Raw genomic sequence first — 110535 nt, 5'->3', positions numbered from 1 at the left:
CTGATTGGCTGACGTTTGTCTAGGGGATGACTGTGCCCTGGAAGTTGATCCTATCTACAATGGTTGGAATGCCAGGCATTTCTTTTGAATGGTCTGTTCTTGGGTGGGGGTCGGGTAATCTCAGAATGTGGTTCCTCCTGTAGCCAGGCTTCCTCTCAGGGTCAATTACTGAATTTATCAATGGCCGAGTTCTACTCTGGGAAAGAACTTCCTTTGGGTGACCTGTCCATATTTAGCTTATTATGGCTGCCCCCCACATACCTGTTTTTGTTTTTTCTGGAACACTCCATCCGTATTTGCGCCATTGTTTCACCGGGGCTTCTTCCCTGCCCGGTCTTCCCGTGGCTCTGGCAGAGGAGCGAGCCATCACAGCTATGAGAGAAAGGGCTGCACTGGAGGAGCAGCAAGTGCTTTAGTTTTTAAAAGAGACTTAAATATTTTATTTCATGTGTATTAATGTTGCCTGCAGGTATATGTGTGCCCAGTGTGCATGCCTGGTGCCCATGGAGGTCAGAAGAGGGCCTTAGATTCCCTGGAGCTGGAGTCACAGGGGCTGAGCATCAAACCTGTTTTGTTTTGTGTTTTTGTGCAGGAGCGGCCAAAGCTCTTAACCACTGAGTTGGTCGCTCCAGCCCCATAAAATACTAATCACTGCGGAACCATCTCTTTAGCCCTCACCCCTGATTTTTTTGTTTGTTTGTTCAGATGGTCTCACTGTGTAGCCCTGGCTACCCTGGAACTTGCTATGTGCACCAGACCTCAAACTCAAAGAGACCTGCCTGCTTGTGCCTTCCAAGTGCTGGTGGGATTACAGGCGTGTGCCACCAACCCCAGCCTTTTTTTTTTTTTTTTTAACCTCTGCTAGGATTAAACTTGGTGCACGCTAGGTGCTCCGGCAAGCAAAAGCTCTACCTCTGAGCTGTACCCCAAACCTCTAAAGGCTTCTAACAAGAGCCATGCCCATCCAGCACCCGATAAACCCCCAAGACTCCATGTGGTGGGGCCAGGAGCCGAGTGCTAGGCTTTGGAGTCTGCAATCAATAAGAGGCTGTCTAGGAGCCAGGGTTGACTGTGACAGCACTTAGGTCCCTAGAACCTTCCTAAAAAGCAAAATGTTGGTGGCTGGACAGGTGGCTCAGTGGTTAAGAGCACTTGCTGATCTTTCTTTTTTTTTTTTTTTCTATTACACCAGAAACAAACTTTATTCCAGGAAAAAAAAATTAAAAAAATAAATCTCCATGGGGCACAGAAAGCTTATCAGCTAGCTGAGCCCACAGCCAGAAATGGACTTGTAAGGCGGTGTCCCTGGACTGTGTTAGAACTCCCCTTTTAATGGCAAGAACAAAAGAATTGGGCATGAACAAAAGGCTTTGGACCTAGGTTTGATTCCCAGTGCCCACACTCAGAACCATCTGTAACTTCAGATCCCCTGGTGCATGCAGTGCACAGACATACATGCAGGAAAAACACCCTTAGACATAAAAAAATGTTTTTCTTTTAAAAAGATAATTTGTGCTGGGTGGTGGTGGCCCAAGCCTTTAATCTCTGCACTTAGGGGGCAGCAGCAGGCAGATCTCTGAGTTAGAGGCCAGCCTGGTCTACAGATTGAGTTCTAGACAGCCAGGCCTACACAGAGAAACCAGTCTGGATAAGCAAACAAACAAAAAGATAGTTTGTAAAATTGTGTGTGTGTGTGTGTGTGTGTGTGTGTGAGTATATCACATGTGTGGCTGCATGAGTATGTGTGTACACAGAGGCCAGACATGTCTTCATCAATAGCTCCCCACTTTAGTGTTTGGGATACAGTCCCCCACTGAATTTGGGGTCGTATTCAGGTAGACGAGCTGAGAATGAGCTTCCGGGACCCATCTCTCCTCGATGCCGCTCCACCAGAGCTGGGTTTGTGGGTATGCACTGCCCACCTGGCTTTAACGTGGGTGCTGGTCTGACTCAGGTCCTTGTGTGACCGTCCTTTTACTATCGTTTGAAGAACACTCAAAAAGTGTCATGATTTGGTCTGTTTCCTGCTGCTACCTGCGCGCTGTTGTGAACTTCATAAGTCAAAGGACTTTACTTTGACTCACAGTCCTGGCCCAAGGTCAAAGGGCCACACTCAGCAATGGCCTTCCTGCTGTCAAAGTCCTAAGCAGCACAGGACATCACATGGTGAGAGATAGGAAACATGAGAGTGGCCGAACTGGCTTGATAGCCAACCCACTCCGAAGATAACCCATGAGCTCATTCACGGCAGGAGCGGATTGACCATTGACAGCTGAGGCCTCGGCACCTCTTGGCCAGGTCCCGTCCCACCTCTTATTATCTCCTAATGAGGATTAAATTCCAACATGAGTTTCAGAGGTACAAACCATATAAGGCCAGAGAAGATGATAGAAGAGTGTAAAAAGAAAACAAAACAGGGCTGGAGAGATGGCTCAGCAGTTAGGAGCACTGGCTGCTCTTCCAGAGTGTTGGACTCTAGCGTCCAAACACCGAGAAGGAGTCGCCCCCAGAGACCATCTCACACACCACAGCCCATGTAAAAGCATGAGGATTTTATTAATTCTGTCATGATAGGGTCCCCCAGCATTCGGGAAGCCAAGGGACCTCGAATAGCGGGTACAGTCTACTTTTAAAGGGGTCACAGAAGCAAGGGGGGTTGTTCTTTGACTATTCTGATTGGCTTATTCGAAAGGGCTATTACCAATAATTGACTGGAGAGCTGTTGCCAGATTAGATGAGATAAGAGGTCATTTTGACCCCGTTTCCCAGGGGACCGAACCAAAGCATACGTATATGGGTAATTGTTCAGGAACTGAGTACGTGGGAGTGTAGCTGTTAGGTCCTTGGTTCCCAGGGGAGGAGCGGAAGCACAGAGGCTGAGAGGATTCAGAATTGTCAAAAATGGCTTTAGGATTGTCTTAAAGTCTTACAAGAGGACCTGGGTGGGCTCAATGGCAGCTCACAACTGTCTGGAACTCCAGTTCAGGGGGATTGACACCTTCTTGCAGATATACATATAGGAAAAACACTAATGTGTATAAAATACAAATAAATAAATTTTAAAAAGAAAGGAAGAAAGCAAGCAAAACAAATTACATTAAAGAATAAATTCATGCCGGGTGGTGGTGGCGCACGCCTTTAATCCCAGCACTTGGAAGGCAGAGGCAGGCGGATCTCTGTGAGTTCGAGACCAGCCTGGTCTACAAGAGCTAGTTCCAGGACAGGCTCCAAAACCACAGAGAAACCCTGACTCGAAAAACCAAAAAAAAAAAAAAAAAATTCATGACTGAAGTAAAAAAATAAGCTATAATATGACAATAATATTTAATTGATACAGTATCAATTTTAAAAACTCAACCTTTTCCATAATCTCCTTAGACTAGCATGTAGGGTTGAATGCATAGTGAAAGAAGCAGAAGGAGAGAGAGGGGAAAGGAGAGAGAGAGAGAGAGAGAGAGAGAGAGAGATCAGGTTATGGGGCTGGAGAGGTGGCTCAATGGTTAAGAGCACTGGCTGTTCTTCCAGAGGACCCCGGTTCAATTCCCAGCACCCCCATGGCAGCTTACAACTGCCTGTAACTCCAGTTCCAGGGGACGCGACATCCATAGCAAAACAATAACATATATAAAGAAAAAATAACAGCCTGATCTACAAGAGCTAGTTCCAGGACAGGCTCCAAAACCACAGAGAAACCCTGTCTCGAAAAACCAAAAAAAAAAAAAAAAAAAAAGAAAAAAGAAAGAAAAAATAAATTACAAGAGAAATAATAGGGTTCTAAGGATCCCAAGCACCAGGCCAAACAGACACAGACGTCACTGTTCCACAAGCCGGGAATAGCATACTGGTAGAGAACTTGCCTGGTACATGACAAAGCCCTGGTTCAGTGCCTGGACCTGCTGGGGGAGGATGAAAAGCAGATTAGGAGGATAAACAGCAGATTAGAAGTATCATCTTCATCGGGAAGCAGAAAGGAAGAGAGGGCAGACCACACATCCATCCAGCATCTTCTACTCCAGAGACATCCACAGCACCAACGTTGATTTTTTAAAAATTCAGAACTGTGAATGTTATTAAACTACGATTTCTGGAATAATGCCTAGAAAAGGCAGAAGCGAGCTGTTCCAGGGTTGCCTGGAGGGGGTGGAGTGGGATAGGATGGGGAGGGTGAGACCCTGACATTTCCCATCATAACCTCCCCTGTTCTGCTCTGCCAGGTGAATGCAGAGCCTTCCAATGGCGGGAAGCCTCACTTGAGAGTGGGAGTCATCACCCCAGCCTCCACCAGGCCTGGCTCACCTGCTTATGGAAAAACACAGGGTCGGACCCTCCGAGACAGCGGAGCATCTGCGGAGCCCATAACTTTGCCTTGAAAAATTAATTTAATACACTTAACCTTTTTGTTCTTGGTTTGCCGCCAGAGCTAAAATTGACTTGCATTCTTCTAGGACGCGGATGGGAAGTGACTTGGAGAGTGTAGGAAAAGTACCGGGAGGAAGTCTGCCAGTTTGACTCCCCTTCTCTCATTTTCCTTCTGGTCTGCATTTTCTACCCCAACACCAAAGAAAGAGAGGCCTTTCTGGTTTCGTTTTCTGGGCCTTTTCCAGGGAATTTCGTGTTTATTCATGCACCCTACAGAGTGATTCGGTGTATCTCTGTGCCACCTCAGTGACTCTTGTGTTCCCAGAACCAGTTTGAGTTTGTGAAACAAACACACGCAATCGCAATCTAACTTCCCCAGAGTGAGGCTAGGCCTACTAATGTTAACTGCTGGCCACAGCCTGTGGGAGGGCAGTGATCATCCTGGCTTCCTGGAAGTGGAGAAGCATCCAGGTTGAGGGACTATCAGAGCTAAAGCCTGGACAGTTTGGGCTGAGTTAGCACAGACGCAAGGGAGGCCTTCACCACATTCACTTTTGGCTCAAATGCGTGACTTCACTCATTCAATCAAAAAACTCAAGGCCCCATCCTGGGTGCCTTCCTCACCTTACCCCATTTGCTTATCCATGCCCAAGCGTTACCATCATCTATCCGTGGCGACTCCCTAAGCCCTTTTCCCCACTGATCACGGGGTGCTCCAGAGGCTTCCCTCCTCCTGGATCCCCTCTACACCTTAGGGCTTGCCTTTCGTCTTTGTCTCGCCCATGCTTGTGTCTCGTTCTTCTCTGGCTTCTGAGCCAGCCGTTTTCTATCGCCAATTGTAGTGTCACGAAAGGAGGTTCATTCCGTCTCGTGGTTATGGAGATGCAAGAATGAGGGTCACAGCTGGCGAGGTCCTTCTTGCTGGCCATCCTGCTGCCCATGGTGCAATGCTGTGAGAGTCAGGAACAGTGATGCGTGTGTCTGTGTGTGTGGGTGGGTGGGGGGGGGGGTGACAGCCAGCCCTAACCTGATGGCAGCTGTGTTATTGCCTGCTCTACCCCAGTCATTAGTGATGCTTCCCCCGAGAGTTCAGACCTGGGTAATAATTTACACATAACTCCTCTGTGGTGGTTAACAAAACTTAATGTGGTCCAAGGCATCCCTTAAGGGCCATTGACCTTTGTCCTGGAATGCCTGTGAGATCCTGGTGGCCTTCAGGTAGGACAAGATTAAGATAATGGTGTTTCTGCTGTGAGGGATTCAAACACTTCCTTTTTACTTTTGTAAACTGTCTTCTCAGTGTGGGGCTGGGATGAGGTGGTCTTTTTATTCCTATATAACTGGAAAGAGAAACAACTGAGGGAGTAAAACAATTTCTTGTGCAGCTGTGGATTCCATAGACAACTGCAATGTGCACCTCTGACCTCCACCGTATAAACCCTGCCTTTAGCCCCTTTAGCACAGCAGGCTCATTTCCCCAAGGCTGCTGCCCTGCTAGCAGTAAGATAAACTCACTTAATCTAAACTTGAACTGAGTCTAAACCTTTGGTCTTTCCCAGTGGATTCAAACACCACAACATGTATGGCTGCCTTCTGGTTGCTCTCCCTTTAATTTTTAAAAAACCAAATATTTATTGTTACTTTTTAATTTGTGTGTGTGTGAAGATGAATGTGTGCAGTGCCCAATGAGGCCAAAAGAGGGCGCTGGATCGTCTAGAGCAGCAGTTCTCAACCTGTGGGTTGAAACCCCTTCCTTTTGAAGGGAACCTGACCCTTTCACAGGGGTCACCTAAGACCCTCTGCATATCAGCTATTTACATTACAATTTGTAACAGCAGCAAAATTACACTTGTGAAATAACAATGAAAATAATTTTATGGTTGGCAGTCACCACAACATGAGAAACTGTACTAAGGGTCACAACATTAGGAAGGCTGAGATCCCTGCTCTAGAGCTACAATTACAGGCAGTTGTGAGTTGTCCAACATGGGTGCCAGGAGCTGAACTTGGGTTCTCTGGAGGAAGAGCAAGTGCACCTAACTGCTGAACCATCCGTCCACATACCTTCCTTCAAGATTAATTTGATTATTTTGTATGTGTGTGTAGTTTTTTGAAACAGGGTTTTTCTGTGTGTAGCTTTGAAGCCTGTCTTAGAACTCGCTCTGTAAACCAGGCTGGCCTTGAACTCACAGAGATCCCCCTTGCCTTGCCTCTGCCTCCTGAGTGCTGGGATTAAAGGCGTGCGCCACCACTGCCCAGCTGAGCTCCTGATTCTTACAGTGGGACAGGTGTGGACCACCGCTCCTAACAGAGCTTTTCATTGCTGTAGAATGGTAAGATCCGGGTAGTGAATCCAAACAATGCCCCCAGCTAACACACGTGTCCCCAGTTGTCCTAATACTGTCCTCTGCAGCAACTGTCCCTTCCGGCTCAGGATCGTCTGTTTCGTCATCATTGTCTTTAAGCTGCCTTTTCATTTGTTTGTTTCTCCCATTTATTTTTAGCACACAGTAAAGAGAACACCCAGCCTGCCAGCAGCTTTAATGAAAACAGTTTCTCCGCCTTCCTCTGTCTTTCACAACTTTGATCATTTTGAGTGTGAGCCTGAGGTCTTATAGAAGGCTTCACAGTTGGTTTTCTCGCGGCTAAACTCGGGGGATGCTGTTTGCGCAGGACCGCCTGGGACTGCCGCTGCCCCCTTTCTGCGTCTCTCAGGAGCTCGTGGCTCAGGTCATCCCCTGAGTCACCCAGCATCACTGGCTAAGGTGCTGTCTGCTGGGCCTCTTACCCGAACCACCTTTTTATCTCTGTAACTAAAACACTGCTCAACAGAGCACGATGCCTGCCCTCCTGCAGCCAGGGTCTGCAGAGTGGCCTCGTCTCTCCCAAGCATGCTTTCCCCACTTGGAGGAGGGAGAAGAGCCCAGCCTGAAGTGGTGAACAGAGGCAGGAGGATGCCTGGGCTCTGTTTGTCACCTGCTGTTTTACATGCTGACCTTTGCAGTTTCGGAGTTTTTCAGGTTACCAGTTGACCCCAAACCTGCAGGAACAATTGGTCTTGGACGATGAGTGAGAGGACCAGGGATGGATGAGTAATAAAGACAAAAGCAGCAGCTGGGACCAACAGGTCTTGCATAAGCCGCTGACTCGTGCCAAGCAAGTTTATTAGGAAGTACAGCATCAGGGTGGGAAACAGCCAAGGTCAGCAGAGGGATAAGACTGAGAGTGTTAGCAGAGAACACAGGATACAGCTGCCTTAGGGCTGATAACCACGGCCCAGGGGGAAGAGTTGGGTCCCCAGAAACTGAAACCTCAACCCATCCCAGGCACCTGCTCCAACACCAGACAGGGCTTACCAAGTCCACTCAGGGACAAGGACACAGAACTAGAGGCCCCTCTGTCCTTTCACCAGGGCCTCTGAGAAAGTCTTTGGCTGGTCTGGATCTGCACCACCAATCCTTGGCCTTTCTCCCTACTCTCCCTTCAGGCTAAGACTGAGCCAGGCTTCCTAGCTTTCGGCTCTCACCTGGCCGCGCTGGCAACGTGCAGCCTGGCCCGGTGTCTAATGAGATTGGTCTGCTTTGGCTGCTGGCCTTTGGCACCGAGCTGTGACTTGACTCAATCCTGCCTTAGTTCTGACACATCTCACCACGTGTCCTCCCTCCCAGGAAGAGGGAGGTGGGTAAAAGCCAACTGTCCTGGGAACTCAAGAACAGATTCCTTGAGGGGTGTGTCTTTAAGCCCAGCCCTCCAGAGGCAAAGGCAGGCAGAGCTCTGTGAGTTTGAGGCCAGCCTGATTTACAGAACCAGGTCCAGATCAGCCAATGCTACATGGTGAGACCCTCTCAAAGCAACAATAACAAAAATAACAGCTGCTTCAAGACCCTTTTGGGGTCAAATGTAAGTCGCAAGTCAGTAAACCCTGAGTGAGCCAGCCAGCTGCTAACCCTTTAGGTCGTGATGGCCTAGGAAAGGAAAATCTGCTTTGTTCGTCAGTTTTCTGTTACTGTAAGAAAGCGCCTGAGATAAACCAGTCTTTTTTTTTTTTTTTTTTTTTTTGGTTTTTACAAGACAGGGTTTCGAGATAAACCAGTCTTAAGGAAGAAAAGTGAGTTTTTGCTCCAGCGTTGAGGTCTTAATTCCTAGTCTCTCGCTCCACTGCCTTTGAGCTGGTAGAGGGCAGAGCGCCATGGAGAAAGGTAACTGCTTGTTTGCTGAATGGCAAGCTAAGGGAAAAAGAGAAGAGACCAGGATCCCCACAATTCCTTCAGGGATTTCCCCTCATCTCCTAAAGGTCTCAGCTCCCAGAAGCACCTCATGCTGGGACAAATGTTTGTGTTACATTTAAGATACAAACTGTAGCACCTAGACTCTCTTCTCTGCAGGCTTAGGCTCTGGGAAGGATTCACAGGGGTTGCTGTGGGATATTCTCCAGAAAGGACTACTGGACACAGGTTTAAGCCAATGGAAGCCTTCATGGCTAGCGACCAGTGTAGCCCCTAGCCTTTCTCAGGGTGAGCTTTTAAGTGCACAGCTGCACATCCTGGCTTGACCTCAGTTAGCAAGAGCAGCTAAAAGAAAGCAGAACTATGTACAAAGTCAAAAGGCAAGGTTAGTACATTTAGAGACCTTCCCAGAGCTACGGGACATTGGCAGATCGGGTCTCTGTTTTCGTTTTGGCAAGTGGCGCTGTCTATGCGCTGAGTTCACAGTCTGAAGGGCACTTCCGTCATGCGGTCAGTTGTGCTGAGGTTCGAGGGCTTGTTACATGGGTAACCAGGTAACAAATAGGAAAAGAGGCTGAAAAGAAATGGACTGAGGTTAGGGGGGCTGGTGGACTAGAAAGTGAAGCGGCCGGATTATTCTTTTTTTTTTAACTGTAGAATTATTTGTGGTACAAAAATATCAAACAAAACTCAATGGAAATGTGAAGTCATTGGTTTTGGAGACAAGATCTCATGCACACCAGGCTGGCCTCAAATTGGTCATGCAGCTGAAGATGATTTGAACTCCTCCCAAATGGGACTCCGCCTCCCACATTCTGGGATTGAAGGTTGCAGACAGCCACTGAAAGTGTTAATCCCGTTGATCCAGAATGAGATCACCGCCACAGTTTAGAGCCAAATCTGAAGTAAGCTTTAATTAAATACCATTAAATACCGACCAAATGGATGGGCTCTGGCCAGGTCCATATCCAGGTTCCCGGGAAATGGCCCAGAATCACCATATGCAGTGCCTTAAGAAGGAAAATCCATAATCCATTGCTTTTCGCATCAGGTCCAATCGGGGGCAACACACAGCCTGATGTACCTCCAGCCTACATCCAGTCAGGGGCAAGCGTACATTCTGACGTTGTTTCCTGCCTGTGAACCTCCTGCCCATCTGTGATGAAGTGCATGCGTGGTGATCAAGCACTCCTGGTGCAGATGGGTCAAAAATCTTGTTTAGGGGAGTGGAAACGCGTGACCTGTTATCGGCCATAAACAACAGCCTCCAGCATTTCAGAACTATCTGACCTTGGGCAAGGGACTTGCAGATGGAGGCCTTTTTTGTTTCATAGATCTCTAAGTATAACTTTGGCTCTCACGCGAGTTCGCTCTGAGATACAGAGTGAAGTGGAAGAAGAGAAACAGCTCACAGATCCGTCTCCCGTGTGTATGTACAGCCCAGTATCAGGAGGATAAGAGCCTGGAAGCCTCCGTGGAAGGAAAATCCCCCATCCACCCTTACATCTGCAGGGCTAGTCTCCATGTGTACACGGCTCTTTTGCCATCTGCAGTGGAGGGAGTTAACAAGTCTTTTTTCTTGAAAGGCTGGAAACTGAACACAAAGGTTTCATGCATGCTGGTCCTGCTCTCCACCACTGAGGCGCACATCAGACTTCATACTCTGTAAATGTGCCTCTCCAGCCGTGCCTTGGCCCGGAGGAACCCCACCACGCCCACGGCCCAGCTCTCTGTGAATCTGAGGACATCTGTTTCTTGCCTTGGAAGCTTTCTCAGCCCTGTGGATTCTGCTGTTTTCTCTGTCCCAGGAGGCTGGAGAGACCTCTGACTTATTGCACTGACACGCTCTCTGCCCTCTGCCAGGAGCATCTGATGAGAGTTTAAGGAGGAAGAACAAGGAGAATCCGTTGATTTTAGGCCATGTTCATAGGCTGAAAAGTGTTGTTTTGTTTGTTTAGTACAACATGTATTTATGTTTTGAGTTGTTTTTGAAACAGTTTCACGCTGTAGCCCAGGATGTCCGAGGACTCCTGGTAGTCTAGGTTGGCCTTGAACCTTTAGGTGACCCTAAGCATTGAGGCTTCAGGCTGAGCCACCTCACCTACTCTAACGGTCACATCCTTTTTGGATTCGAGGCACCTCCTTCTAGGTTTGGATTTTCCTGAGGATTTTTTTCCTACAGGGAGATAGCATTTGCTGTTAAGATGGAAGTGAGGGCAGGGCCTGCAGCTCCCTGGAAGAGTGTTTGCCTAGAATGCCTAGTCCTGTGTTCAACTGCTTTAAATAAATAGAAAAACATATGTCAATGAATAACATCAGTTTTCTGGGTGTGCTGATGCATTCTGTAATCTGGACATTTGGGAAACTGAGGTAGGAGAATTAAAAGTCCGGGTGATACAATAAGTTTGGGGATAGCCTGAGCTATATAGCAAGACCCTTCCCTTCCACCCAAACAACAACAACAACAAAAAGACAGAGAAAGGGATAAATGGGTGATAATTTTATGTTTTCTTTTGTTTGTTTATTTATTTATTCCAAGACAGGGTTTCCCTTGCGTAGCTTTGGAGCCTGTCCTGGAACTCACTGTAGACCAGACTGGTCTCAAATTCATAGAGATTCACCTGCCTCTGCTCTTGAGTGCTGGGATTAAAGGTGTGTACCACCAGCACCCAGCAGGTGATAATTTTTTCATAGCTTCTAAAAATAAAGGGGAAAACTAAAGTTTTTTTTTTTAATTTTCAAAATTAATTTCAATCTAAATCTAATTCAAGCCAGGCAACTCTGCCTCCACATAGGTGGTTTATCATCATGCTACATGGTTGTTTGTAGAGTTGTACATGTGTGTATAAAATGTAAATACTCTACTGCAGAAGTAGCATGTTACCCTCATCTGATAGAGGCAGGCAACTTTAGAGATCGCACAGAGTTCTTCTTGGATCCCTGAAACTTCTGCAAAATCTCATCTGACTCTGCCCACAGAGCAGCCCAGGGCCTGTTCAGTGAGAAGCCCATACATGTCCTGTGTTCCCTTTCCCTGCTGCCGGTATCTAGGTTTCATACATACATACATATTTTTTTTTTGATTTTTTTCGAGACAGGGGTTCTCTGTGGTTTTGGAGCCTGTCCTGGAACTAGCTCTGTAGACCAGGCTGGTCTCGAACTCACAGAGATCCGCCTGCCTCTGCCTCCCGAGTGCTGGGATTAAAGGCGTGCACCACCACCGCCCGGCTCATACATATATTTTAACCTCTCTCTGTGTGTACGTGTGTGTGTGTGTGTGTGTGTGTGTGTGTGTGTGTGTGGTGTGTGTGTGCGTGCTCTCAAGGCAACTCGACTTTGGAGGCCTAAACAGGAAGTTGCACGGCCTTGAAGCTGGAGTTACAGGCTGTTGTGAGTACTGTGTACTGAACTCAGTCTTCCAGAAAAGTGCTCTCAGCTGCCGAGCCATCTCTCCAGCCCCCTAGGTCCTAATGTTTGAACTTCTGTGTTTTTGTTCATGTCTCCCCGGTTCCAGGCTTCCATTCATATAAACACCGCTATGTGTGTTTGGTTTTGGTCTTGCAGTGCAGGAGATGCCTGATGGTGACTGCTCTTACTGAGCTGTAGCCCCAGTCTTTTCTGGCCTCTCTGATCTCCTCCGAAGCCGGGAAATGATGGTTTGATGGTTGCTATCTATGGGTTACAGAAACAGAAGAAGCCAGAGAAAGCAGAGCAGACCCAGATTTCACAGCTGTTTGCAGACAGGAGTGCAAGCAGGCAATGCTAGGCAGACGGTTGCTGCTTACTGGGGCTCTTCCCAACCTGGCTACCACGATGGCATAGCATGCACACAGTATTTGGTGTGTTATTATTAAGTAAGTATTGGTTAGTATTATTTTATCATTGTTATTATTATTATTATTATTTTGGTTTTTCGAAGCGGGATTTCTCTGCGTAGCCCTGGCTGTCCTAGAACTTGCTCTGTAGACCAGGCTGGCCTCAAACTCAGAGATCCACCTGCCTCTCCCTACCAAGCCCTGGGATTAAAGGCGCGCGCCTCCACACCCAGCCTTTTATCATTGTTTTGGTGGACGTTACAGTGTGTATTGATAGGTCTCTGTAAGTGAACTTTGATCTACAGTCACTGGGAAGCGACCTGGACACACCAGAGGAAAAGGGAAGGAAAAAGTCACAGAAAAACATTAAAAACCCCACAGGTTACTAGAACATTCAGACTAAAAAGAAAACAGAGAAAGCCAGCGAGATGGCTCAGTGTAAAACTGCTTGCCAAGCTGATTGCCTGAGTTTATTCTGCAGAACCCATGTGGTGAAGGAAGAGCACATTGTCCCCCGATCTCCAGGTGCAGTGTGGCACAGGCGCCCCACCCATCATAGACACACGTGTTATAAAGAAGTTATATGAATAAATTTTTTTAAGAAAACTGGGGGGGGCTGGAGAGATGGCTCAGAGGTTAAGAGCATTGACTGCTCTTCCAAAGGTCCTGAGTTCAATTCCCAGCAACCACATGGTGGCTAACAACCATCTATAATGAGATCTGGTGCCCTCTTCTGGTATGCAGGCAGGCATGGAAGGAATGTTGTATACATAATAAATAAATAAATAAATATTTAAAAAAAAAAAAAAAAAAAGAAAACTGGGCCATCAAGACAGTTGGGTGGCCGGGCGGTGGTGGCGCACGCCTTTAATCCCAGCAGAGGCAGGCGGATCTCTGTGAGTTCGAGACCAGCCTGGTCTACAGAGCTAGTTTCAGGACAGGCTGCTCTGTCTCGAAAAACCAAAAAAAGAAAAGAAAAAAAAAGACAGTTGGACAATTGGGTGATACAGGTGTGCACCACAACTGCCTGGCATGTGGAATATTATTTTAAGATGTGTTGCATTTGTGTATGCTGTGGAACATTTGTTTAATGATGCAAAGATGTGCTGCATTCTTTTATGTTGCATTTATTTAACTCTGTGAAGCTGTGTTACTTTGCCTGTCTTAAACACCAATGGTCTAATAAAGAGCTGAATGGCCAATAGTGATGCAGGAGAAAGGATAGGCGGGGCTGGCAGGCAGAGAGAATAAATAGAAGAAATATGGGAGCCGGTTGTGGTGGCGCTCGCTGGTAGGATTTGCTGAAGGAGGCAGAGGCAGGAGGATCACGAGTTTGAGGCCAGCCTGGGCTACACATTTTTTTTTTAAATCCGGACTAGCTGAACATAGCGGACAATGAGGAATACTGAGAATTCAAGAACAATCGCAGTGGGTTTTTGATCTTACTGCACGTACTGGCTTTGGGGGAGCCTAGGCAGTTTGGATGCTCACCTTACAAGACCTGGATAGAGGTGGGCGGTCCTTGGGCTTCCCACAGGTCAGGGAACCCTGATTGCTCTTCGAGCAGATGAGGGAGGGGGACTTGATCAGGGGAGGGGGAGGGAAATGGGAAGCGGTTGCGGGGAGGAGGCAGAAATCCTTAAAAAATAAATTAATTAAAAAAAGAAAGAAAGAAATATGGGAAAAACAGGAGAAAGACCAAGGAGCAAGAAAGAAGGGGTTAATCACCTAGCTCCACAACCAGAAACAAGGAAAGAAGCAAAGAAAGTAAATACAGAAATAGAGAAAGATAAAAGCCTGGAGCAAAAGAGAGACGGGATGATTTAAGAAAAGCTGGCTAGAAACAAGCCAAGCTAAGGCTGGGCATTTATAATAATAAGCCTCTGGGTGTAATGGTCTGTCCTGTCTCTTTAAGAGACAAGCCACACCCCCTCCCCTCCCCTGAGGCAGGCTGATATTCATCTTCCAGCTTGAGTTTTCTTTTTCTCCCTCTTCCTACTTCTCCCCTTCCCTCTCCTCCCCTTCCCCCTTCTGTCTCTCCCTCCCCCCCCACTCCTCTCTCTGCTCTTCTCCCCCTTCCCTTCCATAACCCACTAAGTAAATATCCAATCTCACTCTCCATGGTGTGCCCATCCTGTCTGTGTCTCCTTGTGGCCTGCTGCGGCCACTGGGGGCCCTTTGCCATCCCTGCCTTCAACTGGCTGCTCTTGGACCCACTGCCTGCTGTCACACAGCTTGCCTGGAGACCTGGAGTGTTTCTGCCACTGCAGCCGCCAGGAATCCTGCAGCATTTTTTATTTAATCCATTACACTGTGTATGTCTTATTTGGGGGCTGAATGGCAGCCCCCCCCAAAGAGCAAAGAGTCAAAGGAGTAAATATATATATATATATATATATATATATATATATATATATATCAAACTAGATGTGGTATTATTTGCCTTTAATCCCAGCACTCAGGAGGCAGAGGCAGGTGGATCTCTGTAAATTTGAGACCAGCCTGATCTACATAGTGAGTCCCAGGATAGCCAGGGCTGCACAGTGAGACCCTGTCTCAACAACAACAAAATCTGTAAATAAAAAATGTCACACAACTGAGGAAAGCTCATATGAGCTGGCGGAGCCCGAAGCAGCAAACAGGGCTGGCACAGGTTTGTACCGGGTCCTCTGTGTGCGTGCTATCACTTCCAGGTTAGTTGTTTTGTTTTTGTTTGTTTTTCTGAGGCAGGGCTTCTCTGTAGCTTTGAAGCCTGTCCTGGAACTTGCTCTGTAGACCAGGCTGGCCTCAAACTCACAGAGATCTGCCTGCCTTTGCCTCCCAAGTGCTGGGGTTAAAGGCGTGTGGCCCAGCTAAAGTCTGTTCTTTTCTGATGGGAGACAGAAAGAGAGTGGATCCAGAGGTGGGAAGAACTGGGAGGAGCAGAGAGAAGGGAAACTGTAATCAGGATATTTTGTTGTTATTTTATGAGCGCTTTGCCTACCGTGTGTATGCTCAGCATGTGAATGCCTGGTGTTTGTGGAGAAAACGGCACCAGCTAGAACTGGAGTTATGGATGGTTGTGAGCTACCATGTAGGTCCTGGGACCCGATCCTGGTTCCTCTGGAAGAGCAGTGCTCATAACCGCTGAGCTATCTCCTCCCCAGAGACTTCGTGGTGAGATTGTGGTCACCTCCTGTGGCTAGGAATCTAGACTCAGTAAAGTCAGAGCACAGAGTAAAGGCACCTGAGGTCCAGAACCCGGAACTGACCTGCGGCTTTTTCCTAAGCGGACCCTAGGAGCGGTGGGTACGAAGCTGAATCACCTGGGGAGAAATTGCACAGGGAGCCCTGGCCCGGAGCTGGAGGCTCAGACTTGGGGTGTATGACTGGAATCTTCATTCCAGGTGACAATTGTACAGCTCCATCAGCAGCCCCAGACCTGATAACACCCCCCACACCCACCCTCCCTCCTCACCCTTCACCCCCCAACCCCGCTCCTGGCTCAGTGTCTGCTCCAGCCCGGCTGGAGGGAGACCTAGGCAGAGCTGAGGCGGGTGATTGGCCTCAGAAGAACAGGACCTGAGGCCTCTGCCTCTACCCAGAGCCCTGAATGGGGACGGAGGCAGTGGAGTTTTTAGGTGGCAAGAACAGAAACCAGCTGGGGTAGGTTTGGGCAGGAAATGGACAATGGACAGACGTGCAGAGCTCGCAACGTTGTAGAACAGACTAGAAAAGAAGATGGGTAGAAGGAAACCTCTCCGTGGGAAAAGGGCCAAAGCTCTCTGCAGACCTGGCCCGGGGAGGACTTGCCTGACAGACCGTAAGGACAGAGTCTTCTGGCTGGGACCGGCAGCACAGCTGGCCCGCAGACGCTGGAGGTCGCTGCTGGCCTGTGATGGGCTCTCTTCTTGATTTCTTGCCTCAATAGTCAAACCAAAGTCTGAAATGTTAGTGATCTCCTGTCTCAGACGGTGCCTGTTCCCCACCTGATGCAAGGGATGCCGGGAAGTGAAACAGGCTCTGGGACCTCTAGGGAGAGCAGAAAATCTACCTTTCCTCAGCATCCTTAGTTCTGGGGATACTGCAGAGGTGGGGGTGCAGGTGGGGCGAGTTAGAGAGGCCGAGCAGGTACAGGCCCTTGTGGTTGGGTCTCCTGATCTGAGGCCAATTCCCAGGACCCATGTGGTGGGAAGTGAGAACTGACTTCCACAAGTTGCCCTCTGACCTCCACAAGCACATTCTCCTGCCCACAATAAATAAATGGATTTTTAAAAGGAGAGGTACGCAGTTTAAGCAGAGGTTTACCTAACAAGGGCATATGCCAAGCTAAGCCAAGCAACCACAGCCTAGTGGATCTGTGCTCTGGGTTTTCATAAGTTTTATGACTTATAAAGCAGGTATAATATTCACGGTATAGGGTGACCCTTTTTCTGCCCCAAATGATATTGGATCCGATCCCCCTTTTAGGGTATCATCTCCCAGGAGCCCCACGGAAAGGAGTTGGTGTGCCGGGCGGTAGTGGCGCACGCCTTTAATCCCAGCACTCGGGAGGCAGAGGCAGGCGGATCTCTGTGAGTTCGAGACCAGCCTGGTCTACAAGAGCTAGTTCCAGGACAGGCTCCAAAACCACATAGAAACCCTGCCTCGAAAAACCAAAAAAAAAAAAAAAAAAAAGAAAGGAGTTGGTGTCAAACTCATGATGCAAATGACATTATTGTGACATCAGGCCACTAAGGATGCAGACCCTTTTCTCTGAGCATGTGTGATGTGTGGACTGATGGGGGAGGGGTCGCTAACCTCAGGACATCTAACCACAAAGAAGCCTTCTGGCCTGAAGGAGCTCTTTTCCCAAGAGCAGCAGCAGCAGCTTTCCAGGGTTATCGCATGCCCTAACTCCTTGTCCAGGGTGGTCTGCGATGGTCTTCCTTCTCGAAGAGATGGGAGCTCTTTTAGAAGCTTTTCTTGCTTACAATTCAATCTCTTTTCTTTCTGCTGTTGTTTGTTTGAGACAGGGTTTCTCTGTGTGACCCTAGCTGTTCTGGAACTCAGTAGACCAGGCTGGCCTTGAACTCAGAGGTCGCCTGCCTCTGCCTCCTGAGTGCTGGGATTGATTAAAGGCCTGGTGGCACACACAGGTAGTGCCTACATGTCAGTCTGTTGTGATTGGACACACTGGAAGAATCTGAAAAGGGGACAGGGCTCTGAGACTGTTTCCCTGAGGCAGGCCTGGGCCCAGGAGCAGCTCACAGCCTGTAGAAACTGTGTTGTTTTTCCGCTAGCGCCTCTCCCCAAGTCTTTGCTCCTATCTGGTCAGTGTGGCTAGCTCAGCAGCAGCAGCAAGCCAGTTTCTCTCTCACCACCAGTGGCGCACGCCTTTAATCCCAGCACTCGGGAGGCAGAGGCAGGCGGATCTCTGTGAGTTCGAGGCCAGCCTAGTCTACATAGAGCTAGTTCCAGGACAGTCTCCTAAAGTTACAGAGAAACCCTGTCTCAAAAAACCTAAATAAAGGGCTGGAGAGACGGCTCAGCAGTTAAGAACATTGCCTGCTCTTCCAAAGGTCCTGAGTTCAATTCCCAGAAACAACATGGTGGCTCACAACCATCTGTAATAAGGTCTGGTGCCCTCTTCTGGCATGCAGGCATGCACACAGATAGAATATTGCATACATAATATATATATATAATTTTTTTTAAAAACTAAACAAATAAATAAAAAGCTGATGACCATCACCAGTGTTCCTGGCCTCCCTCGCTGTCTGGATGCTAACCTGACTTTTAACCCTAATATTTGTGTTTAACACAAATGGATGGGAGACTCACTCAGAAGTGAGACCCTGGGAAGCTGATGACCCCAGAGTCCCACCCTGTGGCAGTGCTGTGTGTGGCTTCTACATTCTAGGTGGCACTCTTCTTGTCCCTGTTTTCATATAAAAAATATTTGTTTTGGTTGTGTATGTATGTATGTATGTATGTATGTGTGTATGTAGTGTTCTGCCTGCCTATATGCTTGCAGGCCAGAAGAGGGCGCCAGATCTCATTACTAATGTTTGTCAGCCACCATGTGGGTGCTGGGAATCAAACCCAGTTCTCTGTAAGAGCAGCCAGTGCTCTTAGCCATTGAGCCATAGCTCCAGTTCTTGCCCCCACCCCGTCCCCCAAGATAAGATTCAGATTTCAGCCAGGCAGTGGTGGGGCACACATTTAATCTCAGCACTGGGAGGTATAGGCAGGTGGATTTCTGTGAATTTGAGGACAGCCTAGTCTAAAAAGTGAGTTCTAGCACAACCAGTGCTATTACACAGAGAAACCCTGTCTTAAAGAAAATAAACAAGGACTGGAGAGATGGCTCAGTGGTTAACACTGGCTGCTCTTCCAGGGGTCCTGAGTTCAATTCCCAGCAACCACATGGTGGCTCACAACCATCTGTAATGAGATCTGGCGCCCTCTTCTGGCGTGTGGGCATACATGGAGGCAGAATTTTGCATACATAATAAATAAATAAATCTTTTTTTTTTGGTTTTTCAAGACAGGGTTTCTCTGTGGTTTTGGAGCCTGTCCTGGAACTAGCTCTTGTAGACCAGGCTGGTCTCGAACTCACAGAGATCCTCCTGCCTCTGCCTCCCGAGTGCTGGGATTCAAGGCGTGCGCCACCACTGCCCAGCCTAAATAAATAAATCTTAAAAAAAAGAAAATAAACAAAAGATTCCAGATTTGAGCCCAGGTGTTCCCTCCCCGTAGAGTGCTGGTATTCTAGGCTCTGGACCTTCAGGGGTTTTTGTTTTTGTTTTCTTTGGTATGTTTGTATGGCTTTTTTTTTTGTTTTTCTTTAATTTATTTATTATGTATATAGTGTTCTGGGCACCAGATCACATTATAGGTGGTTGTGAGCCATCATGTGGTTGCTGGGAATTGAACATAGGACCTCTGGAACAGCAGTCAGTGCTCTTAACCTCTGAGCCATCTCTCCAGCCTGTTTGTATGTTTTCTGTGTCTCTATTTCTCTGTCTCCCTCTGTGTGTATGTATATGTGTCTGTGTGTGTAATTATTAGGGGATGGACTCCAGAGCCTGGGACATATTAAATATTCTACCACTGATACACACACAAATACCCCAGCCCTACATCTGGTACGCTCTTAAGTCACATTTGTGTTGATAGGTGGTTTCTTTGTGTGTTTTGGGACAAGTCTCCCTGGCTGTCAGGGAACTTCCTCTGCAGACCAAGCTGGCCTGGAACTCAAAGATCCACCTGCCTCCATCTCTCCAGTGCTGGGATTAAAGGATTGTACCACCACACCCAGCCTGGTTGCTAGTTAGCACTGCACAGCTCACTGATAACACAGACTGAGCTGGGTGAGTCAGGTCATCACACACAGAGGACATTGTAGTTGAACACAAGGACTGAACTCTTCTGGCTGGGAGTGGGGTTCTTTTGTTTGTTTTACAAGACAGTTTTTCCCCCTCTGTGGGGCAGCCCTGGCTGTCCTGGAACTTTGTAGACCAGGCTGGCCTCAAACCTACAGACATCTGCCTGCTTCTGCCTCCTGAGTGCTGGGATATTTTTTGTTTTTTTGTTTTGTTTTTTTTTTGTTTTTTTCGAGACAAGGTTTCTCTGTGGTTTTGGAGCCTGTCCTGGAACTAGCTCTGTAGACCAGGCTGGTCTCGAACTCACAGAGATCCGCCTGCCTCTGCCTCCCGAGTGCTGGGATTACAGGCGTGCGCCACCACCGCCCGGCCCTCGATATTTTTTGTTTTAAGAGACCATAGTACACTCTGTCGTTCAGGCTGGACTTGGAATTCCTGGGCTCCCACAATCTTCCTGCGTCAGACTTGTAGAACATGCAACTGTCTTGACTAGGCATTCTGAAAAGGCATGAGGGTTTTCCCTTAACCTGCAGTGGAAGGACTGGAGCCATTTCCCTGGAGAAGAAGCCCGTATTAACTTTTCCAGCACCAGGGCCTGCAGTGTGCCTGTGTGTTTGGGGGATCGACAGCTGAAGGGCGAAGCTGATATGTGTGCCCAGCCAGATCTGCCTGCGTACCAGGAGGCTGAGCAGTAGCTCTTCCAGACCTGCCTGCGTACCAGGAGGCTGAGCAGTAGCTCTTCCGTTTTGCTCAAGGTAATTAGAGAAAAGTTGACAGAATTGAGGGAGTTTGTGCACAGGGCACCAGGCAAGTACACTGGGGAGCAGGAGACTCAGCAAGAAAACAGGCTGCTGTCTTCAAAGAGACAAAGGCCACCACAGAGAAACTTTGCTACACTTGGGGACAAAGTGATACAAGTAGCCCTGTGTTCCCCAGCGTGTGAGAGGACCACATGGAACAGCAGGGCTAGGCAAGGCCCTCCAAGGGACATCAGGCAGAAAGTCGAGGACGGAATGAGATGAAGGAACTGGGGCTATCCCAGCTGTAGCTATGGAATAAGGGCTAGCTCAGGTGTCCAGCGCGAGCCTGGGGCCTGAATTTGAGGCCCCCATACCACAGACAGCACATCCAAAAGATAGAAACTTCATGGTTTCATGATGTTGGCTTTGACAGCGTTTTCTTGGCTACTCTTTGAGAGGGAAATGGAAAAGGAAGAGAGTCAGGCTGCATGCAGGAAGGAAGTTATGCCTGCCTCAGTGGAAAAGGGAGAGAGTGGGCATGGCTTGTCTCTTAAAGGGACAGGACAGATCTTTACAGCTACGACAGGAAATAAACAAAAGGGGCGAGGTCTAAATCAAAAACTTCTGTGGGCTTCCTGGGCAGTGGTGGCGCACCCCTTTAATCCCAGCTCCCAGGAGACAGAGGCAGATGGAATTCAAGGTCAGCCTGGTCTACAGAGTGAGTCCAGGACAGCAAGGTCTACACAGAGAAACCCTGTCTCAAAAAACCAAAGCCAAACTTCTGTGCACTAAGGTGTATTGTCAGTGCATCAGCTGAGGTGAGCAGCTGTTCACAGAGTAGTGCTAATCCCTCCAGGTGGGAATAAGACCACTACCACAACTTTTGAGCCAACTTTGAAGCGAGCTTTATTGAATATTGGCTGGGACAATGGATATTGGCCATGCCCGTACCTGGGACTCCCAGAGAATGGCAGTGAAATAAGTTAGTTAGCTTATAAAGATAACACCCACAAGGCTAGGTACTTCCTGCCTTAGTTCCACCCACCAGTGTGAGATCAAGCATACATCCTGTGCAGTGGGGCAAGCAAATTTATTTACAGAAGCAAAAACACGTGGCTTGTTACTTTACGTGAACAATCGCCCCCCAGCATTCCAGGGCTTTATCTGTCCTTGAGCAAGTGGGGCTTGCGGGCTAGAGGCATTTCTGTTTTACAGATCTCTTTTTTTATATATATATATTTATTTATTTATTATGTATACAATATTCTGTCTGTGTGTATGTCTTCAGGCCAGAAGAGGGCACCAGACCTCATTACAGATGGTTGTGAGCCACCATGTGGTTGCTGGGAATTGAACTCAGAACCTTTGGAAGAGCGGGCAATGCTCTTAACCACTGAGCCATCTCTCCAGCCCCTACAGATCTCTTAAACCCAGTAACTGAAACTTAATACATAGCCTTAGCCTTCACAATGGGAGGAAATGTTGGTCAATCTTTTGATAAATAGAGTCCAAAGTCAAGTTTACAATATGCTGGGCATAGTGGCACACACCGTTATTCCCAGAAGGCAGAGGCAGGCACATCTCTGTGAGTCTGAGGTCAACCTGGTCTAAATATCAAGTTTCAGGACAGCCAGGGATACATAAAGAGACCCTGTCTCAAAAGTGACAACTGCTCACAAAGAAAAAAATAGTTTTCTTCAAAGGGGTCTCACTACGGATACAAACCACACTTACAGCAGGCCCCGCGGCCAGCAGCAAATTATCAACACAAAACAACTCAGTGGCACTTTTGGAGATGTTTTTGTCTCATACTGTTTTATTTGGGCACTTTTTTTCCTTGCTGGTATTTTGCTTGTATTATATTATGGTTTCTGGTTTTGTGTTTTTATGTGTGTGTGTGTCTGTATTTATATGCATTTCTCTTTTCTGTCTTGTTTTTTTTTCTCTATTTGCTTTGTTTGTTTTCTAAAAAGACAAAGAAGGCATGGATAGGAATGGGTGGTGCTGGCGCACATCTTTAATCCTAGCATTCGGGAGGCAGAGGCAGGCGAATCTTTGTGAATCTTTTGAAGCCAGTCTGTTCTACAGAGTGAGTTCCAGGACAGTCAAAGCTACACGAAGAAACCCTATCTCAAAGAAAAACAAAAGAGAGAGAGAAAAGAAAAACAAAGTTCGCTTAGAACAAATTGTGAGAAGCAGACTAATTTGGAACTTTTTGCAGGAAAAAGAAAGTTTTCCTCGGAAACCTCTGTGTCCTGAAAATCTGTGGGGCGGAGCTGAGAGACAGCTCAGTGGTTCAGAGCCCTGGCTGCTCAGGACCTGGGTTCAATTCCCAGCAACCGCATGGTGTCACATAACTGTCTGTAATTTTAGATTAAGGGCATCCGATGACCTCATTCTGGCTTCCCTGGGCACCAGGCACACAAACAGTACATGGACATACGCGCAGGCAATGCCCATCCGTAAAAATAAAAGTAATGAATGCTGCATGAATTGTACGTCATCCTGTGTACGGGCCATGCGATCTCCCCTGTGCTGCTCACACTTATATATATGCAACCAAAGCAAACATTTTGTCGTTTTGAGACAGCCCAGAATGTTCTAGAACTTACTATACAACCCAGGCTGGCCTTAAACTTATGACAATCCTCCTGCCTCAGCCTCTCGAGCACCAGGATTACAGGCTTGGGTCACCATGGCCTGCAGTGACGTCTGTAGCGAGCTGCATGGAATCACACCTGATGGAGATGTATAATCAACTCCTGAGATGGCTAAGGCCTGACCTATGCTATGATCACGCAATGATTATCAGCTGCCTACATATGCGTGAACCTATGGGCAGTGCCCACCTGGCAGTTCGGGGTTGGCAGCCCATGCCTACTTAAGGGCTGGGAGCGGTTGCCCAGAGAGAGAGGTCAAAAGGAGAAAGAGGTCAGAGAGAGAGGAGAGGAAAAAGGAGAGAGGTCAATGAAGAGAGAGGGGAAGAGAGAGAGAAGTGTAAAAAGTCCTGGAATAAAACTGCAGTGAGAAGAGCTCCGGTGGTCGCCGTCATCCTTTCGGGACGAGGGTGGTCGTGACAGATGTCTCATTATATCTTGTGCTTTGTGTGGAGACGGGAAGGACGCACACGTCGGGGTGGCATGAGCTCCAGCACCCTGCATAGTGCTGCTGGGGAGGATGTAGAAACAGGGGAGGGGTCAAAGGTGATTGAGCCTGGACCCTTAGCTGGTGCCGACAAAAGAGAGACCAAGAGGAATGTGGCCACAGAGTTAGGACTTCCATGGCAGACTGTGAGATGAGCCAGCTACCAACACTTCTGAAGTCAGAAGGGAGGTCTGCACTGAGAGCCCAGGGGAGGGTGGTGTGTGCCCAGCTCTAAGGAGAGAGAAAATGCCCAAGAAAGGCGGTGCAGTCTGTAGGATGCCATGCTGACCTCTTGGGTCCACCGAGCCCACCTCCTTCTGCTTTCTACTCCTACTCCAGGACTCCTCCCTCGAGCCTGTTCTCAGCGCAGCAAAGCAGGATGACGTCATTCCGGCACTCCCCCGAAGCCTCGGCCTGCACAGCGCCCCCTGCCAAAGTCATCTAGTACCGCTATTCCCCCCACCCCGCACCCCCTGGGAATTCATCGTCAATTGAGCTCTTGCTTCCTCGCTGCCAACCGCCGGCTTTTGCGGTGGCTGTTCTTTCTGTTAGCCAGCTTTTATTATCTGGCTCAGAAAATCTTTCTCGTCTTGCGGAGGAGGGATGTTCTATGAATCATAAGGATCTCAGCAGTATCTGCTTCCCGCTGGATGCCCATGGTACACTCCCTCCTCCCCTGGTTGCCACAATCAAAACCATCTCCAGATGTTGGAAACTGTCCCCAAGGTTGGAGCACCGAGTCACCACTGACAAAACATCATGGCCCCAAAGCGTCTCTTTGGAGCTTCTCCATGGAGCATCCTCCTGCTTGCCACGTCTCCAGACAGATGTCAGCCTGTCTGTTAGGCTCCCGTGACAGCTTATTCAGCCCCACATCTGGTCCCACCTTGGAACTGCCCCTCCCCTTGGGGTTTCTCTTCTCTAGGAACTGTTGCCTTCTGAAATGCTACAGGGTTTACTCATTTATCACCATGTGTCCTTTCCTGCTAATTTTTAAAAATGAAGGTACTTTTATTTATTTTTAATTTCTTTGGATTTATTTTGTGCACTTACGCCTGTGCACCACGTGTGTTGGTCTTGCTGAGGGCCGGGCTTGGATTCCAGCACCAGCAAGGCAGGGCACAAACCTGTAACACCAACCAGAGGGGACATGACACCCTCTTCTGGCCGCTACTGGCACTGCATATTTGTGGTGTGCATACATACAAGCAGGCAAAACACTCATATACATAAAATAAAAATAAATAAATCTGGACTGGAGAGATGGCTCAGAGGTTAAGAGCACTGGCTGTTCTTCCAGAGATCCTGAGTTCAATTCCCAGCAACCACATGGTGGCTCACAACCATCTGTAAGAAGATCGGATGCCCTCTTCTGGCCTGCAGGCATAGATGAAGACAGAACACTATATACATAATAAAAATAAATAAACAAATAAATCTAAAATGAAAGGTTTCTTCTTGTGTCTGTCATATAGTTCAAAGTGAGATACACTAGGCATCCGAATCGGGTTTCCCGCTGTGGACCCCAGGACAGTGAGAGATGTGAGGGATGGAATGGGAGAGGGAGATCGCTTGTCTCATTCCTCAAGCTGAAACATACCTAACGGTTCATTTGTAAGGGTGAGTGCTTTACTTTTTGGTAATTAAGGGTTAACTGAGGAGGAATGGCCCCTTGAATAAGAAGGGAAAAGAGGCCAGCCATAACACAGTCTTTTAATACCAGCACTCAGGAGGCAGAGGCAGGTGGATGTCTGTGAGTTTTGAGGATAGCATGGTCTACATATCAACTTCTAGGACAGCCAGAGCTACATAATAATCCCTATTCAAGGGGCTGGAGAGATGGCTCAGTGGTTAAGAGCACTGATTGCTCTTCCAGAGGACCTGAGTTCAATTCCCAGCATCCACATGGTGGCTCACAACCATCCATAATGAGATCTGGTGCCCTCTTCTGGTGTGCAGGCATACAGGCCTGCAGAACACTGTATAACATAATAAATAAATGTTCTTTGTTAAAAAAAAAAAGCCCTATTCAGAAGAAGGAGGAGGAGAAGAAGAAAGGAGGAGCAGGAGGAGAAAGGGAAAACAGGTGGGCACCAGCATTCTTTAGCAATCTGTTTCCTGCTGGGTGGTGGTGGCGCATGCCTTTAATCCCAGCAGAGGCAGGAGGATCTCTGAATTCGAGGCCACACAGAGTGAGTTCCAGGACAATCAAGTCTACACAGAGAAACCCTGTCTTAAAAAGAACAATGAATAAATAAAACAAAAACAGAAAGTTTTCTTCAGATATGAGAGAGATGGCTCAGGGGTTGAGAGCACTGACTGCTTTTCCAGAAAACCTGAGTTCAATTCCCAGCACCCACATGGCAGCTCACAGCTGTCTTCAGTTCCAGGGGATCTGACATCCTCACACAAACACACACGTGGGCAAAACACCAATGCACTTAAAATAAATTAAAGAAATTACCTAAAACAACAGCAACAAAAACAAAAACTTCAAAGAGTTTGAAGAGATCATGACAGTTCTGCCTGGTCCCGGGGAAGCCACCTCTGAGCCCCAGTAGAGCATCCGTGCTGGGGACTGGACTGAGAAGTTGTCTACGTTGTTGTGGTTTACAGCTTGAACACAGCTTCTGCTGCAATCTGTTGGTCAAATCCTGTGTCAACTGCAACTCAAGACTGGAGATATCTCATCTCATGGTGAGACAGACGTGTGAGTAGGGAAAGACTGGCAAAAGAGCTAGAGTCAGCCGGTTACTCATGGAAAAATCCCCCCAACCCCTACCCCAGGGAGTTCCTCTGTGTACCCTTGGCTGTCCTAGAACTAGGTCTTTGCTGAAGCAAGCAGTTTTAACAGAAGCAAAGATAAGTCCTTAGATGGAGGAGGTGCCTCAAACAGACGGTTTAGCAGACAGCTAGAACGTCCTGACCTTTTGTTCCTAAGAGATGGGTAATTTTCCACGGGATTCTCCATCGAGGAGTTCTGAGTCTAGTTAAACCTGAAGCAGCCTTAGCAAGACTACAAGACCGAGGAAACTCTGGCCTGTCTTCCCCATCCCATCTGGTGCCAGAGAAGGTCAGAATTGGGTGTTAGATCCCTCGGAATTGCAGATGTTGGTGAGCCACCATGAAGGTGCTGGGAGGAGCCCTCTGCAGGAGCAGCAGATGCTCTAAAATGCTGGCCGATCCATCTTCGCAGTCCAAGGGTTTCTGGGGAGAGAGAGGAAGAGGAGGTGGAATCGAGGCATGCAAAGATGACAACAAGACACAGAGGGAGTCGGACATACAGAATAAAAGAAAGGTAAAAAGCCACATGGTAAAATATAGAATAAAATAAGCTGGTTAATTTAGGTTATAAGAGCTAGTGGGACCAGCTTTCATATCAATAATAAGTCTACATGTCCTTATTTGTGAGCTGTCGGCCCAAATACAAATCCACCTATAGTGATGTGTTGCTGCTTTGTTTTTGTTTTTCAAGACAGGAGACAGTTTCTCTGTGTATTCCTGACTGTCCCAGAACTAGCTCTGTAGACCAGGCTGGCCTTGAACTCATGGAGATATGCCAGTCTCTGTTTCCTGAGTGCTGAGATTAAAGGTGTGTGCCACCATTGTAGATCGAGGGTTATGTTTGTTTGTTTTTAAGAATTTTTTTTAATTTATTTATTTATTTATTATCTATACAATATTCTGTCTGTATGTCTGCAGGCCAGCAGAGGGCACCAGATCTCATTACAGATGGTTGTGAGCCACCATGTGGTTGCTAGGAATTGAACTCAGGACCTTTGGAAGAGCAGGCAATGCTCTTAACCGCTGAGCCATCTCTCCAGCCCCCCCCCTTTTTTTTTTTTTTGAGACAGAGTTTCTCTGTAGCTTTGGAGCCTGTCCTGGAACTCCCTTTGTAGACCAGGCTGGCCTCAAACTCACAGAGATCCGCCTGCCTCTGCCTCTCGAGTGCTGGGATTAAAGGAGTGTGCCACCACCGCTGGCAAGAACCCCTGTCTTAAAAAGCAACCCAGCACTTGGGAAGGAGAGGCAGAAGGATCAGGAGTTCAATGTCAGCCTCATCTACATAGCAAGTTTAAGCCTTGCCTGGAACAAAGGAGACCCTGTTGAGGAAAAACAGAAAAAGAAACTCATGGATGAGAGAAACTTCTGCATGTTGTTGGGGGCTCCCTATAATTTTAGTATAAAGGTACAAAGTAAACTCCCCCAAACCAAGACCCACTTCAGTAGTGAGCCCACGCCTCTGACCCAGGTACTTAGTAGGAAGATCTAGGATTAATCCCGCCGAGGGAATTTGGTAAATCCTTGTCTCAAAGCACCGGAAAATCCCGAAACAACAAAACCCATTTTAGCAAAGAAGGCCGGGAATAAAAAGTCCATCTTGACTCCGGAGAAAAATGAAAGTCGTACTCACGTTTAACTCTGCCCGCAAAGCTCAACGTTCAAAGGGTTCTGGGGTTGGCCCTGTAGCAGGGCACCAGTGAGCTCACAAGCTCGCTCTGGAAGTCTGTGCTCAGGTGGAGGAATCAAAGATCCTTCACAGACAGGGTTCAGAGGGAAAGAATAGCCCACATGCGAAGCGGAAAGCCAGCAAGGCGCTGCCTAAAGTTGGAGGACAGAGGCTGCAGCGCTACGAAGCCCGCGCAGCTCGGCACTGGGACTAAGCACTGAAGGGGTCGCTAGTTGTTTAAATAAAGACAACAGTTTTTATTTAAACTGTGAGTGGCCAGGCTTGGTGGTGCAAGTAGATAATCCCAGTCACTAGGGGCGCTAAAGTCAGGTCATAAATTGAAGGCCCTTAGTGGTGGGACCCTTTCTCAAAATAAAAATTCTAAAAAACAAAAATAAAAACTACATTTTGCCTTAGGCTTTGTGGTTTTGTTTTTTTAAATCGGGCTGGAGAGATGGCTCAGCAGTTTAGAGCACTCATTGCTCTTGCAGAGGACACAGGTTCAATTCCCAGCACCAGCTGTGACTTACAACTGTTCATAGCTCCAGGCCTGGGGCACCTGACAGCCTCTCCTGGCCTCCATGAGCACTGCACACGTGTGGTGGTGTACACACCTACATGCAGGCAAAACACACACGAAACAAATCTGAAACCTTTTTAAAATTATTATTATTATTATTTTGTGCTGGAGAGATGGCTCAGTGGTTAAGAGCACTAGCTGCTCATCCAGAAGACATGGAGTTCACTACTGTCTGTAACTCCAAGATCTGACATCCTCACACACACATACGTGCAGGCAAAACACCAATGCACATAAAAATAAAAATAAATAAATAACTAATTTTAGAAAAAAAACCTAGGCAATGGTGGTGCATGCCTTTAATCCCAGCACTTAGGAGGCAGAAGCAGGTGGATCTCTGTGAGTTTGAGGCCAGCCTGGTCTACAAGAGCTAGTTCCAGGATAGCCAGAGATGAACAGAGAAACCCGGTCTTGAAAGAAAAAAAAGAAAAGAAAATTTTTTTAAAAAAGAGCCTAATCGCCGGGCGGTGGTGGCGCACGCCTTTAATCCCAGCACTCGGGAGGCAGAGGCAGGCGGATCTCTGTGAGTTCGAGGCCAGCCTCGTCTACAAGAGCTAGTTCCAGGACAGGCTCCAAAGCTACAGAGAAACCCTGTCTCGAAAAAACTAAAAAAAAAAAAAAAAAAAAAAGAGCCTAATCGTTCGAGACCAGCCTGGTCTACAAGAGCTAGTTCCAGGACAGGCTCCAAAACCACAGAGAAACCCTGTCTCGAAAAACCAAAAAAAAAAAAAAGAGCCTAATCTTGAACTCCTGATGCTCCTGCCTCTAACCACAAGTCCTGGATATAGGTGTGCAGTGCCATGCCTGCCTTGACATTATTTAAGAGGAGCAGAATTACCTAATTATCTCTGGTCGCTAGTATGTCTCCTTGTCCTTCAAGATGGCTGACAGCTGTCACTGTTCTCAGGCTTCAGGATGCTGAATGTGAGTAGAAGAGAGGGTGTCAGGTTGCAGCAGAGGCTGGAGATAGCAAATCAGAGCCAATAGCTTCTCCTTCTGTAACTGTAGCCAGTAAGATCCCAGGCCAGGCTGCCTTCCACCCCCCCACACCTAGACCAGAGGAAAGTCAGCTACATAGCACATGGATTCACTTCTCCCCCACCACTGCCTAGCCCCAACCCACGGGTCTGCAAGCAAGCAAGAGGCATGAGCACAGAGAAGAGTCTAGACTGGGCGAGCAGATAAATATACGTAAGTTTTAATAACAAGTTAGGACTTTGGGAAAAGTGAGAGAGAGAGAGAGAGAGAGAGAGAGAGAGAGAGAGAGAGAGAGAGTGTGAACTGAAATTAACTCAATGGATAAACTAAACAGGTGAAGCCCCAGCTAAAGAAAACAGTGACTTAGCCACAAAGCCTTTAATCCCAGCACTTGGGAGGCAGAGGATCTCTTGAGTTCAAGGCCAGCCTGGTCTGCAGAGGGAGCTCAGGACAGCAAGGACTACACAGAGAGACCTTGTCTCAAACCAGCCCATCCCCCCAAAATAGAACCCTGACTCAAAGGACAGACATGACCCTGTCCAGAATATACTCAAGAGAGACAAATGACAGGGAATAAAGGGTTATTAAGAGGACAGGCTCCAAAACCACAGAGAAACCCTGTCTCGAAAAACCAAAAAAAAAAAAAAAAAAAAAAAAAAAGGGTTATTAAGAGGCACGGACAAGTCTACAGCTCATCAGGTGATAGACTGGAAGATGGGCTCTCTCCAGGACTGCTGAAATCATGCCCTCGTACCCCACAGCCTCCCACGTTTCAGGAAAGCAAAGGGAAGGAGAGCTCCCTAAGACACAGAGAGGGAAAGTGATTCATACAAGCAAAAGACCTCAGGAACCGCCAGAGGGAACAGATCAAAGAAAGTAAAAAGAATTCGAGTGCTGACCTGGCTTGTCACCAGCAAGGGAAGCCACAGAGCAACCCTCAGCACTGGCGCAAAACCCGAAAAAAGGTGAAAAACGCATCATCAAAGATCACAGACTGGCTGAGCTCAGCGGTACGGCACTTGTCTGGCCTGTAACAGGCTCTGGGTTCTGTGTCTCTGTCCCCACATCCCCCCCACCCAGAGGGAGAGAGAGAGGACTGGCCTTAAAATCAATCCTAGTCAGCTGGGCGTGGTGGTGCACCCCTTTAGTTCCAGCCCACAAGAAACAGAAGCGGACCGAGCTCTGTGAGTTCAAGGCCAGCTTGGTGAACACAATGAATTCCAGGCCAGCCAGGGATTCAAAGCGAGTCCCTATCTCAAACCAATAATGCACCAGCAGTAGCACCACCACCAGCAGCAACAAACAAACAAACAAACAAACGGACGCCAGCTATAATTTAAGTGGCTGAGTTGAGGGATCAATTTATACCCTCGAACAGTGCATAGCCGACCTTAACGTTTGGGTTTGTGGGCAGATGAAGCAGCCAATATAACAGAAATCCAGGAGAGACCAGCGGAGGGTGGAAGACCCTACCTTCCTACTGGGGTTCAGGTGCGCGCCATTTGAGAAATAATGCCAAATGAAATTTCTTTTTACTAAAATAATGACCAAGTCATTAAGCAGATAGTGGCCTAAATGCGGCAAGGGGGGGAGCAGGGCTGGAGAGAAGGCTCTTTCATTAAGAGTGCTGGGCGCTCTTCCAGAGGACCCAGATTCGATTCCCAGCATTCACACTGCTGGCCACAGCCATTGTAACTCCAGTTTTAGGGATCTGACGCCCTCTTCTGGCCTCTGCAGGCATTGCATGAATGTGGTGCACAGGCATACGTGCAGACGAAACATCCATACACATAAAATAATAAAATTTAGTTTTAAAAATAAAAAAAAATAAACTTAAAAAGTAGCCATGGCCTGTAATCCCAGTCATTCTGGAGGCGGAGACAAGCAAACCTCAAGTTCAAGGCCAGCATGGATCACAATGTGAGACGTTAAGGCCTGCTTGGACAACTTGACGAAATTTTGCTTGGAAGTGAACTGAAATCCCCATTACCACACCAGCGAAAGTGGGGTGTGCTTGCACACTGTCTGTAATGCTGGCAGTTGGGTAGACCAGAGGATTAGGAGTTCAAGGCCAGCCTTGAGACTTTGTCTCAAAAACAGAAACACAAAAGCCGGGCGGTGGTGGTGCACCCTGGCGGTGGTGGCGCACGGGAGGCAGAGACAGGTGGGATCTCTGTGAGTTCGAGACCATCCTGGTCTACAGAACTAGTTCCAGGACAGGCTCCAAAGCCACAGAGAAACCCTGTCTCGAAAAACCAAAAAAAAAAAAAAAAAAAAAACCAAAAAACCAGAAACACAACAGAGTGAGGGAGAAAGGAGGGCAGAACCTACTTTCTAAAATGTATTTGCGACTTTTCTAAAATCGGTATTTTAGGGGCTGGAGAGGTGCTCAGTGGTAGAAAGGACCCAGATTTGACTCTCAGCACCCACACAGCAGTTCACAACCATATGTAACTCCAGTTCTGTTATGCCCATATCACGGAGTTCCCCCCAAAAACCAACTAGGAGACCGAGTCCTGTATGTAAAAGCAAAGAGCCTTTATTCTTACACAAGTTTGCAAACTCAGTCTCTCCCGTGTGCCCAGCGTATTGGAGTGATCAGAGAGACCCCAAGCTCAGTTGGGGTTGGGTTTTTATAGTAGCAAAGGTAGGGGTGAGGGATTTCTAAGGTTCAGGACCCCTGATTGGCTGACATTTGTCTAGGAGTGTCCTGGTGAAAAGCGATGGGCATGTGTTCACAGGTGATTCTACCTACAACGGCTGGAATGTTAGGAATTCCCTTTGGATGGTCTGTTCCAGGTGGTGCCTGGGTGGTCTCAGTTTGCCGTCTTTCTTGGAATCAGGTTTAACCTCAGCATAAACTGAGACTCAGGCCTCTATTGAGCTTGTCATGGCTGTGCCCTACAGTTCAGGGATCTATCTATCCTACAACCTCTTCTGCTATTTTCAAGCACCGAGTGAAAAGTTTTTGCGGCCCAACAAACCTCTCTGCCGACACAATAATCCAAATCAGACCATGTTAGAAAAAGCCCAGGTATAATGGATACCAGCGCTCCTGGGAAGCCTTCCAGGCCCTCAGATAGGAAATGAAAACCCTAATGATAGACCCGAAAACCACGGAGAGGAAAAGGAAGACCAGAAGACCACGTGTTTGTTCTCTGGGGGGCAGTTTGAGCAGCCTCCCAGGGGAGGAACTTGGAATGGAATTTTCCACGAAACACCAAGCTCACTTGTGTTGCACGTACACAGTGAAAACAAGCATATGTTTGTTTGTTTTGTTGGTTTTTTGAGACAGGGTTTCTCTGTATTCCTAAGCTGTCCTGGAACTCACTCTTGTAGACCAGGCTGGCTTTCAACTCAGAGATCCACCTGCCTCTGCCTCCTGAGTGCTGGGGTTCAAGGTGTGGGCCACCATTGCCTGGCTCTAAATAAGTGTCTTTCTATTTGGTGATGTCAAGGGGCTCAGAGTTAGACAGAGTCCCTGATAGGCAGACAGATAAGGTGAGAGGCCCTGACTAGCGCACAAAGGTGGCTGGAGTCTTCCTCACCCTCCTGACTTGAGCCAAAAGCCTGACAGTTTCAAACAAGGGCCACGTGGATGTTTTCGCCGGCCCAGAAGGCCCCTGTTGACACTGGCTCAACTAGTTCAGGCCAGGCCACAGCGTGTTTACACAACAGTGTGGGCCAGTCAGCCATCCTGCCACCCTTCAGCCTGAGCAACCTTAAATTAGGAGAGGAACGCCCTGGTTACCAGTCACCCCTCCCTACCGCTGAAGGAAACAAACGTGTTTCTCAGTGGAGTCCAGATTAGAATTCTCCGCTCATGTTCCTTAATGTCCTCCGTTCTGAATCTCTGTCTGCCTGAGGCTGCCTGGTGCATCTGCCTGTCCCGTGTATGACCGTGTCTGTTGCTCTGTCACTGCACAGGACAGAAATCATCACCCAGGAAGGAAGGGGACACTTGACAGAAATCTTGAACTGAATGACTCCAACTGACCTCCGCCGGCTCAGACAGCAGACTGATTGACCAATAGCCATAAATGGTTGTTTCCAACCCCTGTATTTGCTTCGTTCGCAAAATTGTACAGATATTGTGATCTGGGTCAGGGGCATGGAAGCATACATAGCTTAAAATTACGGCTATGCATTAGCTTAGGGTACAAATGTTCCAAGGCGCAAAAGGTTGATTGTTCTGGAAAGAAAGGCAAGTTAAACAAACAGGCTAAGTACGCAGGATATGGAAATAGCCGTCTTAAGTGAATTCAAGGTGTGTTATTAACTCTGCCTGGGAGATACAGCAAAAATTCTTAAAATGGAAGAGATATTTTCAAATATTACATCGTCACAGAGGAAAACCTTCAGAGACTTTTAAAACCCCAGCCCTCAAGGGGGCTGGTTTGGTTTTCTCTGCTTTGTAGAGGCTCTTTCTGTGTGCTTGACGTGTGTCTGTTTCCTCCCCCCTCATAAAAGCCTTTCTTCAACTGCTGAGTCTGTCTGCGCCTGTCTGTTTGAGATTTCTCCTCTGCAACAAACTGAAAATGAACTCGGATCAAGATCCCTAGACAGGGAAGGAAAAATAACTTGACTCATAATTTATACATATTATGTATGCTGTACATGATCTAATTTATATATTTTATATGATGTACATATAAATTCATGTTATATAATATGTATAAATATTTATAAATACGTGTTCAAATGTTTTTGTGCTTTGTGCATCTGTGGTGTTAGGGTTTGATCCCAGGGCCTTGCAAACACGCTACTACTGAGCTACATCCTTGACTATTTATTTATTTATTATGTATACAATATTCTGTCTGTCTGTATCCCTGCAGGCCAGAAGAGGGCACCAGACCTCATTACACATGGTAATGTGGTTGCTGGGAATTGAACTCAGGACCTTTGGAAGAGCAGGCAATGCTCTTAACCTCTGAGCCATCTCTTCAGCGCCCTCCTAGATCTTTCTAAAATTTTTTGATTTTGCTTTTGTTTTTTTTAAATTTTTTTTGGAAACAGGATTTCTCTGTATAACCATCCTGACTGTCCTGGAACTAGCTCTGTAGACCAGGCTGGCTTTGAACTCACAGAGATACTCCCACCTCTGCCTCCCAAGTGCTCGGATTAAAGGTGTGCGCCACTACCACCTGATTGACCTTTCTAAAATTTTCCTATTTTAAAAAATACTTTTTAACTATTTGAGAATGTCATACAATGTATTTGATCGTATAGGCCCTCCAGCCCCTCCTGTGTCATGTCTTCATCTTTACCCACCTACACATAGCATATAACTTCAGGTTTCCTCTCCTCCTGCCCCCACAGAAAGTCCCGTTTGTGATAACTGTTCTTGGGAGTAGAGCCTGCCCTGGAGTTGTTCACTTGTGTGGAGCATGAATCTGCCATTAAAGAAAACTGATTTTCCCAGCAGCTATCAAATGCTGATGGCTCCACTGCCTGGCAACGCTGTCTTTTTGAAGACATCCTGCACCACCGCCAGCCCTGAATCCTGCATGGAGAGGTGTGGTATGGACGTCCAGACTGAGCACGCACAGTTTCTGAGTCTTTGCACACTTAGCAATTGAAAGTCTGTGTGTTAATTGCTATCTACTGCAAGAAGAAACTTCTCTCATGAGAGTAGAGATGTACTATTCTATGATATCAAAATGCCACTAGGAGTCATTTTAATTCTGTGATCACGCTGGGCAGAGGTGGCATACACCTTTAATCTCAGCACTCGGGAGGCAGAGGCAGTCAGATCTCTGAGTTTAAGGCCAGCCTGGTCTACAAAGTGAGTTCAGGACAGCTGGGGCTACACAAAGAAACCCTGTCTCAAAATACCAAATACATACATAATACATACATATTACATACATACATACATACATACATACATACTGTGGCTATTTAACAGAATAATAGTTTTAGATTCTCCCATAGGCCTATGAGGTTCCCGGGCCCCATTAGCAGTGCTGGCAATGGGTTCCGTCTTTTTTCTTTTTTTTTTTTTTTCTTATTTATTTATTTATTTATTGTGTATACAGTGTTCAGCCTCCTTGTATGCCTACAGGCCAGAAGAGGGCACCAGACCCCATTACAGGTGGTTGTGAGCCACCATGTGGTTGCTGGGAATTGAACTCAGGACCTTTGGAAGAGCAGGCAATGCTCTTAACCTCTGAGCCATCTCTCCAGCTCCGGGTTCCGTCTTTTTGAGAGAGTCATAGAGCTAATCAGAGAGTAGTTGGTTACTCCCATGACATTTGTACTGCTCTTGCACCAGTGGGTATATCTGTCAGACCAGCTGTTCTCTTGCTTGCACAATTCTACCCGAGTGAGACACGTGCTCACTTTTCTGCCAGCGTGGCCTTTCAGCACTCTGAGCGCTGGCCATGGCCAACAGTGATGGAGCTTACATGTGAGTGCCAGCACCACCTCTCTGTGTCCAGTGAGACTGGCATGGAGTGCTTTAGCAACAAGGTCTTACCGTCACTCTCTGGACGGCAGCCAAGAGGACTGGCGACAGCTTCTAATGCTCTAGTGTCTTGGGGTCCTATTGGCCAACAACTCACAAAGAGGCAGCCCTTGCCTGATTCTGGCGGTTTTTAAATCTTTATTTGCGAGCATGCAGTGTCTGGTTGGGGTATTGTTCCCTTGTAGGATAGCTCCATTAAAACTTGCTATATACAGCCGGGCTGTGATGGTGCATGTATGCCTTTAATCCCAGCACTGGGCAGGCAGAGGCAGGCAGAACTCTGTGAGTTCAAAGTCAGCCTGGTCTACAGAGGGAGTTCCAGGACAGGCTCGAAAGCCACACAGAAGAACCCTGTCTTGAAAGACAAAAAGAAGGGCTGGAGAGATGGTTCAGAGGTTAAGAGCACTGGCTACTCTTCTAGAAGTCATGAGTTCAATTCCCAGCAACCACATGGTGGCTCACAGCCAGCCATCTGTAATAGTATCTGGCGCCCTCTTCTGGCCTGCAGGTATACATAGAGACAGAATATTGTATACATAATAAATAACTTTAAAAAACCAACTTGTTATTATATTTTAAGATATTTCTATAGTAATAGGTTTCCATATGGCCTTTTTTTTTTTTTTTGGTTTTTCGAGACAGGGTTTCTCTGTGGCTTTGGAGCCTGTCCTGGAACTAGCTCTGTAGACCAGGCTGGATCTCTCACAGAGATCCGTCTGCCTCTGCCTCCCCAGTGCTGGGATTAAAGGCATGTGCCACCATCGCCCAGCTGGCCTTTGTTTTTTAAACTCTTTATTTATTTATTTATTTATTTATTTATTTATTTATTTATTTATGTATACAGCATTCTGTATGCATGGATGTCTGCACACCAGAAGATGGCACCAGATCTCACTACAGATGGTTGTGGGCCACCGTGTGGTTGCTGGGAATTGAACTCAGGACCTCTGGAAGAGCAGCCAGTGTTCTTAACAGCTAAGCCATCTCTCTAGCCCTCTATATGGCTTTTAGAAAGGACTTTATTGTTAGTTATTCCTCCCCATATTGCCTCTTGCCCTCCTATCTCTGACCTTGGTTTAACCCTTCCTGTTCCATTATTCCCCTTCAAGCCTATCCACCACTGTGCTCCCACTTCTCTCCCTTACAAGCTCGGCCCACCTGGCCTCTGCAGGTATTTCAAGTGAACACACATAGCTGAGGACCTAAAGCTACATCTACAAATGAGAGAAAACATGTGACGTTTGTCTTTCTGTGACTGGGTTACCACACTTAAAATAATTGTTTCTAACTCCCTGGTTAATTTAATGCCAACTTGATACAAGCTGGAGTCATCAGAGAGGAGGGAGCCTCAGCTGAGAAAATGCCTCATAAGATCATAAAATCAGGAGGGCAGTAGGGCATTTTCTTAATTATTGATTGACAGGGAGGCCCAGCCCATTATGGGTGGTGCCATCCCTGGGCTGGTGGTCCTGGGTTCTATAAGAAAACAGGCTGAGTGCCAAGAGAAACAAGCCAGTAAGCAGCATCCTCCATGGTCTCTGCACCAGTGCCTGCTTCCAGGTTCCTGCCTTGTGTAAGTTCCTACCCTCCCGGCTTTTGATGATGAACAGCTATATGGGAATGCAAGTGACATAAACCCTTTCTTCCCCAAGTTGCTTTTGGTTTGTGGTTTTTTGTTGTTGTTTTTAAAATATTTATTTATTTATTATGTATACAGTGTTCTGTGTGTATGTCTGCAGGCCAGAAGAGGGCACCAGATCTCATTACAGATGGTTGTGAGCTACCATGTGGTTGCTGGGAATTGAACTCAGGACTTTTGGAAGAGCAGGCAATGCTCTTAACCACTGAGCCATCTCTCCAGCTTCTTGGTTTGTGTTTTATCACAGCAATAATGACCCTAAATAAGACCCCCTCCATTTTTTTTTTTTGTGCTTTTTCGAGATAGGGTTTCTCTGTGGCTTTGGAGCCTACCCTGGAACTAGCTCTGTAGACCAGGCTGGTCTCGAACTCACAGAGATCCGCCTGCCTCTGCCTCCCGAGTGCTGGGATTAAAGGCGTGCGCCACCATTGCCTGGCGACCCCCTCCATTTGAAACGGGGTCTCTCTGCGTTGCCCAGGCTAGTTCTGAACTTACTCTTTTTGTTTTGTTTTTCAAGACAAGGTTTCTCTATAGCTTTAGAGCCTGTCCTGGAACTAGCTTTTGTAGTCCAGGCTGGCCTTGAACTCAGAGATTCTCCTGCCTCTGCCTCCTGAGTGCTGGGATTAAAAACATGCACCACTACCGCCAGGCCCTGAATTTACTCTTTAGTTGAGGCAGGCCGGCCTTGATCTTATAGGCCTGTGGCTTTATTTTATTTTTTTTTTATTTTTTTTTTATTTTTTTTTAAATCTTTTTTTAAATATTTATTTATTTATTATGGACACACTATTCTGTTTGCATATATGTCTGTAGGCCAGAAGGACACCAGACCCCATCACAGATGGTTGTCAGCCACCACGTGGTTGCTGGGAATCGAACTCGGTTCCTTTGGAAGAGCTTGCAATGCTCTTAACCACTGAGCCATCCCTCCAGCCCTATTTTATTTTTTTAATATTTATTTATTATTTATTATTATGCATACAATACTCTGTCTGTGTGTATGCCTGAAGGCCAGAAGAGGGCGCCAGACCTCATTACAGATGGTTGTGAGCCACCATGTGGTTGCTGGGAATTGAACTCAGGACCTTTGGAAGAGCAGGCAATGCTCTTAACCCCTGAGCCATCTCTCTAGCCCCAACATTTAAATAATTTGCTTTATCAAATAAGTTATTTATTTATTTATTTATTTTAAATATTTATTTATTTATTATGTATACAATATTCTGTCTGTATGCCTGAAGGCCAGAAGAGGGCGCCAGACCTCTTTACAGATGGTTGTGAGCCACCATGTGGTTGCTGGGAATTGAACTCAGGACCTTTGGAAGAGCAGGCAATGCTCTTAACCACTGAACCATCTCTCCAGCCCGAAATAAGTTATTTATTGCAATATTCTGACAGCACATTACTTTTCCTTTTTAGCATCTTGCTCGGCAGCTTCCTTCACCCTCTTTGCTCGGATGCCAAAGAGCTGGGCATTGGCCCGGAAGTTCCTCTCTGCTGGGATAGTGCTAGCTTTCGCCTATTTGTAGACACTGCTTTTTTTTTTTTTTTTTGGTTTTTTCAAGACAGGGTTTCTCTGTGGTTTTGGAGCCTGTCCTGGAACTAGCTCTGTAGACCAGGCTGGTCTCGAACTCACAGAGATCCGCCTGCCTCTGCCTCCCGAGTGCTGGGATTAAAGGTGTGCGCCACCACCGCCTGGCTCTAGACACTGCTTTTTATGGGCATCACTGGTCTTGTTAGCTGGGTGGCCAATTTAAGGTCTTCAGCAGAACTACCTCCCTTCTTCGGAGCAGAAGGCTTCCTGGGGGAAAGTATGAGCTTGGACGAGCTTGGAGCGGTTATTCCTACAGGCACTGAGCATTGGATTTGTTTTGTCTCCGTGGGTCCAGAGACCCAGCCACCCCGAGTTCTTCTAGGCTGACCCACCTGCCAGCTCACTTTAGGGCACCTCACTATGGGCCTGCTGGAATCCCAGTGGGGCAAAGGGCAATGTGGGTAGGCTTTTGCCTGCCGTACCTTGCTTCTGCGGACCTTGCCTGCTGGCTGATTAAACCAAGTGTCCACACCTGCTGCCAATTCTTGTAGACGTGGGACCCCAGGACTGTGCTATTCTGGCTGGGCGCCATGGCTATCTCCTGTGCAGAATGGCCAAGAGGAAAGCCTATTTATTTTAGATCAGGCCGTCTGCAGATTTAGAGGATCCGCCTGCCTTTGTGTCCTTAGCACTGGGATTAAAGGCTTGTGCCACCAGGCCCAGCTGTAAATTATTTTTAAAGGGCAGCAAGATGGCTCAGGGGATAATGGCATCTGCTATGAGGTTGAAGCCTGGAACCCTGGGAGAGAACCAAACTCCCATGAGTTGTCTTTTGAACTCCACTGGCACCATAGCACACACATATCTAAATAAAATGTAATAGTAATAATTGGGCTGGAGATGGTTCAGTCATTAAAGTTTAGGCTCACAATCAGTAATAATATTGACACACTTATAATTCTGCCACTTGAGAGCCCTAAGCAAGAAGATTCCAAGTTTGAGGACAAAGTAGACAACATTGTTTACCTAAAAGTTTCCTAACATTATTTATCTATTTACATTTATTGAGAGTCCCACTCTAGCCCAACTTAGCCGACTTTACAGTGTAATCATAGCTAGGCTCAAAGTAGAGGCAATCCTACTGTCTGGCCTCCAAAATGCTGGAATTACGTAGGTAAACCATGGCCAGCTTTATAAAATCAAATCCTCCTGTATCTCTGAGCAAATTAGGTACACTCAATAACTTGATCAAAGTTCTAATTTTTTAAATTTTGAAATGCTAATTTAATTTTTACATGCATGGTGTTTTGCAGGCATGTTCATCTGTGTACCACATGCATGGTGTTTTGCAGGCATGTTCATCTGTGTACCACATGCACGTCTGGCACTCTTCAAGGCCAGATGAGGGTGTCAGAGACTCTGGGACTGGAGTCACAGATAGTTGTGAGCTACTGTATGGGTGCTGGAAGCTGAACTGAGGTCCTCAGAAGAGCTACCAGTGCTGACAACCCAAGCCATCTCTCCGGCCCAACTGTTTAGATTCTGCCGGGCGGTGGTTGGGCAAACCTTTAATCCCAGCACTAGAGACAGAGGCAGGAGAATCTCTGCAAGTTTGAGGCCAGCCTGGTCTACAAAAGCTAGTTCCAGGACAGGCTCCAAAGCTACAGGGAAACCCTGTCTCAAAAAACTAAAAAACAAAAACACCCCAGCCCAAACCCCTACCATTTATCAGGTGGTGGTGGACACTTGTAAGCCCAGCACTCTACCATTCATCAGCGGTGGTGGTGCACACTTGTAAGCCCAGCACTCTGGAGGCAGGCAAATCTCTGAGTTCAAGGCTAATCTGGTCTACAGATCAAGTTCCAGGACAGCCAGGGCTACCCAGAGATACCCTGTCTTGAGAGAAAACAAACAAAGCATGCCTCTTGACAGCAGAATTTAGGAGACTTATTTTTGCTCCTGCATCAGCCTTTTTTGTGTTTTTCCAAGCATACCGAAGGGTCTCGGAAAGTCTCCCCTTTCTGAGCCCCCAATAAGCAGTACACATACAGACTTTTGGTCAAAATTAGTAAACTTTATTTAAATTTCAAAAAAATAACAGACAAAAGGCAGTTTAAGCTTTGTTCTTCCAGATCATTTGTATGACCCAAAGCAGGATGTTAAAATGCCTTTAATCCCAATCATGTCACAGACAAGCAAAGACCTTCACTGTGAAGTCAGGCATGGAAGAAGTGGGGTAACAAACCCTGTAGCTGTCAGTGAGTCCCAAGACAGGTGAGTGAAGAACAGATGGAAAAGCCTCATCAAAAGTGGGAACCAGAACTTCCAGAGGGTTCTGTCACAAGGAGTTATGTACAAGGGAACCAGGTAAGGGTCACAACTTGAAGGAAGTGACTTTGTAGGCCACTGAGTTGACCCTAACCTGCTGCCGCTGTGCCCTGCTCACGCTCAGTTTTCCTCATCACTGTCATCTGGGCTGATGGCCGGGCTGGTGAGGCTATAGGTGGGGCTAGTGGGCGAGTAGCCAGGGGAAGTGGGCGAGTAAGTGGAGCCCTTGGGAGAGGTGGGCGAGTAGGTGGGACTGGTGGGCGAGTACTTGGGGGAAGTGGGTGAGTAGGTGGGGCTAGTAGGTGAGTACTTGGGGGAGGTTGGGGTGTAGACTGGAGAGGTCGGTGAGTATGTGGGAGAGGTTGGCGAGTATTTTGGGGTGGTAGGTGAGTAAGTAGGGCTGGTAGGAGAATACTTGGGAGAAGTAGGTGAATATTTAGGGCTTGTAGGTGAGTATTTGGGAGAGGTTGGGGTATACTCTGGAGAGCTGGGACTGTAGGAAGGACTAGTTGGGGTATACTTGGGTGAAGTGGGGCTGTAGCTGGGAGAGCTGGGGCTGTAGCTGGGAGAGCTTGGTGTGTAGGTTGGAGACTGTGGTGTGTACCGTGGGCTGGAGGGAGAGTAGCTTGGTGAGGTGGGGGAGTAACTGGGTGAAGTTGGGGAATAGCTTGGAGAGGTTGGGCTGTAGTTAGGGCTGGTCGGTGTGTAGTTTGGACTAGTAGGTGAGTAGCTAGGTGACGTTGGGCTGTAGCTGGGTGACGTAGGGGTATAATTGGGACTAGTTGGAGAATAGTTAGGGCTGGTAGGCGAGTAACTTGGAGAAGTTGGTGAGTAGCTTGGAGATGTAGGAGAATAGCTTGGAGATGTTGGTGAGTAACTGGGTGAGGTGGGAGAATAGCTTGGTGAAGTTGGCGAGTAGCTGGGAGATGTTGGTGAATAGCTTGGAGATGTTGGGGAATAGCTGGGAGAAGTTGGCGAGTAACTGGGAGATGTTGGTGAATAGCTTGGAGATGTTGGGGAGTAACTAGGAGAGGTTGGCGAGTAACTAGGAGAGGTTGGGGAGTAGCTAGGAGAGGTTGGCGAGTAGCTAGGAGAGGTTGGCGAGTAACTAGGAGAAGTAGGGCTATAGTTGGGACTGGTTGGAGAATAAGATGGAGAGGTTGGGGAGTAGGAAGGTGAAGTAGGGGAATATGAGGGGCTCTGGGGTGTATAGCCCCCAGGGGAGCGTGGTTCATACGCAGGTGATGTTGGTGAGTAGCTGGGAGACATAGCACCACCTGCAGGAAGAAGACAAAAAGGAAGTTAAGTGATGGAGAGCCTGGCATAGAAGGAAGGAATGAAGAAGAAATGAGCGTAGCAACTCACCTGGGGAGGGGATGTATGGGCTTGAGGGTCCAGGGGAGCCTGGAGAGCCTGGTGTGGGAGACCATGCAGGAGAGTAACCTGGGCTGAAGCCACTGGCATCAGATGCAGCACTGGGAGAGAAGCCAGCTGCTCCTGGGGTCATCCCACTCCCTGGAAGGAGAGCAGGTGAAATCAGCTGTAGCTCAATCACACACCTTTCCTCAGCCCCCACAGCCTCTTGAACCCAATGGTTCTCTTCCTGAACTAGGCTACTCACCAACACTTGGGGACCAGGCACCATAGGCTGGGGTTGCACCCTGGTTCCAGGGTGTCATTGCAGGAGATATTCCTCCCATTGGACTGGGTGCAGAGCCAAAGAACATTCCAGTAGCTGCAAGAAGCCAAGAGTAATTCATTAGGAACAGCACTCTGGGGCTAATGGAACCCTCCCTTATCCTCCACAGACCCAGCCAGGTTCAGCAGCCAAAGCCCCGGGACTCACGTCCGGCAGCCCCCAGGCCAGGGATATTGGTTGGGATCTCCATGCCGTATTTGCACTTCTCAGCATCAAGCAGGAGGTCAAAACACCCAGTGCCAGCTGGAGCAAGCTGGCCTAGCATGATGTTCTCAGAGACTCCCTTCATGGGGTCACTCTCCCCATGGGCAGCTGCTTCCATAAGCACGTCCACCTGAACAACAAGAGACACATCAGTCCCTCTACATACAGCAGCCACAGCGATTCAATCATCACCAGAGTGAAGGGCAGTGCCCAAAACCACTGCACCTGCTCTGAAAAATTGCCTTTACTAAGCTAGGCATGATGGCTCATGCATTTAATCCTAGCACTTGGGAAGCAGAGGCAGAAGGATCTAAGTTCAAAGCCAGCCTGGTCTATGCAGTGAGTTCCAGTCAGGGTTCCACGGTGAGACCCCATCACACACACAGTGATAAAATGACACTGTCATGGCAGCAAGGCAAGTGCCTCATGCTTGTTTTGTCAGCCAAGCCCTCAGAAGGTTGAGGGAGGAGCATGACAGAGAGTTTAAGGCTAGGCAGGGTGACACAGTGAAGTCCTGCCTCTGGAAACCAGTGTGTGTGTGTTGGGGGGGGGAGGCAGGGGACACACACACATGCATGTGCATCTCCTTGGTAAGGCTGCCATTACCGTTTCCTCAAAGGAGCATTTCATGAGCGGTCCAGTGTCCTGGCGGTTGACTCCGTGACGAGTGATGGCCATCAAGTGGCCGCGACAGGTCATGGTGTCACACAAGAGAGCCAAATGCCGATAATTGACATAGGAACCATCAAAGGAGATGACATGGTACAGTTCCCGCTCTAGAGCCTTCCGCACAGCCTCAATACCCAGCACCTGCCACATAGTTGAAGGAAAAGTCAAGATTAAGTTGGTTCTGTTCATCTCCCCGATTCTGTCACTGCCCAGACGGTCAGGAGGATAACAGGGCTCAGCCCATCTTAAACTCAAAAACTGATTCAGACAGACCGTCTAAGCATGGAAACCATGAGTGGGGAACCCTAGAGAGACTAGAGGTATGGTGCCGTGGGCTTACCGTGAAGATCTCCACGATATCATTGGACGTGGTGCGCACAGGGTCCACATCCTTCTCGCTCAGCACCCGCATCAAGCTCACACCATCAGTCTCCAAGATCCATTCTTGCAGGGCCTTGAACTCTCCATCTTCTGTGATAATGATCTTCTTCTTGTTGTCAGTCTGAGGTAAGTGCATGTACACCTGGAGGAACAAAGTGAGCCCCAGTCAGGTCAGGAGGGAGACACGGACGAGGCAGCTGGCCATGGGGTAGAGGGGAGTGGAGGCGGGCAGAGGGGTCTCGAATGCTCACCTTGCTAATCTGCTCGATCCCCTGCAGGGTCATATCTGTCAGCATGTTGGACTCAATACACCGCAGGAAAACATCATCATCCATCTTATCCACCACCTCTTCTTCCTGCAACAAGAGTGAGGTCAGGACCCAGCACCTTTGATTTCTTCCCTGCACCCTCCCCAAACTACAGCCTTCCAAAAAACCCTGCTTCCTTGGCTCTACTAAGACTCTTAGCTTTCAAGAAAATGTATATATTTGCTTTATGTTTACGAGTGTTCGTCTACCAGTATGTCTATGCACAATACACCTGCCTGGTGCCCTTGGACCTCAGAAGGCACCGACACCCTGGAACTTGTTACTGATTGGGACCCACTCTGCGGGCTCTGGGAATAGACACTGGGTGCTCTGTAAGAGTAACAGTATCTCCCCTGCTCCACAGGATTTCTCTGTACAGTCTTGGCTGTCCTGGTACTTGCCCTATAGACCAGGCTGGCCTTGAACTTGATAGATTCGCCAGCCTCTGGCTTCAGAGTGTTGGAATTAAAGGTGTGTACCGCCACCACCAGGCTTGACAAGTAACTTTTATGTGTATAGGTATTTGCCTGCATATATGTCTATATATTATATGTATGCAGTGCCCATATAGGCCAGAAGAGGGCATCAAATCCCTTGAAACTGGAGTTAAAGACAATCGTGAGCCACCATGTGTTGGGAACTGAACCCAGGTCCTCTGAAGAGCAGCCAGTGCTCTTAACCAAGTCATCTTTCCAGCCCCAAAATGACCTCATTTAATGAACATATTGTATAATCTATCAAGATATGCTATTACTTTCATAATTTTTCTAAGCCAATAGTAAGTTCATGTCATGCAGCCTGGCATTACAAAGCTTATCTATAATCCTAGTAACTGGCAGATGAAGGCAGACAATTACAAGTTTAAGAACAGAGATATGACTTAACATTAAGGAATCCTGGAATGGCTGGAGAGTTGGCTCCGTGTTTAAGAGCATTTACTGCCCTTTTAGAAGATTTGGTTCCCAGCACCCACACGGTGACTCACAATGACCTGTAACTCTAGTGCCAGGTGATCCAACAGCTTCTTCAGACCTCCAAGGGCACAAGGCACAGTTGTGATGATATACACATATAGAAACACCTCCACACACCTAAAATTAACAAAAAATTAGCTGAGTGTGGTGACAGCACTTTTAAAATTCACACTCAGGAAGCAGATGGATCTCTATGAACTTGAGGCTAACCTGGTCTACACAATGAACTCCAGGACAGCCAGGGCTACACGTAGAGACTCTGTCTCAGGGAAAAACAAAAAAAAGCCTAACAACACCACCACCACCAAAACCAAATACATAGGCTGGGCGGTGGTGGTGCATGCCTTTAATCCCAGCACTCGGGAGGCAAAGGCAGGCGGATCTCTGTGAGTTCGAGGCCAGCCTGGTCTAGAAGAGCTAGTTCCAGGACAGGAACCAAAAAATCTACGGAGAAACCCTGTCTTGAAAAAATAAAAAACAAAACAAAACAAATACATAAATAAATTTAAGAAACAAAAAGATGGAGTACTAGGGCTGGATGTGGTGGCACACACGCCTTTAACCCCAGCGCTAGGGAAGCAGAGGCGAACCTGGTCTACGGAGCGAGTTCCAGGCCAAGCTCCAAAGCTACACAGAACCCTGAAAAACAATGACCACACACCCCTTACATAAGTGATCAGAGAAGCACGAAAGCACGACGGCTCCGGTTAAGAGGACTTACTTACTGTGACTGTTTGGTCCTCTCTAATGCTGAGATACAACTTACAATTTAAATTTATCCTCCTTTATCTACCCAGCCACAACTCTCCAAAGTAATGCTTTCTGTTTCCTCCCACCTTCTAAACTTGAAATAGCAGAAATCACAACTATCCAAACTGTGGATGGCACACACTTGTAATCACAGCACTCCCTCTGGGGCTCAAGGACGGAGGGCTATCATTTACCTGGGCTACACAGCCAGAACCTGACTCCAATCTACCACCATCACCACCATCACCACCATCACTACCACCACCACCACCGTAATCTGGAATGTATGAGCCATGTAGCTATTTCCAGACCAGCACCACCTCTCCGGAGTCACACGTCAAACATGGATCCTTATGCCTACTATATACCATTTCCCAAGAACACAATAATTCTTATTATCCGATTGGCTCCCAAGGCTGAAGTCTCTGCTGCTTTGGACAAGCTGTAGGAGCTCTGGGAGGAGAGCCAAGTGGCAAAGAGATGAGCACCCTTCTCAATGTATTCTGCTGTCTATTTGGATGCTGTGATTTCACTTCAAGGATTTTGTTATTGTCAAAAGTCTTGAAAATCATTATTAACCAGCTGTTTCCTACACTGTATCAGGTAGGTGTGACTGGACCTTCAATGCTCTCACATCTTAATGATTAATGACATAGAACTGAACGATTCTCTAGGATGCATCATCTTTTCCCTTTGGCTCCCCACTTACCTCCTGCATCTTGTTTTCATCACTGTTCATAATGCGGATACGAAGGACCAACTTCTCTGCGTTATCATCATTGAAGATGCAATTCAAATCATCACCAAAACCTGGTGGGAACAGTAATGCACCATTGAGAGAAAACCTATTTAACTGCTCCCTAGTTTCATTTCATGTGCAGTTTTTCGCTCAGAAGGAACTCTTGGGTTATTCCTCCTCATGGAGACTTCTCAAACACTTCTGTACAAACAGGAAAGGGAAGCCGGGCGGTGGTGGCTCACGCCTTTAATCCCAGCACTTGGGAGGCAGAGGCAGGCGGATCTCTGGGAGTTCGAGACCAGCCTGGTCTACAAGAGCTAGTTCCAGGACAGGCTCCAAAACCACAGAGAAACCCTGTCTCGAAAAACCAAAAAACAAACAAACAAACAAACAAACAGGAAAGGGATTGGGGGTCAATGAGACGTCTTAGGGGTAAAAGCAGCACTTGCTTGGCAATCATTAGGACCTGGGTGTGGAGAGCTCCAGTACCCATGTAAAGGCCAAGTGCAATGCTGGGGAGGGGGAGGGGAATCCGAGAGACTCATCAGTCATCCAATCCAGCCCAGATAAAACAGAGGGTTCCAGGTTTAGCCAGAGAGCTTATCTCAAGACACACACACACCCCACACATTTATATTTGGTGGAGAGTGATATAGAAGACACAACCAATATCAACCTTTGCCCTTCAGATATCCAAGTGTGCCCCTCAAAAAATGCATGTACATTGCACACACATGCAAATGCTCACACCCAAACCAAACCCAAAACACACTAGAAAGAGAAACAAGTACAGAAAGGACCTGCAAGAGTTAAGGATCCTGGAAAAGTCCTGTTGGAAAGCAGAGGTGTTTACAAGTGGGTAGATGACTCTTGGAACTCACGTCACTATGAAGGTAGAAACCTAAGTGGGACACCTGTGTGGGCTGCCTACCCAGCCTTACCTGCATTGATTTTTTCAGCTATCTGCTCCATAGTGAGCTTCCGGTCAGTCATGTGCTTTCGGTCCAGCTCCACCCGCAGCAGCCAGGGGGATATTCGGGCCACATCAAAGTCAGGCATCTCATAGTATACATTCACCCACTCCTGATCCTCTGCCACCACTGTGCTCTGGGGGTTGGGGTCATAATAAATGGCTGTGTTGGCAGTCACTTTTCTTAATGTTGTATGTTCCAAGCGGCATAGAATGTCCTAGGAAGAGATAGTGATTCATGACATGACACAGGGGTAGCTCAAAAGGCCTAGTGAAATCCTCAAATAAAAGCATTTTTGATTCAACCTCTTCTTGCCAGGTAGTCCATTATCCCGATTCCTACCTTGGCCCGCTCGGCATCTCGAGCAGACTGGCCTAATAGGAAGACAGTGAGCGAAGGAGTCTTTGGCTTCTTGGAAATATTAATGAGCTCCTTAAGTCGAGGAACACCCAGAGTCACATTCTTGGCAGACACACCAGCATAGTGAAAAGTGTTCAGAGTCATCTGAGTGGCAGGTTCTCCAAGGGACTGTGCAGCCAGAGCTCCCACCATTTCTCCAGGATGGGCCTATGGAAAAGTTGGCATCAGACAAAGCTTATTGTGCAAGCAGTGGGATGCAGTCAGGGTGAGCCTATTTGTTAACTACAGAGAAACCTGGGGAGATGAGTGTACCAAGGAAAGGACACTTAAAACTTAGCCTTCCTTGATTACTTCCTTTATGAAGGCTTCACTTTATAACCTGTCAGTGCCCTCACTCTGGGAAATGTGGCATAAACTGCTTCCTAGTTTCATTAAAGAAAAATAGATACTATTGACATACCAAATGCATTCTTTCTCTCTAAAGAAATTTTTGTTTTATGTCTGTGGGTGTTTCGCCTGCATGTGTGCTGTGCAGCGTGTATATGCTGGTGCCCACAGAGGCCAGCAGTTAGATCCTCGACTGCAGTTACAATTATGAACCATCATGTAGGTACTAGGATTGAACTCAGGTCCTTTGGAAAAGTAGCCATTGTTCTAAACCACTGAGCCATCTCTCCAGCCCATGTCTACAACCTCCACGAGGCCTATATGTGTGTATGTGTAAGCTCATGCATGTCATGGCACACATGTGGAGGTCAGATAAAAGTTAATGCTTGCCAGGTTGGGTGGCGCACACCTTTAATCCTAGCACAGGAAGCAAAGGCAGGTGGATCTCTTTGAGTTCAAGGCCAGCCTGGTCTACAAGAGCTAATTCCAGACAGCTCTTTGTAACCTGTCTCCAAAGTCAATGCTCACCTTACGTCACGGGGGCTCATGGAGGTTATGGAGACAGACACAGGTTCTCAGGCTTGGTGGCAAGTACCATTACCTGTTGAGCTATTATATACTAGTTCTGTTTGATCTTTCAAAGATGAATTTGCTTATTCTGAGTCATTTGTATTTCCATATGGATTTCATTAGGATCAACTTGTAAATTTGTGCCTTAAAAGCCCACTGCAATTTTGTAAGGACTGTGCAAAGTCTATAGATACTTTGGAGATTAGAGACATTTAATAACATCTGAATTTTAGGGGTTGTCTTTCCATTTAAGTTACTCTTTCAATGGTGATGTATTTCCTATTATTATAATTTGGTTTTTCGAGACAGGGTTTCTCTGTGAAGCCCTGGCTATCCTGGAACTTGCTAATGTAAACCAGACTGGCCTCAAACTCAAGAGATCTACCTACCTCTACCTCCCGAGTTTTGGGTAAAGGTGTGCACCACCACCTGGCTCTAATGCACTTTTTTTTTTTTTAAATGTGCACTGGTACTTTACCGGCATGTGAGAGAATGTCAGATCCTCTGCAGGTTACAGGTACTTGTGAGCTGGGAATTGAACCTAGATCCTCTGCAAGAATAGCCAGTGCTCTTAACCACTGTGCCACCTTTTCAGCCCCTCTAATGCATTAACTAATGTGTCGACCCTAGATTCATCTTAGATCCAGAAGTATGTCAGTTATGTTTCCTTTTAACTTTTACTTGCACATATGTGTGGCTGGTACCCACAAGGGTCAGAAGAGGACAATGGATGCCTGGAAGTAGAATTTCAGATTTTTTTGGGTTACCATGTAGGTAAATTAAATCCACATCCTATGCAAGAATAACAAGTGCTTTAAACAACTGAGCCATCTTTCCAGTTCCCATTATTATCATTATCATTATTATTATGAGACAGGGTTTCTCTGTGTAGCTCTGGCTGTCCTGGAACTTTTTCTGTAGACTAGGCTGGCCTCAAACTCAAGAGATCTGTATCTGCCTCCCAAGTGCTGGGACTAAAGGCATGTGTCACCACACCCATCCATTATTACTTTTAAAATGTATATGGGCATTTTGCTTATATGTATGTCTTTGCACTACTCTTTTGCCCGGTGCCTATAAAGAACCAGACAGTTGTGAGCACATGTTGAGAATTGAACCTAGTTCCCCTCAGGAGCAACAAATGCTCTTAACTGCTGAGCCACCTCTCTCCAGTTCCATTATAATGCCTTTCCATCCTTCCATTATTCTCTAAAATCCTCAAAGACAGTGAAAACCTGGTCCAGTGCCTACAATTTCTTTTCTACTAACTTCTTTTATTTCCTATATTTATCTGAATTAGAATTCTCATACAGTAGTAGACACTGTAGGAAAATAAAGACTGTTCTAATTTCATATCCTAGTCATGACACTAATTTTCTGAATAAGCACTGCTTGGTGGTGACTTCAGATGAAGCTCAGTTTCTTTCACATGGGACTGCCAATCCATGTTCCTTTTAATGTTGCTGTGATACAATGGCATAGCTGTGCATAGCAGCCTTGCAAAGATATCAAGCAATGTGGAGAGAAATGGGCGATTGCTGGGAACTAGAGAAACCAATAAGAAAAAGGAATAAAACTCAAGGCTGAAGAGAAACATCAACACTCACAATGGCTTGGTTGAACTTGGACTCTATCTCCCCAAGCAGCCAGTCAAAGGCCTCTCCACTTAGCCGGAACTCCTCAGCCATGCGTCTAGAGCAGAGTGTGGATCTTAGGTGGATGTTGAAGAGCAACGTGGCATTCTCCTGCGCCTGCCGACTTAGTGGGTCATCCCCATTCACGATGACCAACTTTTTGCTCAATTCCTTGACTCCTGGGGCCCAATGAGGCAAAGAGATTGTCAGAGCAGGCCATAGCAGACTCTCACCCTCCAGTCTAGCCCGGAGACATCAAAGTGGCACTACTTACCTTCTACCACTTTGATGGGGTGCAGGTCAGAGGGAAGCCGAGGGTTGATGTGGAAGATTTTCTGAGCATTCCAGATCATACGCAGGAGGTTACAGGGCAGGACCACCTGAGGGAGCAGGGATTGAAGCAGGACTGTCAACACTACACTGTGCAACAGTAGGACCTCTCTAGTCTAGCACTTCTCATCTGCGGGTACCTTGCTGTCACCAGTTGGGAAGATGACCCTGAGAACTTCCCGATCCTCACGCATCCGCTCAAATTCACGTTCCAGTTCATTCTGTATGTGTGCATTGCTCAGCACATCCTTTACCAGATCCTCCTGTAGAGTTCGCCGCAGGGCTCTCTCATTGGTATAATCAAAACGGAACCTGAAGGTGACAAGGGGGTGAAATTAGGGGATACATGGGCTTTGTGTTCTCACCCCCATAAGGTATAGTGTGAGTTTTTCCAATGTGCACAGATGACTTGGAAGGAACAGGGCTTTGGAGGCAAGGATCTTGTGTAAGACCCAGACCCCAGGCCAGCTGATGGGAGCCACACTTGTACTATTACTAGGGACAAAATAGGGGCCGATCTCAAATCCACCTCTGGATCCACTCTCTTCCCGTGCAGCAACTATTTCTAATGGATGGAGAAATGGTGTTCTGATAGTAAAGCCCGCTGCAGGATGCATTAGGTCACTTCTCTAAGGCAAATAATTTAACACAGGCACTATGGCCCAGGAGTGGGAACCATCTGTGTGCTGCCTCCTTACTTCTTCTCAAAAGCTTTGTTAGAAGGTTTAAGTGTAGCCAGATTCTGGAACTCAACGCTCTCGCCTGCGAGGCCGTCTTCTCCATAGCGCAGCTGAACCACTTGGTTGATGGAGTTCCGCACAGTTGCATCATATTTCACCATCACCGACTCCATGGATTTTATCAGCCTTCGCTGAATATATCCTGGGAAAGGGAGTCAAGAGAAAGACCTGAGGCAAGCAAAAAGGTGACAGAGCTCAAAGATCTAGAGGACAAAATTCACCTTGGGGAACAGAAACCTATAGCCCAAGAATCCCCACCCCCATCTGCACATGCACTCAGAAAAGGCCTTACCAGTCTCAGCAGTCTTAACGGCTGTGTCGATGAGACCTTCTCGTCCTCCCATAGCATGGAAGAAGAACTCAGTGGGTGTGAGACCAGCCAAGTATGAATTCTCTACAAAACCTCGACTCTCAGGACCATAATCATCCTTGATAAAGTGAGGAAGAGTCCGATGCTTAAATCCAAACGGGATCCGTTTGCCCTCCACGTTCTGCTGCCCCACAACAGCAATGACCTAGGAAACAAAAAGAGGCTGCATAAAACTTTCCCTTGCCTTAAGAATAAAGCCAGGTGGTGGTGACGCACATCTTTAATCCTAGCACTCAGGAGGCAGAGGCAGGCGGATCTCTGTGAGTTCAAGACCAGCCTGGTCTACAAGAGCTAGTTCCAGGACAGGCTCCAAAGCTACAGAGAAACCTCTTGAAAGCCCCCCTCCCCCGACAAAAAAAAAAAAGGCCAGGAATAGAGGCACATGCCTATAATCCTAGAACTTAGAGGAGGCAGGTTACTAATTGCAAATTCAACATGGGGTACACAGCAAGAACATGTGCTTAGAAAAAAAGAAAAACAGACCATTCATATGTAATTGGACCTTGTTTCAAGACCCAACATTGCAGTGGTGGTAGGGGGATCCCTACTATTTTTCCATCTTTCCCCACACCAAAACATAAACACAGCTGCCCTCTGCCCCTCCAGACTCTGGCATAGTCCTCATATCTCAAAAAAATTCTTACCTGGGAGATGTTGATCTTGGAACCTTTAGCTCCAGACACCACCATGGACTTGAAGTTGTTGTATTCAGACAGGGATTTCTGTGCAGAGGAGCCAGTTTTATCTCGAGCATCATTGAGAATGCGATTCACTTGATTCTCAAATGTTTGACGTAATGTGTTTCCTGGGGTGGGTTCCAGTTCATTGTTGTGAGCCTTCTCAATGACCTAGGGACAGTGTTTTCATTGACACATGAGTCTCTATTCCCCTTTCCTCTAAACTCATATCCATTTTGCTCTTGTGGATGTTAAGTTCAAATTCCCTAAGACGCTCTTCTCTGCCCAGCCTCCTTCTCACCTCTATTACATCTTGTTTAGCCTTCTTAATAGTGTTCTGGATGTCCTGGTAAGTCTTGGAATCAGCAATGGAGTCTCCAATGCCAATGGTATGACCTAGGGAGAAAGAAAAGCATTAGCAACAATCAATCATTTTGGACTTTAAGGCATCCTGGGAAGAGAGTGTAAACAAAGGAATGATAAACAATAAGAGGGAAAGGAGTTCCATATCTGATTTGGAAGCACTTGCCCTCGATGAGGAGCCAGTTATTGATGACAGTCTGAATGTTGGAGTAGAAGAGGCGAGTGATGTCATGACCCATCTCTAGGTAGGAGATGTGAACCAGAGAGCCTGCTGAGGTGCCCAGAGACTTCTTACAAAGGATGCCCATGATAAGCTCTCCATTCTCCACCACCACCTGTGGATAAGAGTGCACTCAAAATTTTGTTCTCATTCCTAAGTCCAAATCTTTTATCCATATACCCAGGAGCCAGGCCTTACTTACTTTGGTGTCTCCAGGAGAGATGTGCTTGTAAGGGCCACTGTCTTCATCATCAGGATGAGTGCTGTGGGTACGGATGCAATTGATGTGACCAGGTATGATGAGTGAGAAGATCTGCTTGCCTGTCCACAGGGGCCGGGGTTTGAGGATAGCTGGCTGTGGGACCTTCCCATCCCACGTGGACAGGAACATTAAAAGGTTCATCACTTCACCCTATGAGGTAAACAGCAAGAAAAGAAAGAAAAGGGGGAAGGAGAAAGTCAGATCTTAAGTTTCCTTCTCTCAGGAATATTTGGGAAGCTTTCTATCCAACAAGGAAAGCCAGATTTTAGAAGCAAAATGATGCTAGAAGTGTCTTCCAATTTTTTTTTTCTTCAATTTTTCGATACAAGGTTTCTCTGTGTATCTCTGGCTGTCCTAGAACTTGCTTTGTAGATCAGGCTGGCCTCAAACTCACAGAGATCCGCCTGCCTCTGTCTCCCCAAGTACTGGGATTAAAGGCGAGTGCCACCAGTGCCTGGCTAATCTTCCAAATTTTTAGTTTAAAAAAATTATAGCAATAATAAGATCTTTTCCTTTACTTATTAGGAAATAAGTAAAGGCAAAAATAAAGTGATAAAAGTTTAACAAGGCCGGGCAGTGGTGGTGCACACCTTTAATCCCAGCACTCGGGAGGCAGAGGCAGGCGGATCTCTGTGAGTTCGAGGTCAGCCTGGTCTACAAGAGCTAGTTCCAGGACAGGCTCCAAAACCACAGAGAAACCCTGTCTCGAAAAAAAAAAAAAAGTTTAACAAGGATATACTTTTCCTTATCTCTATTTATTTATTTTTTTCTTTTTTTGGATTTTCGAGACAGGGTTTCTCCGTAGCTTTTTTTGAGTTCAAGGCCAGCCTGGTCTACAAGAGCTTGCTCCAGGCTCCAAAGCTACAGAGAAATCCTGTCTTGAAAAACCAAAAAAAAAAAAAAAAAAAAAAAAACCAAAACCAAAAAAAAACCCCAACAAAACACCACTATAGCTCTCCTTCCCTGGCTCTTTCATACTTTAAGACCCTTTAACCCTTTTGCCGACCAAAATTTCCATTTGGATCACATACCCGCTCCAGGAAGACATCTCTCTTCGTGAATTTGCGTACTGCTGTGAGCGTGTCTTGCACAATACCCATGACAGGTCGATTGCTCTGGGGGGTGACAATCATTCGAGGCACCATGGCCAACTCCTGGATCTCTGCCCGTGTCTCCAGAGACTGTGGCAGGTGCAAATTCATCTCATCCCCATCGAAGTCTGCATTGTATGGCGTTGTCACACTGTAGCCAAGAGAGAAGGAACTCCGAGTTGGGACTATGTCTTCAGTGACAATTGATAGAATTGCCTGGCCTGTTCCCATCTTAGTCTGATTCCCCTCAGGTATAGAACTGACCTAAGATTCAAGCGAAAAGTAGACCAAGGGAGGATGCGGACCCGATGCCCCATCATGGACATTTTGTGCAAAGTTGGCTGACGATTGAAGATAACGATGTCCCCGTCACACATGTGCCGCTCCACCTGGAGGGGCGGGTACAGAACAGGGCTCAGGAAGGAGATACACTAGAATGAAGGGACAGTGGACCTAAAGTCTCTCATAGACTGGAAGAGAGATGATAGTATGCTGTATTTCACTGAAAACATATCAAACACCCCTTTTGTACAGCTCTGGTCCAACATCAGCTTACTAGGGATGTCAATGGCTGGCAGCACACCCCTTTAAAACAAAAGGCACCCAGTATCAGTAGTGGCACACACCAGCATTAAGGAGCCTAAGGCAGGAGCAACATGAATTTGAGTCTGTTAGCTACCTGGCAGTGGGGGTACACTCCTTTAATCCCAGCACTGGGGAGGCAGAGGCAGACAGATCCAAGCAGCCTGGTCTATAGAGAGTATTCCAGGACAGATAGGGCTATACAGAGAAACCTTGTCTTGAGAAAACCAAACCAAAAACAAAACAAAAACAAACAACAACAACAAAAACACAGAACAACACCCCCTCCCCCCCAAAAAACAAAAACAAAAAAACCCACCCAAAACAAACACAAAAAATTGAAGTCCAGGTTAGCCTGGGGTATATAGTGAAAACCTGTCTCAAAAAAAGGGCTGGAGAGATGGCTCAGAGGTTAAGAGCACTGGCTGCTCTTCCAGAGATTCTGAGTTCAATTCCCAGCAACCACCTGTACTGAGATCTGGTGCCCTCCTCCGGCGTGCAGGCATACATAGAGGCAGAATGTTGTATACATAATAAATAAAAAGAAAAAAAAAGAAAAAAAATATATATATATACTTTAAAAAAATATATATATACTTTAAATAAATAAATATTTAAAAAAAAAAACAAACCAAAAAACCCAAAACCAAAACCCAAAGCACTCCCACCTCCCTAAAACAACCACTACTCAACAAGCTTAAATCTAAACCAGTTCCCATTGTATAGGAGGCTTCCGGCCCTGGTGATTAATGAAGGGTCATAGCCTATTACATGCCTTATAGCCAGTCTGCAGGTGCAGGTCACTGGGTTTAGGATGGAAACGCAAGTCAATTCGATCACCGTTGTCTCGAATGATGTACTTTGCTCCTGGATACTGGCTGTTTCCCCTGCGTACTAATTCCTGAAGTCTAAGAAGAAAAGAAGTATGAAATGAACAAAATACTTTCCAAAAAGCTCCCATTCCCGCCTTCATCCCCAAACCACAAGTGGATGCCAAACACAAACCTCAACACCCCTCCTCACTCCAAGCTGTCTCTTCCAGATGAGGAAGGCACACTTCTGACAACATGTGCCCCACCACCTTAGCAAGGTTAATAGACTAAAGCACACCTGTCAATGTTGAAGGGAGTGACAATCTCTGCAAAGGTCATGTTGGCAGCAATGGAGCGGGGCACACCAACTTGGTCAATGGATAGGTTAGGGTCAGGAGTGATGACAGTACGGGCTGAGAAGTCCACTCGTTTGCCCATTAGATTCCCTCGAACCCGTCCTTCCTTGCCCTTCAACCGTTGCTTCAAGGACTTGAGGGGACGGCCAGACTTCTGCATGGCCTATAAGAAAACACAGGAAGGGACACCCAGGCAATCAGTACTGGGTTCTCCTCGAGTATATTTATTCATCCTGGCCCCCACCCTAGCTCAAATCCATAGGGCAAGAGTGTGTAGACGCACACGGGGTAAGCCGGGCAATTCATTGTCCACCATGGTGGCCACATGGAACTGGAGGAGCTTCACATCCTCTGCGATGACATGGGCAGCCGCGCCATTCTGCTCATTTCGCCGCAGCTGATTATTGATCTTCACGATGTCAGCCAGTTTGTGAGTCAGATCATCCTGAAGCAAAAAATCAGCATCATCAGTCAGGCTACCACTACCTGGGTGCTCAGCACACACGTGCCAGATACACAGCGTGACTCCCCTTACAATACCCTGAGCGATCATGAAAGGGCAACTTTAAAGGTCACACAGCTATCAAGTGACAAAATATTTTCAAACTTAGATTGGTCTACCTGGCCCTTTACATATACATGCTATGCCACTGGTGTATCAGAAACCATCTTCTAGTCACATGTTCCTTCCCCAGAGACCTAGCCATGCACCCACGATGCAGTCCTAAGAACAGCTGACCTGGTTGCGGGCAGAACCCTGCATCACCACAGCAGGACGCACGGAGAGAGGAGGCACAGGCAACACCGTGACAATCATCCACTCAGGCCGGGCGTAGCGAGGCTCCATGCCCAGAACAAAACACTCCTCATCTGAGATGCGCTTGAAGATTTCGTGGACTCGCTCTGGACTCAGCAAGATCTTCTTCTCCTGAGAGTCTTCATTGACATGTTTCCACTCAGCATACAGCTCCAGGCCAGAGCGCCGGATCCGTGGCTGGTACCGCCCGCAGCCACCATGGCCCTTCCAAAGAAGATCCATCAGAACCTAGGACTGGGTCACTCCTGCCACACTAGGCCAGTACACCCCACAGTTCTGTGTCATTTCACCCCGTTTTCTACAGCTACTTTTGCTAGTATTCAGGCATCTGTACTGGCCTGCCCTTAGGGTCCTGACAGGATATGCCCTCAGCTGCAGCCACTAAGAGCACCTCCTGTGCACATTCACTATGTTCCCTTTCAAAAGGTGGGCTTGCCCACCTTCTGTGTCTCTCACTCTCTCTGCCTCTCCCGTCCCCAGAGGCTGGTCTCCCCTCTCCCTTTTTCCCCCAATAAAAAGCCCTCCATGTGACTCTACAGCATGTGTCTTTCTCTCACAACAGCTTCCCTGGTCTTAGCCAGTCCCTGTCACCTTCTCTTTGGTCAGATCCTCATCCCCCTCAGGCTGCTCCACACCAAACTTGTTGTCCATTTCTTCTCCACCTTCACAGATGTTTTTGCCCTTGCAAAGGTCATAGACGTGTGTAAGCCGTTTCTTGGGCTGCCCCTTAGATTTGGCCAGGATGTCCTTAATCTTTGGGTTGTTCTGGGGAAAGAATAGAGCAGGGTCAATTGGAGCTGCCCCCTGCCCCAGCTAGCAACTGCCTTCCTAGACTAGGGATCATGCCCTACTCACAGAATCCACGAGCAGTTTGGAGCAGAAGAAGCAGACACAGCGTAAAACCTTCATTGTCTTCACAAGGAAACCCACATGAAACACGGGCTTGGCCAGTTCAATGTGGCCAAAGTGGCCAGGACACTCAGTCATGTTACCTGTGGAAAAACATACCAAGCACTTTCTTAAAAGTTCCCAATGGCCGGGCGGTGGTGGCGCACGCCTTTAATCCCAGCACTCGGGAGGCAGAGGCAGGCGGATCTCTGTGAGTTCGAGGCCAGCCTGGTCTACAAGAGCTAGTTCCAGGACAGGAACCAAAAGCTACGGAGAAACCCTGTCTCGAAAAAAAAAAAAAAAAAAAAGTTCCCAATGACCTCAAGAGACTAGACTTTTAGGTAGTGACCCATTCCTGGCTTTAAGGATCTAAAACTGTCCCATTGTGGATCCCTCTGACCTAGCACTTACCTGCACATGTTTGGCAACGGCCAGTTCGCTCAATAACTCCCTGCCGTGGATCCATGAGTCCCCCAAGCTTGGGGCGACCTCCCTCGGTTGTCTCTGGGTATTTGATGCCACCCTCTGTCACAGACATCCGTTTCTGCACAAAAGAAAAGCCAGCACCAACTAAGTACGAGTCCTAGTTTGCAGAGCTACAGAGTTATGCACTAAAGCCTAAGAAAATCCCATACCACTTCTTTAACCCAGTATGAAATGGGAATGTCAGGGGCTCAGAGGTTAAGAGCACTGGCTCCAGAGGTCCTGAGTTCAATTCCCAGCAATCACATGGTGGCTCACAACCATCCATAATGAGATCTGGTGCCCTCTTCTGACCTGCAGGCATACATGCAGGCAGAACACTGTATATATAATAAATAAATAAATAAATAAACAAATAAATAAATAAATGGTAATGTCAGCATAGCTAAAACTCTGAAATACTAAACTTGAGTCCCATACCCCCAAAGCATGTCCAGCCACTGTGTGTGCACGAGGGGTGGAGAGGGTGAGTTGGCACGTGTTCCTAACAGAGTATAAGTCTTGGCTCTATTGCTATGTGGCTCATGCTAGCCTCAAACTCAAGATCCTCCCTTCTTTCTTCCAAAAACTAAGATTACACACGCATCACCAAGCCCAGTCCACCTGCCTCTAGCTAGCACTTGAATCCCAGACATCTGTTGTCTGTCACATATCTCACTGTGACATCCACAGGAGGTAACATAAAAAAGAGATGTAAGATGCTTCAAGAGGTAAATGGGGTGTCCAAACCCAAAGTAATGTCTTTTTCTTCTCCCAAGCTGAAATCAGACCAATGATTATCTGAGGCCCGGGCAAAACCTCTCTGCACCTGCCTAGGTGTGCTGTCAAGATATGTTTGCGAACTCTTAAAGTCAGCTCCTAAGGAGGAATGAGGCTCTTGGAGACTGAGTCCCCTCTTTAATTCCTGTGTATGCTACTTACTCCTCCTCCCCAAGGGCCTAAATTGCCTAAACACTTCCATATCCAGGTGGAAGTCTGGATGTATGCAAGGACAACCAGATATTGTACAGGCTGGCAGAACAGAAATGAAGAGCTCAAGTCCCAAGAAAGATGGAGCCAATTTAGTGAGAGATCTAGGGGAGCTCAGAAGCTAAGGTCTTTAAGTAGCCATGGTGGTCAACACAGTCTTGAGTACCCTCTCGCACAATGAAGATCAGACTTTCAAATTAGTCAAGTGTTGGTCCACCATATCCTAGAGGTATAAAGCTCAATTTAATAAAAGCTTCATTGAGTGTTAACACTGAGATATAGACAAAACTTGTTTCTTTAATACTAACCACTGACCTCCTAGGAATGAATTCTTATCTCTTAGATACTAGAAACTTTATACTGCATGAAGCTATTTACCCAAGCCTTCAGTTTCAAGTAGTCAGCAGAAATAAAACCCAGCATTCTCTAGTCCTAAACACATCATCCCACTCTCCCGTACTATGATAAATCAATGATAATCACTTTTGTTTTTTGAGACAGGCCCTCAAAAAAAAAAGTACCTAAGTAGCCCTGGTTCCCCTTGAACTCACGAGACCTGCACACCTTCTATTCCTGGTTTTTATGGTTATTCGGAACTGAAACCCAAGTTCTTACCATCTGAGTCATCTCTGCAGCCCCAAGTGCTATATCTTTTAAAAAGAGGTAAAAGGCCAGGCATAATGGCTCATTCCTTGTTATCGTAGTGTTCAGGAAGACGAAAGTCTGAGGCAAGCCTGGGTCATTGGTTATGTAATGAGTTCTAGATCAGCCAGGACCACATTGTGAGACCAAGTCTCCAAAGGAAAAATAAACAGGAGGGCGCATCTTGCTTACTGGTAAGTAACTTTTTCACATACCTGCTCATACCACCAAAAAAGAGCCATCCATTAAAGAAAGAAATCTAAACTTTGTCTAATAAAATAACAAAGAATAGTTTTATTTTATTTTTCCCTGAATAACCAAAATTTCTTACATACCACAACTCTTAGATACTTAGAACTTCTCAATTCTTGGGATCAGATAAGCAAACACCACCCTTATTTCTTGCTCCAAATCTGCTAGTCCTTAGTACCTGTTAAAATTGCAGTTTTGTGGTACAGGCACAGTGGCATATGCCTGTACTCCCAGCATTCAGATCCAAACACTGTCTCAAAAACAAAAAAACTGGAGCTGGAGAGATGACTCAGTGTTTAAGAACACATATTAGAGAGCCAAGGCGTGGCGGAGCACATCTCTAATCCCAGCACTCAGGAGGCAGAGGCAGGTGGGCTCTCTAAGAGTTCGAGGCCAGCCTGGTCTACAAACCAAGTTGCAGGACAGCCAGGACTGTTACACAGAGAAACCCTGTCTCGAAAACACAAAACCAAACCCATAAAATGACTCCAGATGACTGGAGCTGGATTCCCAGCACCTACATCTGCTGGCGCACAACCACTTCTAAGACCAGCTGCAGAGCATCCACCACCATTTCTGGCCTCTCCAGGCATCCCACATTAATACAAACACACAAGTCTTTTTCTTTCTTTCTTTTTTGGCAAAAGACTTGAATACAGTTCAGGGGATCTGACACCTCTGACCTCTGAACACCTGCACTAGTATACACACAGCCCTATGCTGACATATGCACATATAATTAAATAAAATTACAAACAAAAAAGCTAAACCAAACAAAAAACAATTTGGCTTCACAAAGATATGATGTCATTCAAAGGGATCCAGCGCCACCTAATGTTGAAACTGAACCGTGTGCAATTAGCAGTTCACAGAGCACCTATTCTCTCCAAGGGCAGAACAATTCCCTATGCCCTATAACTTTGCTACAGCATCTCAAATGTGACAGCAGTTTAGGGACACTGGATTTAGCCTATTAGGATACTCTTGCTCTATTATAAAGATAGGACCTAAGTTATTCAAGAAGGGTTCCTTTTAGTAAATATTTATATGAAATATTTAAATTACAATTGTCATTTTCAAATGTTAAAATAAATAATCCTTTGAAATGTAATCTATACAACTATTCACTTTTTTACCCAGATAATTTTAATGACATGCCAGTCAGCAGCAGGAACTACTGAAAATGCTGGGTAACAGCATTCAACAGTGAACAAAAAGTTAAAAAAAAAAAATCTTCCAAGAGTGACAGTCTTGCCGGGCGGTGGTGGCGCACGCCTTTAATCCCAGCACTCGGGAGGCAGAGGCAGGTGGATCTCTGTGAGTTCGAGACCAGCCTGGTCTACAAGAGCTAGTTCCAGGACAGGCTCCAAAGCTACAGAGAAACCCTGTCTCGAAAAAAAAAAAAAAAGTGACAGTTTATTAAAGTAAAACAGTCTAAGGGTTACAGAATGAAGGATGCTATTTAAATAGTCAGGGTAAACATCGAAACACAGAACATACTGACATGAAGAATAAGGCATGTAAGAGGGCTGGACAACGTTATTTCAAGCAGCAGAGACAATGGTTAAACAGCCCCTGAAGCAATAAGCTTGCAGTGTTAAGCAGGTCAAGTGACAAAAGGAAAGGAAAGGGACTAGAGAGACGGCAGAGTGGCTAAGAGCACTTGTTACTCTTGCAGAGGACCAAGGTTTGGTTCCCAGCACCCACATGATAGCTCCAGTTCCCGGAGATCCAATGTCCTCTCTGACTTTCCCAGGCACCAGGTACACAAATGGTGTACATGTATGCATGCTGGCAAACAATCATACACATAACATAAACAAATCTAAAAAATATTCCTAAAAATTTAATTTACCAGGAGACTGGTAAGAAGATAGAGAAGCAAGCAACGACATAATCTAAAGGTGAGACTAGGAGTCTGGATCCTCCTGAAAAAACTCCATTAAGGAAAGGGACATGATGAAAAGATCTCACTAGCTTGTTCAACAACTGCGGGAATGGGCTGGAGAGATGGCTCAGTGGTTAAGAGCATTGCCTGCTCTTCCAAAGGTCCTGAGTTCAATTCCCAGCAACCACATGGTGGTTCACAACCATCTGTAATGAGGTCTGGTGCCCTCTTCTGGCCTGCAGGCATACAAACAGGCAGAATATTGTATATATAATATAATATTGTATATATAAAAACTGCGGGAAGACTGAGGTAGGGCTTCTGCAGGTCAGTGGTCAATGGGTAGGTACGGCAGTAAAGATAAGCGCACACCTTTAATCCCAGCATTCAGGAGGCAGAGGTAAGTGGATCTCTGAGTTCGAAGCCAGCCTGGACTACAAGAGCTAGTACCAGGATGTGTTCCAAAGCTACAGAGAAACCCTGTCTCAAAAAAAGAAAATAACAACAAAAATTATTTTTAAAAAATTGTATCTGTATTAGCGTTTTGCCTGCATATGAAGTGCATACAGTGCCCACAGGCTAGGAGAAGGTATGAGGTCCGCTACAACTAGAGTTACGAGCTTGTGAGCCACTACTGGGGTCCTCCTACAAGAGCAACAAACAAACAAACACTCCTAACTGCTCAAGACATTTTTTTCACCCAGTCTAAATTTTTTTCTTTAATTGTGGGGAAAAACCTACCCAAACCAGGTATGGTGGTGTACGCCTATCCTCTGAGTACCCAGAAAGCTAAGGCAGGAGAACCACCTTGCCAAGGCGGCCCGGACTCAACAGCAAGAGCTGGGGACACATGTAGCTAAATGGTCAGAGCACTGGCCTAGCATGACAAGAAAGGCTGACTCTAAGCCCCAGGAAAAACGGAGAAATCAAACCCTGCCCATCACATTGCAAATTGTTTCCCAGTTTTGTCTGTTTTTAAGCTCTGTTAAGAGTCTCTGATAAACAGAGTGGCTCGTATCTGCCTTTCTCTTTCATGTACAACACTTAGCTTATCAGCTCACCATAAGGTCTGCCTTTATTTTACTTATTAATGTAGTGTTCATTCTCTGGTAGCAGCTCCCCTAAAAATCTTTTTTTTTTTTGATGTCTTATTACTTTGCTTAAATATTGACCTGGAATTTACTCTGTGGTCTGGGTGTTCCAAGAGCCAATGCAGGTTTTTTTTCTTGTTTTTGTTAGTTCTGTCACAGTTGAGCCCTTTCCCCAACACAACCATTTAGTTCTATTCTCTCCTGTTAGTTGTTCAGCAGGAAGACGCTCACGTCTGCAAAAGCAGCTGTCCCTCTGTGGACACGGCTATGTCTATCTTCATCCGCTTCCCATCAGCTCTGTACACAACTACTGTACGTGTTATCTACACAAAAACCGCTGTCATTCTTTTATAATTATCCAATGGCTTCCTACTGGAACAGAAATTCTGACTCTAGCATACTTTAAAATATCCCAAGCTTCTTCAGCATGCTTTGAAACACGCTTCTCATCCACTAACCTTTGCCCCAACACTGGCTTTTCAGTCTCTAGGATACAATTTTATTTCTCCCTCAGTTCCATAACATTCGTTTCCTCTACCTAAAAATAAGCCCTTCCCCCTGAACCCATGGCTTCAGTGACCAACACTCTTCACTACTGTGGTAATGCCACCTTTTCTGACACCATTCAATTTCAGTACTTTTTACAGAAATTCCTTGTTTCACTTTATTCTAGGCACTTAACTATTTTTGGTCATTCTTTTAATTCTTATTTTGTCTTCTCTGTTGTTTTCCCACAGAAAATGTTCTAGAAGATAGGGTCCTTCTCTTGTCATATGTTCAGCTGTGTGTTCCAGTGCCTGGGGACTGTCACAGACCAGAGTGCTCAATATTTGTGGAAGGGGTAAGAAAAACAACTTGAGAATCCACTTTCTATCCAAACTTTCTTTTTTTCTTTTTGTTTTTCGAGATAGGGTTTCTCTGTAGCTCTGGTAGACCAGGCTGGCCTCGAACTCACAGAGATCCACCTGCCTCTGCTCCTGAGTGCTGGGATTAAAGGTGTGAGCCACCACAGCCCGGCTCCAAACTTTCAACCCGATTCTGGACTCTTTTCTCGTTAAAACGCGGCAATTCTAAAGTACGAAATCATTTTCTCTGTCCAGCCAAACACCCATCACAGACATTGCACTAAATTGTTTAAATCCTGGCATAATTTAATTTTAGGAACCTGAAGGTTGGACCCCACACGGCATCAGCGTCATTGGCCCATCCTTCCACCAGGCTCACGAGAAAGGGAAGGGCAGAACAACTTACCAACTCATCTGGACTCAGGACTCCGAACTGCACTCTCTTGATGGTGCGCAGCGGGCATGCGCTGTCCCCGGAGGGGGGGCCACCTCCGTGCATGGCGAGGCAGTCGCGTTGCGCAGGCGCAAATCTCGCTACAAAAAGCCTGCGCCACCGCCGCCTAAGCGCTCAGACCCCGTCCGGGCGGCCACCGGGAAAGATCTCCCGGAGTAGGGAGGAAAAAGCCGGGGGAGGGGAAGGAGGGGGAGGGGAAGAGGCGGGGAGGAGAAGGGCAGAAAGAAAGCCTTTTCTCCCTTTCCGGAGAGTTGTCGGCTCCCAAAAAGGAAACAAAAGAAGGGAGGAGAGGAGGAGGTTTTGGGAAGGAGAAAGAAGAAAAGGGGTAACGAATAAATAAGAAACCGGGATCCTGAAAGGCAGAGGTTACAGCAGTTTGTCGCTCCCCTTCCGGGAGCCACCTTCTTCTCCAACCGTCCCGGCCGCGCTCTCGGCGCTTCTGAGGAGAGAACAGGCTGAATGACGCCTTTTATAGACTCGCCCCTGTGTCCCGCCCCTTCCTTTCCCGCCCTCCCTTGCGCTACGGGGCCGCCCGCACCGGCCCGCACGGAGCGCGCGCGCCGGAGTTGTTGACCCTCGGGCTCGGGCTCCCTGGTTGGGTGTTCTTTTGACGTGACAGGAGGAGGAGAATTTTTCCGATCCTGTCGCCTCCCTCCCCGCCGATTTCCCGGGCACTCAAGCTTAGGCCTCGCAGAATCGAGGACAGAGTAAGGCCACCTTTACTCGGCTTTGGAGTAAAGGCCCCTTTGCAGCCTAAGTGCCTCATTAACGTCGCCCCACACACACCTGGGAAATGGTTTGCTCGACGCGTCGGCAATGAAGGCGGGGCCTGTCGAGGCCTCCGGAGTGTGTTCCGGGGAGGGAGGGAGGGAGGGACGGGCCGGCCCTCGGTCATGAATATTCAGTTTTTCGCTGGATTATGCACAAGACAAACAAGATGGCGAGTCCTAGCGATTGGAAACTGAGACTTGTCGTGAGGCCTCCCGGGGTGGGGTGGCACCTCCTGTCCTCTAATGGAGAGCTGCACGGAGCCCTGGCCTCGGATCTCCAGCTGGAAAGCTAAAGGCCTGTTCTGGAAGTAAGGATGGCTGCCACCCGAGAGCCGCAGATCACGCGACCGCGTCTGTCTGTCCGAGAAAAGCAGATTAGTGGCGGGGCAGAAAATGAAAAATCCTGGGGAGTTTGAGGTCAAAAAGGAATATGAGCTTTTAGGAAATTCTCCTTTCAGAAATAAGGAGGCGGCTGATGGTCTCAAGGAGTCTCCAATAAGGGCGTGTTTCCACTTTCTCCAGTGCAGAGACGATACCAACTGCACGGCCACAGTGATCCGCGTTTGATGTCAGTATTACGTCACCACCCGGACAGGGAGCCCAAGGGAAAAGGAACCCTCCCCTCCCCCAGGGCCCCAGAGCCGTAGCTGGCTGTTTGCCTGACAACCTGCGCACTTCATTCCTAACGCTCTTTCCTGTTTGTGGGATTATTCACCATAGACCACTACCAGTCGTCCCTTGGATCTGAGACCTCACTGCTTAACTATGTCCTTATCCCTTGACCCCAGCCTAAATTCCATGCCCTGCTGGCTTCCTGTACCTCAGGTGTTCCCTCTCCATCGAGTCTCAAGCCACCCTTGAATCCCAGGGCATCCCTTTCGGGTTTTGTTTGTTTATACATTTTTATTGTGTGTGAGCATACCACAGCGCGCCTGTGGTAAGAATCATTTGTAGAAGTCGGCTCTCTTCCTCTCCCACGAGCGACTTGTCAGGCTTCCTAGCCCTAGCCTGTGCCTGCTGAGCCATCTCCCTGGCTCCACACCAATTCTTTTGGAGACGTTTAGTTCTTCCATGATTTTTATTCCGGTCTCTCCTTCTATTTGCCCCTGTCCCACCCTCCCCCAGGCTCTCAAGTCTGATTTCACTCCTCCATCTGCCCGTCCTTCTCACAGCTGTCCTTCTCACAGCTGAGGTTCTGGACAGTGATGATGGCAATGCTGCCCAGCACAACCCCCGCTCCCATGATGTCAGAAGGTGTCACGGTCTCATAGAGCACGTAGTACTGCAACATCAGGGCCACCACCACCTCAGAGTGCAGGACAGCACATACCAGGGCAGGGTGGGCCTTGGTGACTGCATAGCTCACACACACAAAGGAAACCAACGCAAGGAGCCCCACTGCCACCACGCAGCTCCAGCTCAGAGGGTCTTGGGGTAGCACAGGTGTCTGCAGCACAAAGAGGCCTGGTACAGAGACCATTAACCCCACCAGGCCAAATAGGAAGGCCACTGTTGGTAGGCAGGAGGGGAAGTGTAGAGAGCGGTAAACCTGTAGCCCCAGTGACAGTGCCAGACCTCCCAGGAAAGCCAGTACGTAGCCCAGGGCTGTGTAGAGGCCTGTCGTCCCCTCTTGCAATGTGCCTAGTCCAGGTCCCACGATGATGATTAGTCCAAGGGTGCTGCCGAACAGGCCACACCAGGCGTAGCCATTGAGACCTTGGCTCTCCAGGCAGAGTGCTAGGAGGGCAGAGCACACGGTGGAAGAGCCTTTGCGAACAGTGACTGCGTTGCCAGCAGGCACCACCTGCACCGCGCTGTAAGCACATCCGATGCTGAGGACGTTGAGCATGGCGTGAAGGAAGGCCCGGACCCGGACATCAGGAGGTCCTAGCAGCGGATCACCACGAAACTTAAGTAACAAGGCAATGGGGAGGTGGAAGAGGCATCGAAAGATGAGCAGCTCCAACGAGGGCAAGTGGGAGGTCTGGTAAGCCATACGGGAAAATGGGCCCACGAAGCCAGCAGACAGGCCTCCACCCAGCAGGGCCACAAACAGGCCCTTGGTGGCATCAGAGGGCCCGCAGCGATGGTGAGAGTTCCAGAGGAAGCTGACTGGAGTGGAGGGCGGTGATGGCTGGGTGAAGTCAGGTAAGTTGAAATAGGGATGGCTGGCATCCTGTTAGGAAGAAAGGAGCTTGGACATGAGGGCAACCACAGCCTGGGCAACTTGGGGTAAGGTGAGTGCCAGGTTGAGATCGTGGACCCTCATGGGAGCTCATGGGAGCTAGAAAGGGCCTAAGGATGGACGAGGTGGTACAATGTGGGCCTTGAGCATGTAAAGCAGGAAGCAGGTGGGGGAAGTCTTGCAGCATCCTGTCTCTCTGGGAGCATCATGTTCCAGGGAGAAAACAGAGGACCCGGGGATACTCTGTTCGTTTGAGGAAAGGGAGTTAGCTACAAATGTTATGTATCCATATGATGTCACAGGCTCCCAGGACTTCTGGGTATATCATTATGAATTTCACTTGTAGGCGTCTCCAGGACCACTGGGAAGTTTAGAGGAGGATGCTGACCGTTGCCCCTTTGTCCCGATACTCACCGTCTCTTTTCGGACTTCCTCCTCTCCTCCTGGGGTCCCCTTCAGAGCTCCAGCCATTGTGACTTGGCTGGAGTGGGGATAAGGTTCTTCCCTGGAACCTTCCTGAGGGGGTGGGGAGGGACTGTTTTCTCATAAATTCCAACTCTGGTCTGTTGTTACTGTTTATTTTGTGGGTTGGTTTGTGGTTTTGGTTTGGTGTGAGTTTGGGAGGTAAGGGGGAACTAGACAAGCTCTTTCTGTAGGCCAGGCTGTTCTGGAATTTGCTGTGTTGTCCGGGCAGATCACAGGTGTACACCACTGTCCCAGGCTTGTTTTCTATCCTTGTTGCTATGACTCCAGGTTCATTCTCATTCTCTCTCGCCTTCCTTCCTTCTCTCTCTCTCTCAGTTCTGTAATAAAACTGCTTTTGGTTAATGTTTTGCCTCATTTTATAAGGGTTGTATTTTTTTTTTGTTTCTGTACGTGTTTGTGTGTTCATGTCCATTCATGACACATAGAGGGTGACATCGGGTATTTTTCTTCAGGTTCTTTCTGCCTCTCAATTTTTTTTTAAAACAGGGTCTCTTCGTTGACCAAAACTTGCCTAGTAGATTACGCTCACTGGACAAAAAAACCCAGGGATCCACGTGCCTCCATCTCCCCCACTTCATGATTTTGAGCATTGCATGCTTGGCTTCTCTCTCTCTCGTTCTGGTGAGCGTGCAGAGGTCAGAGAACAGCTCAGGTATCTGTCCTTACCTTCTGCCTAGTCTGAGTCTTGCTGTGTGCTTCAGCAAATGTCAGAATTGCTGGCCTGAGAGCTCCTGGGGATCCTATCGACTCTGCCTTCCATCTCAACATTGGAGGGGAGCTGGGTTTAGAAAAGCCAATACTATGTCTGGCTTTATGTGGGGCTTATAGATTTTAAACTCCGAGCCATCTTTCCAGCTTTTTTCTTGAGTCCAGGTCTTTATTTCATGTTTGTTTAATAGCACTTTATCAGGTGAGCTATCTATCTCCCCGGCTCTCTCTTGTTTCTTTATTATTATTATTATTATTATTATTATTATTATTATTATTGGTTTTTAGAGACAGGTTTCTCTGTGTAGCGTTGGCTATCATAGAACTCATTCTGTAGACCAGACTGGCCTCGAACTCACAAAGATTCGCTTGCCTCTGCCTCTGGAGTGCTGGGACTAAAGGCATGCACCACCAACACCCGGCCTTTATGCCTATTTTTTTAGTTTTATTTTGTGTGCATGGGTGTTTTGTCCGCATGTATATCTGTGTGCCATATGTGTGTTTGGTGCCCTTGGAGGTCAGAAAAGGGGGCATATCCCTCGAAATGAATTACAGATGTTTGTAAGCCGCCATGTGAGTTCTGAGAATTGGACCTGGACAAGCAGTCAGTGCTCTTAACCACTGAACCATCTTTATAGTCTCAGTTTCTTTTTTGAAAAAAGTTAGTGTATGGGCAGGCGTGATGGCCCATACCTCAAATCCCAGCATTTGGGGAGCAGAAGAAGAGCTTTGTGAGTTTCAGGCCAACCTGATCTACAGAGTGATAGAATGAGTTCCAGGCCAGCAAGAGCTACACAGGGAGACCTTGGGGGGGGTGGGGGGAAGAAAAGGGAAGAAAGAAAAAGAGCCTGTGTGGGTACGTGCACGTGAGTGCACAGTGTGAACCATCTTTCCAGACCCAAGCTGTATTTTATTTTTAACTGTGTGTGAGTGCATCAGTGTAACAGGATGTGCATGAATGCTGGTGCCTGCAGAGGCCGGAGATATCCTATCCCCTGGAGCTGGAGTTACAGGACAGTATGAACGGCCTGACTTAGACATTGGGAATCGAACTCTTGGATTGTCTGCAAGAGCACTACCCTCTCTTAACCACTGAGCAATTTCTCTAACCCTCAGTTCCTGCTTTTTTGATCCGAGGTCTTGCCCAGGCTGGTCTCAAACTCACTAGTACTCTGTGGAATCTGGCCTTGAAATCTGGTCTCACGCTCTCCTCTCCCAGAGTGCTTGGGATTATAGGCATGGGGGCACCAAGCTTAGCTTCACAAACGTTTGAAGGGGTGTTGGGGTGGGTTTGTTTGTTTCGTTGCTTCTGTTGTTTAGAGAAAGGGTTGCCGTACAGCTTGTATAGGTCTGAGGGACTTGGAATTTGCTACACCTTGAGCTTGCAGTGATCGTCTTGTCTCTGCTACCTTAATACCGGAGCCACCATGTTCCACAGGGAGAATTCTGAGAGTTTGCGCCTTTGTCTCCTGATGGTTTTTTGTTTTTGTTTAAGGTGGGGTTGTTCTGGTTTTTTTTTTTTTTTTTTTTTTTTTTTGAGATGGGGCTCTCATTACATAGCCCTGGCTGACCCAGAACTTGCTGCTTAAACCAGGTTGGCCTCCTAGTAGCATCATGTCAGACCTCTCCAGAGTTTTAAATTTTGCGACACCAGGGAGGAATCGGTAGGATTGTCCCGTTGACAGTTCAGGAATATGTTTCTTGTGTGTAGTGTATTATGTCCACTGACAGTTCAGGAATATGTTTCTTGTGTGGAGTGTATTATGTCCATTGACAGTTCAGGAATATATTTCTTGTGTGGAGTGTATTATGCTTCTTACATTTCTTATGCTTATGCTGTGCAGCTAGTGCAGGAGACCCAACACCAAGACCTGCGTTTATATGCAAGGACCCAGAAGTGGGTATTTCCACTGGTTAAGATCAAATTCCAAGCTTTGTGTTTATCTGCACTAGTGATCATTCATGTAAGGCTCCCATTATGCCACATTAGGGCCTTTCTTGCCTGTGGGTCTGATGAAAGTCCGTAGGCATTCCTAAAGGGGTGCCCCAGGGCTATTGCCCTCTGAGGATGCTGACTCTGGGTCTATAGGTTCCTTTGGGCCCAATTGTGAGTCTACCGTGTTGTATGTTTGCGACCCGGGAGAACGTGTACGGTGTGCGTGTTGGTGGTGAGCAAATGTGCACACGCAGCAAGCTCTAGGCAATGTGCACCCCTGAGTGAAGAATGTGCAGAGGGAAGGGCGGGCGTGGGGGTGAGTCCCTTCTCAGGGAGTGAGTGGTCAAGGCCAGTACAGCCCGGCCACCGCCCCGGCAAGGTGTCCACCCAGCGTCGTTTGTCGTTTGTTCCCTGTATGGGATCCACCGGGCCAAGGCCATCGGACACCAGAGCCCAGGGTCGGTGTCGGCTGCGCGGCGCTGGCTTCCTCTCGGCAGCAGCAGCGGCGCTGGGGGGGGACTGTTTCCGGGGGTGGGGGTGGGGGGAGGACCGGGGCGAGGGGGGGGAGCCGATGATGTCAGTGGCGGCGGCGGCGGCGGCGGGGCTGGGCCGGGGCCGGGCGCTGGGGGGGCCGGGGCAGGAGCTGGAGCCGGAGCTGGAGGAGGGCGAAACCCGAGTGGCCGGGGCGGCCACGGTGATGAGCCCGGCCTGGCGGACACGGCGCCATCGCAGTCAGGTTGGCCCCGGGGCGGACCGGGCAGGGTTAGGGCCGACGGGAGCCAACTACCTTGGCCCCCTCTCTCCGCTGCCCGGCGCCGCGGGGGCCCGGGCCGCGCCCCGCAACCGCTCCCCTTCCAGGTTGATATAGGGGCGCAGGGGTCGGGGGCTGGAATAGGCCCCGCCCCCGGGCGCGCACGGCGCTGGGGAGCGACTTAAGGGCGCCCGGGTATGGCGTCCAGCGAACCGAGGCTGGGGCACTTGGTCTCCTGAGGCCATGGAGAGGGTCTCAATCACTCCACTTAGGAATGGTTAAATTCTGCAGCCCAGTGTCTCCCTCCCTCTGTGGGGCAGGTTGGGGGTGGGGTGGGGCGGGTGTGATCCCGGGCAAGCGCTGCAAGCTTCTGGAAGAGCGATGGCGTAGGAGCCAGGCAGAGAGGGGGAGGGGTGGCCCTTTGGGCGCCCCAGAGTTGGGGTGTGCAGGGTGCGCAGTGCGAGCAGGGGCCCGGAACCGCCGCGCCGTCGGGGCCGTGTGTTGCTGTGAGTCTTGGAGGTTATGCCTCCTACAGTGCCGTGGGGCAAGGTAAACCGCTCCTCCTGGGCACCACCGTTTGCTAGTCTGACACCGAGGGGTCTGTTAGGGCCCTCCCTGATACACAGCGATAGAAAGCCAGGAGGGGTACTCATTGGTCCAGAATTAAAGATTTGGCCCTGTAGCTTTAGGTGACAGATACCTTGAGTGTGGTCTGGGGTTGTGTGTGTACTTTTGCCAGCATGTGTTTTCTTGTACATAAGTCTTGTGTTGCACATATGAATGTTTATGAATGTTTGTTTTCTGTATAGCTGCATGTAGTGTGTGTGTGTGTGTGTGTGTGTGTGTGTGTGTGCTCGCGAGCGCGTGTTATGGGGGACACCAGAATGCAGAGTGTATGTACCCATTTGAAGAGTGCAGTTGTGGACCTTTGAATCAGAAGGCATCATTCCCAAGTTCCATTTCTGTAGTCCTACTGAGGCGTGGTCCATTTGTGTGTTTGTGATGGGCAAGTTCCATGGGGGCTGCATGTCTGGAAGTCAGGTCTACTCATCGGCAGGAGCATGAGAAACTGAAGCCTGTGGTCCACTGGCACCGGTGCAAGGGACTCCGGGTGGGACATGCAAGATGTGTTTATGGGATGATGGGCGGTCAAGCAAGGGGAAGGTTGCGTGTTTGCAACATTCTCCACGGGATTCTTTGTGACGTTGTTTGTGGGAGCCTGTCTGGGCTGTTGGGCTGGGAGGAGGTGGCGTGACAAGGACAATGTGGGCCTCAGACCCAGGAGACCAGTGGAAAGCTTCGAGTGCGTGCCCTCCTTCTGTGTGCTTCAGTGACGGGTGAAAGGCTGCCCAGGAGATGTTATGGGAAGGTTGGGAGATAAAGGTTAGCCAGAGCAAGAGCAGCAGGCGTGGGTGTTGTTGGGTGGCACTGTTCTTTTGTATGGTCTGTGTGTTTGCCCCTCACCCAGCATACCAGGGCCATAGAGAGGAAAGTCCTGGCGCCTACAAGGGAAGTGAGTTTAGACAGAGTGGCTCCTTGGCCATGTTTACGTAAAGGCCGGGTGTGACTTTTGTCACTAAAATGGAAAAAAGGATCATGAAGGTTTTAGTCTCCTCCGCCTGATCTGCCCTCTCCCTCTCTCTACCCCCTTGCGGATATCTGTGACGCACGTGGGGCCCTGCGCTGTGACAGTGGAAGGGCTTTGGACAGAATTTGCTTGCTAAGCAGATTCTTTGGAACAGGTTTCCCTAACCTCTGGGGCCTGGTCCTGTGCAGGTGGGAGATGCACTTGTATGCTCGCTCCGTTTATGTACAACGCTGTGCACTGTGTCTACAGTAGGGGAGTGGAGGACTTTAAGGCCATATCCTCTGTGATGGGTGATGGGACTGGCTGCCAATCAAACAGAAGCCCTACACTGGAACTGAAGTGTTCTGGACCTCTACAACTTCCTCACGGGGACATTCTGAGTGTCCTGTTCCACATCTACACGATGGGACTAATGACCTGCCCTACAAACCTTCCCGCAGCATATGGAAAATAGACCCGATATATAGCAATAGAGTAGAAACTATTCCTGTGTCAGCCCCATCAGCCCTGCTGCTGCAAAGAATCCCCTGCTCCCAGCTTCACTGGTAACAGTAGCCATAAACAGTTGTCTTGCCCTAACTGTGCAGGCACTGGTCCCAGGCTTTTATGTACCATCGCTCATCCGTTCCTCACTCTGGCATCCTGACTGCCTCGCTGAAACCCAGAGAAATTAAGTGCTTTCCCTGAGTCACCTGGGTAATGAGAGGCCATGAGGCTCCAGATCTTGTCTCTTGACTCCTGTCCTCTGTGCTTCCTGGATCACTCAGCATGCACGTGCCTGCGCACACACCAGTTTGTGTAGAGCATCTCGCTTTTTTTTTTTTTTCTGAGATAGGGTCGTATACGCGTTAGCCAAAAGTAGTCTCTAATTTTTGTCAATCTTCTTGCCTCAACTTCTTGAATACTGGGATTACAGGCTTGAGTCATAACACCTGGTTTACCCATACTTTTTTTATTTAAATTTTTTTTTATTTTACGTGTTTGAATATTTTGCTTGTACACCATGTGTGTGCCTGATACCTTAGGATGTCCGAAGATAGTGTTGGTTGGATCTTCTTCAGCTGTAGTTATGGATGGTTGTGAGCCACCATATGGATGTTGGGATTTGAACCTGGGTCCTCTTCAAGAACAAGTGTTCTTAACTGCTGAGCTCTCTCTCCAGCCCTTTACCGGTCTATTTTTGAAGACCTGTGTTCATAGACTGTGCTCTCAAGAGTCCCAGCTCAGGGTGTAAGACTCTGAGTACCTGTGGCTTTGTTTTGTGGGTGCTGACTGTGGGGCACTGGATGTTGATTAATCAGGAAGAGGATTGTTCTTGTCTTGTGAGTCAGAAAGGGCAAAGGAGATGATGGATTTTAGTTCAGTCATAACAGATTGGAGGGATGTTGGGAAGAGGTCAAGGAAAGGGCATTAAGTGTGTGTGTGTTTCATGCACTTGAATGTGTCGCTACAAGTGCCCAGTGCACAAGTGGAGGCCAGGGCAAGACCTGGTTGTCTTCCTCTGTTGACCTCTGCCTCATTGGCTTGAGAAAGGTCTGACACTGACCCAGAATTTGCCATTTTGCCTAGCTGACCAGCTAGTGAGCCCTCAACCTGTCTTTGCCCTCCAGTGCCGTTGTGACAGGTACAGACAGGGTCATTCCCCAACTTTTTATATCGGTGCTAGGGATTTGAACTCAAGCGCTCTTACTCACAGAACTGTCTCCCCAGCCCTGATTGTTTCAATTATATTCATTTATTTCTATTTGCACACATGCCACAGTGTACATGTAGATGGAGTTCAGGGGGCAGCTTGCAAGAGTTGGTTCTTCCCTTGTACCGTGTGGATCCTGGGGACTCAGATTTGCAGGAGTCTGGGGCATTGCCTAAACCCTTTGAGACATCTTGCTCTAGCTTTTGTGTTTTTGAGATAGGGTCTCAAAATGTAGCCCAGAGTGGCCTTGAACTCTCTGCAGTCCTTCTGAGTACTGGGATTACAGGCATGCATTACCAGACCCAGCTTCCAAAGGCCATTTTCAGCCCAGGAGTTACATGAGGCTGCCATTAAGTGCTAAGGACTCGCAGTGGAAGAGGTAAACCTACAGGCAAGTAGATATTATGTAGTCCATTGCCTTGATCCACGTGAGTGTTAACAGGGGCTTGAACTAGTTTGGAAGCCAGGGGGACTTGAGAAGGCTTGCAAGCCATTCCCATACAGTTTCAGCCGGACTTGGTGACTGCTGGACTTGGGAGCAAGGGAAAGGGTGGAGTCAGATGTGACACAGTTAACACTTAGCACGTGAGAGTTTGTGTGGTGGTTTACATAACCAGCTGGCCTGCTATAGGCTCTTCAGGGCAGGACCCAGGTGTATGGTAGAAGGAAAGATTCAGCATCTGGGGTCATCCAAGCCTGGATTCAAATTTTGGCTGTTACTTAGAATCTATGTGACCTTGAACAAGGTTTATCCTCTCTGACTTTGCTTTTCTGTAAAACTGGGAGAATATAAATACCTACTATGGCCTATGGTGGCTGGCTATGAGGATATAATTAAATGAGACGATGTACATGAAACCTCTAGAAAACTGAATCTCTCAAATGCCAAGGTATGGTCATCACCCCAGCTTCAAGGATGACATCTTTTTTGAGAGCAGACACTCCAGAAAGAAAAATTTTACTTGTTTTAGAAATGTTTCATTATATAGTCCAAACTAACTTCAATCCATGCTCTTTTGGACCCAACCTCCAGAGTGCTGAGATTAAAGGCCTGTGCCACCAACACAAATTCTGCCATTCTACTAAAATCCTGCCATTATGACATCCCTGTCATCATTCTGGATGGGGTGGGACCCAAGGCTATGCTAGGGAGATGCCCTATCATTGTGGTGCACCTTTAACCTCTAAATTGTTTTTGACATCTCATTATGTCTGTTCTAAGTACAAAATACTTGAGCAAGCAGCATAGTCAGAATTCCCCACCCTGCTCTCCTTGGAGCCCACACTCTAGAGATAAACGAGCAGCGGGCTTTACTAGTGACATATGGGAAGTACAGTCGGGTAGGGAGACGCGAGGTTTCAGAAAGTGGGAAGGGGTCAGGGAAGACCCCAAACCAGGTGGCCTGAGTTAAAGCTTAAAGGCCATAGATCAGTGAGATACGAGGTGATCTGGAGAACAGCAGGAAGCATTCTGATATGTGTGCTTAGTGACACTCTGAGGCCAGTCAGTCTGTTAGGAGTAGAGAAATGTAGGTCAGTGATAGAGGGCTTTGCTAGCATGCCCGAGGCCTTGGGGTCAATGGCCGGTAACACACACACACACACACACATGCACGCACACACACACACACACACACACACACACACACACACACACACAGAGGACAAACAAATAAGACTTTAAAACCACAGAACCACCAAACCCATCTTTTCAAAATTTTATTTATTTACTTAATATGTATGGGTATTTTACCTGCATGCATGTCTGCTATCATGTACCAGTCTGCTGCCTGTGGAGGCCAGAAGAAGACATGAGATTCCCCTGGAACTGTAGGTGTAGATTGTTATGAGCGGCCATGCGGGTGCTGGGAATTGAAACTGGGTCCTCTGGAAGAGTAGTGTGCTCTTCACTGTTGAGCCATCTCTCCAGCCTACCACCAAATTCATCTTGAAGAGAAAATTCTGCCTTTCTGTTTTTTAAAAGATGTATCTATTATGTATACAGTTATATACAGTGTTCTGCCTGCATGCCAGGAGGTCACAGATGGTTGTGAGCCACGATGTGGGTGCTGGGAATTGAACTCAGGTCCTCTGAAAGAGCAGTCAGTGCTCTTAACTTCTGAGCTATCTCTCCAGCCCTGCCTTTTTTTTTCTTCATCACTTTCTTCCTCATTCTCCAGGACTAAGTTCCAAGATGAGGTACAGTCATCCCTGGGTAACCATGAGAGGTTGCTTCCAGAGTGCCCCATGGGTACTGAAATCCTTAGGTGTTAAAAAGTTGTTTATATAAAATATAAAATGATGTATTTCTATAATCCCAGCACTGGGTACAATCAGGAAGGGGTTCAAGACCATCCTTGATCACTTCAAGGTTTGAGTTACATAAGACCCTGTCTCAAACAAAATGGCATAGTAATTGCATCTAAATTATATACGTCCTCCCATTTACTTTGTTATCTCTTAAAATGTTTAATATCACACACATTCCACATGAATAGTTTTGGGAGTGTTTGTTTTATTTTACTTTGTTTGCTTTGATTCAGAGTTCTCCTATGTGGTTCTGCTGGCCTGATATTTTGGATATGTAGATCAGGCTGGCAGTGAGCTTGCTGTGGTCCTTTTGCTTCTCCTTCCCAGTGCTGTGCTTACAAGCATGTTCCACCACACCTGTTTAAATAGTTGTTCTGTTGTGCTGTGTAGAGTCTGGTCAGAAGAGAGTAAAGTCTGTGTGTGTTCAGTAGAGGAGCAGCACTTTGGAACAGCGCTGATCCCTGTTTGGTTGAGCCTCCCAGTAAGGAGCTCATTTTACCCTTACCACCCTGCACAGTGGGAACTAGTTATCACCCTCTCCGTATAGACAAGGACACTGATATAGAGGTCACTTTTTCAGGATCACGTAGCTAGTGTCGCCATCTCCCACCACCCCTTGAGGGCACTGCCCAGTGAGGAGTCAGTTGAATTGGTCTAAACTCCAGGATCAGATAACCATACGGGTACACCCCCGACCCGCAGATGAGTTTTGCAGTGGCTAACCTCTTCACAGTGGTTAAAATGAGATGGTGTGCAGAACATATTTTGCTATACGTTGCCCATAAGTAAATGGCACTCCAAAGCGTGCAGTGATGATTTTGGATGACAGTTAAGGGCCAGGCCAGTTCTAAGAAGCACCAGCAGACTCTGTCCCACACCATTGCAGTCCACACACGGGTGCATACCTGCCGGCACCTGTCTTGTAAAGTGGTGCAGGGAAGGGGCAGGCCTGGCTGGCCTCAGAGGTGAATGGGGACTGGAACCAAACTGACTTTGCTCATCTTTGCATGGCTTCCTAGAGGAAGGAGTCACCTAATTTTCACAGAAGTTCTAAGTAGGCTGGCTATGTTCTGTGGGGGCTAACATCCTTCATGGCGCTGTTCTGAAGTCACTGCGGGCATTGAAGCCAGACTTCATAGGGTCTGATCCCAGGCTAACTACTAACTGGCTGGCCAGCCTTGAGCAAGCTTCCTAGCATGCCTGAACCCCTACCATCTTAAAGTGGGGAAGCCACCTCACATGATGAGATAGTGCAAACACAGTGCTGAGGCCATCACAGAGGGAGTAGACACATGCAGTGCAGACAGCGGAAGAGGTGGGCTCCCTCCCCAGAGCTCTCGCCGTAGCCACAGTGCCACAACAAACGGGACAACACTTGGGCTCTTGTTCTGCGCCTGGCGCCGTGGTTACAGCGTTGGACTACTGTCCGGTTTACCACCTTCCTTCTTCTTGCCTGGAACAGCTATCAGCCTCGATACTATGGGCAATCAATGAGAAGGGAACATTTTGGGGGTGATGAGAATTAGATGAAGAGCTTTTGATTTGGGACACTAATGAGGATATGTGTGACCCGTGACATGTGGGAGGAGCCAGAACTTCCTGGCTGCATCGAGGGTGGATGAGGAGGACCCAGGCAGTCTCTGCTGTTGTTACCAGACATGCGACTTTGGATAGAAACGTGCCTGACTCTGGAACTCAGATCCTCAACGGAAAATGGGGACCTAAGATTTGCAGTGCCCGGCACCGCTGTGAAACACTCCCTTGTGATTGTCATACCTCACGATGACCCTCTCAGCAAGAGGTGAAGTAGGGACCCCCAGCTTTAAAGATCCACAAGCCAAAGGTCTCAGAGTAAGGAGCAGGACCTAAAGCCCCTCACCCTTCCTGTGGCTACCTTTCCAGGGGCTGCTAGGGACTAGAGCGAGCAGGGGTCACCTGGTACTTGGGCTAGAGAGCCCCCACTAAGATTCTGGGTCTGCAGCGTACAGAGGAGGCATACTCCTGATGGGAAAATCTCATCAGGCTAGCCAATGGACTAATAGGGGAATGGGCTCTATTTTGATGTGTAAATAAGCCCATTGTGATTTTAAAAAAAATGCAAATCTTTGATTTCTTTGAGGCTCGAGATTGGGCCAAAGGGATTAGAGAGTCCTCTGTGAGGCGGTCCAGAGCCTGTGGGGTTGAACTGTGCCCTGTGGAGGTGCACTGGGGATAATGCAAATTGTCTTTCTGGGGCCAGCAGAGCAAGGCTCAGCGGTAATCTGTGACCTCCTTGGTCTGATTGGATTTGTCCAGACAACCTGACAGGCTCCTGGGAGGGATCAGGGTCTTCAGAGCAGCCTCTGTGCCTGTGACTTTGAAGTACTGATGCCCACATCCTGGATAGTCTCCTTGTGAGGACCCTATCCTGTTCTTGATTTCTGACACAGTTTCTGTTTCTCTGCAGAAGGAAAAGGCCAGGCTGAAGGAACTTGCTGAGCCACTGCTCTGCTCCATGCTGGCTATGTTCTCAGGTGAGAGGGTGCTGGGGAGGACTACAGCTAGGAAAAAGTAGACCTCAAGTAGGAGGCCAACAGGGCAGCCATTTTGTCCAGTACTGAAAATGGTTGGGTGTGGCAAGCCTCCCCCTTCTACTGCTTACTGTGAGTCTGGAGGTCATGACCACCTGACTGTCACTGCGACCTGAGGTATCCCTGGCCTCTTCTGACCCAGATGTTAGACATAGTGGTCTTGGACATTGGTTTGATTCTGGGTGGCTTAGTGTTAACCATGACTTCTGTGACCTGAGGTATTCCGCCTTCCAGCAGATTCTGGCCAGCCTCTAACTGTCCTCCATTCTTCTCCCTAGCCTCCGAGGCTCCTGACCTCAGCTCAGTCAGCCTCTGAGACTCTCCCTGGCCTCTCTTCCCCATGTCCAGGCTGGCACCATGCCACCCCCTGCAGAGGTGACGGATCCGTCCCATGCCCCTGCTGTCCTGCATCAGCTCAATGAGCAGCGGCTCCGTGGCCTCTTCTGTGATGTCACCCTCATAGCTGGAGACACCAAGTTCCCTGCTCACCGCAGCGTCCTGGCTGCCTCTAGTCCCTTCTTCCGAGATGCCCTACTAGCTTCAGCTCCACTGCCCCTCCCACCGGTCACTGGTGGCTCAGCTCCCAGTCCTGCAACCACCGCAGCTGCCTCTTCCTCTTCCTCCTCTCCCCCTCCAGCCTCTCCTCACTCTTCAACCCCTCCAAGGGTCCTAGAGCTGCCTGGTGTCCCGGCAGCTGCCTTTTCCGATGTCCTCAACTTCATCTATAGTGCCCGGCTTGCACTCCCTGGTGGGGGAGGGGATGGGGCATCTGTGGCCGAGATTGGAGCTCTGGGGCGGCGGCTGGGTATCTCCCGCCTACAGGGACTTGGAGAAGGAGGTGATACGTGGGTACCTCCTCCTCCTCCCCTGGTCTCCTCACAGCCTGAGGAGCATGGTTTAGGGCCAGGACCTAGAGCAGATGGCCAGTGGGAGGGTAACAAAGCTGAGGCCCAGGCTCCTGACTCACAGCCCTCCTTGTCCCGGAGGCCCTTTCTCTGCCCTCGATGTGGAAAAAGCTTCATCCATCCCAAGCGGCTGCAGACACACGAGGCCCAGTGTCGACGGGGATCCAACCCTCAGGGGTCTGCAGGCCTAGGAGCTGGGGCCCCTGGCCCTGGAGGGCCTGCAGGAGTGGATGCCTCAACCCTGCCAGCACCAGTGGGCTTCAGAGATGGCCCTGAGCATGTGGTGAAGGTGGTGGGCGGCCATGTGCTCTATGTGTGTGCGGCCTGCGAGCGTTCCTACGTGACCCTGTCCAGCCTGAAACGGCACAGCAATGTCCATTCGTGGCGGAGGAAGTACCCCTGCCGCTACTGTGAGAAGGTGTTTGCCCTGGCTGAGTACCGCACCAAGCACGAGGTGTGGCACACCGGGGAGCGCAGGTGAGTGGCCTCAGGTGGACAAGGGAGGGACGGGCAGAATGTAGGGTCTAGAAAGCCATCTATACACACTGGGATCTGTTTTTGTCCTGGTCCCGGCTCTCTGCCACCACCTGCCTCCTTCCAACCCCAGTTCCTTCACCTGATGCCAGCATCTTGCCTGCCCATCCAGGCTTGTGCTGTGGACAAAGCTAGGATGGAAAGGGAAGTTTGCCCTTGCAGGAGAGGACTGTGGGAGTTCAGGCCTGGCTACTGGGACTTAGAGCATGCAGAACAGCACCTGATTTTCCCTTAGCATGCTCATTCTGTCGTTTGTAGCACAGAAGGCATTTTGAAGGCTAAAATATGTGACTGTCACCATTTCACAACAGAACAGCTGAGGCTGAGAGTTGAAGCTAGCCAGAGGCAGGGTGCTGAACTTGGTCTGGTTCTGCGCCAGAGGCTAGCAGGGTCCAGAAAGCAACATGAAGAAGGGAGGATAAGCAGGCTGCTGGGGGAGTTAGAAGCTTGAGGGCTGCAGGTGACGGGGCAAGATGAGGCCCTGTCTTCAGGGCCTCTAACTCAAGTGGCTCTGTTCCTGCCCTGTTCCCTGCTGTCCTGGCCCAGGTACCAGTGCATCTTCTGCTGGGAAACCTTTGTCACCTATTATAACCTGAAGACCCACCAGCGAGCCTTCCATGGCATTAGCCCCGGCCTCCTAGCCAGTGAGAAGACACCCAATGGAGGCTACAAGCCCAAGCTTAATACCCTCAAGCTGTACCGCCTGCTCCCCATGCGGGCAGCCAAGCGGCCATACAAGACCTACAGTCAGGGAGCCCCTGAGGCCCCTCCTTCTCCAAGCCTCCACACACCGATCCCTGCAGCAATGCCAGCCAGCCCCCCACTCCTGCCCCCACCTGCCCCAGAGCCTGGCCCTCCCCCCTCTGTCATCGCCTTTGCTCACCCAGCTCCCTCTGTCATTGTCCATGGGAGCAGTAGCAGTGGTGGAGCCGGGGGTGGGCCAGCCAGCACAGGAGGGTCCCAAGCTGCCTCAGTCATCACTTATACGACTCCCCCAAGACCCCCCAAGAAACGAGAGTACCCACCTCCTCCCCCTGAGCCTGCAGCAACACCCACCAGCCCAGCCACAGCTGCAGGGCCAGGCTCAGCCACTGAGGAGGCCAAGGGCCGGAATCTGCGGGCTGGGAGGACTCTGACTTACACAGCCAAACCCGTGGGTGGGGTTAGTGGGAGTGGGGGTTCCCCCACAGGGACAGGCCGAGGCTCCTCTCAGCTTCAGGCTCCACCTCCACTGTGTCAGATCACTGTGCGAATTGGGGAGGAAGCCATTGTCAAGCGTCGCATCTCAGAAACTGACCTGCGTCCTGGAGAGCTGAGTGGAGAAGATGTAGAGGAGAGTGAGGAAGAGGAGGAGGACGAGGACGAGGAGGAGGAGGACCAGGAGAAATCCAAGGCTGGAGGGGAAGATCAGCTCTGGAGGCCCTACTATTCATACAAGCCTAAGCGCAAGGCTGGCGCTACTGTCGGTGGCCTCAGCGGGGTCAGCGGACTGCCCCGAGGAGGACGAAGACCACCACGCTGGAAGCAGAAGCTGGACCGAAGGGCCTGGGAGGAGACCCCATCAGTGGAGGCCCCTGGAGGACGAGCACGTGGTGAGCGTAGGCACCGTTGCGGGGACTGTGCCCAGACCTTTACCACCCTGAGGAAGCTGAGGAAGCACCAGGAAGCCCACAATGGGGGCTCCCACGGCTCCAGGACTGGGAGGAGGTCTTCCACCCGATTCACCTGCCCCCACTGTGCCAAGGTGTGCAAGACGGCAGCTGCCCTGAACCGACATGGGCAGAGGCATGCTGTGGAGCGACCTGGGGGCACTCCCACACCTGTCATTGCCTACTCCAAAGGCAGCATTGGCACCAGGCCCACTGAGATCAAGGAGGAGGCCCCCCAAGAGATGCAAGTGTCTTCCTCAAGTGGGGAGGCTGGCAGTGCTGCTGCTGCTGCAGCAGCCCCTGAAACTGCCTCGCTCCAAGACCCTGTCATCTCTGGGGGTGAGGAGCCCCCAGTAGCAGGTGGGGGCAACTATGTGTACCCACCTGTGCAGGAATTTCCCCTGGCCCTGATAGGAGGCAGCCGGGAGCCCTGTGGTGGCAGAGGAAAACCTGGGAATGAGGGGCCAGTGGGAGCTTCTGAGGGAGACCGGGTGGAGGGGCTGGGGACTGCCAGAGTCACCTTCTACCCTGAACCGTACCCACTTGTCTATGGCCCCCAGCTCCTTGCTGCCTACCCTTACAACTTCAGCAACTTGGCTGCTCTCCCAGTTGCTCTCAACATGGTCCTACCTGATGAGAAGGGGGGTGGAGCCCTTCCCTTCCTGCCAGGGGTCTTTGGCTACACAGTGAATCCTCAAGCAGCACCCCTTACTCCACCAACTCCACCTCCCCCAACTCTTCCTCTGCCAGTTCCCCCTAAGGGAATAGGGGAACCGGCAGGGGTTGAGAGAACCCAAAAGGGAGATGTGGGGTGAGCACTAAGGCCAGATCCCCTTTCACCAGATGCCACCCTCCCCGAGCCCCCCACCACTATCAGCTCCCTGGCTTCCCTGCCCCTTGGGAGCCCCATAACACTCTAGTGCAGGGATTTGGGGGCCCCTGGAGCTCAGGAGTCAGGCTGCTTTGTGTGATTGTAGTCTCTCCACCCCCTGAAAAGGGATTTTTGGTGGTTCCCCTCTCAGTCTTTTCCAGGGAATGGCCCCTGTGAGGGGAAGAGCCAGCTCCCATCCCTTCTCCAGCCCTTGGGGCAACTGAGCAATATACTTATCTGAATCTCTACTTACAGCCCCCACCAGCTCTGAATGTCTAACCTGCTCCCCTGATTTGTAAACCTGGGGAAGCTCACCTAATGATGCCTGCTGTTCTGAAGCTCTCTCTAAGCCCTTCCCCCATGCTTCCTAGCACATTCCATTCTTTGTGGCCCAGGGCCTGGACCAGACCATTGTGATATCCACCCAACAGCCTGGAAGCATGGCTTTGGATTCCGTTCTTCCCAAGGGTGGGTTTCTCTGTCCTTGTTTCTTTCATATTACGATGCCATGCTTCCTTGGCTTCCATGCCTTTGGATCTTCCATATTCCTTCCTGTGCTCCTAGACTTTGGAGATGGCCTAACCCAATCCAGGTCAAAAGGAGGTGGGAGGTGTTCTACGGCCGAGCACTTTTTCAGTACAGGGCAGGGAAATCTTGGGCCCTACCTTTACCCCCAAATCCAGTGACTCCAATTCTTCTAAGATGAAAGAGGTGAATAGATCATATCTCTTCTGGCCTTTATACATGGCTTCTTTGGGGCTAAACTGAGTTTGAGCACCATGTCTGAAGCACTCCATGTAGGATGAAGAGACGACTTTCTCCCTGCCAGCCCTCACTATGGTTTCTAGATTAGACCAAATAGCCAGAGAATCGGTGGGGGTTCATGTGTGATAAACCCTCCACCCTTGCCTCTACCTTATCTCCTCTAGTGTCACTGTCCTGCCAGTCACTCCAGATGGTTTCGAGGGCGCCATCCTTCTCTTCCGGTGGGCTTTGGGGTATCCCCACCACCTATGCCTCCAAAATAGCACCTTATACCCCGTCTCTGACTCAGTTCCCCACACCCAAAGATCCCAGCCTAGGGATGGGGTGCAGGGATTTTAAATAGTCCCTAATCCCTAATTTGCACTAGTTAACCCTGGTCAGGGGTCCTATGTTTCCTTCCAGTGGGGACGATAAAGAAAGGTTTGTTCCTAATTCTTGTGGAAAATGGGGCCTCCCTAATGTGTGATTACCCACCACACCTCCCCCACAAAAAAAAATCTCACAAGGGGAGAGCCAGTTGAGGGGAGCAACTTTGATGTGGGAATTAGAGGAGCATGACTTCTAAAAAGAGAAAGACTGTTTTAATCAAAATGACAGCCTTTCTGTCAGCTACTGTTTTCTGGGGCCAAGATGGCTGCCCTCTGACCTACTGTGGAGAGGGCAAGATCATGGCTTTGGAGGGAGATGAGTTTGGAAAGGCCAGGAGCATCTTCCTGCCCCTTCCTAACCTCCCAGTACATAGGAAGGGGGAGGTTTTGGACAGGCTTCCTGAATGTTAATCCTAGAGGGGCCCTCCAGTCCTCCTCTGTCTCTTTGCACTTTTCTTGGTCTTGGCCACAGCCTGAGTGAAGAATTTCCTACTGAATGTACCAAGTTCCAGTTTTTAAGGGGGAAAAAGTTTCAAACAGGGAAAAATGGGGGAAAAGAAAAAAGAAAAAAAAATCACTAAAAATTCCCATAAATCTTGTTTCAGGCACTTTAGAAAAACTGCAAAAAAATACATAATAAAGAATACCTATATATATCTACACACAAATTATATATATAAATATATCTATATATACAGCGGAACCACAAGAGAGACTGAGGAAGGCCTGAAGGCAGGGGCAGCTTTGACAAGTCTCCTGTCCCCTTCAGCTGTACTCCTCTGAGGAAATCAGGAGAGTAGAAGGGGTGAAAATGGACTGTGGAATTTGAATTTCAGAATAGATCAAAATTCTAAAACTACGCACCTTTTGGAAGAATCGAGATTATACATGTTTATTTTGTTTTTTAATGTGGGTAAGGAGAATAGCTCCCAGAATTTGGCAACAAAGTTATGACAAAGCAGAAACTTGAAAATATGTATTTGAGCTGGAAAGTTTCAATATGTGAGTTTTAGGTATTGGAGATTTTGGATTTTGTCATTTGAAAATGATCAAGTCTTGTCAGCGTGTGCCCTCTTTCTTCATGTTCCCTGGGAAGAGGGCAACAGAGTGAGAAGGCCACTGGTTCTGTACCACAGCACGCAAGATTTAGAATTCTAGCTCTGTATGTAGTGAGGACCCAGATTTAGAGAAACTGACCAATATTTATCTCCAGATTTGTGTGTGTTTCCAATTCTCTAGGCCAATAAACCAACAAGACAAATGAACTGTGCTTTCAGTGGGTGCCAGGTGTGGTGGTTTGTGTGGCTGGTGGCTGTGGGGGCAGGGATCCCAAGACCTGTAGCCTAGTCTCCCTCCCAGGACGGATGTCTAGCAATGAAGTTGATCTGAGGCTTGTCAACTCCAGGTGTTTCACTATAATTGTGTAGTTGCTAGACACTTGCTCACTTTGATCTGACCTCCAGGTAGAGACATTGACTCAGGAGCTGGGATGTAGCTCAGTTGAGAGCTTGCCTAGCGTGCAGGAAAACCTGGGTTTGTTTCTTAGTCCAACATGGTGGCACGCACCTCTAATACAAGCACTTGGGAGGTGAACGCAAGAGGATCAGAAGTTCAGGGCCGTCCTCAGCTACACATAGAATTCCACACTAGTCTGGGCTTCACGGGCCACTTTCTCAGAATGCAGTGCCGCCGCCTCTAGAAACATCCTCAAGGAGTACAAGTGCTAGGCTCAAGACCTCTGAGTCCCAGCATAACCTTTGCCTTAAACCAGGACCTACTCCTTTTCTCGTTTGAAGGTCCACGGGGGCAGAAACTATAGCGTGGCCATCAGAGCCTTTCTTCCACTAGTGTCCTCACTGGCTTCGTCTTGCCTGCTGTGTATTCCTCCTGTGTTGTGAAGGGGTGGTTGGGAACATGAGGAAGGCTGGTAGGGTAGATGGGAGCTTCAAGGAATTCTGGCGAGAGCTCCCTGGCCGGAGTGGACAGCCACTGAGAAGCCCTAGCGGGTTGCCGCCAACAGCAGCTGCAGGTATAGTGTCACTGGAGTTGTGTAAACATTTTCAAGAGAAGCCTGAAATCCAATGTCTGTGAAATACACACATTTTAAAGGTATACCAAGCTTCCCATATTTTTCCTTTAATTTCATGTGTGCTTTGTTTGCCTGTGGGTGCACCACAAGAGTACTGTGCCAGAAAAGAGGGTATTGGATCCCGTGGGACTGGAGTTACAGATGTGGGTGTGGGAATCAAACCCTGGTTCTCTAGAAGAGCAGCCAGTGCTCTTCACCTCAGAATCATCTCTCTCCAGCCCTTAATTCAAATTTAAAATTATACGCCTTTAATCCCAGCACTCAGGAAGCAGAAGCAAGTGGATCTCTGTGAGTTTGAGGCCAACCTCGACTACATACATTCTAGGCTAGCCAGGGCTACATAGCGAAACCCTGTCTCAAAAACAACCAAAAAAAAACTGCCAGTAGGGCATGGTGATGCATACCTCTAATCCTACTTACTCCAAATGCAAGAAGATGGAACATTAGAGGCTGTATAGTAAGCTGACGGCCAGACTGTACAACTTACTAAGACCCAGTTTCTAAAAACAAAGCAGGCTTGGTGGATTATGCCCATGATCCCAGTACTTAAAAGAGGCGGAAGTATCAAGAGTTCAAAGTTGTCTCAAGCAATGATATCAAAACCATGAGCTCAAAAATGAAGGAAAAATAAGGGTTGGTAAGTAGTTACCTATTGTTTGCAAGGACCTAGATTCAATTTCAACTATTCCAAAACAAACCAATAAATATTGTAAGCTCAAGAACACAGGCAAAAAAAAAAAAAAAACAAATACAAAATAAAACACCATTTCAAAGCTGTGACATATGAATTCCCTATGGGCATATACTACTTTCTGCTTCATTTTACAGATATAGAAACATTCTGAGTAGTTTAGTGGTATGTGTGCCAAAATTAGAACTTGAATAAGGTTGTTTGTGTGAGACAGGCTCTCGCTCTGTAGCCTAACTGGGGTGAAACCCACAGCAGTCCTGCCTCAGTCTTCCAATACTGGGATTCTAAGTATGAGTCACTATGCCTGACTTGAATAAATGAGAAAATGAGACCTCTCTCCCTCCTTCTCTCCTTCCCTCCCTCCCTCTTCTCATTCTCTCAATCTAGACTGGTCTTAAATTCACTATGTAGCAGACTTTGGCCTTGAATCCCCTTGCCTCTGACTTCCAAGTTCTGGTATAACAAGCATTCACTACCACTCTTGGATCTTCTTTTTGTTTTGTTTTGTTTTCTTTTTTTTTTTAAAGATTTATTTATTTATTTTTATTATGTATACAACCTTCTGCCTCCATATATGCCTGTGTTCCAGAAGAGGGCGCCAGATCTCCTTACAGATGGTTGTGAGCCACCATGTGGTTGCTGGGAATTGAACTCAGGACCTCTGGAAGAGCAGCCTGTGCTCTTAACCACTGAGCCATCTCTCCAGCCCGTTTTGTTTTGTTTTCAAAACAAGTTTCCCTGTGTAGCCTTGGCCGGTCTGGAACTTGCACTGTGGACTAGGCTGGTCTCAGACTCTGAGATCTGCCTGCTTCTGCCTCCCAAGTGCTGGGATTAAAGGTGTGTGCCACCCCCTCCCAGTCACTCCTAGATCTTTAATTTTTTTTTGTTTTGATTTTAATGTTTCCTCATTGCAAATGCAGACCTTTAAGAAATAACTTTTCGGGGGCTGGAGAGATGGCTCAGAGGTTAAGAGCACTGATTGCTCTTCCAGAGGTCCTGAGTTCAATTCCCAGCAACCACATGGTGGCTCACAACCATCTATAATGAGATCTGGTGCCCTCTTCTAGCATACAAACATACATTGCAGGAATGTTGTATACATAATAAATAAATAAATCTTTAAAAAAAAAGAAAAAAAAGAAATAACTTTTCAATCTAAAGGTGGCAAATGTTACAAAAATATATAAATTATAGAAAGTTAAAAAGACAAAAATGATTAATCACAACATTCTATTGTAGGCAGTATTTTTATATATTTCAGAATTTTCCCCCTCTCTTCATGAAATGAATGTTAAGCACTCATAGGCTAGAACCTGTGTACATTGCTAGGGACAGCAGAGTAGCCAACACATTTCCTGTCCTCAAAAGGCTTACAATCTATTACTTATGACTTGTAATTCTATTTCATTAGAGATCCAAGCTACAATTCAGTGTAGCTTCAAGAATCCAAACCCATGTGTGCTGGCTCACCAGGCCTGTAGTCCCAACACTTGGTAGGTTAAGGAAGTAACATTGCTGGGAGTTTGAAGCCAGTCTGGGATACATAGTTCCTGGCTAGCCTGGACCACAGAGTGAGACTGTCTCAAAAATAACAAAAACAAAAAACCCAGCAGACGAAATCCTAAATACTGGCATTTCAAGTGGGTCCAAGGCACCTGCCTCCTAGCCATAGTCCCACTTCAGCGCCTTCCCAGAAACTAGATTCTTACAGGAGCGGTTGCATCTTGAGAGCTCCTGCCACTCTTGGTAAAAAGGGCCTCGGGTCTTCAAGGAAAAGGTTCAGGAGGGGGCAAATGGTACGTGGCATCTAAGAAAATGACCAGGGTCCCGACGCTTGTGAAGACGATGAATGTCCAGAGGAAAAGACGATCCACAACCATAGCCACAAACTGCCAGTCCTCCTTCAGCTAAGGGTAGGCAGGAAAAAATAATAATAAAGCTGCAGGGTCGGAGCCCTGTAAAGCCCACCCCTTAGAGAAAAGGGCAATTAGCTCAAGAACCAGGCCACCAGATAGCTATGAAAGAGCCAGTTAGCAAGCGGGAGGAGGGAGAAAAATAAACACACTTCCAATCAGAAACGGAAGCGACTGCTAGGGGCGGAGCTTGAGCTTTGGGGTGGAGCCTGCGGGCTTCAACCTCATTGGACTTACAGCATCGTGGTCCTCCTGTTCCTGCAGCTGTCGGGCTATGTAGCTGATTGAAGAAATGACCTCGCGTAGCTCCTGAGGCAGACCTACAGTACGGGTTGGGCCATCGATAAATCGTCGCAGGTCCGGGGCAGATAATTCAGGCTGAAACCTGTAAGGGGAGAAACTGTTTAGCCACACACTGGGTTCAAAGAGAAGAAGCAGTTCCGGTGGCCTAGACTCTACTCCAGCTGCCTCCTCCAATAGCCGTGTATTTCTCAAAACCTGAGGAAACCCTTCCTGATCTCCCTGCCAGCACAGAGCTCTCCAGACTTTCTCAAACTTCTGGTTCTTTAAACTTTAAAATGCCACCTTCTCGAAAAGCAAGCCGCATCCGAGTTACTACAACTCCCATGATGCTAGACAACACTATCTCTGGGAGCTTTTCCATGGTCTTCTGGGAGCTGTAGTTCTCCCTTGCCCAAGTGACTGATGTGTGTAGGTCTTACCTGTTAAGTTTCGGAAAAAGAAAATCACTTGGAGGCTTCCGGATGAAATATTCATCAGTTCCTCGGTCCCAGCCACTTCTTGGAGGAAAAGAGTGGTGTGGTTCGGGCAGTTGGTCTCTTTCGGGTTTGGGCCTTTTCAGACCCAGATATGGCGGGAGCTTGTGAATGAAGATCTATGGAAGTGGCATATTGAGGGCTTTAATGCTTTCCAACCTCCTTGGAAGCAGCGATCTATTCCACTCCACGGGCTCATTCCCGTGCATGCGCACTCATGGACCCACCGAGCTACACTGACAGAAATGTAACTGCACAATTTACAATGCTTTCTTTTTGAGACAGGATTTCTCTGTGTAGCCCTGGCTGCACAGGCTGAACTCAGAGGCCAGCCTGCCTCTGCCACCATGATACTGCTGCTTAAGAGATTTTTAATGAGGGTTGGAGAGATGGCTCAGTGGTTAAGGTCTTCCAGAGGATCCTGCTTCGGTTTGGACGTCTGATCTCTTCAGGGCTCCTCAGGCACCAGGCTCATATAGTAGTGTATATTCATCCACATAAAATCATTTTTTAAAGAGCTCTTTTTTTTTTTTTTTTTTTTTTTTGGTTTTTTCGAGACAGGGTTTCTCTGTGGCTTTGGAGCCTGTCCTGGAACTAGCTCTGTAGACCAGGCTGGTCTCGAACTCACAGAGATCCGCCTGCCTCTGCCTCCCGAGTGCTGGGATTAAAGGCGTGCGCCACCACCGCCCGGCCTTAAAGAGCTCTTTTATGCTGGTAGTGGTGGCTCACACTTTTAATCCCAGCACTCAAGAGGCAAAGGCAGGTGGATCTCTGAGTTCAAGGATGGCCTGGTTTACAGAGTGAGTTCCAGGACAGCCAGGGCTACACAGAGAAACCCTGTTTCAAAAACAAAACAAAACAAAACAAAAAAAAAGCTCTTTAACTGGCTGGGAGTTGTCCTGAAAAATTAAGGGTTCAAAAGTCTTCCACCCTGATGGCATTTACACTGAGGCTTCCCTGGCCCTCTGAATGAGCAGAATGGATGAAGGGCATGCAGGACCCAGGAAGCGATGAGGATGGGAAGGCAGAATGAACTGTGTGGTGTTCCACCATCCAGCAGGCTTCCGCACTTCAGCACCATGCCAGCTGGAGTTGAGTCCAGCCTGGTGGGTGGAGCAACTCTGGACACAAAGCCAAACACAAGGATGCTCTTCCTTCTTTTAATATTTTTTTCTGTCATTTGCAGACAGGGCCTTACTGTGTAGCCCAGGCTAGCCTCATTCTTTCCCACACCGGGTTGATTGTAAGATCAGGAAGTAAGACATGTTGGAGATCTCTCTTACCTGGCGGACCCAAAAGGGCATTTGGTGGGTGTGGGGTGAGCGATGGTGCAAGTTGAGGACCACAACGCTAAGGATGACTGAGAAAGTAACGAGGATCATGGTAAACATAAGATACTTGATAATGATGGGGACTGCCAGGGAGGTCTCGGGCACTTTGTCTGCCAGCAGCAGCAGGAATACAGTAAGAGTCAGCAGGGCAAAAATGGAAAGCCCCATCTTCTCTCCTTGGAAGGCAGAGGAGAAACCAGAATTAGTTCCTTTTTAAAAAAACAAAAAACAAACAAACAAACAAAAACCCATCATTTTATTTTATCGAGACAAGAACTCTCTATGTAGTCCTGACTGGCCTGGAACTTGCTGTGTAGCCCAGGCTGGCTTCAAACTCACAGAGATCCTCCTACTTCTGCCTCTCAAGTGCTGGGATTAAAGGCATGGGCTAACACACTATCAGAAGTATTAGTCTTTATCAGAAGGAAGCCTCTAAGGCATAATCAATGGTCATGTTTCCAACCTAAGGGTAGGCTTTTGGGAAAGTCATTTGTTTACAAATCTCTCTGCTGTTTGTTCCTCCAGCCCAAATTTCCTCTGAACTTCAGGCTTCCATCCAAATGCCTACTCAACCTTTCTGTTGAATATATAACAGAATCCCAAACTTAACCTGGCTACAACCTAATTCCCTCACCATCAAAGCTGTTCCGGGTTTGGCAGCAAATGGCTTAATCAGCTGAGCCACCTCTCCAGGTCCGTTTAATTTTTGAGACCAGATGTCACATGTCTTAGGCTTGCTTTGCACTCACAATTCACAGAGGATGTGGTGTAGGAGGTCCTTCTGTATTTGTGTTGCTTTCATTGGTTGAATATAGAAACTGCCTTGGCCTTTTGATAGGGCAGAACTTAGATAGGCATGGAAAAGAGAACTGGATGCTGGGAAGAAGGCAGTGTGGCAGATGCCATGGCTCTCCTCTCCGAGATGGATGCTGGTTAGACTCATGCTCTTAAGCCATAGTCAATTGGTGATACACATTAATGGAGATGGGTTAAACTAATATGTGAGTGTTAGCCAATAAGGGGCTGGAGATAATGGGTCAGGCAGTGTTTAAATGAATACAGTTTCTGTGGAATTATTTTAGGGGGTTAAGCTAGCTGGGCGGCCGGGATGAAAAGCGTGCCCTCTCTCCTTCAACAAGGATGACCTTGAACTTCTGGTCTTTCTACCTTCAGTCCCATCCCAAGGGCTACGATTACAGAGTTTTGCTACTATGTCTAGTTTATTCTCTGAGAGGGGTCAAAGTCTTCATGCATAATAGGAAAATACTTTTCCCTGTCAGCTACATTCCTAGCTCTTTTTCGAGACAAGACCTCACTTTGTACTGAGAGTGACCCGCAACTCTTTGTGTAACCTAGGCTAGCTTCAAACTCTTGATTCTCTTGTCTCTGAGAGCTAGTATATAGGAGTCCACTCCCACTTTAATCTTCCCAAACCCCTTCCTGTTTTATTTTCTTTTTTAAAATTTGTCTAGATGTCAGGCATGGTAGCACACACCTTTAATCCCAGCATTTAGGATGCAGAGGCAGGCAGATCTCTGAGTTCAGGGCCAGCCTGGTCTACAAAGTGAGTTCCAGGACAGCCAGGGCTACAGAGAAATCTTGTCTTGAAAAACAAAACAACAATAACAACAAAAAACTTGTCCTTTTCTAATGTATGACAGTAAACATTAGTTTGTTGACTGACTTCCCCACTAGAATGTAGACTGAGGAAGGTCAGTGGTTTTATTTTCTTGTTTGTTTGTTTACAGATGGGTTCTGGAAGATGAACTCAGGGCTTCATGCATGCATACAAGGTAAACACTCTACCAACTATACTATGTCTCTTGCTATGCCCCCTCCCCGCAGTGCTAGGGATGGAATCCAGGGCTTCCTGTATGGCAGACCAGCTTTACCTATACCTGCTCCAGATCTCTACACTGAGCTACAGCCAATCAATTTTATTATTTTTATCCCCTGATGCATTTGCAGTGCCTAGCATATCACAGAAATCCACAGATATAGTTGCATGAATGAATATACCAATCTCTGTAGTTTTTCCAAAAACAATATAGCAATTTGAAGAATCTAAAAATAAAACGGTATACAAAAGAGGCCGGTTCTTTCTGTGTCATACAAGAGGCCTTACAAACTTCATGAAAGGTATTGAAATAAGCCATATGGTTCGCTCTATTTTGGTCCTGTAATATTAGGTTTCAAGATTGCCCTGTTCTAGAAAGGAGTGATTATACTTGTAAGTAGGTTCCTTTTCTTTTTAACATTGTACGCGTGTGTGTGCACATGTTCCTGTCATAGGGCACCTAGAGATATTCAAGAACAACTTGTGGGTTCCATATTGGACTCAAGCCCTCAGGCTTGGTAGCAAGCGTCTTGCCTGCCGAGCCTTCCTCCTGGATCTGGAAATGTATTCTCCAACTGCATCTCTCTCTCTTCCTGGATAGAGGACTTGATTGATGCCAGAGATGAGGAAAATACAGAGTTTTGTTTATTCGTTTTCATATTTGCTTACTATGTTTTTTGATTTTTTTTAAATATTTATTTATTATGTATACAATATTCTGTTTGCGTGTATGTCTCCAGGCCAGAAGAGGGCACCAGACCTCATTACAGATGGTTGTGAGCCACCATGTGGTTGCTGGGAATTGAACTCAGGACCTTTGGAAGAGCAGGCAATGCTCTTAACCACTGAGCCATCTCTCCAGCCCCTTGATTTTTTTTTTTTTTTGAGACAGGCTCTTGCTTAGGAAGCTCTAGGTAATCTCATACTCAGTGGTCTCAAACTCTTGGTAATTCTTCTGCCTCAGCTTTCCAAGTGCAGGGAGGGAAACACTAGAAGCAAGGTCTCTGAGTAGGACTGGTACTGACCTGAACACGATGCCAGACAAATGCATCGACTCCCTCAGCCTCTTTACCCTTCTCTAGAATTTGGCACTTACCTGAAAGGTTATTGTAAAGATTAGAATTAATACGTAAAATTCTATTGTATTGCCTTACATCAACTGCTCAAAAGTAATTAAAAACAAAAAAAAAACACATTTGCATAGATCCAGCTAGGTACTGGGTATAGTTTTATTAACCCAGTTAATCTTCAGAATAATTCTATGCAGTAGGGACACTGGCTGTCCCATTTCCTGACCAGGGGACTCAGACACACAGTCATTATGGAATTTGACCAGGGTTACCTTGTTACTATATTGTACTTCCTTATAGAGAAAAGGAATACTGCCAGTTAAGGCACCGGTTGATGTCTGAAGGGAGGAGGGGGTTATTTGCTAGGAATGGGAAACAGAAAAAGGAAAGTTGGCTTAGCTTGGAATTTGGTTTGTTGTGGACATGGGAACTCCATGAACGTGAGGCTGGGACTCCAGAGGGAAGAGTGAACGTGTTACTGGTGAGGACAACCCAGCAGCAGAGGGGGTGCAGGGCCTGTATTGGGGTTTAATTGTGCATGGGGAACCTTGGATTGCTGATATCCAACCGATGAGGGTTTGAGTTGGCAAGAAAACTATCCTGGGTGCTAGAGAGATAGCTCAGTAGTTCAGAACATGTACTGCTTGTCAAGATTAGCCTCGGTTTGTCAATTTGACATATGGGAAAAAGAAACTTCAGCTGAGGAATTCCCCGTGGGTGTGTATGGGGGCACTTCCTTACTTGCTAATTGGTGCAGGAGAGCCCAGTCCACCATGGACAGTGCCATTCCTGGGGGGGGGGGGGGGGTCCTGGATCGAGTAAAGAAAGGAGCCCAGCAGAACAAGTCAGGGGAAGCCAGTCAGTAAGCAGCGTTCCTTCATGATCTGTGCTCACTTAGCTTGAGCTCCTGCCTTGGCTAACCTCAGTGATGAACTGTGACCTGTAAGTCAAATAAAACCCTTTCCTCCCAGAACTTGGTTCCCGTAAGTCTTTTATCACACTACAGAGAAACAAACTAGACCACTGCTCTATCCAGGGACTGGAGTTCCGCTCCCAAGGCCACTGCTCTATCCAGGGACTGGAGTTCGGCTCCCAAGCTCCCAAGGCCACTGCTCTATCCAGGGACTGGAGTTCGGCTCCCAAGGCCCACCTCAGGAGGCTCACAAATGCCTCCTGGAACTCCATCTGCAAAGGATCCAGTGCCCCACTTCTGACCTCCATGGGCATTTGAGTGCACACACACACACACACACACACACACACAATCTTTTCTGGGGGGAGGGGGTTGAAACAGTGTTTCTCTATATAACAGCCCTGGCTGTCCTGGAACTTGCCACCACTGCCTGGCTCACACACACATACATCTTTTGTTTGTTTTTTGTTTTTTTAATGATTTTTTTGAGACAGGGATTCTCTCTCTCTCTGTAGACCAGGCCAACCCTGAACTCACAAGGTGTGTGCCACCTCCCATTGGCTTCACACATAATTTTTTTTTTTTGGTTTTTTGAGACAGGGTTTCTCTGTGGCTTTGGTTCCTGTCCTGGAACTAGCCCTTGTAGACCAGGCTGGCCTCGAACTCACAGCAATCTGCTTGCCTCTGCTTCCCGAGTGCTGGGATTAAAGGCATGCATACATCTTAAAAATACAAAACAAAGCAATAAAAAAACCCCAACCCAACCTGGACTAAAGGCGAGGAGGAAAGGTTGGGCTGGTGATCCGGAGCTGAGACCCTAGCTGTTTACCTGCGTCTGGCGGGAGGTAGAAGACAAAGATGGCCAGGAGAGTGATGAGGACACACGGGGCAATGACGTTGACCAGGTAGAAGAGGGGCTTCCGCCGAATAATGAGATAGAAGATAACTTCCTCGCGATGTCCTTCCTTCCCTCCTCTAGGATTCCCTGGAAGTTGGATTAACCTAGAAGGTTTGTGGATAATCTCCCATTGGCCATTCTCTGGAGGGGGGGACAGAGGAGGCAAACTCAGGTGCAGTAGCTGTCCAGTTAGTGCCTGGGATAGCACACTGCTAGGCAGCCTTTCTCCAATAAATTTAAACCACTCTCAACTTCCATACTTTTCTGTTTTAATAAAAATATTATTATTATAGTGGTGTGTGTGTGTGTGCGCGCGCGCTTACACACGCCACCATGTAAATTCTAAGGTCAGAGGACTTTTGAGAGTTCCCTCCTTCCACCACAGGTTCCAGGGCCTAAATTCAAGTCATCAGATTTACACTGTGAGAACTTTATCCCTGAGCCATCTCATCTCCTCTGTGTGTGTTGTATGTTTTTTACTGTTTTAAGAATCAGTGTCTCAGACTGGAGAGATGGCTCAGAGGTTAAGAGCAGTGTCTGCTCTTCCAAAGGTCCTGAGTTCAATTCCCAGCAACCACATGGTAGCTCACAACCATCTGTAATGAGGTCTGGTGCCCTCTTCTGGCCAGCAGGCATACACACAGACAGAACATTGTATACATAATAAATAAGTAAATAAATAAATATTAAAAAAAAAAAGAATCAGTGTCTCATCTGGCTAGTGGTGGCAATGCCTCTAATCCCAGTACTCGGGAGGCAGAGGTAGTTGGATCTCTGTGAATTTGAGGTCAGCCTGGTCTACAAAATTAATTCTAGGACAGTCAGGATTGTGACACAGAGAAACCCTGTCTCTAAATTAACTAATTAATTAATAATAAAAGAAAGAAAAAAAGATCAAGGTCTCTGAATGTAGTCCAGCCTGGCGTTGAATGTGCAGCAATCCTCCTGCCTCAGCCTTTCAAGCACTAACATTGAAAGTATTTGTCACCATACTTGGCTTCAGTGTCCATATTTGCAGCGTTGCTAGTCATCCCCATCTTGCTGACCCCAACCATGTCCCCTGAGCATAGATACCGGAGCTTGTTTGTCACCCTTGGACGTGAGACCCTCCCCTACTCACCAATGAAGGTCCCTTCATGAATGTAGATTTCCTGCCTCTCCTGCCCGTCAGGACCCAGGCCTGTCTTCAGGCTGACTTCAGAGCTGTCATAGCTGTAGGAACTAAACACCATGGTGCAATTCTGCCAGTCAAAGGGGAAGTAGGTGACCTGAATGGAGGGGAAGACACTGAAGCTGCCAGAGGACTGGGAAGGACTAGGGAAGTTTGGGAGGTCATTGGATGGCAGTTACAAAAGAGAAGGGGTCATCAGGGAAATGGCAGAGAATTGATACGGAAGACTGAAAACCAAAGAAAATGTGCAGGGCTATGGAAGTTGGGGCAAACAAGAGGTAAGGGTCAAGAGGGATACAGGACTGGGAGCAGTTGGGGAGTGAGGGAGTCGGAGGACAGACAAAGCCTGGAAACCTGGATGCTGCAGCTGCTGCGATACAAGCCAGGGGGTTGCCAGCGCACAGAACCCTCGGAGGATACCACGACGTTAATGTCCAGAGCAATGTCAAAATTTCCGTCATTGCTGCAGGAAAGAGATCCTTTCCTATGGGATCTGGATCTGTCTTCCGGACACCCTCCCCAGCCACACCTCATAACAGCCCCACCACGTGCCCCCAGGCTTTGGAAAGACTCAACTTGTTCATTAGCACCACATCAGGGAGCCACACAGATTCAGCGGTGATGCCAAGAGAGTCGATGCCATCATGTTCTGCAGGATCCCAGCTTAACCTGTAGTCTGTCCACTCCTAAGGAACAGAGGCTAAAGGGCTGCTCAGGCCAGAGGCCGGGGAGAGACTTAGGATGTCAGAGAGGGTACCCAGGAAGAGGGTGCAAAGGGGAGTAGCTCAGGCCTGACCTGTGGGGCAAGGGGAAAGGGCTCTGGCTCTGCCTCCAGTCTCTGGAATTCACACCAACTAGTTTCCTTCCTCTTGCACTCAGCTCTATTATTTTAGTCTCTAAAATCAGATAGGGGGCCTGGAGAGATGACTTAGTGGGTAATGGCCCTGAATCTCTTCCAGAGGACCAAGGTTTGATTCCCAGCGCCTACAAGGAAGTCACAACCTGCTGTAACTCCAGTTCCAGGGATCGGACGCCCTCTTCTGGCTTCCATGGGCACTAGGCATGCATGAGGTGCACAGACAGGCATTCAGGCAAAATACCCATACACATAAAATAAAATAAAACAAATTAAAAAGTAATTGTTAAAAAGCTGTGTTAGACATCCTCTACTACAGTGGCTTTAAAGGATCAGAATACAAATTAATGACGCCAAATTTGTGTTTTAAACAGTTAGGAAGGAATTGTTTATAGAAGCTTCCTTTTCGGTTATTATATATGTGTTTTATGAAGTCATTATACAAAAAAAATCTTACTGGACTGAGCATTCCAAGAGATTAATAAAATGTGGCAGGATGCCCTTCCCTAACCCACAGGGTCTCCATACCAGGTCTAAGTACACCTTTGTGCTCATTTCTTCATCCTTCTCGTTCTAGAAGGGAAAATTTTAAGGCAGAAATGAAATGGAGTGGGAAGAAATGAAGGCTCGGGGTCACTTTCTCAAAAAAAAAAATCTACCCCCTTTCTCTAAGTTGCATCTTCTTGGGTTCAAACCCCATCTTATAGAAGGTAAGTGGGTATCACCTGCCTCTGCCTTGAAACACCAGATCTTGCCCCCGCTTCTCTTGCCTTTCACCTCCAGGTTCAATCACGGGCCACACCCAGTGGCTAGTCCACAGAATCTCCGTCCCGGGCTGTTCTGGATTCCCTGAACACCCAGCTCTGCTGGACCAGGCCGGAATCCAACAGGGCCTCGTCTCGAGGTCCTCCCCCTAGCCGGTCCTTCGGCCTCAGCTCCGCCTCAAACCCCGCCCACGGGCGGGTTAACAGAGCAACATTCAGGACCCGTCAAATAGGCCACGCCCACGAGCTCGTTCATTGGTTCTTGTTTCCACCCAATCTCCGCCCACGGCCTGTCCATCTCACCTCAGACCCCGCCCCCAGTCTGCCCGGCCCAGCGACCTCCACCCACAGGGCGCCCTCACCAGGCTGATGAGCTGCGCCAGGGTGAGGCCGATGCTGACCCCGACGCGGTCTCCCACCTCCCGCGCCGGCCGCACCGAGTTATCATAGTCCGAGAAAAGTTTCTCAAGCAGTCGGCCTTCGGCTTCCGAGCCGCGGGCGCCTGGCGAAGGAAAGCCCTAAGTGACCCTCGGGTGGCTGGCCGCGACCATTGCCCCTGTCATTGCCTCTTCAGGGCCCAGACTGACTTACCTGGGGCGAGGGGTGCCCCGAGCACCCCCAGAAGCAGCAGTAGCGCCCCAAAGGTCATGGCCCTGCCGCTTCGCTCAAGTGAGTTTGTCCGGAGAGCGGCCGAAGCCGCCAGGACAGGGGAAGTGACGAGGCGCCCAGGAATGTGCACCTGTTGTCGGGGGACCAGCCGCCAGCCCACCGCCCCGCCCTCTAGACTTGGTCCCGCCCGGAACAACTGCGGTTCCCCTCCACTCACAAATGTCAGACCACACTCGGTTTGTATAAATCATCTTTAATTAGAGAAAGCTTGGAGACCCGGTCCCCTGAGAGTAGAGCCAGGAGATGGGCGGAGCCTGAGCGGGGTGTATGTGACGGGCGCGGGGGGGGGGGGGGGATCTCTTGCAACAAGCCAGAAGTAAAAGGGACTGAGGAAAAGTGTCCTGCCTTTGGGTACAACTCCTCCTGTAGGACCTCCATAGCCGTTCCACCTACATCTGCTAGGCTCGGGATCCACCCCCTGTTTTACTAGAGACTCCCCGTTTTCAGGTCCTTTTTGGGCACTTAAAACCCAGCTGAGGGTATAAGCTGTAGGTAAAGTAAATTCTATTTAGTTAGAAGCTCTGGGGATATATGAGGTCTGGGAGCCCAAGAGGCCCCTCCTTTCTTAGGCCTGACCTGCAGGAGGGAGAAGTTGGACTTATTGCTGAGTTGGGGGACTCCTTGCTGGGGGGAGGATTCAAGGTGTGTCACAAGTTATCCTTTTAAATTCTAGAGTCATTATCCCTACAGACCTCAGGTTTGTTTGAGACAGGGTCTCCTATAGCCCAGGCTGGTCTTGAACTCCCTACATAGCCCAGGCTAGCTTTTTATTCCCAATTCTTTTTCCTCCACCTCACAAACCACCACACCATATCAAGCAAAGGACCTCAGCCTTAAGAGGCAAGTGTAAGAAATTCCTGCTGAGGTAGCTAAGTGTTCATGTCTCCCCAAAGCAGTCAAAGTCTGCCATTTTCCTCCTCTTGGCTTCCCTACCATGTACCAGGTATAGTCTTCCAGAATTCCTGTACCTTTCCCTAGGCTCTTGTTTCCCTGGAAGAACCCCAGCTGCAATGCTAAAACTAGAAAACATGTAAAAGTAAGGTTAGCATTCTAGAGGGAAGAAGATTTTAGAAAATTATCTAGGAAAAACAAGCAGTGGTCTTTGATCCATTCAGTACTGATTAGTAAGTGTTGTGTTCTCTCTCTCTTTCTCCCTGTCCCCCCCCCCCCAGTGTGTGTGTGTGTGTGTTTACACGCACATGCGTGGCTTTTCAGACAGGGTTTTGCTATTATAGCTCAGGATGTCCTCCAACTCGAAATCCTTCTGACTCAGTCCCCAGGCTGAATTATAGGCTTGTGCCACTAAGCACAGCTCAGAACCAATTAGTCCTTAATGAATCATTGCTCAGTTCTATCCATAGCTCATTCTTAAATAATCATTACAGGAAGTAGAAGGGTGGGTTTAGAACTTACTCTAGTACAATAATATGGCTATACAGGCCCAGGTTCCATCCTGGAAAGAGTCATGGTCTATGTGCTAGAGCTGAGAGTCGGGAGGAAGTATGGCTCCGCAAAGGCCTAGAACACGTGCTCTAGAACTGGGTGTCTCTGGGATAAGAAGGTTTCACATATGGTGTGGCCGGAGACTGGTTCCAACTCAGACCAAGGCCAATGGCCACATTAGGAGGCTCAAATTCAGCCTCTCTCTCTCTCTCTCTTTTTTTTTTTAAACCAGGGGATTCCATCTAGGTCAAGAATAGAAGTTTAAAGGATCCATGCCCGGGTTCCAGTACGGAACACAGAATGGCCCTGGCTGGGTGTTCAGCTGGGTCAGAACCTGTCCAGACCAAGGCAGAAGGTAGAGCAGAGAGAGAAGGAAACTAGTTCTGAGTGCCAGTGGCCAACCTAGAAAGCTATGGCTTGGCAACAATGTAAAGGAGTGTGTGGCTACAGAAACTGGCTCAGCCAGGGTGAGGAGTGCTAATTCCCTTGCTCTGTCAGTTCTGGAAGCCCCAGCGCCATCTCAGGAAAAATTGGGGTTCTTTGGAGGGGGAGAAGCTAGTGTGGAAAGAAGTAGGTGGATCAGCCAAGATGATTTCAGGCACCCCCATCTCAGAAGCTCTCCTAGGCCCCAGGATCTAAGAGCTCAGCAACTCCAGGAGTCCCAGCCAGCCTCTAAGGTCCTCAGGGTACAGCACCTGGTGAGACCTGGCTGCTTAGGGCATGTGTGTGGCGGCAGGGTGCGAGCAAGGCCTGGAGCAGGGCTAGGAGGCAGGCTGTGGTGGTGGCCAGCTCACCAGGAGTGCAGGGAGCCTCCAGTCCAGGGACTACAGCTCAAGGGGCAGGGGGACTGGAAGGGGAGGTCTCAGGGACACTGTGGAGAGAAGGTTCCCGGTACATGGCCACTGTGAAGGGGAGAGAGAGGAGTACGGAAGGAAAGTTAGGACAGAGAGCCAGGAAGAGTCAGAGCTCTGAGAGGCCTCCCTTCCCTTACACCCATCCTTGGAGATCCCCAACCCAAAGGAAGAGAGCTCCCCACATCCCCAAAGGCTAAAGCCTTCCTGTCTTGGCCTATCATTACAGCATCTTGTTTAATATTTATGGCCTGGGCTGTGCGACAGTAAATATTCACGTCAAGGTCAATACCCTCCCACATGACCCACCTTTTCTTGAGCCCATACCCACCCTCCAGGAGCTTGGGCACAAAGTGGGCAGCTGCCTTGGTCTTCTTGACTCGGTTTCCCTTCATGACCCGGCCCTCCTTGTCCAGGCCTAGGTACCAGGCCCGGCCAGATCGACGCTGGCGGTACAGAGCAGAGGCGTACAGGACATAGTAATTCTCAAAGACGCACTCCTTAAAGCGACACTCTGCTGTGAAATGTGGCTGAGGAACCAAAATCCAGAAAGAAGCAGGGACAGACACACACACACACACATACACGCACGCACACCAGAGACAGACAGGGAGAGAGAGAGAGAGAGAGAGAGAGAGAGAGAGGAGTTATGTCACTGGCAGAAGGGAGTCCTTGGGAGAAGCAGTCAAGATATAATCCATACATTTTTACAAAAGGAGGATGGCAACTACTGAGTCCATACAGAAATGAGAGCACAGAGAGAATAAGGAAGAGCCCGGTAGGCCAGCCAGGGACAGGAACTAGATTTATAGGGGCCCTGGAAAGAAGATCTCTATTCTGCATTCCCAGTCTCTTACTACTTCCTATCCAGAGGAAAGATGAAGTTTCCAGGAGACAGGTTGAGAAGTGGGGCCCTTCTGAAAGAGTCAGCTGGCCAAGAGCCTGGGGTACTTGAGGACAGGGACTGGATGCACTCTCCTGGACCACTTTCGGAACAGCAGTGGTCAGCCAAAGCAGGAAGGACAGAGTCCTGGGTGCAAGGCCTGCCTGTGGCAAAGGATGGTCACGCTGAGGGTGTCCCCAGGTCACTCAGTCTCATGGTCTTACCGAGCTGTACAACAGCCCCTCAGCATTCATGGCCATGTAGTGGCCCAGCTTGGCACTCTGGATGGTGACCACACGGAGCCCCACAGGAATCAAATTGAAGTGGGCTGGGGGAGAGAGAGCAGACATCAGACCCAAGTGCCTCTCCCCCATCTAAGTCCCCTCCCCACACCAGCTCCACTCTCCCCTTGGGGTTCAAGAGCACAGACTGAAGACAACAAAGCCTAAAGAGGCGACAGGATTGTCATCTCCTGTCCCCTGCTCCCCACTTCCCACCCTGCGGCTGGTTCCCCTCTCACTGAAGGAGCTGGTGTCCTCTGGGGTGCCCTGGATGCTCCCATCGGGATTCGCCTGGAGGTAGAAACCCTGGCGGCAGAACAGTTTGGTGACGATGCCTTTGAGCTGAGGCTCTGGAGAGAGAGACATTCATCTTTGAAAATGACATCTTTGTTCCCAGAAACATTCCTACACTTGGCGGGCTCACAGGCTAGAAGGAAGGGGAAAGGCACAGAAGACAGTTCCGGGGCCCCAGCTCTCTTACCCTTCAAGCAAGCTTCCTTCCACCCCTCTTCAATTCCTGAGGAAGCTGGGGTGTGGGTCCCTTCCGCTTTCTCTAATCATGGGCGTCAGCTTAATTTATTGAAATTTATTTAAATGGCTTAATTCCTTCTCCTCACCGGAGTTGGGGGAGGGGGCGGAGAGGAGGTAAGGGAGGACAGAAAACGCAACGGACAGTGCTAGAGACGCAGGGCAAGTGTGCTTGCAAATGTCGGGGTGAGCAGCAAGGTGACCACAGGGAAGGGGCTCCCCCTCAGAAGGAGGGATGGGACTGGGCTTGACGGACGCTGAGTCAGCACCTGCTGCTGCAGCTGCCGCTTGCTTGGCGCGGGCCTTGCTTTGGCTCAGCTCCGGCCTGTCTGACACTGACCCATCTGTCTGTCTGTCTGTCTGTCAGTCAGTCGGCAGGCTCACGAGGGTCCAGTTCTCCCCGAGGCTGAGACTCTACCCTTCAGCCAGGTAACTGGCCTGGGATGGGGGACATTCATACCACACCAAGGAAAAGGAAGAGGGGACAGAGATGGAGAGGCGAGCTGCATCACGTGGGGGCTGGGTCCCACTCAGAGGGTGGGCTGCGGACTGTACCACTACCTACCGTTGGTGGTGGGGGAGGAGGGCGCAAGGGGCTACCCCTAGGGGAACCGGCAGAGGCCTGGAGAGAGGCCAGAGGGACTCCCTAACTGTCGTACCTGGACGGGAATCACAAACCAACCCTTACACCTCTCCTTTCCCACAGCTTGCTCTCTGCTGACTTCCCTGTTCCCGCTTGTAAGTGGTACGAGCCCCCAACTCTCTGTGCAGGTCTTCAGCCTGAACTGTGTGTAAGTTCCTACTAGCAGAGGGTCCCCGGAGCTTGTAGGATCGGGTTTCCGAGTCGCCCGGGAGTAATGGGAGGGGGTGCTCAACACCCTTCTCGAAGCGCAGGTCACAGAAGGAGGGCGTACGGAGGGGGCTGGCAGACGAGGTAGCTGCAAGGACACCCGGGGGAGAGCTGGAGAGATTGGCTCCTGGCCAGGAGAGCTCGACCAGGAGGAGCAGAGCCCAAGCGTGGAGGGGCGGGAGAACCGGAGCGGGGGCGGGGCAGCCAGGGCTGCAGAAACCCTCGGGGTGACCCAAGCGTCCAGAACCCCCTAAATCCCTCCGCTTCGGATAGAAAGAATCGCGAGAACCTGCACGTAGGCGAAGAGCCGTGGGGGTGGGGAGTCCTGTGTTGAAGGGGGACAGACAGGAGCTGAGAAGCTTGGATCATTAGACTTGGCCCCTCAAACCTTCCCCTTGCCCTCGAAAGCAAGGAGACCCGGCATAACGGACAGAGAGGAAGGAAACTGAAGCATAGTCCCGTAGGTTTTGCCGATCTGGCCCACCTCTTACTTTTGGGACACCCACCCCCTCATCGTCGGCTGCATTCTCCAGGGTCCCTGGTCTCAGCAGAAGGACTTCTGACCCGGAGACCCCGCCCTAGCCACACTCACCTGGGCCGCGGTCCTGTCGCGTGGGCCGCCCCCCGCACAGTCGCACCTTGGACAGCAGGATGAGGAGCTGCTTCTGACAAAGAGACTTGGTGCCGCGGGGACACACGCGCCGCTGCGCCGACACCGGCCGGCTGCTCCCGGGCTCGCGGACCTCCCGCTTCTGTCGGATCAGGCTACTGGCCAACGCCGCCATAGCGCCCCGGGAGGAGACACCCCTAAACCAGCAGGCTCCCGGAGCACCCTGGGCTCCCCTAGAGGAGCCCTCTCACCAGGGCATGCTCTGGACCCAACCCACCGCCCCACCCACAGGACCTAAGGATAAGCCAGACCCCCTTACCTCCCCCTAAAAACCACCAGCTCTCACCCTTGGGCCCTGCACTAGCTCCAGCGGCTCCAGTAGCCTATGCACTCCTCAGCTGACCTCACCCATGAATTATGTCCCCTAACGAAAGCTCTCCCCTTCTCTCCTCTCTGGCCTCTGTCCCACTTCCTCTATCCCAAAGTCAAGACCCTCTAAATTTCTACGATGTGTTCTCAATATCCTCAGAGTTCTTTCCACCCTATTTTGGGGCCGCTCCTGCCCAGCCTATTCTTGTAACCTGAAGGGTGTGGGTCTTCAGCTTTGGGGACATTAGCTCACCCTGGGCTGCTGTCAATGTCAGAGAGGAACCCAGCCCTGATTTTTTTTCCTTTGCTATACTCTAAATGGAGTGTCTCTCTTACTTTCTTCAAACATCCCCCCAAATATGTCTCAATATCCAAGCTGTCTCGGTTCAGTGAGAAGGGGTTCCCAGATCCTCTGGCTGAATAATGCTTTTCTTCACGGGGTTCCACGACCTGGGGTTCCAGCTGCTGAGACCATTTTCTCACGTTGTCACCTTCCACTCCTTTTGAAGTCACCTCCAAACCAGCCCTTCCTAGTGCATACACCAGGTGGTTGTCTGGAGGGCCCTCTGTCACCCCGAAACAAGGGGCATCAGTCGCTTTTTTGTTTTCTGGTGGCCCCTTTCAATTTCCCGAGGAACAACTGGCAACTGGCACCACACTCTCCAATCTAACAAGGCCCCCAAGAGAGGAGTGTACCCACGTTGCCACCACTCCTCAAACGTAAACAGGCCTTAATAAGTCATAGCGCATCAGAGCTTCCTGCGACAGGGTTTCCACGTCCTCCCTGGGGATTGCTATAGCACCCCTTCCTTTCCCCGACGCCCCTCAACCTGTCCTGTCCTGTTGATCCGGGCGACCGGTGCCGCGGGCTCGGGCTCCAGGCTCCTCCCTCCCTGTCACCCGCAAGCGGAGGTTCCCCCCAACGCCGGCCTAGGTGTCCCGGACCCCCAGGAAGAAGTGAAGATGTCTCTGCAGAGCGCCCCGGTTCGGCAAAGTCAGAGCACTGGGCCTGGAGGTTGGACCAGGCGGAGCGGCGGTGGCAGCAGCAGCAGCAGCGGCTGTGGGAAGCTGAGGCGGCGACAGAAGCTCCCCCTCCTCTGCGAGCCGGCCCGGGGGCGGGGCAGGGGGCGGAGACGCTGGGAAAGAGGGAGGCGAAGCTGGGCGGGCGGAACCCTAGGGTTCCTCCGAAGCTGTGAGTGGGGACGGTTTCAGAGGCAGGCGGAGTCCAGGCAAGGCCTGCAAGTCTCAGGGTTCAGAGGAGACGAGACAAGAAAGCCTGATGCGGCGGGGCTGGGGGGCGGGGGCCCTAGACGGAATGGCCGACAGTGAGGAAATGGAAAGGGACCCTACCCCCTGGGATGGAAGTGAGAATAGGAATGGATGAGGAAATTGGGGGTAGGGGCGCGGTGGAGAAACGGGGGTAGTTGTGCCATCCAGTCTGGACTGTAATCCGGCCTTCATATCTCCCTGCTTTGGTGTAAGACAAATTAATCAGAACCAGGTTTCCAAAAACCAGTTCCCACATTTTGCTACTCCTCCAGTCCGCTGTTGACTCTGAAAGACTTCAATAGAGAAACATCTCGGGAGGCAGCACCGGGATAGGAGGGTGCCGGCCAGATTTAAAGAACTTGGGCCTCAGGCAGGGCAAAACACTGGGGGAGACTTTTTAGGAAGGAGGCTTTGGACCCAAGACACATTGTCTGCGAAGAAGGAGCAGACCCTCCACGACCCTTTCGCCAAAGGAAACACTTCGCAGTCCGTCAGAGTAGAATCTTTAATGGGTTCCGCCCCCTATGCCTGCTAAACCGCCCCCTTTGCGGGCAGCCTTGGCTTCCTCCACCGCCTCACGCAAGGCCTGGGCAGGGTCTCCGCGGAGCTGTGCCAATGCCCCGCGCAGGGCAGCGGAGCCATCTCCGGTAGAGAGCTTTCGGCCGCTCAAAAAATAATGAGGCAGCGTCCCGGCCTCGAGCACTCGGCTCAGCTCATCCAGTAGCCCAAGGCAACAAGCGCCGGCATTTTCCGGCCGCGCCAGGTAGAGCGCAGGGAGCCGCTCGCACGCCCAGTAGAGCAAGGTCCGCAGGAGATAGGGCGCGGCGGCCCGGGTCCCCGCCACCAGCGGGCGCAGCAGCGCCTGGGCCGCCGCGTGTGCTTGAAGCAGCGGCGCGGGGATGCGCGCTTTGAGCGCCAGCTCCTGGCGGGCGAAGCACAGCTGCCATCCAGGGGTGCCCTGCTGATCCAGGAGGCTGCCCGGCACTAGGTAGAAAGAAGCCGATTCGGAGGCCAGTGGACCCGCCCACGAGTGGCTCCGAGCGCTGTCAGGCCAGCCTGTCACAGTCACCACCGGGATCAGGTCGAAGAGCAGGAGGTGGCGTGGGGGCTCCGGAGTTGCCAGGAGGACCGTGGTAACACCCGCATGGCGAGCAGCGTGAACTAACCGCGGGGCTCCCGGGACCGGGATCAGGGACTCAGCGACCTCAGTCAGCTTAACGAAGAACCATGCAGCCACTTGGGTAGGGCATAATGTGGGCCATGCCTTCGGAGCCTCCGACGGCTTTGGGACTGACCTTTCGTCGGCTTCCAATGCGTCACTACTCAGTGTTTTCAATGGTTCAGGAGTTTCAAGATTCATGTCATTGTAAGGCGATTGGGACCCTGAAAGGTTACTAGATTTTTCCACAGATGTGTCCGGCTCAGGCTCAGGGACATGGTCATGTGACTGGTCTATAGCGCTTTCCTGCTCCGTGGGATTCTCTTCGCCATGGGTTTGGTGAGTCAAATCACTTTCTTCTGGGACAGGGGGTCCTAGGCAATCCTGCCAGGCCTCCCGGACCGAAATTCCGTACATCAGCTCTGGAAGGCGGAGCCACGCATAACAGGATTCCAGATCCAGTAACAGCTCAGGCCCAGTGCCATCCAGAGAAAACACAGGCACAAGGAGTGTAAAGCCGGTATCATAATGAGGTCCCCGGGCGTAGGGACCTAAGGGGGCATGCCCTAAATCTAGGGAGCCTTCGCGAATCCCACCGCGAAGCAGCAAGAGTTCTGCCTGGGGTGGAAAACGAGGGTCCTGGCGGTGAACTAGACCTAAAGGAAGAAAAGGGATTGTGAAGATATCATGATCCAAGGCCGGGGTGGGGGAATAGTGAGGTTGGGATTTGCAAATTCCTACAGTTGAGAATTACTTACCGAGCAGAGAGAAGACAAAATCCTTGGCTCGGAGAAGATCAGCTCCAGGCTTGGGCCCTTCACTCCAGCTCTCCTGAACACCCAGCTCCTGAATCAACTGGGTGAGCTCCTGCAGCTGGGCGCCAGAGCAGAAGTCGATGTCCGTGAGCGGCCGGGCTGGGGCTGGGGGTGGCGGGCCCCACCAGGGGGCACTGCCCCACACGGTGGAAGCCATGGTTCTCTATCGTTTGGGGCTAGAGCGAACAGATCGGAGTTAGCCCTGTCCGGCCTTTCTTTTGCTGCCCAAACGTTCTCCAGTTTTCCCTGCCTTCGGAGGTGGAGCAAAGGCCACAGACGGTCCACAAGTGGGTCCTGCAGAGGAAGTGTTCCGTGTTTCGTCTTCAAGAAGAACAGATGACTATCTCCTTCGTCCCTTTCTTAGATGCGGGTTGCGGCCCGGTGAATCGGTTCACCTGACTCAGCAGGTAAAAAAATGGCTATTTGGGTCCTCCTGGGGAATGCAACAGCCAGTGCCACCACCCTTTCTCCACCTCCCTTTACCTGTTTTTCAGAAGAGGCTTAGTGCTCCACGGCTTTCCGATTAAGGGGTAGTTCAAAAGGTTGTGAGCAGAAAGCACCGTAAAAGAGTCTACAGGTAACTTCCTGATGGCCACATGTCCACGCCCTTTTCTGGAAGCTGTCTGGGAGGTTCTGGACTGGTCCCGCCTCCTGTGAGAGTTCAGTCACACCTTTCACCCTGCTGGCATGTTGCTACCCTGGGAGTTGTAGTTTGTTTCCTCGCAATACTGGTGCGTTGGGGCCGTCCCTACACAACCTTTCCACTGTGCTAGAGTAGTGCCTACTGGAAGCTGTAGTTTCTCCCCCCCCCCCACATTCAATTTTATTTAATTTAAAATTTATTTTTGAGACTGGGTTTCACTGTGTGGTTCTGGATGGCTTGGAACTCGCTAGGTAGAGCAGGCAACTCATAGAACTCAGCCTGCCTCCTCTTCTGTCTTCTAAGTTCCGGAATTAAAGGCAGACAGCACCATGCTTAGTAAGCATTGCAGCTCGGATGGAAAGGGATCCCTGCTTACATGCT

The 110535-nt window shown here is 48.7% G+C and overlaps 6 protein-coding genes across 12 annotated transcripts; 1 reads left to right on the top strand and 5 right to left on the bottom strand.

The window, feature by feature from the left end:
* Positions 1 to 41339: 41339 nt before the first annotated feature.
* Positions 41340 to 65825, bottom strand: Polr2a (RNA polymerase II subunit A). The gene is made up of 29 exons (XM_041664399.1): positions 65339 to 65825; positions 59174 to 59306; positions 58730 to 58866; positions 58466 to 58639; positions 57797 to 58078; positions 57341 to 57502; positions 57000 to 57220; positions 56665 to 56797; positions 55572 to 55696; positions 55248 to 55458; positions 54157 to 54366; positions 53901 to 54069; positions 53673 to 53767; positions 53339 to 53542; positions 52617 to 52839; positions 52283 to 52466; positions 51725 to 51896; positions 51529 to 51634; positions 51228 to 51433; positions 48646 to 48870; positions 48274 to 48520; positions 47303 to 47403; positions 44813 to 44917; positions 44521 to 44703; positions 44118 to 44321; positions 43455 to 43641; positions 43230 to 43343; positions 42974 to 43123; positions 41340 to 42885 (listed from the first exon to the last, which is right to left on the bottom strand). The coding sequence occupies exons 1-29, from the start codon at positions 65429 to 65431 to the stop codon at positions 41729 to 41731; spliced, it is 5913 nt and encodes a 1970-aa protein (XP_041520333.1). The 5' UTR covers positions 65432 to 65825; the 3' UTR covers positions 41340 to 41728.
* Positions 65826 to 66291: 466 nt separating this feature from the next.
* Zbtb4 (zinc finger and BTB domain containing 4) lies at positions 66292 to 86496 on the top strand. Of its 2 annotated transcripts, XM_041664162.1 has the most exons (5): positions 66292 to 66724; positions 67954 to 68304; positions 80260 to 80326; positions 80732 to 81765; positions 82369 to 86496. In XM_041664162.1, the coding sequence occupies exons 4-5, from the start codon at positions 80741 to 80743 to the stop codon at positions 84284 to 84286; spliced, it is 2943 nt and encodes a 980-aa protein (XP_041520096.1). In that variant the 5' UTR covers positions 66292 to 66724; positions 67954 to 68304; positions 80260 to 80326; positions 80732 to 80740; the 3' UTR covers positions 84287 to 86496. The 2 variants fall into 2 exon arrangements, with proteins under 2 accessions (XP_041520096.1, XP_041520095.1); XM_041664161.1 differs by lacking the exons at positions 66292 to 66724; positions 67954 to 68304 and adding an exon at positions 72045 to 72207.
* Slc35g6 (solute carrier family 35 member G6) lies at positions 67121 to 68812 on the bottom strand. The gene is made up of 2 exons (XM_041664163.1): positions 68756 to 68812; positions 67121 to 68332 (listed from the first exon to the last, which is right to left on the bottom strand). Exons 1-2 carry the CDS (start codon positions 68810 to 68812, stop codon positions 67298 to 67300), a joined length of 1092 nt encoding a protein of 363 aa, XP_041520097.1. The 3' UTR covers positions 67121 to 67297.
* A 3000-nt stretch (positions 86497 to 89496) lies between the features above and the next one.
* Chrnb1 (cholinergic receptor nicotinic beta 1 subunit) lies at positions 89497 to 100481 on the bottom strand. 4 transcript variants are annotated; one of them, XM_041665063.1, is made up of 11 exons: positions 100376 to 100481; positions 100147 to 100286; positions 99549 to 99593; positions 98741 to 98850; positions 98519 to 98627; positions 98114 to 98261; positions 96925 to 97134; positions 92228 to 92451; positions 90891 to 91063; positions 90406 to 90553; positions 89497 to 90162 (listed from the first exon to the last, which is right to left on the bottom strand). In XM_041665063.1, the coding sequence occupies exons 1-11, from the start codon at positions 100431 to 100433 to the stop codon at positions 90022 to 90024; spliced, it is 1506 nt and encodes a 501-aa protein (XP_041520997.1). In that variant the 5' UTR covers positions 100434 to 100481; the 3' UTR covers positions 89497 to 90021. The 4 variants fall into 4 exon arrangements, with proteins under 4 accessions (XP_041520997.1, XP_041520998.1, XP_041520999.1 ...); XM_041665064.1 differs by lacking the exon at positions 99549 to 99593; XM_041665065.1 differs by lacking the exons at positions 98519 to 98627; positions 98741 to 98850.
* Positions 100482 to 100650: 169 nt separating this feature from the next.
* Positions 100651 to 107298, bottom strand: Fgf11 (fibroblast growth factor 11). Of its 2 annotated transcripts, none has more exons than XM_041665840.1 (5): positions 105882 to 107298; positions 104151 to 104261; positions 103855 to 103958; positions 103057 to 103277; positions 100651 to 102798 (listed from the first exon to the last, which is right to left on the bottom strand). In XM_041665840.1, the coding sequence occupies exons 1-5, from the start codon at positions 106072 to 106074 to the stop codon at positions 102759 to 102761; spliced, it is 669 nt and encodes a 222-aa protein (XP_041521774.1). In that variant the 5' UTR covers positions 106075 to 107298; the 3' UTR covers positions 100651 to 102758. The 2 variants fall into 2 exon arrangements, with proteins under 2 accessions (XP_041521774.1, XP_041521773.1); XM_041665839.1 differs by having other exon boundaries at positions 103079 to 103277.
* A 725-nt stretch (positions 107299 to 108023) lies between these two features.
* On the bottom strand, positions 108024 to 110125 carry Tmem102 (transmembrane protein 102). Of its 2 annotated transcripts, none has more exons than XM_041664904.1 (3): positions 109995 to 110125; positions 109455 to 109805; positions 108024 to 109352 (listed from the first exon to the last, which is right to left on the bottom strand). In XM_041664904.1, the coding sequence occupies exons 2-3, from the start codon at positions 109666 to 109668 to the stop codon at positions 108043 to 108045; spliced, it is 1524 nt and encodes a 507-aa protein (XP_041520838.1). In that variant the 5' UTR covers positions 109669 to 109805; positions 109995 to 110125; the 3' UTR covers positions 108024 to 108042. The 2 variants fall into 2 exon arrangements, with proteins under 2 accessions (XP_041520838.1, XP_041520837.1); XM_041664903.1 differs by having other exon boundaries at positions 109455 to 109906; positions 109995 to 110106.
* Positions 110126 to 110535: the final 410 nt, after the last annotated feature.

The sequence above is a fragment of the Microtus oregoni genome, unplaced genomic scaffold (assembly GCF_018167655.1).
Source record: "Microtus oregoni isolate MIOR12 unplaced genomic scaffold, Mior012 000015F_ref0000493, whole genome shotgun sequence".
In the NCBI taxonomy this organism is placed as follows: domain Eukaryota; kingdom Metazoa; phylum Chordata; class Mammalia; order Rodentia; family Cricetidae; genus Microtus; species Microtus oregoni.
Note: the sequence above shows the minus strand (reverse complement) of the source record. Positions and strands in the feature narration are given on the sequence as shown.

Bases quoted from the DNA above. Each gene is read 5' to 3' on its own strand.
- Fgf11 (XM_041665839.1), bottom strand. From the start codon at position 106,074: ATGGCGGCGTTGGCCAGTAGCCTGATCCGACAGAAGCGGGAGGTCCGC. The intron at 104,262-105,881 runs GTGAGTGTGGCT...CTCTCTCTCCAG, and splicing joins GCGACAGGACCGCGGCCCAG to AGCCTCAGCTCAAAGGCATC. The intron at 102,799-103,078 runs GTGGGTATGGGC...TCCCCTTCACAG, and splicing joins TGTGCCCAAGCTCCTGGAGG to TGGCCATGTACCGGGAACCT.
- Zbtb4 (XM_041664162.1), top strand. From the start codon at position 80,741: ATGCCACCCCCTGCAGAGGTGACGGATCCGTCCCATGCCCCTGCTGTC. The intron at 81,766-82,368 runs GTGAGTGGCCTC...GTCCTGGCCCAG, and splicing joins TGGCACACCGGGGAGCGCAG to GTACCAGTGCATCTTCTGCT.
- Chrnb1 (XM_041665063.1), bottom strand. From the start codon at position 100,433: ATGACCTTTGGGGCGCTACTGCTGCTTCTGGGGGTGCTCGGGGCACCC. The intron at 98,851-99,548 runs GTATGGAGACCC...TCTGTTCCTTAG, and splicing joins CAAAGGTGTACTTAGACCTG to GAGTGGACAGACTACAGGTT. The intron at 98,262-98,518 runs GTTTCCAGGCTT...CCCTCCATTCAG, and splicing joins GCAGCAGCTGCAGCATCCAG to GTCACCTACTTCCCCTTTGA.
- Slc35g6 (XM_041664163.1), bottom strand. From the start codon at position 68,812: ATGGCTGGAGCTCTGAAGGGGACCCCAGGAGGAGAGGAGGAAGTCCGA. The intron at 68,333-68,755 runs GTGAGTATCGGG...TCTTCCTAACAG, and splicing joins AGGAAGTCCGAAAAGAGACG to GATGCCAGCCATCCCTATTT.
- Tmem102 (XM_041664904.1), bottom strand. From the start codon at position 109,668: ATGGCTTCCACCGTGTGGGGCAGTGCCCCCTGGTGGGGCCCGCCACCC. The intron at 109,353-109,454 runs GTAAGTAATTCT...TTCTTCCTTTAG, and splicing joins TTTTGTCTTCTCTCTGCTCG to GTCTAGTTCACCGCCAGGAC.
- Polr2a (XM_041664399.1), bottom strand. From the start codon at position 65,431: ATGCACGGAGGTGGCCCCCCCTCCGGGGACAGCGCATGCCCGCTGCGC. The intron at 51,434-51,528 runs GTAAGTAGTGCC...ATTGGGCCCCAG, and splicing joins CCCCATCAAAGTGGTAGAAG to GAGTCAAGGAATTGAGCAAA. The intron at 48,521-48,645 runs GTAGGAATCGGG...ATCTCTTCCTAG, and splicing joins GAGATGCCGAGCGGGCCAAG to GACATTCTATGCCGCTTGGA.